This window comes from Camelus dromedarius, chromosome 1 (assembly GCF_036321535.1).
Source record: "Camelus dromedarius isolate mCamDro1 chromosome 1, mCamDro1.pat, whole genome shotgun sequence".
In the NCBI taxonomy this organism is placed as follows: domain Eukaryota; kingdom Metazoa; phylum Chordata; class Mammalia; order Artiodactyla; family Camelidae; genus Camelus; species Camelus dromedarius.
This window is the reverse complement of record NC_087436.1, coordinates 75,024,597-75,164,967: the sequence shown is the minus strand read 5'-3', so window position 1 is coordinate 75,164,967 and position 140,371 is coordinate 75,024,597. Positions and strand designations below refer to the sequence as shown.

Here is a 140,371-nt window from a genome sequence, read left to right as displayed (position 1 = left end):
CTCGCTTCTGGCCTCTGCCTGCCTCCCCAGCCTCAACCTCCTGCCAACATCCCACCCCCTCTCGCCCCCACACACATACATGGCTTCTCACCTCCATGACTTTGTTCATTCTGTCCCCAGTGTTTGGAACGTCTTGTATCACATCTCCTAGGTAACTTTTTAAAAAAGATTTCAGGTCAGGCTTTATTCACTGATGAAGCCTCCCTCCTCCCTTCCCAGGCTGAGTTTTGGCCACCTCATTCTGGTTTTGTATAGTACCCAAAGCTTATAACTGTTTTTGTGTGTTTGTTTTGAACAGTTGTTGTTTTTTTTTTTTTTGAGGTATAATTCACATACCATACAACTCACTAATCTAATGGGTACAATTCAGTGGTTTTTAATATATTCACAGAGTTGTGTGACCATCACCACAGTGTGTTTTCCCCACTAATCATCTGAGCTCTTGTGGGCAGAAATCCTGTCTTAACTTATTTTTGTAACCTCAGCATATACTACCCACCTGGCACATAGGAGGTTCTCAATAAATGTTGAATAAATAAATATCATATGCAAGCATGAATTATTGACTCAATTAGAATAGCAAGCCTGCAAACTTGCTTCCATCAAGCTGCCCATGGGACTGGATCACAGTAGGACTTTAACAAACGCTTTATTTTGTATTTGTATATTATACTTATTTCCATGAAGAATAATTTTTCTAATTCATTGTCATGCCTTGTCGACACCTAAGCAGTTACTTCAGAAGTTCCACACCCATATATGGCTGTTATAACAAAAAAATTCAAAGCGATTGAATCTACCTTTCCCCTTCTCTCTCCCTTTCACAAATATATCAGTGCCTGCCCCTTGCCAAGCGGTGTGCATGGCTATGCATAGATATGGGAATAAAACCAACACAACCTTTGCTCTCATCATGCTTAAAAATGAATTTCATATAAGGCTAAACGCTAAAATTAGAGTAAGTTTGCCTAATTCCTCAGACAAAAACAGCCAGAGTAGAGCTGCTGGTCCTTAGACTCTATGTCCCTACCTTTCCATAGCTGGGATCAGTTGGCCCCCATCTGTGTGCTTCTTTGCATCTCCTATTATAACAAGAATTTAAACACCCTATATTGGGACTCAGAGTGACATGTAGTAAGCTTGTAGTCATAGCCTTATTAAAGGAATGCCTGTCTTATAGCTGTGCAGCTTACCTGATTGCCCACTTTGGGCACCAGAACTTGATAGCATTAGTCAAGTGAGGTCCAGAGTCTAGTTATCTATATATAATAATATACAAGGAGGTTATTTAGCCTAAGACTTGTAAAAACTAGAAAAATCCACACTCTTAACTGGGAACTCCAAGCCTCTAACTATTTAATACATAATGAGGTTCTCATTGAAGAGAGGCAATAGGGCATTTTGGTTAAGCAGTGGTGCTCTGGAGCAAAACTTCCTGGGTTTGAATCCCAGTATCATCACTTGCTAGCTGTGTGTCCTGGGGCAAGATGCTGTACCTCTCTGGGCTCAGTTTCTTCATTTGTGATATGGGGCTAATACTGAGATAATTTACTGAAGTACTACCATACCTAGCACAGAGTAAACACTCATCAAATGTTCAGTGTTGTTATTACTAAGGAACCAGGGAGAGCTCTTAACCAGAGAGGCAAAATGAATAAGCTATTTGAATGCCCTTTCTTCCAATATCATATTCTTAATATGAAACATGCTGTTCTTGCTCCTACATGTCACTATGGTGTCACTTTCTTTGTATGAGAACTTTTAGTAGTATTTGCAGAAAATCTTTAGGCTGTGTTTATGTACTTACTCAAAGTTCACTTTAAAGAAACTTTTCCCAGTTGATTTCTAGGAAGGTTTATAGTCTCCAGGAGTCTTGGCAACATGCCAGCTGTCTGGCTGCTTGGCTAACTTCCCTGGGAAAAGTTTTTCAGTCTTTGTCTAGCCCTGCAGTTTTCTTCATCTGTGTTCTCTGCCTTCCTCAACTATCTTCCACTTGAGCTAGAAACTCCTTTGCAAGAAGAGTCACTTCCCATTTAGGGTTCTAGTTGAAAACAGATTCTCTGATTGGACAAAAATCAGGAACTCGATGACATTTCCTACTTCAGTGGTGTGCATCAGAATCACCCAGATGGCTTGTTGAAACTAGATTGCTGTGCTCTCCCCCTCCCCCGAGTTTCTGATCCAGTAGGCCTGCATATGGGCCATTAATTTGCATTTATAATAGGTTCTTGGTGATGTTGATGTCCTAGTCCAGAGACCACACTTTAAAAACCACTCCTTATGTATACATACCATGAAACATTCCCATCCGTACCTACCATTAATTTGGGGAGGAGTTGTTTTATTTACTAATTTTATACTTGATATAATACAGACAACAGAAGCATGAATTTCCCCATGTAGTATGTCTCCAGGACCAGAATCTACCCACTCTTATCTTCTCCTCTACACAGAAGCTGCTATTCCACATCTGGCTTGCAGCTCCCAAAGTGTCCAGCTTGGAGAATTCCCAATGTCTGCAGGTCTGCCTATCTGGATTTTCAGTCTTACTAACTTCTAGATTCCCTTCCCTCCTTGTACTTCATACTCAGATTATTTTTAATAAATAAATAACTATCTAGAACAATGATTTCTAAGAAGGTTGAAAGTTTGGTGAGGAACTGGAACTCATTTTGTCTTGTGCCTCCATATTTGGGCACTTCTCTGTCCAACAACCCTGAGAGGACTGTTTTAATTCTAGATTGAATTAGGAGATTTAGAACTGTCCAGTGGACTGCTGGTAAATGTTTAACAACGTCTCTCCAGTACAAAAGACATAAATATACAGTATTTGCCAATATCTGTGATGTAAATATTCCCAGAATAGCTGATTTCAAGCTACCAAACATAAAATCAGCCAGCTCACAAAATTCTGACAACGTAACACATGGCTATAGCACAGTACTGGAAGTTTCTTAGTAAAAGGCCTTGGTAGCTTTTAGAAGGTCTACACAAAACCAATTCATCCTAGAACCACACTTCTCAAACTTTAATGTGAATATAAATCATGTGGAAATATTATTAAAATGTAGTTTCTAATTTAATAGGTGTGGATGGAGCCCGAGGTTCTGATTTCTAACAGGCTTCTAAGTGATGTTGAGGCTGCTGGTCCAGGGACCACGCTTCATGTAGCAAGGTCCTAGAATATATCCTGGAGCAAAATTCTTATTTCCATTATTAGCCCCAAACAAGAAACTTCTGAGTAGCCTGTCTCTTCTAATACAGAGAATAAATTCAAGTGGATTCTTAAATTTCTGAGTATAAACTCCATGACCTCCATCTTTCAGTGGAGATACTAGAAATATCACTAACTTCCTACTCCACCCACATCTGCTGCTGGTGGAAACTTCCCTCTCTCACATGAATAAAAGTCCCCCAAACCCCAGCTCTTTGGATCACTGGAAGCCATCTGACCCAAGTCCATTCATACTATAGCCAGTGATCTGGCTTGAAAAGAAAAGTTGGGTCAATCGTCCTTCTCACAAAACTGGAACTGGGAAAATCAAAGACTGAAACGTTTAGGTGGGAGAACTCAAGCTATAAGGTCATGGTGTAGATTCAAGGCTGGAGAAGCCTTGAAAGGCAAGCTGGGATTATTAGCAATCAGAAATGATGCTTGAGTAGAGTCATATGAAGCCGGCCGGTTTCAAGAATAGAATGGAATGAGGATGCCGAGAAAAGCAGAAACATGAAGAACAAAGAGATCTACCCACCTCCGAGAGGAAGACAGCAAATGCTGCCTCAGTTCCTGTTACAGTTTCCGTCAAGGCTGCCGACAAGGTCCCTCTCCCTGTGCTCCTGTGAGAGCCTTATCTACCATCCATGTCCCTACAATAACCCCTGTTTTCTTGAGCTAGCACCAGTGAATGTAATTTTCTCTTCCTTTTTCTTTCTTTCCTTTTTTTTTTGTTACAAACAATCAAAAACCCAGTTAAAATCGTGGGACTCCAGACATTCTAGCCAAGATGTGTGAATCGGCAGCTCTCTGCCAATGTTAGCAGCAAAGCCTTAATCATGGAATCTCAGAGTTTGAAAAGTTAGATAGTATACACCCTCTCTATAATTCTCTGCTTAAATTTCTGGTTACAGATGAAGGATCAGAGGCACTGAGAATTTGAGTAACTCGACCAATTAGTACGTAGTTGAGTTGGGATTTGAATCCAGGATACCTGCCTCCAGAGTCTATGTTCGTAACCCTGGCATTCATGAATCACACATATATTTCATGCTAGACATTGTGTAAAGCACTTTACGTATAGTATTTTGCTTAATTCCCATTTTGTAGCTGAAGAAACTGAGGCTCCAAAAAGTTAGTGACTTGCCTAAGGTGACTCGAGTAGTGTTAGAATCTCACATCAGAGGCAGTGCATGGGACCATCACACCCCTTCCTGCTTCTCTGCTCCCCTGAGACTCTGGGCTTCATACATACACACACCTATGACTCAATATTTTTCATGCCAATGTTTTACATTAGGAAACGGCCAGATAATATCAGAGTGTGGGGGAGAAAGTAAACAACATGTAAGCACATATACATTATTTTTTGATCTTCAAAGCCAAGGGTGGAAATCACAAGCACCAACAAAATACTTATTAGAGCTAACTTTTTTTTTTTTTATCTCTGATGCATGCAGAGGTAAAACTTGTTTGAAATATTTATCTAAAATGTGGCCATGCATTTTTTTAAATGTTACTCATCTGAGAAAAGTAACAACATCACCAAAGCAATTCTCAGGAAGACGTTTTATTTTTACAGAAGAGTGTGCACAACTCACGAGAGGTGGCTGCAAGTACTAAAAGGATGTGACTTTCTTCCTCCCTTCTGTGCTGTGTGACTGTATTGTTTTGGAGTCTTAGAGGTGAACTTGACATTTTGTTGTTGTACTCCTTTCAGGGCCTGTCGTTCTTTTAAATTAGGTCAGACTGAGGCTGACTCCCTCCCCAAGCTCTGACCTTAAGGACTAATAAGGGGTTAATAACCTTATTATTAAGATTAAGTAATTATTTCTTAGTCATTTTTATCTGAAAAATATTGAAGCCAAATACGCCAATATTCACCCATGTACAGTAGCATCTCATCTTGGTCTAAATTATTTTATTCCATCTAACAATTTTTCTATTGTTACTACTGGGCTAGCCTTTTTCTGCTTCCCATGGTTGTCAAGTGTTAGAGGTAGAATAGTAGTGATGATGGAGGAATGAGGAGGAGGAGTGGGAAGAAAAGAGACTCTGAGGGGAGTGGCCTTTGAAAATCAAGAAACCAGCAGTTCATTTCAGGTCTTAATGACATGGCCACCTCCAACAAGCTGTGTCTCCATTCAGTGCCTCCATTTTAACATCTGAAAATAGGAATGACAACGTTTTTGTGCCAAATGATTCTCCATTGCAGTTCCTCAGCTTCAGGGACATCTTGTTAATTTATGTTAAAAAAAAAAACGATGGGTAATTGTCTAGGGCTAATTTTTAATGGATAAGTAATAGATAATTTTCTGACTCCTCTGAGACAGATGGCAGAGCTCTAACCCAAGAAAAAAACAAAAACAAACAAACAATAAAACCCCACAACACAACAGGTCAAAGGGATATGCAGGGACCCAAGGGGAGGGAGTAATTAGCATTCTGATCCACCAGGAAAAAATAGGTTGTATTTAGAAAAATAAATAGGAAAAAATCCAAAAATCAGAGGAAAATATAATGGCTGGGCATGGAAATAAGAATGGAAAAGTTCTTATTTATTAAATAAAATGCCTTTTCAACTGTAATAATCTAGGTTCTAAAATATGTACTGGTACTTGTTTATCTTTCCATCATAAATTGTATACAACATGTAATTATTCAAGAAAATACAAGAAGGCATTGCTCCCCTGAACACTTTCCAGAAGGAAAGCTACAGAAGATTAGGAAGAGAAAGACACCCTGGTTCTCAAGGCTCCACTGTAGGAAGAGGCCCACCCCTTCCGCGGCTGACAGTGGGGGTGGGGACCTTTGCAGAGTTACCGCAGCTCACCGTTTACACAGCACACAGAACGGATTCAGGAAGTAGCCGCAGCATTATGGGAGGGCTCTACTTAACCTAAGTGTCGTGCACCCTGAGGTTTGACCCGTGTTGGACAGACAGAGGACCTGCAGTGTGTCTTCGCATGGCTATGAGGAGTGGTTCATCCTAAGGGAGGTGAGAGCATTTGAGGGCACAGGAGCAGTGTGAAGGGAAGGCAATTCTGGGGGCGTTCATCAGGGCCCTGCTTCTACCTGTTGCCTTCCAAGGATGAATGTCAGAACCTGCGCAGGGAGGCAAAAAAAAAAAAAAAAAAATATGTAAAAGACATTGCACTGAGACCTTTGGGAGACCTGTGAGCACAGGACTTTTTGTTTATGGGAGCCAGGTAACAGAGAGGACATCAGAGAAATTCTCCAATGCAGCATGCTGCAACCTGTGACACACTGGGGACAGAGAGAGCTTCGATGACTTTGGCACCTTTCTTACAGACCCACAGCAACCAGAAGCAGCAGGAGAGGCCAAAAAGAGCTGTTGCCAGACAGTAGCAAATGTATTTAGGAACACTCAATGAGAAGCTCCTTTGGTACAATCCATACATCCATCCAAGAGCTTGGGAGCATTTTAGGGTGAAGTGTAGAACCAGTAAGTATTGCTGGGGTCCTAAGGGCAGAGAAATACGCAAACCTAATTCACCCTCAATCTGGAAAACACCAGCTGCTTGTGGAAATCCCTCTGAGAGTAGAACAAGCGAGTATGGTTATATTTTTAAAATAATGCTGCCTGATTATGAAGCTTACTAGATCTCACTTAATGTTTAATTTTCCTAAATTTTCTTTGGCCAAGATTAGCAGGGTTCTTTTCTCATACTTTTTTATAACACAAAAGATTCCAGGTTAAGAAATAAAATATGACACACTGTATCCTATATTTTAACTTACTATTAATTGAATTCATATGAAATCCTGGTCTAATTTGCTAAATCTTGTCAAGTTACCTACACTGTTTATCATATCCCTTATTCCATGAGAATTAAGTGTCCTTCATAAGGATATAGGAAGCGAGCATTATCACAATTCATGGCAAAACCTGAATAAACTATATTCACTGGCTAATCCTCTTTTGCTATTTATGTTGCCTCTTTCAAATAATGTAGTAGATTACAAGGAAGCTTTATTTTTACAAAACTATTCCACACTTCTCATGTTGCCATAAATCCACCTGCTTCATTATCTTTACTCATTTTTTCCTAATAGATTTTTGTTCTCCTTGCTATAATTTGGTAATTATCAATAATTTGTTTTGAAAGAATACTATGCTGACTATACTCCATTCACTATCAACGATAGCTTTCTTTATCCTGTCCATGCTGCTAGGTGTGCCCTTGGAGGCTCTTTTAGACTGTACCATCCCTGACTGATACAGATGCCTAGTCAATACACAGTTGTCCCTCGGTATGTGTGGGGAATTGGTTCCAGGACCTGCTTCAGACCCCAAATCTGATGAAGCTCAAGTTTCATATAAAATGGCTTACTGCAGTATTTGCATATAACCTATGCACATCCTCTGGTATACTTTAGATCATCTCTAGATTATTTACAATACTTAATACAATGTAAATGCTGTTTAAATAGTTATATGTACAATGTAAATGATCTGTGTCTCATTGCCAGCACTGCAATTTCAAGTGTTGCTTTTTGGAACTTTCTGGAGTTTCCATTTTTGTTTTTTCAAATATTTTTGATCTGAAGTTGGTTGAACCACGATGCAGAACTGTGGATGCAGAATCCTCGGATATGGGGGGCCAACTGTATTGCTAGACCAGACTTTAATTAGGCGGAATACACAAAGATAATTTTATGTGTTGGTGAGAATTTTTAACACTATGCTATTAACCACAATTTCCATAGTTCAAAGGCAACGCAGGCAAGAAGTCAAACCATTCACTGTGGGTCCTCTTATAGTTGACTTTTGTTCTTAACTCTGTCCTGAGGTCTATGTTTTACTGTAAGAACACAACTTTCATACTTACTTCCAAGGCGCAATGCTACACCAGTCTTTATTGCAGCTCATTCAGTACTTAAAAGAGATGGCCTTACCCCATGACTTACAGCCCTTCCAATACAATACATAGCAAATATTTGGAGTTATTCAGCCAAGAATAATGCCCTGGAGACTCCATCAAGATAGTTTTTAATGTCCATTAGCCCTCTCCAAGGACTATAGAACAGTCCCCTACAGCATTGGCAGTACAGTCCAATTCTCTTTAACTTTTCCTTCTAGTGTCAATCACAATAATGCCTCTTTGTTGTTTCAGTTGTCTAGCAGATAACTATTAGGTCACACACACAAACACACACACACACACATACGCAAGTGCACACTCACACATAGACACACACACGCATCTCCTAAGGAGAAATATGAATTCTCAGAGATAATATGCATTGTTAATACAGTATTGGCCCACAATTTTTTTAATTGAACTGACAACTAAGCTAAAAAACCTAGACTTTTTTCATCTTTTGAAAAAAATCAACAGGCCAAGCCATACCAGGCCCATCTTTCCACATGGTCGTGACCCAACATGAAGGAGGAGAATGCATTGCACCTTTTAGCTGGGGCATCAGACACCACCATCGTCATCCCTCTGTATCGCCTCTTGAGGCATTTCACTCATTCACAGTGTCTGCCTCGACTCTGCAGACACTTGAATTTGCAACCTCTAATCCACTTCTTTTCAAACTGTGTCCTCTAGAGTCTGTCAGAATGAGAAATAGGGCAATTGCTAAAGAACGGACCACTTAATGATTGTTCCATTAGCAGAAATACCAGGCCAAAAAATTGAAATTATCACTTGTAAGCATCCAAGTAAATTCTTAGATAAGGTCCATTTGCCTTTTATATTTTAAGCAGTTCACCTAAGGGCCTTTCTATCTGAACCGTGTATATTTAATGATTGTACAATTTGCTACTTTTTAGAAGTGGCTGGATGTTGTGCATCCTGATGGTGTCTTTCTCTATTTTATACACTTTTGAACACATTAGAAACTCTTAGTCAAACTGGTTTAGGTACACTGGCTTTCAGTAAATTAGTCTGAGCTCATTCAATTATGTTTTATACATTTTTTAACTTTTTTTTTAATGGAGGTAGTGGGGATTGAACCCAGGACCTTGTGTATGCTAAGCATGCACACTACCATTGAGTTATACCCTCCCCCTTCAACTAAGTTTTCTAAATGAATGAATTCTTAAAAGTTCTTTTCATTTGACCCTTGTAGTGGGTTTTGTCCAGTTTGAGTTAGTTGTATATGCTGCAGAATAGAACACAGTGCAGACTAAGACTTTTTTTTTTTAATCCCAAGCTCAGAATTCTTGTTTGAAGCCTGTCCACTCCATTCCAACCCATTTTCTAAAACTTGACCTCTAACATTATAATATAATGAGCACTTTACTTACTTTATTAAGTCAGTATTGCACTGAGGATGTAATGCTCTGAAGAAAACCTCCATTGCTGAGAAAAACTTGACACTTATTTTGAAAGTGCAGAACTTTTAGGACTAGTTTCTCACTGGAGCATCTCACAGTGCCCATTTAACCTTTGCTGTGGTCTAGTCACTGCTGGCTTAAAAATAATAATAAAGAAAAGATGGTCTTGTTAGGTTTGTAGTACACATCTTTTTAACCAACTTCCTGTAATCAATTAACCAAATAAAAAAACCTTTCCAGTGCCTCAGTAAACATGTAGACTAGTTCCCACAGTACCTTGAAACTTGGCAAGTAATCTCTCCGTCAGTCTGCCCACCAATTCTCCCACTAAAGTTTTACAAAACTTGAGTTTTATACTTACTTAATAGTTCCTTGTTTTTCCAAACCTGTTTATATTTGTGGATGAACTACATGTATAAGAAAGAAAAAAATCTTTTTGAAAATTAAAAGTGAGTGCTTTGGAAAGACTTGATAAAGCAAAGCTGGCTAAAAACCATTGCTGCCAAATTTGTTACAAGGTAACTATAAAAATATGGAAAAAAGAATAAAAATCTAGAAGGATTCTTCCTTTGGATTGTGTCATACGTTCTTGTTCTACTTTAATGCAAATACCTGTACTATCTGCCGGACAAATATTCTAGTGATTAATATATATGAACTCATTTCATTCTTCTGTGAGGCAGGTACTATTATTACTCTTATTTCACAGGTGACGAAATTAAAGCTCAGAGAGGTTAAGTAAGATGCTCTGGGGAGGAGGGGAGGGGTAAATTAGAAGTTTAGGATTAGCAGATACAAACTACTATATATAAAATAGATAAACAACTAGGACCCACTGTATAGCACAGAGAACTGTATTCAATATCTTACAATAACCCAAAATGAAAAAGAATCTGAAAAGTATGTATATATGTATAACTGAAACACTTTGCTGTACACCAGAAATGAACACAACATTGTAAATCAACTATACCTCAATTAAAAAAGAATCACAGACAAAAAAAAAAAAATGCCCTAGATAATTATATGGTGGAGCCCAGTTTTAAACCTATGAACTCTGAGTTCTAGCTGAAAACATTGGATATCATAGGCAATGAATTACATATGTGTTTTATGGGAAAAAATTTAGAACAATAATCAGCAGATCCATACTCAAAGAAGAGGTTAGCAAATGAATGAGTTCTATATATTTTAAATGAAAAAAAGTTTAAGGTATGTAGTTATCATTTTATGATTAACTGACCACGGATTTAGCTAAGTTAGATAAGATTTCTTCTGTCAAAAGAGGTAAAATATTGAACCACACTATAAAAAAAGAATGTTTTCTCATGAGAAAAAGGATAGAATTTGATATTAAAAGCAACAAAATGGTAGAGTATAACTTTTAAAAATGTATAATCACTATATTTTATACCTGTAACATATAATATTGTATATCAACTATGCTTCAATTTTAAAAAAGAGAAAAAAGCTGAACTCATAGAAAAAATAGTCTCTTCAATAAATAGTTCTGGGATAATTGAACATCTGTATGTAGAAAAAATAAACCTCAACACATACCTTACACCTTACACAAATTAACTCAAAATGGAACATAGCCCTACATGTGCAACACAAAACTATAAAACTTCTAGAAGAAAGCATAGGAGAAAATCTAGGTGACCTTGGTTTTGGTGAGGAAATGTTAGATAAAACAATGGAGGCCCAATCCATGAAAGAAAAGATTGATAAGTTGGACTTTATTAAAATTTAAAAATTTGCTTTGTGAATGATATATTAACAGAATGAAAACATAAGCCACAGACTGGGAGAAAATATTTGCAAGCCACACATCTGGTAAAAGATGTACCAAAATATGTAAACTCAACTATTGTTAATGCTAAAATAAATATTTTTGTTCATAGATTTTGCTAAGTTCTTTTATTATTAAAAAAAGATAGAGTTCTAGAAAAACAGCTACTTGATCAGAGAATAGGAACTGTTTAAAGCATACATCTTTTTTTTTACACTTTTCATTTATTTAAACACATTTCTTATAACATGTTCTCAAAAAAATTTTTTTTGAGTGAAATAGGGCCTTCTTTGGTAAGCAAAAGACCTGAAAATAATATTTAAAAAATAAGCAGGCAGAGTTTTCAGTTCATCCACAACACAAGTGTAGTGTTGCCTTCTCCTTTCCCAAACTCTGAAGCACCTAGTTTTTCCATAAAAGTTAAAAGCTAGAAGAAAAAGAGCTACATTTGTGGTGGAATTTATTGTCACTTGCTGATAACTAGTTGAAATACCATTATCCCCTTGTAACAGCTTTAAGAAATAGGCTTTTTAAGGCATATATTGTGTAACTCTTATCTTATTTCCTGTTATGATATAATACAGATTATTACATAAAGGCCAACAAATCCACAACTATATAAGCATTAAGCATTTGCTGTATTGAAAGTTCTTTAGTTCCAATACTAGCAGTATAGAGATACAGAATATAATTTTAAACACTTAACTGCAAGTATATTAAGTATGGAATGTTCCATAGACTGGAGGAAAATGGGCATTTTTGTCTTGAATTTGTTACTGACAACTTAATCTGAACAGTTCTTAAAGCATATATCTTAATGTTTAAAAAGTGGTGATATTTTAATTTTTGTGACAAAATTAGTTACCCTATTGAATCCAAATGAGGCAGAGGGAGTAAAATAAGAAGGAATATTGAAAAGAAAATGAAGACACATAAACAGATAGTTGAGTAAAAGCAGAACTAGGATTTAGAAACTAAAGAGGTAATAACTAACCCTTGTATAACACATCATGCCCGGCCCTGTTCTAGCCACTTTATATATACATTTTTAAAAATTTTAATCTATGACATTATTCTATGACATATATGTCATTTTATCCTATGATACCCTATGGGGTGAGTAATATTATATTATGCCCATTTTATAGATAAGGATACTGAGGCATAGAGTAGTATTTAAAAACATACCCAAAGTCACAAAGCTAGTAAGTAAAGGGGATGGCAATTGAACACAAGATTTGCCTCCAGTCTACACTCTCAACTATTGCATTGTACTGTCATTGAAATCAATAGTCATTTGTCAAATGTCTATTATGCACAAGGCATATGACGAAAATGTAAGACAGTTTTTCTCACAAGAAATACATAATGTTATATAAGGCAGAAACCTGCTGCTAACTCACTATAGGAACGAAGAAGAGAAAAAGACTAAGCCAAAGTCTGGAGAATCTCATGTTTGGAATGAAAGCAGAGCTTTCATTAGTGGCTTAAAGAATGTGTAGGCGTGGAAACTTGATAAGGCAGTGAAAAATACTCAAAAGAGGCTAAATTTTGGGTAAATTGGTCACTAACAGCTATGATCTTTAAGTAAATTAGCTCTGGGAAAATTAGCTTAAGATTAGTTTATTTTAGTTAACCAATTCTAGGCAACTGTTTTTGTTTTACTTGTTTGTTTAGGACTGGTTTCATATTGAGCACTTGCTGTGAAAACAAGTGAGAGTCTGAAGGTATTCAGACGGCGATTAGTGGATTTCTGCCTAAAGACTGTGGGTCAGAATCACCAGAAATTCACAATAGGCCCCCAACCCCAGACTTTGAAATTCAGTAGGTCCAGCAGGTGAGCTTGTAGGGGACCACACTTAGAAAACCACTGCCCAAGAGGAACTTCAACTAACTGGAAAGAAGGTTAGCATTCGGGAGGCTTTCACAACTGAGCTCCTAATGGAATGTCAAGGTGTACAGGGATTCTGCGTGGAGTTTGGCATTTCTAAAAGCAGGAACTGTCAGAGAGGATTCTGGGAAAGGAAATGGTCTAGAATGTTGGAAACTAGGGAAGACCTGAGGGAAACCCACCAGAAAGAGCAGCTCTGACCAGCTAGGCTAAAGAGTTGGTTTACCGCTGTAATCCTTGAGGAGCAAAGGATTTTAATAAAGACTAAGGGAGAAACAGTAATAACTTCATCACAAAGCTCCTTTGACACTCATGAAAGTTAGTGATATCTGCCACATTCTTTTTAAAATCAGAACAAATAAAACTTAATAATGCAACAGTACTAAAAAGTAATTACTTCTAAATGCTCTTTTCCCAAACAAAAGTCTGGAAGTAGGTTAAGCCTTTGTTACATAGGGATTTCTGTATTTGAAACTCAAGATAAATTTATTTAATGCTGTAACAATATTTAAATAAAAGCATTTCAATTTTTTCTTCATTTCTGATTGTAACGAATTACCTGGGAGTAGAATATAGTTGATTTTTCTTAGCAGATCTTTGACATTTAAAATTATGCACAAGCCCGAGGGGTAGGAATTTTCATTACTTCGGTTTACTTTTAGTAAATCAAACCATTGTTTTGTATAATGTTATCCAGCAGGATTTGTTCCATATTAATAATCAAAAGAACACTGTAAATGGATATTAATAATATCTCAAGTATATTTAAATATTTTAGTAGGGAATTAAAGCCAGCACAATAATAATGCACACTTATGAATGGTTAAACTGAGACATAACACTGTCAAATATTTCAGAGAGGCAGATAAGTGAAGAAAACGTTTGGAATAGAAAAAAAAAAAAAAAACCCAAACCAAATTATTTAAAGAACATTTGTGTTTCCAAATAGGACTGTGAAACAATAGAGATTTTGTGTCTATTAGTCAAGAGCTGTAATTCAACATTGTGTCAGCCAAGCACCTGTGCTGGTGCTTAGACTGGGATAGGTACCAGGCATAACTGGCACTCATCAAGAGTGGATTGTGCTCTGAGAGCTTCATGACACAAAGGAAAACTTAATTTCCCCCACAGTTTGTAAATGAAACTGGGAATGCCTAATTCACATGAATAATAGATGGAAGGGAAAATGCTGTTCAGAACACAAAAGATCAAGAGAGGTAAATATCCAAAGCCAAAGAAATTTAATAAAAATTCATATGAACATCAAAAGAAGTGGAGAAAACACTCATTTGTGCATACAAACAAGTTTCCCTCTGCAGCAACTAGTTTAGTTCCAAAAAACTACAGGAAGAGACTCAATAAAAATGTAATAAGGAAAAAAAAAAGAAAGGAAAGTAGGTTTAGTAAAAGCTGACCTACTGCCAAAATCTTACTTTTCCCTTTCTTTCTTCAAAGTGTATTTATCAATACTGATACATATATATATTTTAGTAAGAACCATTCTTCCAATTTTTAAATGTGAAATTCAACAAAACATAGCAAAGAAAGGTCAGTATTTCAGATCCATTTTAACTTTTTTCATTCTCTCTCTTCCCAGGCACAGAACAGCAGGAAATTATCTTTTGGCACTGGGGAAGAGAGGTGAGTTTGTATATTTAAAGCCTGCAAAGACTTACTAATGGCAATCATAACATTTCTTACAGATAAGTTATAAACCAAGATGCTAAACTGTACCTGCAGTAAGCAGACATTTCTTCTTTGGCCTCGTCTTTCATCTTTTCCTGTCAAGCATTTACTACAACCAATGACCCATTTGTTTACTGCCATGGAACAAAAGCATTGCAATACTACCTCTTTGTTCTGGGGAGACATCGGGGCCCAGGGGACCAAACAGTATTCTGGGGAGACGGGGTCAATGAACACTAACCTGCCTTTGCCATTTCTTGCCTTTGGGATGTTAAGCAAAGCACTTATTCATCCGTCTACTCATTTATTTAATCACTTTTTTTCAACTCAGATAATAGCACCAGAGAAGTAAACGTGAGGAAAAGCTAATTAAATAATATGAAAGAGACCTGTCACTGTGAAATGCTTATTTAATAATTCCTTTAGAAATTGAAAGATCATATACAATTTATTTGTTAAATCAGATTTTTTATTATATAAACTATTCCCTGAAAATAAGAAGGGAATTTTTAAAGATAATTTTTAAAGATTATTATAAAATCTTTTAAGTTACTAGGGGGAAAAAACCGTTTCAGAGCCTGAACTACCATCCTTCTATTTTTAAAGTAATTCTGATTTCAAAATAGAAAAAGGTTAAAATTGATTTAATGTATTCATTCAACAAACATTTATTGGACACCTACTATGCACCAAGAATATAGTCTATCCCTTGAAAAATTTAGGCACACAAAAATCTCTGGGTATAATCAAATAATGAAATGCTTGTGAAGAGAGAGAACTGAATGAAAATAAGTTTCTTCCAAATGCCCACAAGTGTAAGCTATATTGGTAAAATCTACTTTAAGAGGTAGAGAATAACTTTTTTTCACTCTGAGAATCATACCCATTGTCTGAAACTTACTTGCATTCAGCTGATGTCTGAGAGACCTCATATTTCTGGCCAAGCACTGATGTGAAAAATAGGCTAATATTTATTCATTCAATGAGTATTTTTGAACATCTGTTCTAGGTTAATGAATATTTAAGAAGAATATTAAGAATATTAGGAAATGAATATTTGGCCTGAGAAACATCAAGGCCAAATTTCTCGTTTTATACATAAGAAAAATTGAGGTCCTAGGGGTAAAAAGATTTTTCCAAAATTACATAGCTGGCCAGTTAAGCAGAGTCAATTCAGGACCTGGGTCTGTATCCAGGTTAGGGTACTACAACATGGAAAGATGCTTCCAGGAGATGTAAGCTCCTTGAGAAAATGAAGCAAAATTTGAAGGAAGACAACACTTTAAGATAAATATACAAAATGTAGCATGATTAGGTGCTTAACAATCCTTTATGACTTTCAAGAAATTACTGCTGAGAGCAGAAAAATAAAGCAATGTACAAGAGATATCAAAGGCAAGTTTAACAACTAAGTCTTGTTTCTGAGTTAAAACACTTCTATATGCCCCATATAAACTGCTCGTATGTTTTAGATGAAAAAACTTTCCAACAGCTGGAACAAAATCCATTGCTAAATTCTAGGAATACATGAAGAGCCTGTTGTATTTTTTTAGTATCAAGGATCAGGCTCTGTTCTAGTTATATGATAGATTAAATTGATGTCGATATATTTCTGTTCTAATGTTTTCTTTGCCTTATGCCACATCTTAGTCTGCAAATGTATAATTGTAGGGATAAAAACATAACAGAAATAATAGCTGGCAGAGATTTTAAGCCACATCGTAAATGACCTTACTGAATTTCCTTACCTGATTTTGTCATTGTTGTACTCCCTGAGTGAAAAACATTCAATTCATAAACACCCAGGATATAAAAATAGGCTGTTAGACACTATATTAAAAATAGATTTTGGAAAGAAATTTTTTTGTTAGCTGTGGTCTGGTATTATGTGAAAAACATGGGAAAGAAAGCGTTTTTAAAAATTTGTTTAACATTGGCTGATTTGCAGTTTGCCTTTCAGTATAACAGGCAGCTAATGGCACACGATTTATGCACTCAAGAGACTTAGGAGACTTTGTCTTATGTAACAGACACCATATGAGACTAGTGAAGACTTCTGAAGATTATGCATTATAAGGTATTTCGTAGTTACTTCATTTTGGTTTATTATTTCCATCTAATCCTTCTATTAGAAAATTCTCTCTAAGATGTTAATATCCAAAATATTCAAAGAACTCATACAACTCAATAGAAAAAAAAAAAAGAAACCCAACAACTCAGTTAAAAATGGGCAGGGGATTCGAAGAGACGTTTTTCCAAAGAAGATATACAGATGACCAACAAGTACATGGAAAGGCACCCTATATCATTAATCATTTGGGAAATGCAAATCAAAACCACCTTCATACCTATTAGGATGGCTAGTATCAAAAAGACAAGTAATAACAGGGATTGACGAATATGTGGAGAAAAAGAAACCCTTGTGCGCTCTTGATGGGAATGTAAATTGGTGCAGCTACTATGGAAAACAGTATGGAGGTTCCTCAAAAAATTAAAAATAGACCTACCACATAATTCAGCAATTCCACTTCTATGCGTTCATCTGAAGGAAATGAAAACACTAACTCAAAAAGATATCCACAGTCATATTCACTGCAGCATTATTGACAATAGCCAAGACATGGAAACAACCTAAGTGTCCATTGATGGATGAATGGTTAAGGAAATGTGGTATATACATAAACACACTGGAATACTACTAGCCATAGAAAAGAAGGAAATCCAGCCATTTAGGACAACATAGGTGAATGGATTTTGAGGGCATGATACTAAGTGAAATAAGTTAGAGACAGTGGAAATGCATGATCTCACTTATATGTGGAATCCAACAAGAGAAAAAAAACCCCAGACTTATAGACACAGAGAACAGATTGGTGGTTGCCAGAGGTAGGGAGTAGGGGTGAGGCAAAATGGGTGAAGGTGGTCAAATTGTACAAACTCCCAGTTATAAAATAAGTAAGTACTGGGATCATAGTGTATATAGTATGGTGACTACAGTTAATAATACTGTATCATATATTTGAGAGTTATTGAAATAGGAGATCTTAAGAATTCTCATCACAATAAAAAGGAAAATTTGTAACTATGTGTGGTGATGGATGTTAACTAGACTTGTGATTATCTTGCAATATGTACCTATATTGAATCATTATGTCTCACACTTGAAACTAATATGTTAATTATATCTCAATTAAAATAGACCTCTCTGATGATTTCTATTCATTTACCTTGACTTAAAGAAATTGGAGCTGCTCCAATGTTGTGTCACTGAGATAGATCTTCTTCCACAGAATTTCATTTGAATGAAGAGTCTGAGCATTGTTATATTCATTTAATAATACAGTAGCCCTTAACTCCCCAATATTTCAATAATTAGTAATAATTCATTGACATAAACAATCAGGTAAGTGTTCTCATTCTAATGCAGTCTTCAAAATATAGCTCATTAGAGTGCTTTTCTTTGGATCCAATGCAATCATTTGGATCTAAAGAGACTATTGCCAGGGTTTCTCCAGCTCCTATGTTGCAAGAAGCACCATCTGCATTAGCAGTTGTTAAGATCTGGATTCTAAAATGATGAAATGTTTAGTCCTACTAGATGACCACATAATCTATACTAATTTTCACAATAGAGGTTGTGGTTCAGAAGTTTCAACATAATTAAACTCACATTTAAATGTAAATAGAAATAGCCTGGAGAAATCATGTATAGCATGAAGAGGCAGAAGAATCATGCCCTAAGGTAAGAATGACCAAATTTGTGACATAGATCTGCCACGTATAAGCAGATTTTGTGAATTTAAAGATGTCATTTGGCATCTCTGAGTTTTCTTATCTGCTAAAAATGACAGTTGTGATATAACTTTGATTTCTTCGAAACAATGTTGTTGTAAAGCTCAAATGAGCTGATTATACATCAAAAAGTTTTGTGAATTGTAAAGTGCTATACAAAATCAGAAATACAGTAACAAAATATTTGTTTCAAAAATGCTAAGTAGTATTTTGTTTTCTTTCTTTCACTAAAATTGGAAAAAAAACTGGAGAGGTTTAGAATAGAATTATATATTTTTTGCTTTAATTCATTTTGTTGGACCTTTGCTACACAAGTCAGAGAACTATATTTATTGTCTCATCTGATTTTAATGAGGCAATATTGTTAATAACAGACAGCATGCATATGTCCACCATTAAGAATTTTAACCAGTTTCTGGAATATATTATGTGTTAAAGGGGATAAAAAGAGAAACACACAAGGTACAAATTTTCCATTTTACTAATACAACATTTACTAAATATCTTCTGGGGAAAATACAGAGAAGGCTATTCTACTGAAAGTTAGGAATGGCCAACTTGAAGTACAGAAAAACTTTTTTAAGAAATGAAAAGAAGCCAAACTTGAAAGATAATCAAAGAAAAGCCTCCAGGGAAGTCTTTTCTCCAGTCAAGAAGGATGTACTCAAAGCTTGCTTAAATAGAGAGGGGAAAGAGCTATTAGAACAGTAAGAATTGTTGATATGAAAGAATATAAGAACGGTGTCAAGGGAAGATGAAACAGGCAAGGAAGATGAAGCACAAAAGCACAAATGTTCTTAAGGGAGGGAGAAGTGGGAAATGCTCACCAAAAGAGAGCAAGGTAATGCGCTGGGGAGCTTTAGACATCCCTGAGGTCACACGCTGAAGAAAGAGTTATTTATGTCTGTGTCTGTCTCTGCCACTAGATTTTTAGCTCCTTAAAACAAGATGCCATATCTTATTCATACTTGTGTCTCCCAGAGCAACTAGCTCAGTTCCTTGTTCACAGAAGGTACTCAGTGGGTACTAGGTTGAACCTGAATAAAAGTTGCCTGTACTGCCGTTTAGGTGCTGGCTATGAAACACTGTGATAGGAACATAGCAAGACAAAGCTCAATAAGTATATACTGGCTCATTCATTGATTATACACTTTCTTAGTGAGCACCATGTGCTAGGAAGGCTGTGAGGCCAGACCAGTGAATCATATGTGTTAGGATTCTGTTTTTCTTTACAAAAATATAACCCAGATCTTCCAAGTTTAGCATTAGAAGAATTGCCAGATGATCAGGAGGCAGTTGGACCACATGGCCCTGCCTGTTTTCCTCTGGCTTTCCCTGGCCACTGGGGTCTTGAAACTGACTGCCATTGAGACAACTGTGCTGGGGGCTGTGGGGGTTGGTAAAGGTCCTCCTTTTGGCATCCGGTCCAAGCATGGACAAATGACCCACTCTTCATTTCCTATAATACAGCTAAAATAGTGTACTAAAGATTGAAGGACAAAAGATAAATCAAACTGAAAAAGTAGCATGAATTTGGAAAATCTGGGTTGAAGTTATACCTTGTCTCCAAAGCTTATGTGCTACCCTGGAGGAGAAAAAAAGACAATTAAAACACAAACAAATCTTATCTGTGTCCTTCCTTCTTGGTTCCCATATGGTGGATCAGGGAGTCATTTTCAACAGTATTTACCAGAAGTACATTTCCAAAATTTCTGACTCCTTGACCTTTAGAGATCAAATTTCATTTCGTATCAATTTTGGGTCCACTCACTCACTCAAACTTCCATGCCTGAGTTCTAGCTTCTTTCCCTGGGCATTATCATCAAGAAAAACCTAGTTCCTCAGACTGTATCACAACCTAATAAGCTAGACATTCTCTCAAGAGATGCACATAGTACAGTATCAGTGAGAAAGTTAGTCCATACAGAAAGGATACCATATGCTGTAGTGTCTTCTTTCATTCTTAATCAAGGAAACAAGCTCTGTAGCTATTAAAATGGTAATAATATAGAACTAAAAGTTTGTTGATTGTGTCCAAATATCCCACCACTTTTCATACACACCGCTCAGAAAGAAAAAAAACCCTGTCCAAAACGTGAATCCTGAACATTTTGGCTCAAAGCATTCTGTGAAGGGGAGGGGACTGTGGGAAAATGACAGAGGGGGAAGAGAAGCTACTCTTCTCAAATTTCCCCTAGTGCTTGCATTGTTTCAGCAACACTCACGAATATCTCATCTTGTCTTTGCAAAAACCCCATGAATTCAGCTCATTTTATAGGTGTGGAAACAAAATACAAAGGATCTAAGCAAGGAAGTCTGTTCATGTTTAGCTTGTAATTGTGCTAACTTTGAATTCAGCTTCTTGTAGTCACTCAATAGATATTTACTGTGAATTTACAATGTACGAGCATTACAATATAACGTAGTAGAAACATAGGGGCATACATGCATTATCTTCAAATTACTTACACTCTAGTAATGGAGGAAAAAAACACTCCACTAATGAGGAGGTCATTCATAATCACTGAAATGATATTTTCAGATGACAATAGTCAGGGAATGAAAGCAACCATCCAGTCATTTAAAAGATGCATGGCTGGTAAGGAAAAGAGGTGATGAACATGTAATAATATACTCCCTGGACATGTTAGTTCAGGTTAAAAATTCTCAAGTTCCTTTAAAATTTGAATTTGCTTAGTTATGTTGAGTCATTCATTCAGAAACGGCCCGAGGGTAGGGACATTAATTAGAACCAATTGTAACAGATCCAAATCTAACACAGTTCTTCACTTTAAAAGGCAGGGAGAGAAGGGACTGGGGAACGGTGTCGTGTTTCTAGAAAGATCAAAAAGGAAAGGCAATGATAAAGGGAAACTGCATCAGAAGGTAAGAAAAGAATTGAAAAGAAAGAGAATGGTTGCTCTAAGAAGTAATACAGACCATCTCTGGCAATATATTGCTGTGACTAATTACATGAACTTAAACATCAAAAAAAAAAACCTGGATTGGGATCCTGGCTCCCTTGAAGAAAGTTATTGGGTATCCATGATCCTCAGGTTTCTCATCTGTAAAATGGGGAAAATAATACTCCGTACCTTTATGTGGCAATTGTAAAGGTTAAATAACCAAATGTACGTAAAATGTCTGGGACATTGTATGTTCTCAGCTGGTGGTTCCCGTTATGATTATTCAGTGATTTAAGGAGACTGTGTCCTTGAACTTAGTGAACAGTTGGTAATCCACTAGTGCATATTAATTCAGCGGAATGCTAAGCAACATTTGAAATATATTCGTACAGTATGTTCCCACTCATGGATGGGGGCATTTTGAGAGTATGCGGGGAAGTTTTTTGTTTCTTTGTTTTAATTGAAATATAGTTGATTTACAATGTTGTGTTAGTTTCTGATATACAGCATGGTGATTCAGTTATACATATATATTCTTTTTCATTGTAAGCTGTTACAAGTTAGTGAATATAGTTCCCTGTGCTGTACAGTAGGATCTTGTTGTTTATCTACTCTGTGTGTAATGTTTGTATCTGTTAATTAGGGGAGGTTTTTGGGTATCATAATCACACTAGTAGGAGTGGGAAGTGATACTTGGGATTAGTGGGCAGGGGCTGGGGATGCTAGATGATCTAGAATTCTCAGGAAAGTTCTGCACATAAAAGGATGAATGCTTATGCATTCTCCTTGGTTTTCAGATGTCTCTCTAGACATTTACATGTGTAAAAAACTCATATATATGATCTGAACCTAGACATCAACTCCATTTCACTCAAAGCATAAATGTTTTTTGTTCCATGGTTTTAATATAAATTTTCTAGGAAAGCAGCTGTTATGTAAATATAGGAAAGAATGTACTTTGTTTTGTTTGGAATTTTACCAAAAGTAGTTCACCATCTTGGTAGAACCATGTGATTCATGCTGGTGTCATTCCTATGACAAATCAACACATTTGTGTATCAGTCTGTTTTTGTAGCCGTGACATTCAAGTTAAAGCTACAGGAGAAAGACAAGTATTGTAATTATTTCACTTCTATGTGAAATATAAAAAACAAACAAAACCAAAATAAGTGAACAAACCCAACCAAACACAAACACATCAATACAGAAGATAGAGTAGTGGTTACCAGAGGGGAAGTTGGGGGAGGGAGGGGTAGGCAAAATGAGTTTTAAAAAGAATCAACTGTGTGATGACAGATGGAAACTAAATTTTTGGTGGTGAGTATGCTGTGGTGTATACAGAAGTAGAAACATAATGTTGTGCACATGAAACTTATATAGTGTTATAAACCAATGTTCCCTAAGTAAAAAATAAAAAGAGAAGACTACTCAAAGGTCCAAACATCTAACTTCTTCACTCTGCCTTCTAATGAAGTCATGCCTGAGCATTTCATATATTATTTCATTATAAATTGCTTTGCTTTTAATTTTCCTACATATTATAGCTAAAGTATTGTATTATTTTTTTTAATAAATTGCTTATGTATATACAATATATTATCTGTGCATCTCAACTCAGGATAATAAAGCAAGTATTACAAAATGTTTGCTATGAAAAGGGAGTGTTGGGTCTGATGCAGCTGAGAGCCATGCTCTAGAATTGTATTTAATGTCATGAAAATACATTAACAATGTAAGGTCAAGTGAAAAAAAAGTAAATTCAAAGCTCTTCGTATGGATTGGTTCCATTTTTATAAAGAATCAAACAAAAAACTAAAATTTATAAGAATTTGCACTCCTCTCCCCATAATGCCTTATGGGATCACAGTAACCCAATTGCAGAGGCCTCCTCTTATGCGCTATATAGTTTTGTAGCATTTTGGTCAAATAATTTGCTGTATTTCAATTAGAGAATTATAGAAGTGTATTGATTTCCCAGGAATCAGATAGAAAATGAAATATGGATTCTAAATTTAAGCCAAGTCATTTAACTTTCATAAGTCTATTTTTTTAGGTGAAAACCCTTAAGATATATGATCAATAACATAAGATTTCCAGCTTTCTGGTTCTATGATTCTAAAGCAAAACTTTGCTGATTATATAGGTGAAGGTAGTGTTTCCCCAACTATTCTCTACTTGGGGGCATTTATGGGTGTTAAGCAAATAGAATTCTGTGGTTAATATGTCTGAGAAAACACTGGCTAAATGGAGTAAAACATGTTTCTTTAGGTAAGACTTTTCAATTTTCTTGTTAAGCTTAAGAATATTGTGAATTTTCAAGAGAAGTGCAGGATGCAGCATTTCCTGTACATATTTGACCACAGAATCTCCCCTCTCCCTATACCCTGAGAATCTCATGGAAGTGGTGTTCAGCACAGAGGGTGCTGGGACACACTAAGATGGTGTATATTTTAGTATATTTTAGAAAAGTTTTTATTTTCCAGAGACTGAATCTCTGTGGCTAGTTTTCAGGCATTACAACAAGCATTAGAGAAAATAGTTTTTGTGTAATGATTCTCTTAAATCATGTTATATATTGGAATCAGAACTTTTAAGTTCAGGTTGCTAGAAGGAAGGAACTGAAAAGGTTAACAAAAGAACACAAATTGTAATGTGTGATGAGCATGAGTCATTTTAGAGCTAAAGGGTGAAATAGAGGCTCTCTTCACATCGAAAGATTGATCTGTTTCAAAAAAAAAAATCTGTCCAAAAACACCAGGTTTGGTTAGCCTACTCAATTAAAATAAGTCTAAAAGTTATTTAGAAAAAAAGTTATGTAGAAGAAACGTAATATTATACGTGGAAAATAAATAGGAAGAAATTAGATGATTTGAAATATTAGAAATAGTGTGCTTTCTTGGTTATTTTTGAGGATTAGGCCACCAATATAAACAAGCTAAATTAAAAAGTGGAGTATAATTCTAGAAAGAACACAAATAACAAGATTATCCCTGTTGCAGAAAAGAGCATAATTTCTTTAACTAGTGATTATCTTAAAGGTCAGCTGGTGGAAGTTCACTGAATTTGATTTGTGTAGGTGTATCAGCAGTTGGTATTAGTTAAAAAAAACCCCTAAGGGTTGACATTTAAAGAGTTATTTTAGATTATATAAATTTCAAATTTCAAAATGTAAATTATTTAATGAGTGGATTATCTGTTGAAAATTTTTAACAGCTAGTTTATTTGCCCTGCCATACATGTGTTTCTGGGCCACAGTTTCCTGCACATGATGGTTTATGAAAACTAATCTTTTTTTTCCTTTTATTATGACTGTATTATTCTTTTTGATCAGTTTGTTTTGGTTTCATTTGCAAGGATTGTCAGCTATCTCTAAATTGCCTCTTTGTCTTCTCTCCTGTGTATCTATTATGTCTTTGATTAATCTGCCTTTTTAACTTACTTTTTAAATGCAAACTAATCTTAATAACATCATGAAAGTAAGTCTACCATCAAAATAAAAAAACAAAACAGTCAGATAATGGATTCTAAAACCAATTTAAGGCTTAACTAACATATAAGGTCCTTAAGGGCAAAATCAATAGGGAAATCTGTATTTTACCAAATAGTTATTAAGTATCTACAGGCAACAAGTCATTGATCTAGATTTCTGGGGGAGAAAGCTGTTATCACTCTAATCCAGGGTCCAAATTTATCATCAATTTTTGTGAGTCAACCAGATAGTATGTGTCTTCCTATGGGAGGCAACATGACACACACAATGTACCTGTGATGTAGTCTAGCCAAAAATACTTAATTTCATTCCATTGAAGTTTTGGATGTAACATCCAGGTTACAGAAAGCACAGGGGATAGTGGAACAAAACAAATGATAACACAAGGAAGCATGAGGCAAACCGGGAAGTGTGACATTCTCCAGAACAACTGTCCTGGTTCCTTCAGCAAGTCAGGGGCAGAAGAACAGGACAGAGCTAGATGAAGACAGACTTAACCATATTAACTGGATGCAAAGGGCCGCTGGGTCTAAAGTGCAACTCCCCACTTTCTTTTTCACATCAGATGGAGTAAACTGTGTCTCTAGCTCCAAAGTGTTAGTTGGACATCTGGGCAGAGCCTCCTCAGTGCCTCCCTCTGGGAGAACATGGCCTGCCATCTCTCTCTGTTCCACCTGTCGCTGCCTGTCCACCATTCTCCTTCTTGCTGATCCAGCTTCTCACGTACCGTAGGCTAAGTCAGCCAACCAGCCATTTTCATTTCTGTGGGAAAGAATCCCTGAAGTTGGCCTCAGCCCAATAGTGTAGCTAGTTCAACAGTCTCTTTAGCACAGTATGGGACATATTTTTAGAGACTATGTGATAAATGTCCTTTATTGACAGGGAAAAATTCCAGCAAAATGTACTTGGTTTTTGAAAGAAATATAAAAAAGCTTCAAATAGCATATTTAGAGAACATGAAGTATCAATTCCCCCGAGTACTTTCAGAAAATTATGGTACTATGCATGTTTTCAGAGTAACGTGCCAGATAGTGAAATCTTGATGAAATGTACACTGTCTTTCTACCTGTTTGTTTTTTGAGGCATTTCTACTTCTCTATTGAATGTGCCGATATTTTAACTTAAAAGTATGCAATAAGAATAAAAGCAAAAAGAAATCCAAAGGTTGAACATCTTTATTCTTTTGGAAATTTGGAATTTCATGGAAATTTCTCATCTGAAAAATCATCCCTGTAGCAACTGACTATAACTTTATTAACAGATTCACATTTCAGTGTGAGGCCTGGGTTGATGTCATATAGTCTTTCTTTGATTTCAATCCCTAGCTCTTGCTTGCTGCACAGAACTGCAGGTTGCCCTGAAAAACAAGAACAAGGAAAACAGAAAAGCATTTCCTTTCTCAATCCTTTTAGCAAGAGAACACGGTGACATCGGTATTTTGGTAAAGCAGTTATGTGAGTCAACCCAAGCATGAGCATGTAATCTTCTTCCATCCACCAAGAGTTGGTCAGGTAAAAATATTAATTTAATTTATCAGACAACTGTAAGTCCAGTGCTATTAAAGGAAGGAAAGAAGAAAAAAGTAAGGTAGGGGGGTAGGTTGGTTCTAGGGAACTGCTTAGGTTGTGCTGTCAGAAAACAAGGCATTTTGGCTGATAATAAAGAAGTTCATTTCAGGAAAAGAGCCAGAAGAAATATTTCTTTTAACCATTTACTTGTCTTATTATAATAGCATAATTAGAAGACATAATATATAGATTTTTTGTTATTCTTATTTCTCATAATATTTTCACTTCGTTATCTTCAAGTTGTTTAGGGTATATAATGTCTTGTTTTTATTCCCGTTTTTGACAGACATGGAAGCTGCAAAATGAAAAGCTGGGCAAATTACCAAAGGTAGCAAAACTATTAATGACAGAATAGGAAATAGTGGGTGGGTATAGCTCAGTGGTAGAATGCATGCTTAGCATGCACGAGGTCCTGGATTCAATCCCCAGTACCTCCATTAAAAAAAGAAAAAGAAAAAGAATTGAAAGTAGAACACATCACTCCTGCCTTCCAATCCAGTGCAAAAAAGATATGTGTATTTCCACAATTTTTCAGGCTATGGTTACCTGGAGATTATTTGTGAAGAGACCTCTTGAATTGAACACATGCTTTAAGCATTTTCTACTTGTGGTTGTATCTTTTAATTATGCCAGTGTGTTTTGTTATTGTGATTTTTTTTTTCACTTAGGTAGAATCTGATGGAAGAGAGCACAGTAGCAGCTCCTTGAAAATATCTTTGAAAAATTCATAATACTAATATGTCAGCACAAGCTTGTATACTATATTTATTAACTTAGTTAAGAAACATTGTCTACTACTTTCAAGCTTAACATTTACTATTTTGTTTTCTATTTTTTTTTATTTCTACTAACATTTACTATTCATGCCAACCCTGCAAACATGTATTATATTTATATTTCAGATGAAATTGAGCAACTTGCCTGGGATCATATATAGTAAGTGGCAGAGCCAGAATTTGTACCCAGATTGGTCTTACTCCAAAAGCCATAGGATCTCTATGATATCAAGTTTACATGTCAGAGTCCCTTCTTGCAAAGTGCTGTGGGTGTTCAGATAGGGAGTAAGATATATCTGGTTGGGGGAGAGGGATGGATGCAGAAGATTTAATGAAAGAAGCATTAGAGCTCAGTGCTTGAAAAATGTGATTGTTTGATCATGTAAAATGAAAGGTTGAGAAGTGTAAGCCAAGAACAATGTAAACAAAGGTATAGAGAGGGAAAGTCAGAGCATATTAAGGGAGCAAGTCTGTATGGATGAAACCTAGAGTGAGTGAAGGAGAAATGTGCTAAGTTTGGAAAGGTGTTTGAGGTTATAAAGGACCTTTAACAAAAGGCAATGAGGAGTCTTTACTGACTACCAGTGGCTTACAAATGTAGGTATGAATGTAAAACATACAGTCCTAAAATGTCAATGGTATCTGGGTTAGGAGAATGGCCCTCTTAAGAGGTTTTTTTAAAAAAAAATTTATAAGCAATAATGGAATCCTTCTACTTGACAACATTGAATTTAAATATAGTGTTTGGGATACCAGAAAACAAAAACAAGAAACAATTGCTACTGAGAGAGAGAGAAAGAGATGGGGTGGTCGGGGGTGGGGGGGGAGACAAAGATATTATTCGTTTGTAAAAACATACCATGAAAATTTTATTGAAAGTATCTTGCTTTAATTTAAACATAAATCTGCTTTGCAACTTAAAACTTTTAGTTATGAAACTCAATACAATGCTTTAACTCTATTTCTTTGGACTCATCAGGTATTCAGTGTTGAGGTGATGGATTGTATATATGCTGCACTTATACTGAAGATCCCCAGGAGTTTATTTCTGCTGTGGTTAACTGAAACAGTTTTCCAGTTTCCCTTTCAGCTAGTTGTGTCCTGTCATTAAGTTTTGGCCAATGAATTCTAAACAAATTTTTTTTTGGTGGGTCTTCTGGAATAGTGCTTAGGAGTGGGAATAATTTTTGCTCTAGCAGGAAAATGGATAGGATAGTTGAGATCCCAATGACTGTAATATCTGTGATAACCTCTTTGATGCCTTTGAACAGACTAGAAAGAAGCACTCATCCTTGCAGGTGAATTAGAAACAGTTCCTCTTCTGGGTAGATGCCGTACCTCACAGTATTGAGACATCACTGGCTTCTTGGTTGGGCACCTTTGCAGTAAACAAACTGCACAACCATGTGAGATGGCCCTGGCAGCCATATTGGTTTATGAGGCAGGAAAGAAATGCATGTTCTAAAGATAGCAAAGCCAAAGACAGAAGGAGACAGGTCCTGCTGACCATGGATGTGCCATATCAGTCCTGAACTGACAATTTCCAGAGCTGTTTTTTGTAAGATAAAAATACAATTTATTTCATCTGTGACTGTTATTTCTGATTTCTTTTATCAGCAGCTAATTGCTAGTAAATTAAGACACATGGCGTGATTTGAGAAGTGCTACCATTAATTAATGAATTAAATAAATGTTCCTTGAGCATCATGTGTCAGACACTCTGTTATGTGCTAAGGATAAAGGCAGAGTTCACAGTCTAGGATGTGAACAACAGATGTGCACTTACATAGATAATTGCAGTATACTGTGATATGGTTGTTCAGTTTGCATATTGCATAAAAACATCTGGCCAAGAGGTGAGTGGGGGCTGTGCTTTGACAGACTGCATTCATCCAGAGGGGGAAGTTCTCTAGTTCATCTCCACAAATGAGACGCCTTTTAAAAAAAAGATTATAATTCCACTGACAATAATGCCTTATTGTCATTTAGTTTAGTGATTTTCAAATTTATTTTAGCAGCAGTTAGCCTTCTTTGAAACAACTTTCATGCAGAAATACAATGTATTAATTCAGATGTTTTGGTTATAGAGGTCTAACTCAAATTAGTTTAGATGTCAAATCTACTAGTTAATTTAACCACACTTATTATAATATCAGTGGGCCCAGTGTGCTAAGTAAAGACATACTAGGGCTTTTAGAGAAGGCTTTATAAAGGAAGTGATGCCTGAGCTAAATCATGAAAGATAATTCCAAGAGACGGACAAAATAGGAAAAGAGCATACTATGCTGGGGAAACAGCATGTGTAAAGATATGTAGGGGAGCATGTCCTGTCTCAGAAATGGCAATAGTTCATTAAATGCCAGAGGTGAACGAAAGAGAGGCTAATGTTTAAGTGGCTGCAGGTCGTCATGGTAAGTGAGAGGCATATGATTAAGGGACAGATATGCTTGGGAAACTAGGTTTTAGTTTATAAATTATGGTAAGTCATTGAAAGATTTTAAAAAGCGGAGTAATATGAATAGAGTATGTTTCAGGAGGATGTTGGGATTGTACTTAGTAGGGGTACATTAATAGACAAAATGCAAAAAAGCTCAGGCAAGAGGTGACAGGGTAACTTAAGACATTAGTAGTTCATTGGGATGGAGTCAATAGAGTGATGAAAACATTAAGTAGGCCAAACTGATCATAGGGAGGATGGGAGAGAAAAGTTAAGGATGATTCCTAGGATTCTGAGTTGGGTGAACCTTCATACGATTACATGACCATCAGCATGGTGGTACCATTTTTAATGGGAGAGAGTCACACAAGGCCAGGAATAGATTTTGGAGGAAAGACAAATGAACTTGATTTTAGACATACTGATCTTGAAATATGTGCAGACTGTCCAAGTGGAGATACCCAGGAAGAAATTGACAATATCTTCCCATTAAGCAGTGTCTGAAACTGCCATTGTTATAATTTATTCTTGTAAGTTAAGGTTATATCTCTAAGTAATTGCCTCTTAAAAATACCACTGGGATGGCCAACAAGTGCATGAAAAGAAGCTCAGCATCACTAATTGTTAGAGAAATGCAAATCAAAACTACAATGAGATATCACCTCACACCAGTCAGAGTGGCCATCATTCAAAAGTCCACAAACAATAAACGCTGGAGAGGGTGTGGAGGAAAAGGAACCCTCCTACACTGTTGGTGGGAATGTGAATTGGTGCAGCCACTATGGAGGACAGTATGGAGGTTCCTGAAAAAACTAAAAATAGACTTACCATATGATCCATCAATCCCACTCCTGGACATATATCAAGAGGAAGATATAATCTCAAAAGACACATGCATCCCATTGTTCACAGCAGCACTATTTACAATAGCTAAAACATAAAAACAACCTAAATGTCCAGTGACAGATGACTGGATAAAGAAGATGTGGTATATATATACAATGGAATACTACTTAGCCATAAAACAGAATAAAATAATGCCATTTGCAGCAACATGGATGGACCTGGAGATTGTCATTCTAAGTGAAGTAAGTCAGTAGGAGAAAGAAAAATACCATACAATATCACTTACATGTGGAATCTAAAAAAAGACAAATGAACTTATTTACAAAACAGAAACAGACTCACAGACATAGAAAGCAAACTTATGGTTACCAGGGAGAGAAAAGGATAGGAAGGGATAAATTGGGAGTTCAAGATTTGCACCTCTTAGAGAGTGATGGAAATGTTAGTTATGTTGACTGTGGTGGTGGTTTCATGGGTATATACAATTATCAAAATTCATCAAATTGTACATCTGAAATATGTGTAGTTTACTGTACAGGAATCATACCACAATAAAGGTGTTAAAAAATACCACTGGGAAGAATTAAACAGATGACAGGGTACTGTAATGAGAGAACAACTGAACTAGGCATCTATAAATCAGTCCGACACTGACTTTGCCATCGACTGCCTGGGTGATATTCAGCAAGTCACTTTGCTTCAGGTTCCTCATGTGGAAAATGAGGAAGTAAGACCAGGTGATCTTCAACATCTGGGAGTTGACCACAATTCAAATAGTAATATTAACTTACTGTAGTTCAGTTCAGTGGTTTTCAAACTTATTTAGCAGCAGTTAGGCTTCTTTGAAAGACCCTTCATGCAGAAACACAACGTATTAGGATGTTTTGGTTGCAGAGTTCTAACTCAAGTTACCTTAGACATAGAAGAGAATTTACTAGTTAATTTAAGCATATTTTGTGAAAAGGTGCAGCTGGACTTCATGGATGACTGGAACCTGAGACTAGTGCACCACCAGGACTTACTCTCTACACTTCCTGTGTGATGGATTCATTCCACACAAGGCAGTATGCAGCCACTGGCCACTCTCAAGACTTCCATCTTTCTTTCTCATCTCAGACTACTGCTATGGTGGACAAGCCCTTCTTCCCTTCATTCCACGTGAAAACATTCTGGGGGATAATTCTGCTTGCTTTGGCTTGAGTTCTATGCCCACCCTGTAGTCAAGAAGTTGGGGGATTCTCTTGAGCTGCAACTGTCCCTAGAATCACCTGTTTATAGTATAGGCAGGAATAGTTCCCTCCAAGGAAAGGAGCATTGTTTACAGAAAAAGGGAAGTTACCAGGCAGTCAATTAGACGGTCATTATGTAAAACAGATAAAAACAAAGGTTTCTAGTTGAGATCCCACCTACCCGGTCCCCTCTGTGTACACTGGGTGGCTTGGGATGCGTACCTCTGAAGACCTCATGAAGATCATTGGAGTACCACATGAAAATAACTGATTTTATTGATTGGATAGCATGCCAGGTGTCTCCAGATCCTTGAAAAATTGAAACACTAGATATTTATTGATGGTGGTGGTACTTACCCAGTAGAACATTTCTGGAATACGGGAAAGTACTAGGAAGAGTGGTGCTGATGTTGATGGGGTTGAGGTGGAGATTCTGAATGTTCAGGCATCCAGGAACCTGAGACTGGGGGTGTAGGAAGAAGAAGCAGGAGGACACCAAGATGAACTTTGCCTACCTTGTCATTTTATCCAGGACTAGCTTATCAAAGGCACACTGTTAAAAATGGTGGAAAATGTTTATCTTTGGCCAAGAGAGTGGGATGGTCCTTGGTGTCATCCACAGTCATCCTAGAGAAAGGAACAAATGGGAAGTTGATGGAAAGAGAGAATTGATGGATTGGAAGAGGGGTAGAGACAATGAGCAAAGCCACATTTCTTGGATGAATATATCCATGGTATATGATACTTTAAAACTATTAGAAATAAAGTAATGGTGATAGAGGCAGAGAGAGAAAGAGGAATAAGATGAGTAAAGGTGGGAAGGTGGAGAGGAATGTAGTTCAGTAAAAGGAAGACTATGTCACTGGAATGTAGTTTGGAAGCCCTATCAGGAGGTCCGAGAAGTAAACATTCAAGATCATCTTGATTAGTACCTATTTAAAAGTTGTACTAATAAATATCAGGTAAATTACATTTAATTATTTTATTAATTATAACTTACTACATAATTTAAATGTAACACCTTCCTTGAAGTTTTGTAGCTATTAGTGTAAAAGTGTGTACTAAAATCAGTAAAGTCAAGTTTAATTGATTCTTTATCAAATAGTAATAATGTCCTTAAATTACAAAATTTAAATCTGCCTTTTGAGCAAGCTGCTCAACAAAATTTCTGAAAACAAAGGAACATAGGTATAAGGGAACTCATAGGCCCAGCTACCTGTGCTACTAATAGAAAAAATATGGAGAGATCAGATTTACTCAGATAAAATATTAATTGCTAATTTGGAAAAGACACAGGTATTCACTAGAACATCAAGTACTTTTTTTTATCTGCGAAGTAACGAACCAATTCTGTAATAATACAAATAAACATAACTGTTTTCAGAACAAGTTGTACCTACACAGTGCTACTACTAAACCATTTTGGTCAAAAAGGACTTAGTTAAGCCAAAAGTTTTCACTTGGATAAATCACTTCTTTAAAGATATATTTTCTTACTGGGTTCTTATTTTCCGTCTTAATTTAAAAATGGCAACATCTGTCAAACATGAAAAATTTCCACCAGATAAGCTATCAAAATCAGGCTACTTTTCTGTTGCAAACTCCGATCTGCTATAAAACTGCTTATGGCTTCAGGGTTGTTGGAATGTCTTTTGAATTGGAGTCTCATGAGGGAGTTTTTTTTTTTTTTTTTTGGTAATATTTGTGAAGATTTAACTTGTCAGCATTTGTACAGTGCCAACTATTTGAAAATGATTATTTCTCCAATCTCAAACTCCTCACTGCAAGTGAGAAAAACAACAATCTATTTTTTGGATGATATAGTGTCACTTGCTGTGAAAATGTTGTTTTCCTGTTTTTAGTGAGAGAATTGATCTATTTGCTATCGTATAAAGGGAACAGTCCTGAGAATAGAGATTATTGAAACAACCTGCATTTAACTGACCTTTTTATAATAAAATCCACTACTCTCAACTATGAATGTCACAATTATGAATATTCAATGGATTGTGAGTATTCAGTATTTAAAATTTAGAGGCCAACAATGAACATGGTCTATACAAACCTGAACTTCAGGACCAGCAAACCCCAGCATTTATTAGTGCTTTTTTAACATCCACAAAGGTGATCCCCTTTGCTCACCCTACTCACTACTGCTGGTCAGCTTGTGAGACAGGCAGGTATCACCCTGCTCAAGTGAGACTGCCAGTGCCATCAGCTTTATCCTCCTGGGCATTGTTGTGACTATTAATTTTGCATCATCTTTCATACTTTCATTTCTGCTTTCTTATATGAGAATTTCCTGTTTACAGGTCTGCTTCCCCTATGACTATGAGCTACTTAAGAATAGGGACTGTAGGGGGACGGTATAGCTCAGTGGTAGAGCACATGCTTAGCATGCGTAAGTTCCTGGGTTCAATCCCCAGTATCTGCATTACATAAATAAACAAATCTAATTACCTACCTGCCCCCAGCGGAAAAAAAAAAAAAGGACTATATCTGCTTATCTTTGTATCTCTGATGCAAAATGCAATGTTTGGAACATAATACATTCTCCATATTTGTTTGTTTATTATGAAATAGCTAGTAATTATGTATTTACAGGTATTTAAAGAAGCTTAAATCTGTGAGGATGTTCCATCATCCAATTTATATTTTTCAGGCGTTTATTTTCCTCTTTTCTTCAACTTTTGGTAGTATTTCTCTTTGGGGCAAGTGTTTCTGTGCCAAGGAGAAATGCTGTGGCAAGTGGCCATTGAGGCAGGTTTACTATTCTGGGCTCCCGAAGCGAATTGTCTGGCTTGCTGCTTACAAAGCCCAAGGTAATTAGTCATTATATGTTAGTCTAGAATCAAGATAGTTGGGATTGAGTGGGATTTCTTCTAGGACTAAGGCCATTTTCAGACCTATTACAGAAGCTGGTATGGGGGTGATGTTGCTAGGGAGGGAAATGGAAACTTAATGTAGGTCTCCAGGGGCTTCTCCAGTCACTCACCATACTTCCTGGTGACAAAGATTAAAGTGATGCAATTATTCTTCAGCAGTGGTGGACTCTTTAACAGCTGATCAGTTCTGGCTAAATAATGATTTGCATTTTTACTGCAACTTTTTCTCCCAGGAGAGGAAGGCCTTTTACATTTAATAATAGGGCCTAAGATTAATTGCAATCAACACCAAGTGCTTTATGAGCTAAACAACACCCCTGTGGGGGAAAAAAGTACTAAAAACTGTTAATACACCCTTGACCAACACTGGTAAGTACACAAGCCAGGAACATTCATTGGGAAAGAGATTGTGCAAAGCAGTATTCTGCCTCTTGAGCTGGTAGAGTTTGTTTTTGGATTGCTGGTGGTAAAAGCTGAAGCTGACCCACAAGAACAAAATCAAACTCCATACACTTAAAATGTCAAGGCCACGTTCACCAAGTAAACACGGATATTTCTAGTTTACATTTTGACATTTTCATTCTGTAGCCGGCACTGCCAAACACACGTAGTAGTATCCTGCGTGGGGAGAATTAGAAAATAAACAGGACAGGGTTATCGCAGAGGGTCACAGGTTCTGTTATTTACCTCTCACGATACAACTTACAGATGCTACCCGTTAAAAAAAATCAAACCACTGAAGATGCCAGGAAACATTTCCTTCGGTGACTTCCTTCACCTCACCTGGCGTCCGATTAGCCACCCAGACCAGGGTTCGGCTTTGGGGCCAGGCTGCCTCCGGCGAGCGTGCAGTAAACAGCGCCGCGTCCACGCACGAGCACCGGTTGAGGCGGGCTCGCCAGTCTTTTCTCCATCCTCCCCCACCCCGTGCCTCTGTGGCTTTGCGATAACCCACCAGCCTCCCCAGCTCTGCTCGTCACTCAAGCCAATAAAAGCGAGTAAGAACCCGGCAAGGGGACAGGAGAAAAAGGGCAAGAACCCTGGCAGCCGCGCGCGCACGCGCACTATGACCCTGCGCGGCGCCCCGGGGGCGGGGCCAAGGAGCGGCGCTGGAGCTCCGCCTCCTTCTCCTCACCCCACCCCTCCGCGCCGGGGAGTGACTGACTCTCGCCAGCCCCTCCACGTCAATCAACCCTCCTCCTTCTCGCACTCTCCGCACCTTGTTATTAATCTCAATGCCGATATCGCGCGGACGCCTCTCCCCCGGCGCTCGGGGGTGTGAACGTGTGTGAACCAGAGCGGAGGCACCGAAAGCTGGCGTCTCTGTGCAGCAGTCTCGGCCCCGGCAGCAGTAGGCGCAGCAGCAACCCCCGCAGCGGCGGCAGCCCCAGCGCTTGGAGGCCAAGGCCAAGGCCAGGCACAGCGCGGCTCTCGGCGTAACAGCCGCGGCTCCGGCGGGTGCGGGGGCGCAGCTTCCTCCGTCAGGGGCCTTTGCGTCGGTGGCCGCGGCCGCGGGGCCTCTCCTGCGCGCCCAGGGTCACCGTCCCCGAAACCCGGCTGCGCGGCCCTCGGCCCCCTCCCCGCCCCCCATCCGTCTCCTCCTCGTTCCCTTCAGCCGTCCTCCTCGCCGCTGCCTCTGCCGTTCCTCAGGCGGCCCGGCCCGCCCGCCCCGCGTCCCCTCCGGCCGGTGCCTCTCCCCCCGGCGGGCTGCCTGCATGTCTTTGCTGCCCTCAGCCCCGCCACCACCGCCGCCGCCGCCTCCCCCGCCGCCGCAGCACCAGCACCAGCAGCAGCCGCCCCGCCGCCGCCGCCGCCGCCGCCGCCCGGACCCCGGCGCGCTGAATGCAGGTGAGGAAGGGGCGCAGGCCCTCCGCGACCGCGGGCCCGGGCGTCCTGTGCGGCCGCCCGCCGCGAGCCGGGATTCGGGCCCTGCCTGCCGCCGCCGCTTCCCTTCGGGGCGGGTGGGAGCGAGGCCCGCCCGTGGGTGTTTGTGTTTGCGTCTGCGGCCGAGGCTCTGGAGGGGAAGCATCTGTGGGGGCCTGGTGCGCGCGCGCGCGCGTGTTTGTGTGTGTGTTTCCCCTGCCGCGGGGAAATGGCTGCTGTTGCTCTTTCTGGGCCGGAGGAAGAGAATGAGGTAGAGTGTTTTTGTGTCTCTGAGTAGGATCGAGAGTGTTGGGAAGAGGAGCGCGTCCCCAGGGCAGTGAGGTGGGAGAGGGGGAAATGTGTGTGTGGGTGTGCGAGTTGGGACTTTGGCGGCCGTGGAGGCGGCCTGAGGACCCATAGCGAGTGGGTGTGTGTCGGGTACGGGGCTGACCCGCGGCTCTGTCGGAGGCGGCGAAGGTTCCGGGTTGTGCGTGTGTGTGTGTGTGTGTGTGTGTGTGTTTGTGTGTGTGTGTGTGTGTTGGGGGGTGGTCCGTGCCCAGGGCCCGGGACTCTGTGGGCGGGTTCCGTGTGTCCAGGACCCCCGAGCGGCGTGTCCCTCCCCCTTTGTGGCCGAGGCTCCGGAGCCTCGCAGGTGAGCGGCTCCGCGGGGGCCGGGGAGGGTGAATGTGTGTGCGGCACACGCACAGCAGCCGGGCCGGGAGAGCTCCGGGTCGGGGCCGCGCCGCCGTTCCCGGGGCCGCGGCAGGAAGCGTGCCGGCCTGCAGCGCGGCCTAACCGCCTCGGCGGCCTCCCGCCCGCCGGCCTGCCTCCCGCCCGCCTGCCTCCCGCCGGCCTCCCTGGACGCTCGCCGGGACGCCGGGCCCGCGCGGGCCCACGGCGCTGCCTCGGGCCTGGGCAGGTGAGGGTCGGAGGCGGGACGCGCCTATCGCCGTCGCCTTGGCCGCCTCGGCCGCCTCCGCGTCTCCTGAGGAGGGGCGAAGGCAGGTTTTGGCGTTCCAGCGGCAAGCGCTCCCCTGGCCGGCGGTGGGACCCAAGGGAAAGTGAATCAAAGCAGTAAATCTCGAGTATACGCGATGTCGAGGCCCCTTCTTTTCATCCTTTCCTTAAGGCTGTGTGGAGTACGTATTTTCAGTTTTTTCGTTGCAGATACTTTCTCGTTGGGAATATTAACGCATTTTTTTTAAGATAAAATTTTTCTCCGAGAGGCGGGGGAGGAAATGGAAGCTGGCTTCCCTGTCCTGTGGTGTTGGTGGGATTGGATCGGTTTTGTGCATTTGAAATTGTTTTATCCTGCCTCCTAGGGGGAAAGGCGTGTACACGCCGAGCTGAGGAGGTCTGTGAGGAAGAGGAAGTTACTGGAGCTGTCATCCTCCTTAGCCTGGACGGATACATGGCTTAGGTTGTTTGGATGGATTGTGTTCGGGGAGTTTAGCTGAGCCGTTTGTACACATTGAAGCCCAGTACTGTGTATGAGGAGATACTACCTTCTTGCCTCTAGTTATCTTAATTGTCAGTCAAGATAGTCGTGTACAAATAAGTTTTCTCTCAGTCTCCAAGACCTAGATCAAGCAGCCTCTATCGTGTATTGGTGTGTGCTTTTGGAAAGCTATTTTGAGAGTAGTCTAAGCAAAACCAACTGTAAAGGTAAATCTGCTGCCAGTAGGCGTACAGTGCATTTCAGAAGCAAATATAAATGGCATTTGGATAATTATTTGCTGTTTACTTTATCTACTCCACCCTCTATTTGCGTCTAGTTAGTTCATCTACATAAAACCTTGTAGCTAAAGTCATGACCAAGATTCGATCCTCGCAGGCCACGCTCTGTGTAATGGCCAGAGATTGCTCCTTTTTGAACCTGGTCTCACAAAGAAATGTTCCTTGCTGTTCACTGGGAAGTGAGGACAAGAGCAGGAGGGGTGGAGGGCTGTTTTCTATGATCACTACTGAAAAAAAAAACCACATGTAGTTTAGTGGAAAAAGAACTTATTTTACAGACCTCAGACTCTGGCTGTGCCATTTTTCTTAGCTCTTTGATCTTAGGCAAGGTACCTAATGTCTATAAGCTCCTGTTTCTCATCAATAAGAAGATAATACCCTTATAGTAAGGTTGTACTGAGGATAGATTGAAAAAACATGTTTGCCACATAGTAGATGCTTACTTAAATATTAGTTTTTCCTCCTGCAGCCCCTGACTGTGGGCCTTGAAAAACATAAACAAACAAGTACAAATACTCATTGGATTGCTGAGAGCAGTATTATGTTACTGTAAGTTAAAAATCAAGACAATAGAACATTTCAGAGTCCTTTGGTATAAGTTAGGTATATGAACACAATGTTAAATGTATTCTACAAGTCATTTTCTTAGAACTAAAACTGTCATTAAAATTATCTAGTGTACTAGTGTATAGTCATACTTAATTTTTTCTCAGATTTTTGAATAGGCCATCTTTCAGTTTCATTACTCTTTTTATGAGTTCTTGCTGTGTAGCCCTGGAAAAAATTGTTTAAGCTATATATATAGCACATATATATTCCAATACAATCAAGCATTAAACAGAATCAAGGAACTAGAGTTTATGTAGATCCACAAAGTATACGTGCCACAAAATTGCTCTGTAATTGTTTTAGTTCCCGTTGACTGATTCTGGTTAAAAGAAAAAAAAAAGAATAAAAACGTTTTGGAATATTTTGGTGAATGGAAGCAAAAATCTATCAGCTTTCAATAATTTTCCATTTTTATTTTTCTGTGTGGAGTGATAAATGTGCTGTTCATTTAGTTTTAATTGTATTGTGGTGGAAAAAATAATGATACAGTTTAAGGCAAAGGCAACAGAGTGGTTAAAGTTTTTTTTTTTCTTTTTTCTCTTTCTGTTATTTTTGGTGAAGGCAGGGTGAAGAGAGTGTGGGAGAAGTTTCATTGATTTAAGCTTGCAGTGTCTCTTCACTAATGCCAGGTTTCCCAGTTTAGACCTTATTATTATTATTTATATCAGCAATGTTAAGCTATAAAAAAAACCCTGGTAAATCATTAAAATTTGAACACATTTGTGGAGGATTTTTGTGAAGGATAGGAGGGAGAACTTTATTAGAATGCAAAATGTTTTGTTAAAGTGTGTGTGTTATGGGTGTGTGTGCATTTATAGTGAGCAGAATTATCTGCCATATGGCTATATTTAAAGGAAGAATTCTTACCTTAAAAATTATGTGGTAAGTATTAATACTTTAAAAACAATAAAATAGAAAACAGAATTTTGCCTTTAACTAGGTGTTTGGTAATTTTTATTAGACATTATAAATTATGGTATTTTAAAACACTTTATACTTTTTTCTTAATTTGGAGAATTGAAGAAGACATTTTTCTGTAATAATCATGAATGTAGATGATAATGAGCAATATATTAAGATATGTGAATAGTGATATAAACAGTGGAACTCCTCTTTCTATCATTTCAAGTAATGACAATAAAATCAAGGTGGAAAATTGTGTAGGTTTTAAAATTTAACGTTACTTAAATGGGCTTTTAAACAATTTTTCCAAAATATCCGTTAGGAATGTCTTTAATTAGGGGGAATTGAAATACTTACGATTCGTGCATGGATTACTTTGGGTAATGCTAATTAGGGTAATAAATACACTCCAAAATGTCAGTGGCTTAACACTTGTAAGTTTTTATTTTGCTCACATAACAGTCCAGTGCAGGTGCTCCTTGTTAGTAGGCTTGTGGCTTTCCTCCATGTGGTAATTGAGGGACCCAGACATCTTACATCTTATGGCTGCACCATTCCCCAGAGACTTGGAGCGCTGCCTGTTACCCACAGGATATTTCTTAAGAACCCCCAAAGACAAACATCTGCCCACATTTCACTGGTGAGAATTTGTCATAGAATCTTATTTGAATGCAAGGGGGATGGGAATGTAGTCCCTGGGTGGTAGACAGCTGGGGGCATTTCATGATGTTATATTAGATGGTAGCATATATTTGTGAAATTATGGCTAAAAGGTGAATAATAATGCTTAAAAGTTGTTTTCTTTCTTCAGAGAGTAAAATTGTGTGGAAAGTTGTGGGGTGATGGGAAGAGAAGGGACCGAGTAAGGACAGGAGGAGGAGGAGGGAAGAAGGGACTCTCTTCTAAGATAGGTTTGAATGACAAGTTTCAGCAGCTGTTTAAAGATACAGATTTTACAGAGAATATTACAATTGGATTTATACCTTTAGTGGGTTTCTCTTTTATTATCTGGTTATTGATTGCCATTGTGGTCTGCTGGGTTCTGGCTATTTGATTTATTTCTCTTTGTACTTTGAAATCAGTTGATTTAGAATTTCCGTTTCTGAGATACAGTTTCATGGGAAATACATTTTTTTGAATTTTCTTTTTCTGTTGGGAGAGAGCATCATTATTGTTATTATTATTACCTTATACTTTAAAGAAATGCCATTTAGGTGGACCTTACTGTGTTCTAGTGTTTTCTGTTGCTGTTTTTTAATTCTAAAGTCATTGTAATTAATATTTGTAAGCCTTAACCCAGAAAGAATAATAAAATCATCAAGTAAACAATGAAGACTTAATTATTAACCTGTGCTCGTGTTTCATGATGAAAATACTACAACTTTGTTTGACCACCTGCACTTACACTGAACCCTACATACATTAAGTGAATTTGATTTCTGGATAACTTTAATTTTAATTGAATCACAACTTTTTTTTATTGCCTAGAATTATTGTAATGTGAAATCTCAGCTCTGCATCCACTTTTATTTATTTTTATTCTGGAGAGTTTGGTTAGGGATCTGGAGAGCTTTATATGTACCTGTATTTCCTAAAAAGAGAAATTTTTGAGTAGTCTGGCTAACTTCTCCATGTTAACTGTTTATAATATTTTGCATTTTGAAAATTAAAAACCTTTTTTGAGGGCACATTCTGTACCCATCATTATACTTTGTTTTAAAGAGAAGTATGAAAGAGGTAGAAGAAACCCTTGTGAAGCTTATAGCTCATGAGTAAGGATGATAAAACATGTAATTTAGTTACTTCAAAACAATAAATGAACAAGTTCAAGTCACCACAGTATAAACAATATATACAATATAAACTGTTTACAGACATTCTGAAAAAGAGTAACATAAAATGGAATGGTAGGTGGGGTGGGGACTAAAAGAGTTGAGAGGTTTTTGGGTAATGGCTTTTTTGAGATATAATTCACTTACCATAGGAGTAGCCCATTTTAAGTATATAACTTGGTAGTGTTTAGTATATTCATAGTTGTGCAGCGATCACAAAAATTTATAGAACATTTTAATCACCTGAAATATAAATCCTGTATTTAAGAGTTACCCTTCATTCTCTCATACTCTTAATTGTAGGCAATCACTGATCTGCTTTCTGGCTATATATTTGCCTGGTCTGGACATTTCATACAAATAGAACCTATTTTAATAGAATATGTGGTCTTTTATATAATATGTTGTCTTTTATCATGGGCTTCTTCCCCTTACCTTGTTTTCAAGGTTCATCCATGTTATATTATGTAATAGTAATTTATTCTTTTATGGCTGCATAATCTGCCACTGTATGGATATACCACATTTTGTTTATCAGCTGATGCACATTTGGGTTGTTTGTACTTTTAGGCTATTATAAATAGTTCTACTATGACATTCATGTACAAGTTTTTGTGTTCATGATTTTCACTTCTCTTGGTTATATACCTAGGAGTGGAATTGCTGAATCATATCATTCTTCTATGTTTAAACTTTTCAGGAATTTCCAGGCTGTTTTCTAAAGCAGCGTCACCATTTCCCATTTCCACCAGCAGTGTATGAGGGCTGCAGTTTCTCCAAATCTTGCCAGCATTTGTTGTTATCTGTCTTTTTGATCATAGCTCTTTTCATGGGTGTTAGGTAGTATCTTGTGGTTTTAATTTGCATTTCCCTAACGATACTGTGTGTCTTTTCATTTGCTTATTGGCCATTTGTATGTTTTTTTGAGAGATGTGTATTCAGATCTTTTGCCCACTTTGAAGTTGTTATGTATCTTTTTGTTATTGACCTTATAAGAGTTTTTTTTTTTTTGTACATTATAGATACAAGTCCCTTACACATTTGATTTGCAAATATTTTTCTCCATTTGGTAAGTTGTTTTTGCTTTCCTAATGGTGTCCCTTGAAGAACAAGTTTTTAATTTTGATGAAATCTAACTTTTTCTTTTGTTGCTTGTGCTTTTAGTGTTGTATCTAAGAAACCACTTATTAATCTCAGATCATGAAGATTTACCTGTCTGTTTTGTTCTAAGAGTTTAATAGTTTTGGCTCTTATATTTAGATCTTTGCTACATTTTAAGTTAATTTATATTTATGGCCTGATGTAAGGAGTCTAAAATTATTCCTTTGCATGTGGATAACCAGTTATCTCAGTACCATTTGTTGAAAAGACTGCTCTTTCTCCATTGAATTGTCTTGTCACTCTTATCGAAAATCAATTAACTGCAAATGTAAGGATTTATTTTTGGACTTTTAATTTTATTCCATTCATTTTTATGACATTTCTCATTCCAGTACTGTCTTGACTACTGTAACTTTAATTGAGAAGTGTGAGTTCCCCAAGTTTATTCTTTTTTTAAAGATCATTTGGGCTATTTGGGATCTCTTGTATTTCCATATGAATTTTAGGATTAGCTTGTCAATTTCTGCCAGCTGGGATTTTGAGAGGAATTGTGTTAAGTCTGTAGATCAGTTTAGGGAGAATTACCAACTTAACAATATTAAATTAGTTCGTGTTCATGAACATGGGATTTTCCCATTTATTTAGGTCTTCTTTAATTTCTCTCAATAGTGTTTTGTAGTTTTCAGAGCATAAGTTTTAGACTTCTTTTGTTGCATTTATTCCTAAATATTTTATTCTTTCAGATGCTGTTGTAAATGGAATTGTTTTCTTAATTTCATTTTTGTGTTGTTTATTGCAAGTGTATAAAAATACAGTAAATTTCTTTTGTATATTGATCTTGTATCCTGCAACCATGCTGAACATGTTTATTAGTTCTAATAGTTTTACTGGATTCCATAGCATTTTCTTTATAACAAGGATCACATCACCTGTAAATAAGTATATTTTTACTTCTTTTCCAATATGGATGCATTTTTATTTGATTTTCTTGCCTAATTGCCCTGGATAAACCCTCCAGTATATTGTGGAAAAGGAGTGTCAAGAGCAAATATCCTTTTCTTACTCCTGATCTTGGGGGAAGGTATTCAGTCTTCCACTGTTAAGTCTGACGTTAGCTGTGGCATTTTCATAGATGCCCTCTATCAGATTCAGGAAGTTTCTGTTCCTAGTTTGTTGAATTGAAGAGGGTATTGAGATTGAGTTTTGAGGGAAGTATGAAATGTGAATTAGAAAAATGAAGATGCTATGTCCAGTAATAAGTAGCAGATAATAATGCTTAACTTGTTTGGGAAGGAGGGGCTCCTTTTTTCCCTCTCCCTCCTTCATTTTCCTCCCTACTCCTTTCGTGCTAATTGTCTTCATTAGTCCATATACACATTTGGAAGACCCTTAATCCTTTACTGAAGATTTTCTGAATAATTTGGATTTCTAGGTCAGTGGAGAATGTTGCTTCTTTTGAAAAGCATTCAATAAAAACACCGTGGAGAAGTTTTTCTTTTTAAGTTTGATAGCTAGGTTGGATGGGGACACAGGAAGCAGAAAGAAACTAAATCATAAAAGAAATTCTAACCATAGAATTAAAAAGAAGAGAACAAACCTTTGTGATATCAAGGGTATGGTTTATGAAGAATTCCATGTTTACTTTGACCCTGGCTGTCACCTGACTTTTTTCCCTAAAACATTCAGTATCAATGGTTTTATTTTTGTAAGTTTTCAAGAAAGTAATAGATTTCTTAGGAAATTTTGCTCTACAAGGTAAGGTTATGTTTCACTTGAAGTGATAATCACACTTTGTTTACCTTTGAAGCTGTAATTGTGTTTGCATGCAGCTGCATTCTGATTAGGTAATTTTTTTTTTAATTATATTTCTTCCTTTATGTTATAAGTCTCAGATCAAATAACTTTGGGATTTAGCTAAGAATCTTTCTGATAACAAGGCAAAAATTGGAAAGTAATAATAGAATTTTTGTTTTGTATTCTCTTTCATAGCAGGATTATTTTCATTAATTTTTTTCAGTTCACTTTAAAACCTCATTACAGATAAAAATTTATTTCTAATTTTTTTGAAGAAGTAAGTAGTTTGCTTTGCTGTGTGAGAGACTCATCATTCATACTGAATAGATTCCTGGTAATTTGGGGTTTTCATTTATTAACAATAGAAATTGGTGTCACAAATTGGTGACACAAAATAGACGTTATAGCAGTTTATCTCTCTTATATCATCTTTTGCTGAGAGAACCTCTCTGAAATCTTATCGTTTAGGATCTTTTTATTTTTCTCCTCCCAAATTACTTAAATAGATTCTCTGAATGAGTAACATAGATCATAGTGATATTTGCCAGTAACAGATATCACTAAGAGAATAGAACTAAATTTAGAATATACCAACCTTAATGTCTTTCTGTACAAAGACTTTGCTGAGATCTTTACACATATACCCATTGCTAACTGATCACAATATTTATATTTAAAGAAAACCAAAAAATTGACAAGGTGTATTCTGCTATAGGTACATATTTAGTGTAATCTTCTGCAAAATATACACAAATTTCTGAAATAATATATTGTGAATTAAGTACAGAATGATAACCTTGAAACAGTATAAGAATTTGAATCACCAAAAGTATACCTAACCTATTTAATAAACGTTTATTAAATTTCTACTGGCTATAAACTGTTATATTCAGGGTTCTGAGGGAAAAAGTTCAGAACATAGTTTTTTCTACCAGGAAGTGGGACTAATATTTATTGGACTACTGAGTACTAAGGACTGTGAAAAGCCATCCCCTTCCCTTTAAGTATGTAACATAAATTAGTCTTCATGAAACTCCTGTGAATTAGACAGTGTGGTTTTCAATCTATAGCTGTTTAGGAATGTGAGCCTTAGGTCCTTCTCTTTCTAGCTCGTGGGGGACTCGTTTAACTTCTCCATGCTTCAATTTCCACATCTGTAATAGGGAGACAGTAATTAATAGTCCTAATCTTATAATGTTGCTGTGAGGGTTAAATTAAGTAATACCTATAAAGTGCTTAGAACAGTATGTGGCACATCTGAAGTAAAAAAACAAAACTAAACTAAAAACTCTATATTAGCTATTACTGTTTCTTATTGTTAGGAGACACACAAGTAAAATAACAAATTTGACTATTGTTAATACCAATGTTTAAAACAGGATCTATTTGACTCTAAAGTATTTACTTTACCCTTACAATACTTAACACTTATAGGGGATTTAAGCCTGGATAAAGAGCAAGCAAGTTAAGGTAGAATTTGCTAAGTGACAAAGAACAGTAAGTGCTATAATATAGGGAACACAAGTGGGTTTGTAACTTGCAGGGACAAAGAAAGGAGGTAGAAGTAGATCTCGCCTTTATAGTTGGAAGGAGGGAAAGGAAAAGTTAATGGATTACTGCAGCATTCTCCTTGTTTGTTTCCCAACATCCATTATTTCTCCTTTAACTTCTGCTCCTTGTATACATTGTCACCAGAGAAATTCTTGTAAAATTCATTCGACATTGCTTAAATTCCCTACATAGTAATTATTATTAAAGGACTCCATTTTTTGGTTGCCTATTATGTGCTACTGGAAGGAGTTGGCAAATTTTTTATGTCAAGAGCCATGTAGTAAATATTTTGGCTTTGTGGGTCACATAAGATCTCTGTTCTGTATTCTTCTCTTTTTTTTTTGGTTGTAGTTTTTCTTTTTTAAAGTAAACAATTCTTAAAAAATGTAAAACCATTCATTGCTGGCAAACCAAGCTGCAGCTTACTCACCCCTGTGCTAGGAGATTGACATGAATTAACTTACTGTTAGAATCTTGGCAAAATTGGTATTATTAATTCTGTCTTATGGTTGACCAAACTGAAGCTTAGAGAGGCAAGTTTGAAGAAAGTCACATAGCAAGTGACACAGGAGGTTGAATTCAGGTTTAGGTCATGGGAATTCCTAAACTTGTATACTTACCAGCATATCTTGCTGCTGCTTATTGCTCTCAGAATAAAAAGGAACTTTCATAGCATTTTATGCAAGGCCCATAATGATTTTATCCTTGTGTACCTTTCCAGTTTTATTGTTTATTACTCCTCTCTCTTCAAGCATATTCTCTAGCCTAGCCATGCCAAGTGACTTATATACAGCTTGGTTTATGCTTTCTGTATGCCTGCAATACCTTAATACTTTATGACCTCGGTGACTTCTTTAATAATTCACTTAAGGTGCTTCCTACTCCAAGAAACCTTGCCTGACACTTCTAGTCTTTGCTTTATGCTCTTTCTCTCTGCTCCCTCAGCATCCTGTGCATTCCTCTTTCATGACATTTACCACGCTGTCTTGTATTTACCTGGTTTATGTCTCTGCTTTTGCACTAGACTGTGAGATTTTTAAGAGCAGAGAGACCTCACCTTTGTAGCTCCAGCATTTGATACATAGTATGGGCTTAACCCCTACTATGTACTAAGTGTTTAACATATTTTAGGGTCTTAGTAACTGTTTATTAAATAAATGGATGATCAAATGGCATTAAGATGATAGAAAATTGTTTCACCAAATATGTAGTAGCAGAAAGGCATGAGTCCAGATTCAAGGAGGAGAGGGACATTGAGTTAATATCTGGTTAACCTCCAGCATTTCAGTGGGAATAAGGAGGGTAATAAAGCAAATTAGAGCATGAGTATTATAGAGGGGTTTGAACAAAGAATTTTAATTTTACCCTAGGTTTAACTCTAGAGCAGCAAGTGGTTTTCTATATCCATAAATTGAGGTTCTCTTATTAATACCCGAGTTTTATGTTGTAATATTGTTTTAGTTGATTTTTTTAGGACACAGCTATATAATTGTTTTGATTGATAGTTATTGTAAATATGGCTCTAGAATCTCGTAATTAATACTATTAAAGACATTTGGGAGCATTGAGTGATTTTGAGAGGTTGGTGGCAGTTTTAAAATAATTAAGAAGATTAATATAGTTGAGGTATGCAGAATCAGCTGAGGGGATCAGAATGGGAGGAGAGAGTCTCTTTTACAGAGTTAAAATTAAAATACGAAGTGATAAGTCAAGAGAGAGATCTGTGTCAATTGGGATAGAAAAGAAAAGTTTAAAAAATTTTTTTTATTGATTTATAATCATTTTACAATATTGTGTCAAATTCAAGTGTAGAGCATAATTTTTCAGTCATACATGAACATACACATATTCATTGAGAAAAGAAACCTTTTAAGTGACATCAGTGATTATGAAGGAAAAGTCAGAGATAATTGAAAAATCAGAAGAAGAATGCAGTTTGGGAAAGAAAATTATGAGTTTTGTAGTAGACAAACTGATTAAAATTGGAATGCTTTCTATTTTGCCTAAATTTAGGCCCTTCTTACTTTATGCCGGTATAATTAGAATACCCTCATGATTGGTTTCCCTTCCTGCCTCTAACACATTGGTGTTAGGTTTGGATATGGGTAGTTGGTTGTAGGGACTCTGGCAGTCTGGAGAAGGCTGTGGAGCCTTTTCAGAATAATGCTTTTAAGTGAATGAAAGAAGTAAGATTAAAAAGGAACCCGGTACATTGAAATACTAAAGTACATGAAAACAGATGTGACATATTAATATATGTGCCCCTTTATCAGTGCATTTAAATAACAAGATCTAGCAGTGAGTCTAATAACTACTGTAATTTTGAAGTAGTGATATATATATATAGTGATATTTTGATGTATCTGTAACAACTATAATGTGATATAAAAATGTACCTTGTGTTAGTGACAAGAATCGCAGGTACTGCTAATATTATGGGAGGTTGCTTAGGTCTAATTGAAAAAGGTGCTAAATTTTAAGTAGAGGTTAGTGAAACTAGGGATATAATTTTTTTTCTTTTACAAATTTACAGATTCTCTGAGGTTTATGGACCCCAGGTTAATAATCTTTGCTGTACTGTCTCCCGGTTTCAGTCTACTCTGTATTTTTGTCATATTATTCTCAAATTCTTTGCAGATGGTAATATTTTTTCATGTCTGCTTTTGGAAATAATTATGTGGTCTTTGTAAAAAAAAATAAAATGACACTGAAGAGCATAATTTTCTGGTTATCCTATCTCATGGAGATCAAGAGAGTTACTAGTATAATATATATGGTAGCATTATCTGTTTCTGGGTAGTATGAACTTATGTAACCACATAAGCATACGTAAATAGAATCATACTGTATTTACTGTTTTTTTAAACTTGCTTTTTGATTTAACAACATATCATTGGCTTTTTTTCTATGAATAGATATGCTTCATGCTTTAAAAAAATTATGGCATTAAAAATTGAAATGTATATTAAAGAACACAAAATTCATCATTTTAATGTGTACACTTCAGTGGTTTCAGTATTTTCACTGTGTTGTGAACCACCACTACTATCTAATTCCAGAACATTTCTATCACCCTCAAAGAAACCTCATGCCAGTTAGCAGTTCCAGTTTGCTGATTCCTTCATCAGTTGGCAGCCACCAGTCTACCTTGTATCAGTTTGCCTATTCTAGGCATTTAATATAAATGGAATCATCCAATATGTGACCTTTTGTGTCTGGTTTCTTTCACTTAGCATAATATTTTCAAGATTATTCTGTTTTGTAGCAAGAAACAGTACTTCATTCCTTTTTATGGCTGAATAAAATGCCATTGTATGGCTATATACCATATTTTGTTCATTTGTTCATAGCTGATGACCATTTGGGTTGATTCCACTTTTTGGCTAGTATAAATAATTCTGCTATGAACATTCATGTACAGATTTTTGTGTGGACTTACGTTTTTGCTTCTCTTGAGTATATACCTAAGAATGGAATTATTGGATCATATGGTAATTCTGTGTTTAAGTTTTTGAGCAGTTGACACACTTTTCCACAGCAGCTGCATCATTATACATTTCTACACATCATGCTTTTTAATGGCTGGGTTGTAATTCATTTTATTGATGTACTGTTATTTAATTCTCTTTTGATTGGCAGTTAATTGATTTCCTTTCTGCAGTTATCAATTCTAATGCAGTGAAAGGACCCATATATGCACCTTTACACACTGTTTTAAATTTTTGTACAAGTGGTAGAAGGTAAATTTGTAGAAGTGGACTTGCTGGATTAAAATGATTGCACTTTCAAAATTTTGATACATATTGTTAGATTGCCCTTTAGGAATGTATAAAATTATGCTCCCACCACTTGTGTAGTGGGTGCCTATTTCTCCAAACTCTCTTTCATATTATTAATCTTTGCCATTCTGATAATAAATTCATATTCTTTTTAAAATTTTCATTTATTTGATAAGTTGGGTTATTTTTAAAAAATTTTTGTGTGTAATTTGCCTGATCATGACCTTTCCCCACAATTTTTCTCTTGGATGTTTGCATTTTTTTCTTCACTGATTTGTAAAAGCTGTTTGTATTTTAGAAACATTGTTCATTATATATATTATAGAGACTTTTTGCTCCAGTTTCCTCTTTATCCATGGAGTTTATGACTTTGCTCTTTGTCTTAAGGACATTAAAATTTTTTAATACTGTTAGTCAGTCTGTTTTCTTTATGGTCTGTAAAGTTTTTTAACTTGCTTTGAAAAGTTTTTTGCACCCCCAAATTATGAGATGATTCCTCTTTTTTTTTTAAAGAAATGTATAAAATTAAACTTGTCGTGGTTTAGCAGAAGCAGTGTGAATTTTGTAGTTGGAGTTTCCCATGTTTAAATTCCAGTCTAGTCACTAATTAGCTGTGGGGTGTTCGGTGTTTCACAACTTCTCTGCACTTCAGCTTCCTCTTCAGTAAAATGGCAATTAATAGTAGTTTATAATTTTAGTAAAATTAAATGTATAATGCATGCAAATTGTCTAGCACAATATCTTAACACAGACAGACGGGGCATTCAGTGCGTGTTTTCTTTTCTCTTCCATTTATAAACCGTCTTCCTTCCACCTACTTAAAATCTGTTCAGAAGATAAGGGAGGAGAAAGGTTCAAGAAAAGGTAGCCTTCAGTTTTCAAAATCAGAGAAGCCATACAGGATGAGTACTGACTGAAAAGGGGATTGAAAATCAGTTTAGTAATTTGAAGCCATGTATGTTTAATAAGAACAGTTTTTATTAGAGTGGTAAGAGAGATGGCTATATTTTGATAGGGTAAGACTAAACAAAGCCATATAACATACATGAAGGCTGATATTTGCATATGCAAATGTATTCATCGTTATTTATAATCTTTGAGAAATAGTTGTAACTCTTCCTTTTTCTTTCATTGGTAGAATGCTGGTAGGAGGATAGGCACAGCAATACTAATACATATATAGTATGTGTATTGTATATAAATTGTATACAAATTTAGGTCATTTTTATTACTGTTAGTTACAAATTACAGTACGTGTAGCATATTTCTCAATTAAATCATCAACTAGTCGAGAACTATTGCTTCAGTCGAATTTTATTCTTGCTAGCTCTTTTATTGAATTCATACACGTTTCTTAATTATAGTTGTTTGTAAACAGTGTTACATATCTTTTGTGGCAACCAACTTTAAATACATTAGAAAGAGATGTGAAATACATAAATGTTTACAATGTAGTGATCATTGTTTTCCCTTTCCACAAGCTTTCCTAGACTATAAGGTTTTTAGGGCAAGGAACACAGTTCTAGTAATTAAAAATAAAGTTTTTTTTTTTGGCATTACATTTTCTTTTCCTCTTTTTTTTGGCTTTTTGTAAAATAACCTCAAAATAAAGTTTCAAGAAATTGTTAATCAAGATGTTTATTAAGCTCTTCCTCATAGAGAAATAATAAATATAGATTACGTCCAACTGGGTTTTAGAAAATGATACCAAATTCTGTTCCTTGATTCTGGGCAACTCCCTGTATGTTGTAGCTATACCACCCTCATTTTGTCAGCCTCAAAACAAGAAGGAAATTCTCTGTACTGGTTAGCTCAGGAGGAAGGTAATGAGTTTAAGTAACAAAACAGGAAATTTATTCCTCTGTGACCTTTGATGAGTTTGTGAAGTTAGCATTTTGACTGCAGGGTTGATATTCAGAAGAGTTTTATATTTAGTTTGCTTTATTGCTTTTGCAGACTTATCTACCTGCCAGGAAAAAATAGGAGTCCAAGTTAAAGGCTCTGCTACCTTTGTGGGAAATGATTAACAATACTCTTCCTTCTGCTGACAGAATCTGGGTATCTGTATTTTACAATGGCTCATTTTTGCTTCCACACAGGGCGAAAGTATCCTTTTCCTGAAACCAAGCTTGACTCAAAGCCTTTGTAAATTCTCTTATTCTTTATCCTTTTAAGCAACTATTTTAGGAACTGTTTTAAAGCTGATTGCCCTTCCCTTCAAACCTTTTCCGCTCAGTACAAAGCACCACCTTCTTGGCAGTCATTTGTATGAGTAGAGTGGGTACTCTTGTTATTCATGCCAAAAAGTTAAGGATTAGCTCTATTGTTTAACGCTATCTGTTTTGGATCGATGTGAGTCTGCATTGGCCTTGCCTTTTAAATTCTTTCATAACTGAGATTCTGGCACCTTGGAACCCTTTCCTGGATGGAGCTTTTCTTTGTTCCTTATTGAGTTTTATCCCAGACAGAGTTTAGTTACTAAGGTTTTTCTGTTTTACACTGTTTTTAATGTGGACTTGTAGATTCCAAGTTATAAACCTTGGTTTATAGATAAGTAACACCTCTTCATGTGTATTTTGCTGTGTATATCTAACGCTGGAGCATTGTGCAGTTTGGTTCATGTCAAAAGTATGGGACAGCTATTATGATTACTCTCAATATCAGTCAGTGAGACTTTGTATTTAAGATTTAATTATTTTTCTAAAGAAATAGAAAAGCTAAAATAATTAGAAAAGCTATTAATTATGAAAAGGGTTCATTAGTTTAATCCTTAGTTTTTTATCCTAGTATCATGTTCAGTTTTTTAGCAATGGAAACCAATTTCTTGAATTAGTGTTTAAATTTTCTTGATGCAATGCAGCATTCATGGTTTATACAGAGGTGGGTTTTTTTGCTTATATGAACAAACTTAAGAGATTATATTTATGAAATACTATTGAATTATTTGATTTTACATACCACTAGAGAGGCAGAGCCTGAAATTGAAAGGTAAGAGAAGGAAAAAAAAGATGAAATATTTTGTTTTGTATCAAGTGTTAGAATGTTACTTCAGTTTTTTCAGACTTAACATGTTGGACTGAGTCCAGTTTTTCTAGTGGATTTGTTACTTTGAGTTTTAAGAACTCTCATATTCTTGATATGCTTACTTTTTTCTTCTTTTTTGATATGCTTACTTTTAATCAATGTGGCTTATCTAGATGATCTGTGATCCATTTACAACTGCCCTTGTAGCTTGTCTCAGTTAGGGTCTGAACATATTTACTCTTTACTTTGTTTATAGTAGCAATGTTTTCATTACTTGCAGGTTTGAAGAAACAAGACTGTGCTGTGTGTTCCTGTTTACTCTTCTTTCAGACTGCACAGCCAGTTGATCTCGGAGAATACTTTGGGTAGTACTTGTTATTGATAAGGAGTTTTAGGAGAATGCTTTCAGTAAACTTTCTGATCTTAAATTGTAGACATCTTTGTGAATAGAGTATTCTTGCTTCTGTCCCCCCGCCCCAACTTAACTTTCGTAGGTTAGCTGTAGTGGAGACAAAGAATTCAAGGGAGAATTTCCAAAAGATAGATACAGTGACCTTTGATGATTTTAGTGTTTTAAGGAGAATGCTGGGAAATAGACAGAAGGACTTTACATGTTTATCTTTAAACATATGCCAAATACATTGGATAGTTCCCTTTTGACTACATAATAGCATCTTGGGTACACAACAGGGTAGAAACTTTGTTCTCATCCTGTGGCTTTTTCCTTGCATACCTGGATATCCTACAACTGCCCTTCAAAGAGGGTTATTTGAACTTTATTGGAGTTAGGCTGACAAAGAATTTGGAGGACAAAAGTACAAATTAAAAAAATCCCAAATCACTTGTCTTATTTATTTTGTCAGTGTCTGTACTTGTGACTGAAGTAGGAAATTAAAGAGAGGAACATCTAGTGTGAGAATTCATTAGAGAAATAGGAACATGGTTTCCTTTATGCTATCTCAAAGTTTGTTGAATAGTAAGCTCACTGTGATGGATGTTACATTTGTTGTTCCTGTATCAAAAAAATTGAACTGTTTCTGGGTCACTATGTATTCTATTCAGGTTGCTTGGATTCAGGCTGTGAGGGAATCCTGAGTCTCTAGCTATGCTCTCATTTACCCATCTGTTCTGCTAGTTAGGGTTGTACTTGTTTCCTCCAGGTTTCTGAGGGGTTTATATATATATATATATATGAAGAAAAATGAGAATTGATATAGCAGTTTATTAATTTATAGGTCTTGTACTGGGCTGTTTTAAAATCAAGACCTGTATGGACCTCCTACTCTTCAAATTCCATGCTTCTAGATCAATGTTTTGAATATCATTTTTTGCCTAAGAATCAATTTGCTGCAATTATCAATGTTGTTTCCTTTCATTCAGCAAAATTATTTTGAAATTTACCCATGTTGTCATGTGTATCAATAGGTCATTCCTCTTTATTACTGAGTAATACTTTATTGTTCCACATTTTATTTATCTATTAGCCTGTTGATAGGCATTTGGGTTGTTTACAGTTTTTAGCTATTACAGATAAAATTGCTAAGAACATTTGAGTTTAATTGAGTCTTTGAGTGTACATATGTTTTTATGTTTTTGGGTAAATATTTTGGAGTGGAATGTCTGCATCATGTGATAGGTATATATTTAATATTTAACTCTTTAATAAACTATGAAACTGTTTTCCAGTGTTGTACTATTTTTCATCCTTACCTGCAGCATATGAGCATTCCAGTTGCCCCACATTATCACCTCATCAGTCTTTAAATTTAGCCATTCTGGTAGATAGTATCTCATTGTGGTTTAATTTTCATTTCCCTAATGACTAATGACATTGAGCATCTTATCATGTACTTATTTGCCATACATATGTCTTAATGGGTAAAGTATATGTTAAGATGTTTTGTCTAATAAGAAAATTTTCTTATTACTGACTTTTGAGAGCCCTTTATTTATTTATGCTGGATATAATTTTATATTATACATATGATTTGCAAATATTTTTTTCCCAGTCTGTGATTTGCTTTTGCATATTACAGTGTTTTTCAAAGAACAAAAAAGTTCTTATTTTGGTGAAGTTCAGCTTATCAATTTTTTTTTTTATGGATCATACTGTTTTTCTGTTGTTTAAGAAATCTTTGCTAAACACATGATCGCTAAGATTTTCTCTTGTTTTCTAAGAGATATTTTACAATTTTAGCTTTTATATTTACAGTTCCCTGTACCTCTTTAAAATAGCGATAATGAAAACATCTACAATTTAGGGTAGTTGTGATTACTAAGTGAAGTGTAAAGATTGAGGTTGCGTTGTTTGAGTATGACAATCTAATTGCTCCAGCACTACTTATTAAAGATTATCCTTTCCCTATTGAATTGCCTTGGTACCTCTGTTTAAAATTGCCTATATATATGTGAGTTTACTTCTAGACTCTATTCTCTTCATCTGTTTGTTTATCTTTATGCTGATACCTCATTACCAGGATTACTATACCTTTATAGTAATTCTTGATATCAGGTAGTATAAGTCTTCTAATTTTATTTTTCCTTTTCAAAGTTACTTTGGCTGTTCTAGGTCCTTAATATTTCCATGTAAATTTTAGAGTAAGCTTGTCAATTTCTATGAAAACTACCTGCTGGAATTTGATTGGAATTGCGTTCACTCTATAGGTGAATTTGGGGAGAATTAACATCTTTGACAGTGTTGAGTCTTCTGTCATATGAACATGCTATATGTCTTCATTTACTTAGCTCTTTAATTTTTCTCAGCAGTGTGTTACAGTTTTCAGTGTACAGGTCTTGCACATTTTTTCGTATTAATCTCTAAGTGTATAATTTTTGATACTGTTATAAATAGTATTCTAAAAATTTTAGTTTCTGTTTGCTTGTTGCTTTTGTACAGAAATGCAGTAGTTTTTTTGGGGGGCTGTATATTTGTATTGTGTCCCACCGTCTTGCTAAACTTACTAGTTCCGTACCTTTTTTTTAGATTCTGTAGAATTTTCTGATTATACACAATTGTGTCATCCGAGAATAAAGATGAGTTTAGTTCCTCCTTCCAGTTTCAATGCTTTTTATATCTTTTTCTTGCCTGATAACATGGGCTGGAACCTGCAATACAAAGTTGAATAGAATTGAGCAAGAAAGCATTCAAAATTTCACTAGTAAGTATGATGTTAGCTATAGATTTTTCATAGATGCCATTTATCAAACAGTACATTTCCTTTTATTTTTTAAATGAGAGTTCTTTTTCTTTTCAAATAAGAATAGTGGTTTAGATTATTTAAAAGTGCTTTTTATGCCTCTGTTGATGATATTATATAATATATATTAGTCTGGATAAAGGTGGATTATATTGATTTTTTTGGAGTGTTAAACAGCCTTGCATTCCTGGGATAGTCACAACTTGTTATATCACCCTTTTTATACATTACTGGTTTTGGTTTGCTAAAAATTTTAAAAACATTTCATGTACTGTCCTTGTTTGGTTTTCATATTAGGGTAATGTTCACCACAACTTTATGGAAGAGTTTGCATAGAATTCGTATTTCTTCCTGAAAGGCTAACCATGGTTGAGAACTACTGGACTACATATGATTTCTGTTTCCTTCTATTTTTTTCCTAAAATTTTAATTCTGTTCTTATATAATAAGATACATACATTCTTATAAATAAAGAGCAATTCATATGTATTATTTAATGCATGAACCTCCTTGGAGGTGCAGTGGGAGAAGTAAATAAATTTTGCTAGGTACAGCTCAGAGCAAGCTGATGTTTGATTTGAATTTTTCAGTGAAGCAGAATTGACTCCAACAAACTTGAGGAGCTATAGGAGAGGGGAAGTCAGTGGTGTGCTACAGTGGTGTGCTTGAGTTGGCTTGTGCTGACTTGAAAGTGCCTGACACTCAGCAGTTGATGGCTGCTGTTTAGTACTCAGGAGAAGGCCCAGAGTTCTTGTGAAGTTTCTCTCTGTTCTGCTGCTCTGTCCTCAGACTTCCAGGTTGAGCATATGAAGTGGTAATGGTATATTGGATAAGACTGGGGCTGTAGAACCAGGCTGCTTGGGTAAAAATCCCAGCTCTGCTGCTCTTTAGCCATGTAACCAGAGGCAAGTTCTCTTTGCTTCTCCAAAACAGAGATAATTAAAACACCTACAACTTGAGAGTAGTTGTGATTATCAAGTAAATTAATACATGTAGAACACTATGAATGACGTTTTAATATGGTTGGTACTCATTGAATGGTAGTTATAACCTGTTATTTGTGTCATGGAAATTGCTAAGATGCTCAGCCTTTAATGGAATGCCTGTCTGCTCCTCTTACTACCTGTAGACAATTTTAATTGGCCAGGATGTCTTTAGTCAAGAACTTTCGGGTAAGTAGGACTCATAACCTTTGACTTTTCCCTTTCTATTGTAAGTGACATTTTTGCAGTAGTACTTGATTTTCTAAACACTTGTTTAACATACGTCATACTCTGGACTCACTTCTGTGCAGGATTCTCAACCTTGGCAGTATTGACATTTTGAGCCAGATATTCCTTGTTGTGAGGGCCTGTCCTGAGCGTTGTAAGATGTTTAGCAGCATCCATGACCTCTACTTACTAGAAGCCATTAGCAGCATACCCCCAAGTTGTGACAACCCAAAATATTTCAAGATGTTGTTAAATGTCCCCCGAATGGCAAAATCATACCTGATTGAGGACCATTTTTTAGAGGGGACTTCAGTGTGTGCTGTAATTTGAGACTGTGATTTGTTGTTTCAGTATTTCTTGGAAGTCATGCTCTTTGGTATTTACCCAAATGGATTGAAAAATTATGTCTACACAAAAACTTGTACTTGGGTGTTTATAGAACCTTCATCATGATTGCTAAAGCTTGGAAGCAACTAAGTTGTCCTTTAGTAGGTGAGTGGATAAACTGTGGCAAATCCAGACAATGGAAATATTACTCAGTGTTAAAAAGAAACAGGCTATCAAGCTATGAAAAGACATGGAGGAAACTGAAGTACATATTTCTGAGTGAAAGAAGCCACTCTGAAAAGGCTCCATACTATATGACTCCAACTATTGGACATTCTATTCTGGAAGAGGCAAAACCTTGGAGATAGTAAAATTATCAGTGGTTGCCAGGGGTTAGAGGAGAGGGAGGGATCAAGAGGCAGTGCACAGAAGATTTTTTAGGGCAGTGAAACTATTCTGTACAGTGCTACTTTAGTAGATACTTATCATCATACATAGGTCAAAATACATAGAATGTAAAACAGCAAGAGTGAACCCTATTGTAAGCTATAAACTTTGGGGGATGATGTGTCAATGTAGGTTCATTGATTGTAGCAAATGTTGGAAGTATTGTGCTGTGTGGGGACACGGAGTATGGGAACTCAGTACTTTCTGCTAAGTTTTACTGTATATCTAAAATTGCTTAAAAGTAAAGTTTATTAATTAAATTGTTCTTTACTTCATATTACAAGAACAATTTATTGTCAGTATAGAAAAATTAGAGGATATAGCTAACTAGGACAAAAATTATCCATAATTCTATCATTCTTTCAGACTTTTTCCATACCCATTGGTACAGATTTCATATATATACACTGTTTTGTTACAAAGATGGGATTATGCTATATGCAGTCAGTTTTTGTTTTCAGTTAGCAGTACATCGTGAATACTTTCCCACAGATTTAAATGTTCAACAATTAAAAAAAATTGAATTAGTGCCCTTCCACAATTGGAGAGTGGACTGTTCTGATTTTTTGAGATGCTTTTTGCTACATATAGATTGCCAACTGTTAGGTTAGGCTACCAAAAAATAAGCATCCAGTCTATGCCTATTATAACTTAGTGTTTTTCTTTGGAATTATTTACTGCAGAACTGTAGATTGGCACAAATATTGAGTATCAGAGAGGACCAAGTGATAGAATTTTGGGTAAACCAATTCTGTGGAATGTAAGTTTTGTGCTGCTTTGAAAAACTGTCATTATTTGAATCCCATGTGTCTGTCTAAGAAAATCATGGAATTTTAGGGTGCTTATTAAAGGAAACTTGTTAATAGGCTATTATCACTGTAAAAAAGTTACAAGTTTTTTTGGAGGCTAGTCCTTAAAAGTAAGGATAACAAGTGCAATAATAAGAGTTTGTGAAAGTTAAGTTTACAAGTTAAGTATAGAATATATGATCTTTTAGTTACTACTGTATGTATTTTTGGTCACATTTTGGAATAACTGGCATCACTTCCTAACCATCACTGGGGAGTCCTTTTTCATTTATTCACTTTGGAATTGCCTCCTGAGAACATGGGATTTTATTATTTGGTGCATTTCTTGCATTCTAACTTTCCCTCTTCAAAATCATGTGGAAACTGAATTGTAGAAATTTTTTTTCCTGAGGCAGTTCATTTGTCTGCCTCAGTTGTATGGAGTTGGATTGCTGTAGCTTTTTCTTGCTGTATTTGATATGTTTATGTATAAAAACAAAATTACAGTATCATTCATTAACTTAGTATTAATTTAGAAATTTTATGATATTTTTAATGCAGCCATTTTTGTATACATTAAATTATAGTGATTTTCATTAAATATGTGTTAATCTGAAATTTCTGAATAGAAATTTTCTGGGATACTTTAATTAATGAGACATTTCTAAAATTACAGCCAACTATCACTGAGAGGGAATTTTAAATTAACCCTTGGGGGCATAAACTTGGGATTTTGTTGCATTTCTTCTGTGGCATAAAATCGTTCTTTAAGACGGAATAATCTAAATCTAGATTTCTACCTCATGTTTATTTTCAAAATCTGAAAGAATTTATTTTAGAACTAGAAGATAGTCTAGTTGCTGACCCTGAAGAATCCTGAATTGAGAGATAGTCTGCTTTAAGTTTCAATTTCAAAGAAGAGTATGAGTACACATTTTAAAATTCAGTTAGTCATCTTATAACTGAATCTGTTCACTACACAAGTGATTATAATTGTGCATGCTGAAAAATGGGTTAAATGTGATGACAGTCAAATTCTGTAGTCTCCTATGCTGTAGTCTGCTTTTATGATGGGAAGTGACAAGGATATTTTATAATTCATATAACTACAGGGTTTTTAAGGCATGTATACATGTAGAGAGAATTTGTGTGTTTTTGTTATTTATTATTAATAAATTTATACCCTCAATTATAATTTCTTTAAGAATGTGACAGCTGAATCAGTAGAGGATAAAGGTCCTCTTGGAAATGTGACTAAAAGAAATGCTGTTGAGCAGAAGAAAGTTAAAGGGATGAAGGAAGGAGGCAGCCACGATTGATAGTGTCATGTTGTTACTAGACTCTCTTATGGCTGGCAGTTTTTCATGTTAGGAGTGTGGTCTATAGGAAAGAGTCAGGAGAGCATAAATAGATTTTTGAACTTTCCATGATCTTTCCTCTGCCAACCTATACAGCACTCTCTCTCCATGCCTTCAGCGATATTTTTAGCAGCTTTGAACTGCTTATAATCCCTCTCTCTCATGTGTGTGTGTTAGAGGATTGTGGGGGTGGAGGAACTTTTCTAATATCCTGGGTCACCATAAGCCCTGTTAGAATTTATTAGTCATTAATAAAGTTGACTTATTATAACTCTTTGGCATTGTTACTAAAAGTCTGCAAAATCTGTGGTTTTAATTTTTGTGATTTTACTGGATAAACTCAATTTATGCTATATTTAGGCTGACATATTTATAAATGCCTTGAGGTGAAGCTAGAGATAGGGGAATCATACATTCTGTTTGTTTATTTTCTGTTTTTACTCTCTTAAATGGTGTTTTGAATGGTAAAGTAATTTTCCCCGGTTGTTTTGCTTTACCAAGAGACAAGAAGACTTAAATTATTTTATTTCTTGAGTGTATTTCTGATGATGATATTATGAGTAATTATAGATTAACCAGTATATGTAGTTCACATCATCACGAAAATTGCTTTATCCTCATTATAGTCTAGCCCTCCCTCCACCCCTTGCCCCTAGCAGTCACTTATCAGTATTCTGTCCCCATAGTTTAGATTATTCTGGAATATCATAAATGGATTTATATAGTACATAGCCTTTTTAAAAATTTGAGATTATAATTGACATGTAACATTGTATTAGTTTCAGGTGTACAGCATAATGACTTGATACATGCATATACTGTGAAATGATTACCACGAGGTGAGTTTCGTTAACATTCTTCACTGCATAGTTATACAATTTTTTTGTGTGTGTATGATGAAAACTTTCAAGATTTCTCTTAGCAACTTTCAGATGTACTGTACGGTATTACTAACTTTAGTCACCAAGTTGTGTATTACATCCCCGGGACTTGTTTTGTAACTGGAAGTTTCTACCTCTTGACTCCCTTCACCCATTTTGCCCCCCTCCCCAACCCCTGCCTCTGGCAGCCACCAATCAGTCTATGAGTATATTTATTTGTTTATTTGTTTGTTTGTTTTTTTGGATTCCACATTAAAGTGAGTTACAGTATTTGTCTTTCTATGTCTGACTTACATCACTTAGGATAGTACCTTCAGAATCGATCTATGTTGTTTCAAATGACAGGATTTCCTTTTTTTTTTTTTAATGACTGATATTTCATTGTGTGTTTTGTGAGTGAGTGTATATGTATGTGTATCACATTTTCTTTATCCCTTCATCTGTTGATGGACACATAGATGGGTTGTATGTTTGGCTATTGTAAATAATGCTGCAGTGAACATGAGGGTGCAGGTATCTTTTCTGGTAGTGATTTTGTTTTCTTGGAATAAATACCCAAAGTGGAATTACTGGATCATACTGTAGTTCTGTTTTCAATTTTTTGAGGAACCTCCTTACTGTTTTCCATAGTGGCTGTACCAGTTTACATTCCCACTAACAGTGTGCAAGGGTTCCCTTTTCTCCACATCCTCACCAACACTTGTCTCTTGTCTTTTTGATAATAGCTATTTTAACAGATGTGAGGTGATACCTCATTGTGGCTTTGATTTGCATTTCCCTGATAAATAGTGATGTTGAGCCCCTCTTCATGTACCTATTTTGAAAAGTGTCTGTTTAGATACTTTGCCCATTTTTAAATGGGATTTTTTTCCTATTGAGTTGTATGAGTTCTTTATATATTTTGGATATTAACTTCTTGTCAGATATATGATTTACAAATATTTTCTCGCGTTCTGTAGGTTGCCATTTCATTTTGTTGATGGTTTCTTTTACCGAGCAGGAGCTTTTTAGTTTGATTTAGTCCAACATGTTTATTTTTGTTTTTGTTTCCTTTGCTTTTGTGTCAAACCCCCAAAAGCATTGCTAAGTCAAGGAATTTACACCCTATGTTTTCTTCTAGGAGTTTTATGGTTTTGAGTCTATATTCAGTTCTTTAATTAATTTTGAGTTGATTTTTGTGTATGGTGTATGATAGGCTGTTCAGTTTTCCCATCATCACTTACTGAAGCAACTGTTCTTTTCCCATTGTATGTTCTTGGCTCCTTTGTTATAAATTAACTGATTGTATATTTGTGGGTTTATTTCTGGTCTCTCTGTTTTGTTCCATTGAGTGATGTATCTGTTTTTATTCAAAATCATACTGTTTATTGCTTTGTAATACAGTAAGAAATCAGGAAGCATGTCTACAGCTTTGTTCTTTCTCCAGATTTCTTTGGCTCTTCAGCGTCTTTTGTGGTTCCATATAAATTTTAGGATTGTTTGTTCTATTTCTGTGAAAAATGCCATGAGAATTTTATCAGGATTGCGTTGAATCTGCAGATTGCTTTGGGCATTTATGGATATTTTGACAGTATTAATTCTTCCAATCCATGAGCATGGAGTATCTTTCCATCAGTTTGTGTCTTTAGTTTCTTTCATCAGTGTGTTACAGTTTTCAGTGTAAGGTCTTTCACCTTGGTTAAATTTATTCCTAAGTATTTTATTCTTTTTGAAACAAATGTTAATCTGTTTTTTTTTCTGAATTTCTCTGATAGTTTGTTATTAGTGTATAGAAACAACAGATTTTTTGTATATTGATTTTGTATCCTGTAACTTTACCGAATTCATTTACTCTAACAGTTTTTTTGTAGAGTCTTTAGCTATATGTGATAACATGTTACCTGCAAACAAATAGTTGTACTTCCTTTTAGATTTGGATCTTTTTTTTTCTTTCTTTCTTTTTCCTATCTAATTGCTCTGGCTAAGACTTTCAGTACCGTGTTGAATGAAAGTGGCAAGAGTAGGCATCCTTGTCTTGTTCCTGATCTTAGAGGAAAAGCATTCAGGTTTTCACCATTGAGTACGATGTATGTTGTGGGCTTGTCATACATGGCCTTTATTATATTGAGGTATATTGTGTATAGCCTTTTGAGTATGGCATCTTTAATTTAGCATTAATGCATTTGCCATTCATCCATGTTGTGTGTATCATTAGTTCAATCCTTTTTTATTGCTGAGTAATATTTCACTGTATGGCTGTACCACAGTTTACCTTTTTGTCAGTTGAAGGTCATTTGGGTTTTTTCCAGTTTTGGGTGGTTATAAATAAACTTGCTACAAATATTTATGCATGAATTTTTGTATGAGCATAAGTTTTAATTTTACTCGGGTAAATACCTGGGGATAGGATTGCTGGGTTGTATAAATGTGTTTATAACTTTATGAGAAGCTACCAAACTGTCTTCTGAAGTGGCAGTACTATTGTGCTTTCCCACCAACAAAATATGAGGGTTTGTGTATGTATGGATGTATGTACAAATATGTGTATATGTATAAACATATACACAAGGATGTGGGTGTATGTGTGGGAGGCTTCCTTGTCAGTCTTAGCTATTGTTAAGTTTCCGTGTAATCATTTTAATAGGTATGTAGTGATATCTAATTGTGATTTTAAGTTGCATTTCCCTAATGCCTTATGTTGAGCATTTTTTCATGTGCTTATTTTCTGTCTGTGTATCTTCTTGGTGAAATCTCTGTTAAATGTTTTTGCCACTTTTTAAAAAATTGGAATATCATGTTCACTTCTGCAGCACATATTTTCTTATAATTTTGTTCTGAGAGTACTTTATATATTCTGGAGTACTTTTTCACATAAGTGTTTTGCAGATATTTATTCTCAATCCCTGGACATGTCTTTTCAATCATGTTCCAAAGATCAGATGTTTTAAATTTTTAAGAAATCTAGTTTGTCAGTATTTTTTTTATGGATTGTGCTTTTGTTTTATCTAAGAAATGTTTACCTAATCCAGGGTCACAAAGATTTTTCTCTTATATTTTCTTTTATAAGTTTTATAGTTTTTGGTTTTACGCTTAAGCTTAGATCCTTCTAACTTATTTTGTTTATGGTGCAAAGTGTGGATTGATGCTTATTTTTTTATTTTGGCATACAGATCTCCAGTTTTCCCAGCACCATTTGTTGAAAAATCTGTCCTTTCTCGATATATTGAGTACCTTCACACCTTTATGAAAATCTATTGACTGTATGTGTATGGGTCTATATCTGGTTTCTTGGTCCTGTTTTCTTGAACTATACACGTCTATGTTTCCATCAGTACCAAACTGCTTGGATTATTGTTGCTTTCTAGTAAGGCTTGATATCAGATAGTGGGGACATCCAAGTTTACAGTTCTTTTTCAAAAGTGTTTTGTTTCTTCTAGATCCTTCCACATACATTTTAGAATCAGCTTGTTGATTTTTACATGGGGAAATATTCTAAAGAACAGGTGAAAGATGATTTCCACTATGAGGGATAGATGGGACTTTGACATCATTGAAAGAGATGAGAATGTATGTACCAGAAGAAATAAAAAATTCAGGCTACATCAAAAAAGTGGAAAAATAAGGGTTTGGGTAGGAACTCATAGTCCCAGAAAAATTGATGTTGAAAATTTTAATATAGTCTAATTCCCTCCCATTTTCTGTGGGATAGTTAGATTGTATTCAGTATCTTTAGATAAATGGGAGACATTAAATACAAAAAGCATTAAAGCATAGTGTTTGTTAGGTAGAGACCTAATTTGAAATGATAGGATGAGAATCATAAGCTTTGGTTGTCTAAATTGATTGCTGATGAAATAAAATGAAACTTGTCTAATAGTAGCCTTATATTGGAATTTTGAAGTGCTTGGTAGATTTGTAATTCCAGGTCTTCATTTTTCCTTTTAGTATTTATGTTTTGTGTTGCTGCTGCTGTTGTCTTCTAGTATGCCAAAGATGGGAGAAAATTTCTAGATATGCAGAAAAGGAGTTTTATTCTTTCTGCTTTTTCTCTCCCTCCTGAGAGCACTTTTACGAATAGACTATACTTTTACCTTTTTATAGAGTAAGAAGTTATCTTTCTGCATTACCCTAAAGTTATTTTTGGATTACCTTTAGAAAGAAGTATAACAATCATTATGTTTATGTCATTCATACCCAGGGCTTTATTGTTACATATGCCTGTGCATTTTTCTTGGGTAGATAACTGGTTTGACTTGGCATATGAAGTAGATCCCTAATAGTAAACTGACTAGAAATAAAACATATTGAGTCCATATATTTCTAAAGGCCAAAAGAATCCTTGGTACAACTTTTATCTGATTATTTGGTTTACCAGTAAGAATCATAGAGAAAATACGATCCCTGGGTTAAGAAACCATTTCTCATCACCTTAAGTTAAATGTACTGATATGTATTTAACCTTGTTATCTTTGTCTCATTCCCGAATATTAGGCCATTTAAAACTTACCATTCTTGTCCTGGGAACCCTACTCTCTACTTGTCCTTGACCGTTCTGCAAGTTATCTGCTATTCATGACCCTCATCCTTCGTGATAAGGATATTTTATTCTCCCTTTAGCTGTACTAGTTTCCGCATAGTGGCAATAGGGAGCAATGCAACTACCTGATCAGGAGAAAAAAAGTAGTATCAAGAAGAAATGCCAAATTCTTAATAGAATTATTTGAAAGAATATTTAATAACTTTTTTTTTTATCAAGTCATGTTGTAAGAATGGTGTAAGGTACATGAGGGCAAGGATACTGTTCATCTTTTCCACTGTTGAAGTCCTAGTGCTTGGTATAATACATGATAGTAGGCCTGCAGTAAATATTTGTTGAATAAGTGTAAAACTGGTCAAAAACATGAAATTCTGAAAGTTTGAAGATTATTTTTTCCATAATGATATGTGGCTTTACCATTTGTAAAACATGGATTTTCTCTTGTTTTTGTTTAGAGTGGTGAAAGATTGGGAGACATCATGAAAACTTTGAATGGGTTCTTTTTTTAATTTATTTATTGAAATATAGTCAATTGCAATATGTCAATTTCTGGTGTAGAGCATAATGTTTCAGTCATACGAATACATACATATAATTATTTTCATATTATTTTTCATTATAGGTTACTACAAGATACTGAATATAGTTCCTTGTGTCATACAGAAGAAATTTGTTTTTTTATCTATTTTATATATAGTAGTTAGTATCCCACCCCCATCTCCCTGGCAACCATAAGTTTGTTAATATGTCTGTGAATCTGTTTCTGTTTTGTAGATAAGTTAATTAATGTCTTCTTTTTTGTTTCCTTTTTTTTTTAATATATTCCACATATGAGTGATATCATATGGTATTTTTCTTTCTCTTTCTGTCTTACTTCATTTAGAATGATGATATCCAGATCCATCTATGTTGCTGCAAGTGGCATTATTTTATTCTTTTTTATGGCTGAGTAGTATTCCATTGTATAAATATACCACGGCTTCTTTATCCAGTCATCTGTCAATGGACATTTAGGTTGTTTCCATGTCTTGGCTATTGTAAATAGTGCTGCTGTGAACATTTGGGTGCATGTATCTTTTCAAATTAAAGTTCCCTCCAGAAATATGCTCAGGAGTGGATTTGCTGGATTATACAATCCCTATCAAATTACCCAGGACATTTTTCACAGAACTGGAACAAATAATCCTAAAATTTATGTGGAATCACAAAAGGCCCAGAATTGCCAAAGCAGTAGTGAAGAAAAAGAACAAAGCTGGAGGAATAACCCTCCCAGACTTCAGACAATACTACAGAGCTACAGTAATCAAAACAGCATGGTATTGGCACAAAAACAGATATATGGATCAATGGAACAGAATAGAGAGCCCAGAAATAAACCCACAGACTTATGGTCGATTAATCTTCAACAAAGGAGGCAAGAATATACAGTGGAGAAAAGACAGTCTCTTCAGCAAGTGGTGTTGGGAAAACTTGACAGCTGCATGGATATCAGTGACATTAGAACAGTCCCTCACACCATACACAAAATAAACTCAAAATGGCTTAAAGATTTAAATATAGACAAAACACTATAAATCTCCTAGAAGAAAACATAGGCAAAACATTTTCTGACATAAGTCTTAGAGGTGTTCTCCGAGGGCAGTCTACCCAGGCAATGGAAATAAAAGCAAAAATAAACAAATGGGACCTAATTAAACTGAATGGGTTCTTCCTGAATGTTTGCATTATTGTTATCTATGGACTTTAGTTGAATATGTCATTGAAGACAAATGCCATCCAGAGGCCTTTGGTATAGAAGAGGAGTGGGAATGTCGATGAAATTGTTATTTATCTCAGGGTGTCTTCTAAGCTCTTGTGATTGCCATCAGTCTTTATTTTCATCAATATAATTCTGCTCTATGCAGTGAGATTTGCTGGGTGCTGTTTTTCAGTATCAGCTGGTGAGCACACTTAAGGAAGTTATAAATTTTGTATGACAGTTGTAGTGATTAATAGTTGTGTATAGATAGATATTGATGAAGAAATAGAAACTTCAGAAATGCTTCAGTGCAAGTTATTTTGCTTTATTAAAGAAGGTAGACTTAGACATATTTTCTCAAAAAAGAAAGTGGTCTTAATTAAGAACAGATGGGAAGGACAGATGTTAGTCAAGGTGGGTATTCAATAAATAACAAATAATGTGTTGCATAACCTTTGGGAATAAATGGCAATAGAAGACAGATTTATCTGAGAATATGTAAAATGTAGTAAGTCATTGACGTCTTGCTCTAAAATGTAAGCAGAAATATCTAATGTAGGCTTAATTTTGTCTTCTTTCAACTTTGGGAACTCTGCCAGCATCTGCAGCTCTGCCCCAGATTGCTTTGCAAACTACTATTGAGACAATCACTTAATATTTCTTTGGAAATAACTGTGTGTCTAATGGTTTGTACTTTATGGTTGGATTCATTGAGTTAGAAATCTGTGATTCATTATGAAGCATTCTTTGGTGTTTGTAGCACTTTCTCTTTCTTATTCTAAATTCTGCATGATTATTGTGCTGAACTATAGACTGAGATAAATGACTTTAAATTTATAGAAGGTGGTGGGAGAGAAGCTGTAGTTTAACACTATAGGATTAATATCTTTATATACACTGTAGAGCCTGGTGGGGTTTTTGTGTTTTTTTTTTTAAATAACCTGCTCCAAATGACCAAAATTAACAGAAGTTTAGTTCTGGCCTTTAATAATTTGCTTTGATTTGACTCAGATAACTATTATTATTGTTTTTTGGGGTGTTGGGGTAGGAAGGAGTTATGTTGTGTTATTTTCCTAGCCCCTAGCCCCAGGTATAAAACCTGAAATTTGGGATTCCTTAGCAATATTATATTTGGGGGGTATTTCATATATATCTTGTAACATGGTATTCATTGAACAGCATGTTATATAGGCATGTTGTATTTTATTTACAGTTTTGGAAACTCCAATTTAAATTTTTCTAGGGCAAAGTGGCCCTACTGTTACATATAATGTCGCTTGTAATGTAAAAAAATTGGAATACATTTTCCATGAAGTCAGTATTTTACAAATTTACCTGAAGTTTTTGCTTAGTGAAACAGAAAGCCGAGAAATAAACTAACGAAAATCTTCACCGTGTGTGGTAATTAATCTGTCTTTGGTGATGGAGATTAACTTGTTTACTTTCGGTATAGTCCATGTAGGAACTAACAAGTAGGAGATTATCAGTTTCTTTGTCCAGGACTGACAGTATCAGAAACTTTGCACTAGCACCTGAGATGGCTCTATAGGTGATTTGCCAAGATCCAAGGAATGGGGGAAATTGGATGGCAGGTTCAGAGAAGCTTACGTAGTTATTAGGGGAGCTATGTGGAGTATTTTTCATACTATGGAAATGAGGTTGAGGACTGAAAGTTAAAAAATGCTGTGTTGCCAAGGGTCTTTTAGTTTACTTTGTTACATGATCAGGATCCTTGGTTATAAATTAGGTTGATGTAATGGGAGAATCCTTTGGGAACTGATGTAAGACATTGCAGAAATTGAAAACTCTTGGAAAAACTAATTCAAAAATCTGCCTCTTATCAATTCAAAAAAGAAGATGGAAAAAAAATAAGCTGCTAGGCTTTACAAAATAAAACATTCCTATTTTCTGGATGAAAAGTGTCCGTCACTCTGTATTTAAGCCTTGGACTGACCTGTATGTGAGACTGTGAGAAAGCACATGTGTGTCACATTTAGAGACTTAAATTGCATTTGAATTATTATTTTATATACATACATATTTTTTTCTACTCACAGGCATACTGTTCCTATGTATTTATTTTCTAGTTGGAGTACTGTTGCTGTCCAGTATAAGTTACAGGTATACAGTATAGTGATTCATACTTTTAAAGGTTATACTCAATTTATAGTTATAAAATATTGGCTGTATTCCCTGTGTTGTACAATATATCCTTGAAGCTTATCTTGTACATAATAGTTTGTATCTCTTGATCCACTGCCCCTATATTGCCCCTCTCCCCACTGGTAAACACTGGTTTGTTCTCTGTATCTGTGAGTCTACTTCTTTTTTGTTATATTCACTAGTTTGTTGTATTTTTAGATTCTACATATAAGTGATATCATACAGGATTTGTCTTCTCTGACTTGTTTCACTTAACATAATGCCCTTCAAGTCCATCCGTGTTGCTGCAAATGGCAAAATATTATTTGAAATAATTTATTATATATCATTTAAATAATATTTTGTGTTATGTGTACATATTATATATTATTATATAATATTATTTTATATTTTAAGTTATTTTGAAATGGGTCTTTGTGATACATCTCCAGGGTGGAAAGTTGATGCTGAGGTGAGGAACTGAGAAAGAAAATAAAGCTGAATAGGAGGATTCAGTAATACCTATTTCCTAAATTTGAGCTAAGTTTTTAGTAGAATGTTTGAAAACCTGATGTTTGGGATAGTAGTGATCACAGAACTATAGACTCTTCTAAATTACTTAAATGAAAAATATTTTAACTTCAGTCAGACTATCCAAATCTAGATTCACTTTGAAGAATTAAGTGAATTGTATTTTTATTCGCTTCCTAATCAAATCTGAAAGAGGCCTCTGACTCCTAATATAAGAGTATTAGTATTACTTTGGTTTTTACATATTATAGACATGGGTAAACATTTCAGGATCTGTTTTGCAGGAAGAGGTTTTGTAAATTTTAACAGATTTGCAAAGATGGAAACTTGTGAAAAATTTAAAGATACATATTTCTTATATGGTAGCTGTTTTAGAGATGAGAGTTAGAGGGTCAGAAGAGATGACAGTTATTAAGCTCCTATCTAGATATTAAGAATATTTAGGGAAATTGAACATATGGACTAATGACCATTTCATGATGCTAATTTTTAGAAGAGCATTGACTGTTAATTGGGAAAAGTCGGAGGAAGGTGGTCATTTTCAGGATTATAAAGCATATGATCATTCCACAAATATATACTAAGTGCTTACTATGTGGTAGGAACTGTATAAAGATATAAAAAAGATAGTCCTTCACATAGAAGTAACTCATCGTCCCCTTAAGTAACACACCATCTAGTGGGAGCCATAACTAAAACAACCAAATAAAGTTGACCTATCCTCTATGTTTTATAGAAATGATTTAAAATTAATGAAACATGTTTTTGCAGACTTCTTAGTCTTTTTTTTTTAACCGATCCTCATTGTAGGTAATGGATTTGTAGCATGTCTTTGGATCTGGATCTGTTTGATTTGGTTTTGCTTAATCTTGTGTTTTTGTAGAATCTTATATTAGTATGCAGACATACCCACAGAGACACATGTGCCTTATGGTGTATGGTAGAAATTCTGAAAACCTTGTTATCTAAAAATTTTATATTCAGAAATATTTTACACAGGCCAAATGTGGTAGAAATCAAAATTTTCCCCTGTGAAAAATAATCATATTCTTTCTGCTTTATAAAGACCTGGGGCATTTATGGAAAATAAAATGTTTCAGCATCACCCAAATTGTATGATAAAATTAGAGCAGAAGAGCTTAACCTGGTAATTTGTAAGCTAATAGCAGATAAACAAATCTGGAAAAACTTTCTCATTGCTCCATTTAGTAAATGGGAAGGGATGACTATTTTTCCTTCAGAAATATTAGGACAAATTGCAGTTTGAGAAATTTTGATTGTACTCTTACAAACTAGCTTTAATTTCTTGATAAATGACAAAATACTTCCTATTTTTTGTATATTCTCTACTTGTAACAAATTTGAGACCATCTGAAGGTAACTTTCATTGAGGTATAAGTTCTAATAAAGTCTACTTAGAAACACTCCAGTTGTAGACATTTGATTTTGGTGTGTGTACGTATGTCTCTCTGTGTTAAAATATGAGCAGAGAAAGCTATAAATACTGTGAGGCAATTTACTGATAGCATGCAGGAGTTTAATTAGATTCAGGAATTTGTGATTTGCTTTTCTTGTTAGATCTGAATTGGGTTTCATTTTCTGCCAACTACCAAGCGGTGACTATTATATTAGACCACTTGAATGGTTACTTTTAGGGCCATTTGTTATGTGATTTATACATTGCACACATGAGGAGTTTTATGTCTAGTTGGTCATTGCTGATGATTGTTCAGTGATTATTTTGGTAATTATATGAAGAAGACTGTGCAATATTAGTTTCAATTAGGGTGGCCATGTAACTCATCAGCCAAATTGGACACTTTTGGTAATGAAAAATGATATTAATAATTACCTAAGAACAGCAAATATGAAAAAAATGCATGATCATCTTAATTAGGATGATTTTGATTGCAAGTAACAGAAAACACAACTCAAACTAGTAGTTTAAACAAGAAGCATAATAGATTGGCTTGTGTATCCCGAAAGCCCAGTGTTTGTTGAGGACTCCAGCTTTCTCTGTTTTCTAGTTTCTGACTGCAATGGCTGGCTTCCCTTACAGTTGTTGGATGGCTGCCTATGGCAACTGAGGCTATATTTGTCTCCATTTATGACCAGCAGGAGGGGGAAGCCTGCTCCTCCCATGAACATAGGATGATTCTTAAGCCTCCTGGTTATTAGATACTTCTGAACTAATCTCTGTGACAAGGGGAATGTCATGTGCTGATTGTCTTAGATATGGGATATCTGAATATCACTTAGGCAAGAAGGATAGGATTACCTTGATTCTCTTAGAGGAGTCAGACTCCATTCAGGAAACTGGTGTAGGGTTAGTCTGTCTTGGAAAGCAAGGCAGCTAAATTAAGGGAAAGAGATGCAATGGATGTTTGGGAAGCAGCCACCATGTTCACTGTGAAGTCCATTGTCACTGCTTTTTTGCATTTTCCCTGAGACATCCTGTTATTGAGTTCCTGTAGTAGCCTAGCATACTAGAGATGTGTTTTCCTTTAATGAGAATTTGTAGTATAAAAGGACTTAGTAGCCTGACAAGAGGGGAAAAAAAGAGAACTTACCATCCCATTTTTCTCTTTTTTCCTATAAACCTATAGTAATTGTTGATCATCTTTTTTTTTTTTCCTTACAGACTAATAGGGATGCCAAAGGAAAAATATGATCCTCCAGATCCTCGCAGAATTTATACCATCATGTCAGCAGAGGAGGTAGCCAATGGGAAAAAATCTCACTGGGCAGAGTTAGAAATCTCGGGTGAGTAGAATCTGAAACACTTGATCTGGAATACAGTAACAATAATGAACAAGAGTTGAGTTTCGTTATATTTATTTCCTTATTGTACATTTTTAATTAGGTGAATTAATCAAGAAAATACAAGATAATGAGGTACTAGTGTTATCTGTGACTAAATATCTTTACTCCTGTTCTTTCTTTTGAGATTAATACTGTGAGCCCGAGTTGGCATCTAGAACTGAGGACACCAAGAGTTCAGTTTCAAAGTAAAACCAGGTGTTTTGGTACAGTAGATTTTGTTTTGGCTATTGCTGAGTAATTATTTTTGCAAACTGATCTTTGCCATCCTCCTGTCATCCCATTGTTGGCAGAGTAGGGAACCTAGGAGCTATTTATTCTACTAAGTAATAACTGTGTTACATGACCTTACTTGTTAAAATAGAGTATGATTCCTAAAAACCCATAACCCCAGTCTTATAGTGAGAAAAACATCAGACAAACTCAAACCGAAGGACATTTCACAAAATTCCTACCTAGTAATCCTCAAAATTGTCAAGGTCATGAAAAACAAGGGAAGACTGAGAAATCGTCACACATTAGAGAAGACCTAAGGAGACTGTGATGACTAAATGCAAAGTGGTGTCTTGAATAGAATCTTGGACTAAAAAGATGTAAAAACTGGTGAAATCCAAATAAATCTGTAAATTAGTTAATAAATACTAATCTTGGCTTCCCAGTTTTGACAAATGTACCATGGTAATATAATGTTAGGATGAGGGCTATATAGGAACTATATTATCTTAGTAACTTTTCTGTAAATCTAAAATTATTACCATGTTGAAAGTTTATTAAAAATAAAATATAAGTATAGTTTTCTTTTATCAATTGTTGCAATACAGATTGTGTATTGAATGTAGTTTTTGCCCAGTAGGCTTTCATTTGGAAAAGTTAAACACACATTATGATGTCAATAGCAAGAATTATCTGTACCTTTAGCTAAAAAGTAACTGGGTGGATAGGTGATTGGTAATTAAAAAATATGAATATGAGCAAATCCTGTTAGGTTACCCCGGGGTTTACCAGCTTGGCACTCTTGACACTTCAGGCTGGACAGTTGTTTGTGGTTGGGGGTGGTTGTGTGCATGTAGGATATTTAGCAGCATTTGTGACCTCTGACTTGCTGCATGTCAGTAGCACCCCTCTAGTTTTGGCAACCAAAAATGCCTCCACAAATTGCCAAAGCCCCTTGGGGAACAATATCGCCCTCTAGTTGAGATCCATTGAGTTTAACTCTGGTAAAACAAATAAGTTTTTTTATTTTAGCCTCTTTTCACTTGAAAACTTTGTTTCCTATTAAAATGCAAAATCCTAGTTGGCACTTTAAGCCTGATTATAGACATCATGAAGGAGTCTGTGATATAACTCTGGACAGAAGATCTAAGTTTTGAGTCTACTGCTCAATAGCCATACAAAAAGTAACATTTTCCCCTTTCAGATTTTTTTTAACCCCTTCTACCTTCCACTGCTCTCTTAGTCAAAATCTGTTCTTTAGAAAGTGATGTATTATTAAAATACCATTTTACTTTGGTAAAGTTCTGAAAGTTTCCTCATAAATTTATTAGGATATCATATTTTACAGAAGCTGAAGCTGTGTGATTTTCTTAGGCTTATATGGCTAATAAATGGTAAAAATCAGGACTCTGAACTAAATCTTCTGACTTTTTCCAGCATATGTTCTACTGTAGCTGTCAGATGCTGACTGATTGATAAAGCTTAGTGTGTGACTATTTCCTTGAGTATGTTTCATTTACTGGAAAATCTTAAACCAGAGTTTTTAAACCTATAATTGTAACATCAGAAAACTGGGGAAGATGTCTCCTTGGGGGTAAATGGTTTTCCCAGTGGCTAATCTAAAGTTCTAAATCATAGCAATTACTCTTGTCTATTTAAAGTTTGTAGACTTAATCCAGGCTCTAGATATGGATGAGCCTTGCATTATTAATTTTCATGAAGTAGAGAAGTCCTTTTGTTAGGGCTTGACTTAGAAGAATTCAGGAGTGTTCTACTGCAGAAGTTCAATTCAGTCCCATGCTTTGTCCTTGAGACCATAGGATCACCCTGACTCCAAGGGTCTCTTCATTAAGGCACGTCTCATTAATACAGGGAAGGTTCGTGAAAAAGTATGGTTGTCAGATGACAGTGGTATGAAATAAAGATGGGCCAGGTTGTTTGAAAGCAATCAAATACAGAATTAAAATGTCAAGGTCCCAATATCTGTATGTATTTTCAGGCTCTTCTCCCACTTGTTAGTTTTTGTGGTTCAGTCTTTGTCTTAGGCCTAGAGTTTAATGCATCAATATTTTGCCTTTTAGGTAGAGTGCGGAGCTTAAGTACATCACTTTGGTCATTGACACACTTGACAGCGCTGCACCTAAATGACAATTACCTTAGTCGCATTCCACCTGATATTGCCAAGCTTCATAATCTGGTTTACCTGGATCTGTCATCCAATAAACTCAGAAGTTTACCAGCAGAACTAGGAAACATGGTGTCTCTCAGGTGAGGAAATATAAATGTAATTCACTATATAAAATTCTAAGTTTACCAAATAAGAAACTTGTGGGAGGTTACTCACCTTACAGTAGGACTTCCATGTGTATGTGAAGATCAAATGATACAAATTGTCTAAGCATAGTGCTTAAGTTGGCCTCCATTGAACATTTCTTTTCCTTCCTTCCTTTAAATTTGGAGGTTTCTGGCTAGAAATGCACTTATATTCTAATATCTTTTGACAAACTTAGGGTATGGCTAAAATAAAACACTAAGTCTCATGTTAGACTCAAGTGACAAGTCTAATCAGAATTAATTATGACTAAACTAGTTCAGATTAATCAGAAATAATTGAGAAAATACAGTTTGCCTGTAAGTAAAACTTCTAGGAACATATCTATTTTATAAGACAAGGTATACTTGTCTATTACAACTCCTTAAGGAACCTTAAAATCTGACAATAAGTAGATTTATTTCTAGCCTATCAGGATTCTTTAAGAATTTCTTCATAGGAGAAAATTTTATAGGAATCTTGAGACCTTGAATAAATGTTCCCAGTAAAATCAAGGATTGCTTTTCTACTTTATTTACTGAGTAGTAATTTAAAAATTGCAATCACATGTTTAAAATTAAACATTAAATATTGTTTTAAAATTTATTCTTCACCATCCACTTACTGTATGTTTCTGTTGCTTTTTATACTGTTTAGTCATTTACTTTACACTTTTTAGGCATCAGTAAATAACGAGGGCTGTTTGTTTTTTTAAAATCTACCCAAAATTGCACAGTTATAAACTCAGATCTTACCTTGCCATCCTATTATCTGTATTTATCCTATGCTTTATTTTTAATGTTTATATCCTATGTCAGTGATTGTTATAGGATCTTGATGTGATTATAACTGTAATGTTACAAAAATTGATACAGGTAATTGGCTATTAATTACAGGTAAATTCTGAAGTTTGTTAAAAAAAATACTTTTTTCTATGAATTAAACCAGGTTCAAGGACATCTGTCTTTGGATATGTGGAATATCAGTCATTCTGATTTGCATCTGACAGATACTTTGGGTGAGAGAGAAAAGGGAGTGGGTTTAACCTGAGAATGATATAGTTCTTATACCTTTAACTTTAATCTGTGCCAGAGAATGAGTAAATCATAGAAACAGTGTTAATAATTATTGCAGTTACACATTTTGTAGGACTTTAATATTGCACAGCAGTTTTAGATGAATGTATAGAAATATGCCTTGAGTGTAGACATCACTCATAGTATGTTAGAATGTATTAATAAAGTTTAATTTATGAAACTAAAACAATTTTTTTTAAACAGGGAATTGCTTTTAAATAACAATCTGTTACGGGTTTTGCCTTATGAACTTGGTCGGCTCTTCCAGCTACAAACTCTAGGTTTGAAAGGTGAGTGATTTCTTAAAAATGATAGTGCTAACACTCAGTATTGAGATTTTTCTTAGCCTTTGAAAGACCATTTTGGTTATAATTAGTCAAGTTGTAGTGTAATTTAGAGAATGTAGCTATACATTCCTCTGGAAAGAAAAGTGGTTCTTCTGTATCAAATTGTGCTTCAGGATTTCAACAAGCTGTCATCGTTTTAACAAACTTGCATGGGGAAAATTTTGTGGGTGTTTTGTTTTGTTTTTATATTTGACTTTTAACTTTCTATAAAACTCTGAAATTTCTAAGAGGAAATAATTTAAATTAACACTGAACATTGTAGTTTTTTCCATTTAAAAAAAATTTAAAAAACAAAGATGTAGCAGAATGAATCTTTACCTTAGCCAGAATGTCCCATGTCAGGTTTTGATAGAATAGATAGGATAGCATCAACATATTATATGATTATGAGAGGGAAAACATTGTCATAGTAAACAAGTACCAATAAGTATGATTATTATAAATAAAATGTATTAATCTAAAATGCCTGTTCTTGGGAAGTGAGTATAGCTCAGCGATAGTCTGAGCTTAGCCTGCACGAGGTCCTGGGTTCAATCCTCAGTACCTCCATTAAAAAAAAAAAAAGAAAGTTCCTGTAATGATACCATCTCAGTTGGGAATGAAAGTCATACTCAAATCACATAAATGATGAAATTTATGTGCTTTTTTCTTATAGCGTAGCATAGCAAAAAAGGTTTATTTTGAAGGCAGAGGACTAGATAAATTTACAGTATTGGTTAAACATTTTATTCTGTGCTCATGAGGACTGAACATTAATTAAAGCCTTATGAAGTATATAGTTTCATGTATTTTATTTTCCTTCTTCAAAGACTTGATCTCCAGTGAACATGTTCTATTTGTGTTTGCTTTTGCTTAAGTTGTATAGTGGGGCATTAAGAAAGAAGCTTGAGTAAGGATGGGAAGATTGCTGACATTATTGGTTGAAATGACAGAAGTGGTGTTAGGCTTCCTGATACAGTTAACCCTTCATAAATTGGATAATTATATGAATGTTCTAAGTCTTGTGTTTTTAGTTTTTCTGTAGGATTTTATTGATACTTTTTATCATGTATGAAGTGGACAGGCAGGGGGATACTTATATCTAGAATATTGAAGATTAACCCAAGGCATTTGAAATTTAACTGTAGGGCATTTCACCTTATTCTCTATATGCTAAGTCTTATTCTTATAAATATAGTTGACAAAGCCATCCAACTAGAGTTGGAATGGGGGCAGGTCTGTTCCTTTCTATTAAAAATTATAGAATATTTGTTATTTTTTATAATCTTAGATTCATGAAGTATGGAATTCACACTTTCATACTGATTATAATAAATTATATATATTTTTGTCTCCAAGGATAACTATTGTTTTTTACTTTTCACATCAATTAGAAGAGCTGTTTTCCTCCTCCTAATATTTTGGAGAGCAAATAATTTGCTGTTGAACCCAATTGGACTTACCCTTTATACCACGTCACAGTTCTGAAAAAGCAAATATTATACATCTTACTGTTTCATAACTCTATCCATGTTATCTCATATAGAGACATGTTCTTATAAAATTAATACTAAGTAGCAACAGAATGAATCATTCTGAATATCTGTTATCCCTTAGTCTTTCATTCTGTTTTACCAGTTAAAAATGTTAGTCTTCCAAACTACTGTCTGTGGCTGGCCTTTGATTCTAGTGTGCTCTTACGTACTGAGTCACGTTTTTTAAAATCTCTGCTTAGACTTTCACATCAGGCACCAGCTCTGCTTTACCAGCTGTTCTTGGTTTTGTCCCTGCCTATGCATAAATTCCTTTTCATTAAACTTCAGTTTGCTCTATGGTAAATACCTATATGCAGCCCTTTCCTCTTTTATGAGAATCTGTTTTCTTGGCAAGGCTACTTTCTGTTCAGGTGATGAGTACAGAGGAGCAAAGACCTTTTAGAAATGAAAGAAAGCCAGAGCTGTTCTTGCCTTCTTTCAAAAGTTTAAGATGGTAAAAACAGGATTGGTTTTTTGAAGGAATTGAAGGAATAAAATGTCCTTAATGAATGGTAGATTTATAGTCTTAGTAAGGTTAAAACTTGAAATAAATTCACAATCAATTTTAATAACCACATTGTGGTACTTTCTGTCCAAAAACAGGGGGCAGGGAGTAGAAGAGAGCATTTAAAATAGCACTGTGGTATGTTTAAAAGAAACAATGAGAATGGGCTGCCTCTGAGACCCCATTTTGTCTTGAAATTAGAAAAAGGAGTGCCTTTCTTCTATTTCCTGTCTTCCTCTAAAGCACTGAAAATACTGATACTGAAAATTTGATAATGATTTTGCTCATCCTGGTACAACAAGCTAATTTTTAGAAGTTCTGTTTTGAAATTGGAGTATGTGTGGAGGGTAGGGAGAGGGTAGGGAGAGGGTAGGGTATTTGAGAAGTTAGGATAAGAAGGTCAATTTAAAAACTACAGACATGGTCAGTTCAGTAAGTTGGAAATGTTCTTTTAAGTCACTTAAGAGAAAAATTCAAACTATTAATTTTATAAAAGAGAAGGTGTAAGTGAAAGCAGTTCTTACAGTTATTTTAAAATAATTTAGAATTTATGTCCTAAGGTGTATGGCAATACTTTCTCTGACATAATGGGCCAAAGAGTTGTCCTCAGGCACTAAACATTGATGTCTCAAATAATAAAAACTTTAGGACTTCAATAATTGTCAAAATTTTTAGTTTTCATCCAGGAATTACTTATCTCCCTTAAAATAAAATGGCCTGTGGGAGATGAAGATTCTTTTACTATGTAAATTTTTTCATTCATGAAATATAGTATAAAAAAGAATAACAACATTTTAAAGGAAATAATAAAATGAGTAACTATATATCCATTTTCTCACATTCTCATTACCTTTTAAAAAATCATTAAAAGAATCTAATTGTCATTCATACTGGAGGCAAAGTTCTTATTGTATTATATAATGAGCTTCTGGAAATTAGTAAGTAAAAGAACAGTCTAGTAGGGAGCATATTAATAGTTTGTATAGGAGGATTTACAGTGCTTTAAAATATAGAAACTTCATCAGCCTTATACATAATAATAACAATGTGAATTGAAACTACTCAAATTTTTACCTATCCAATTGGAAGAATTTCAAAAATAACTGTTGGTGAGGTTATTGGGAAATAGTCCCAATGCTGCCCTTGTTGGTGTGGATCCCTTGTATCTTGTTAAGTTTCCTTTGTGCTTTTTATTGATTACATCTTTATCCCTTTTCCCAGAGGTTATTGCTGTCCTGAATTTTGTTAGTTATCGCTTTCGTTTTCTTTCAGTCATCCAACAGGCATTGATGAGCACATACTAAGGTTACATATGTATCTATTAAGGGCATTTTAACCTTTATATAAATGGATCCTACTAAATATAATTTTTGGTGACTTGGTTTTATTTGACTTTGTTTTTAAAATTCAGCCATGTTCATATATATATGTAATTTTAGTTCTTTTTTCACTACTGTGTTGTATTCTGTTATATGAATATGCTGTAATTTATTCATTGTATTGTAGATATTTAGATTGTTTCCTCCCTTTTCTGGCTACTATAAGTAACGTAGCCATGAACATTCTTGTACATGTCTCCTGATAGAGTTCCTAGGAGTGGAATTGGTGGGTTGTAGAGGCTTATACATTCTTAGCTTTGTTAGGTAATACCATAAAGTTTTACAAAGTAGCTGTACTAAAATACACCCCCAAAAGTAACATGGTTTCTGTTTTTCTGTATTCTTCTGAACAGTTACTTAATATTGTCAGATTTTTAAAGTTTTGCCAGTTACTGAGTAGGAAGCAATTCCTTATTGTACTCTTAATTTGCATTTTCCTAATCGCTAGTAAGATTGAGCATCTTTTCATGTATTTGCCACGTTTCTTTTCTAAAATTGCTGTTGATGTCTTTTCCTCATTTTCACTCAGAGTATTTGTTTCTTATTGATTGGTAGTTTTTAACTTTTGTCTCTTTTGTATTGTAAATGTCTTCCATTCTATGGCTTTTCCTTTTGTTTTTGGTATCTTTTAATGAATAGATTTGATACTTTTATTGTAGTTGAATTTAAAAGTCTTTTCTTTTATGGTTAGTGTATCATCTTATGTCTTATTAAAAATCCTACTCTACCCCAGCTCAGAAATATGTTTTCCTATATTATCTCCTAAAAGTTGTAAAGTTTTTCTCTAATTCTAATTAATTCTTGCATTCATTTGGAATTGTTTTTTTAGTATGGTACAAGGAGTCTAATTTTGAGAGGAATCTAATCTTGTTTTTTCCCTGTGAATAACCAATAGTCTCAGCATCATTTAATAAATAGTTTTCCTTTTCCCACTGATAAGAAAAGTCACCTCTCTCATATAGTAGCTACATATAGGCCTGTTTTGGGACCTCCATTCTCTATGCCTGGTAGTCAGTTTATCTAACCTTGCATTAATTACTACATTGTCATAATGATGGCTTTATATTAAGATTTGATATCTTGTTTAGGAAGCCCTCTTACATTTTTCTTTTGCAGTGTCTTGGCACCTTGGGTGCCTTGAATCTTCCTCATGCATAAGAAATAGCTTCTTAAGTTTCACAAAAAATGCTGTTAGGAGTTGCTTTGAATGTTTGGATCAATTTAAGAAGAGTCAACATCTTGGTTACATTGAATCTTCCTACTCATGAATTTGGGCATTCTGTTATTTAGATCTTATTTAATGTCTTTGAATAAAACTTAATAACTTTTATAACTTTCTGCACACCGGTTGGGCACATATTTTGTTAGATTTGTTTCTAGATACCTTATAAGTTTTTTGTTTCATTTATAAGTCATGTCTCTTTTATTTTTAAAGTTGTTTTTTCCTGCCTATTTGCTGCTGGGGTATACAAATTACCATTAAGAAAAAAATGAAGATCTTATACTAAGCCTTTTTGGCTAAATTCTCATTTTTCCTAAAAATTTGTCTACAGATTCTTTAGGTTTTATGTGCAGATAATCATTTCATCTACTGATAAGACTTTGTTTCTCCTTTGAAATTCTAATGTATTTAATTTCTTTTCCTTATTTTAATGTATTGACTAAGATGTTTAGTACAGTATTGAATTGAAGCATTAATACTGGACATGCTTCTATTCCCAATTTTAAAGGAAATGCTTCTAATATTTTTCCATTAGGAATATTTGCTCTATATTTTTGGTAATTTTGGGGGGGTTTCCTAGAAATTTCCTTCAATTTCTACTTTGCTAATTCTCATTCAACTGCTGAAAATAATTAAATGCTTTTCTTCATCTTTTGAGGTGATTTCATTGTTTTCTCATTTCATAGGCTGAAGTGATAAATTATATGTAAGCATTTTTTTCCCAATTTGAACCACACTTGGCATTCCTGAGATAAACCCAACTAGGTGCTTTTATACACTGCTGGATTTATTTTGATATTTGTCAAGAATTGTGAAGCCTCTTAGATTTTATGCTTACAAGCAAATAAGTTAGGCAATTATTGTTTGTTGGGTAGTAGTAGAAGACATGAGACTCCAGGGTCAGACATAGAACATTACCACTCAAGCAGCAAGGGGGGCCCAGAAACATTCTGTGTACACAAGTGAGTTTGCATTATGATTGAGTAATCCAAGTCCAAGGGTCCAGCACTTTTCAAGCAAGCAACAAATATAGTAGCAAGCTTCAAAAAGCCAGTCTTGATTCCCCAGGGGGACAAAGAGTTTCATGGTAGTATCGCTCTGGTTGCCTTGACCTATTTAGTTGTCTGTATATCTAACTACAGAAATTGCCCAGTACCAAAAGACAGAATTTGTTACACTCACAAAGAATGAGGAAGACAAGCGAAGTGTAGGGACCCTGACAGACTGTCTTTCCCAACAACTTTTTAAAGGAATTTTTCATAGATGTTCATGAATAAGATGGGCCTGTGTTTTTACAGTTCTTACTCAGTTCTCTCAAAGGGTTTGTGTAAGATGGAAATAATCTTTCTTGAAATTTTGATAGAATAAGACTATAAAACCATCATTGACTGCTATTTTCTTTGTGGAAAATATGTAACTACTACCTCAATATATTTGAGTTGTAGGAACTATTGAGTCTTTCTAATTGTTAATGAGTCAGTTTTGTAGGACCATATCTGTAGTATTGGAATTTTTCAGCCTTTTAAACTTTGCAAATTTGTGTGCATAAAGTTGTTCATAATATTCTCCTGATATATTTTTAGATTCTGTTTAGTTTATAGCTCTCTTACCCCTTTCTTCATTTGTGAGATTATTTGTGCCTTCTATCTTTTTTTTTTCTGATTTAGTCTCCCCAGAGATTTGTCAGTTATGTTGTTTTCAGTGAATCAGTGATGGCTTTTATTTTTTAAAAACTGGTTTGTTTCTGTTTATTCTGTTTTGTCTTGATTTGTTATATATTTTTTCTTTTTTTAAGTTGAATATATGGCTTATTTATATTTGGATTTCCTTATTTTCAAATATAAGCATTTAAGAATATAAATTTGTCTATTTGGCAATTTTTTTGGTATCCCACAATTTTGATATGAAATATTTTCATTATTGTTTTGGCTTAAGTATTTAATATAGGTTATCATATCTTTGACTCATCAGTTTTTTAAAATTTCCATGCATGTGTGATTTTAAATTTAGCTTTTTTTTATTGTTAGCTTTAAACTTAATTGCAATACAGCCAGTTAAGGTAGTCTATATGATCCAGTTCTTTTACGCTTGTTGATTCTTGCTTTTTGGCCTAGCATGTGATCAATTTTTGTAAGTTTTTTTATTGCATCTGAAAGGAATATTGTTTCTCTGATTGTTGAGTACATATTTATATATTTCTCCCTTATATCAAATTCATCATTTGTGTTCTTCAGATTTTCTGTATCTTTAGGAATTTTCGACTGTTCTTTTAATAATTAAGGTATTTATGCTAAAATTTCCATTAAAAAGGTGGTTTTGTTCATTTCCCCATGTAGTTCAGTCAGCTTTTGCTTTATATACGTTGAGATTATTTTATTAGGTATATCAGCTATGCCCATATATTGCTGTACCTTCTGGGTAAATTGAACTTGAAGTTTAGCTTGTGAGCCTCTTGTTAATAAGTTTTTGTCTTATGGTCTATGTTGTCTAACAGCTATGCAAGTTTTCTTTTGGTTAATGTTTGTCTAATATATCTTTCTCATTTGTTTACTTTCAACCTTTCAGTATACTTATACTTAGGTGTATAGCTTATAAATAGTATATAACTGGACTTTATTTTTAATCCAGTCTGACTTTATTTTGTTTTCAGTGTGTGGGTTCAGACCAGTTGCCTTATCTCTATTGCAATTATTGATATTTTTATGTTGTTACCATCCTACTTTTTGATTCCATTCTTTGTGACTTTTCTCTCTTTTTGCCTTTCTAAAAGTAGATTTTTCTTTCCCCTTGCTTGTTCCTCAATGTGTATGCTTTCTATCAACTGGTCACTCTTGAAATTGTACCTTGAATATATTTTTATTAAATTTTTAGCAACTTTTTTTTAACTAAACTATATGTATGTAGTGAAATTGACCTCTTTGTTGATAGACATTCACATTTGGTGAATATTGTCAGATGTATGCAGTTGCATAACCACTACCACAATTGGAAAATAGAACTATTCTATCATCCTCCAGAATTCATTCATCAACACCTTTCCCCCAGTCTCAGCACTTGGGAGCTACTTTTCCAGAATGTCATACATGGAAACACATAGTATAGAGCTATTTGAATCTGGATTCTTTCATTTAGCATAATTATTTGAGGTTCATCCATATTGTTGCATATGTCAGCAGATCATTTCTCTTGGTGAGTAGTATTCCATTGTGTGGATAGACCATTGATTTTTATCTGTTCACAAGTTGAAGGGTATTTGGGTTGTTTCCAGTTATTACTGATTAGGAATAAAGACACTGTAAATACTTGAATAGATTTTTGTGTGAATTAAGTTTTTACTTTCCTTGAGTAAATACCTAGGAGTGGAACTGCCAGGTGGTGTGGTAAATGTATGTTAAGCAGTCTGGCAGTTTCTTATTAAGTTTATCTGGCTGATAAGCCACCATAGTGCATTTATCATTTTGTATTCTTAACCAAAAATATGAGAGAGTTTTAGTTGCTGTGCATCCTCATCAGCACTTGGTATTATCAATTTTTTTTATTTTTGTCATTCTAATAGGATATAGTAATATCTCGTGGTGTAAATTGTCATTTCTCTGATGAATAATTATACTTTTCATGTGTTTATTTGCTATCTGTGTATCTTCCTTGGTGAAGTGTTTATTCACATCTTTTGCCTAGTTTTATTATTGAATTGCTTTTTTCTAAGTAGTGAAATTTGAGAGTTCATTATATATTCTGGATTCAAGTCCTTTTTAAAGTAAGTGTTTTGCAAATATTTTCTCCCAACCTGTGGCTTGTATGTTTATTTTCTTTACAAGGCCTTTTGAAGAACAATTTTCCATTTTGATGAAGTCCCATTTAACACTTATTTTTGTGTATGGATTATGTCTTTGGTGTCACATCTAAGGAATATTTGCCTCACCCAAGTACATGAAGATTTTCTTCTAGAAATTTTATGGTTAAATTTTACATATAGATCTGTGGTCTGTTTTGAGTTGATTTTTGTGTATATCCTGCAAAGTTTGTTCTTTTGCATATGCACATCCAGTCAGCTGGACTGCCTTGTCCTTTGCTTCCTACTTGTACGTAGCCTTAAGGTCAGACAGTAGGGAGAGCTTAGGCTGTTTCTAGGTCTTTCCTAAACCTGTGCATAGGCATCTATGTATGTAAGACCTTCTAGAGTCCCAGGAATATGTCGGGGCTTTTCAAAGCCTCTGTTGACATCTCATTCCCAGGCTTCCCCTTTTAAGCTTTTTGGTTAGTCTCTTGTTTGCCTCAGTTGTTTCAATGATGTCAGGCACCCACAAATTTAAAATATTTGGCAGTAATAGTTTCCTCAAACATCCCCCAAACCTCTACCTCTCTCCTTGAGGAAAAAGTCTCTTAGCACTAGGCAAGAGTGAAGGAACCACCACACAGGTTAGATAATGACCAGTGTTTGGGAACAAGGCTTTGGGATCACTCCAGCTCAGTTTTGGTTGCTCCTGTGGCTGCCAAGCTGCCCTGGCAATGAGGGACGAGGAGAAATCAAAACTCCACAAATCATTGTCCTTTTTTCTTGAATAAACACTCCCTGAGTTGCTGCGATTATTTAGTTAATTTCTAGAGTTCTGAAATAGCTGAGTTTGCAATTTTTACTGGCTTTTGTTTTTATTTTTGTTACTGCTTTTATGGAGGGGCAGAGTTTTGGATGTCTTTTACTTCACTATTTTTGCTGAGTTTTTCTATCCATTTCCTTTTGAGTGAGTTCTGGTCATTTCTGTCTTTCAAGGAATGTATTTCTTCTCAGTTGTTGAGTTTATGGACATAAATTTTTCTTAGTATTATCTGTCCTTTTAATGTCTCCAGGGCTGGTCTCCCTTTCATTCTTGATATTTATAATTTGTGGTTTTTTGTCCTGGTTAAAGAGAGGTTTGTCAATTTTTTTTACCTTTTTCAAAGTACCATCTTTTGAGTTCAGTAGTAATCTATTATTTTTCTGTTTTAAATTTTATAGATTTCAACTCTTTATTAGTTCCTTCCTTTTTGGTTTCTTTGTGGGCATAGTTGCCCTTCTTTTTTAAGATTCTTAATATGGAAGTTAGATCACTGCTTTTGATTTTTCTTTTCTAATATAAGCACTTAATGCTATAAATTTTCCTCTAACCACTGATTTAGCTGTATCCTACAAATTTTGATAATACATTTTCATTTTAATTGAATTAAAACATTACAAAATACCTTGTGACTCCTTCTTTAATCTATGGATTATTTAGAAGTATGGTATTTAATTTCAAAATATTTGGCTATTTTCCAGATACCTGTCTGTTGTTGATCATTAGGTTTATTTTGTTATGGTTAAATAGTAAGCTCTGTATGATTTTAATTCTTTTAAATGTTATAATATAGTTTGTTTTCTGGCCCAGAATATGTATGGCTTTTCTTGGTGAATATTCATCTGTACTGGGAAAGAATGTATATTTTCCTGTATTTGAATAGAGTATTGTATAGATACAAGTTAGCTGACAGCGTTGTTTGAGTCTTCTTCATCTTCATCAATTTTCTATCTACTTTTATGTTGGTAACTGATAGAGCAGTGTTAAAAAGTCTCACATACTATCTTGCAACTCTTTAGAGATACCATTCCATTGTATTGTAGCTTCTGTTGTTGCTCATGAATTTTGTTGGCATTCTCATGTTTTTTCTTTTGAAGTAATTTGTCCTTTTTCCCTATCTGGTTTTAAAGTCTTCTGTTTGCCATTGGCATTCTCTAATTTGCAGTACAGTATAAACTGAAAGTTTTTATAAACTTTGTGTATGTTGTGCTACTTGTATCAGTTTATTTAATTTTTTAAAATTAGGTTTTGAAAGTTTGCAACCTTTTTCTTTTCAAATATTGCCTCTTCTCATTTCTTCCCTCTCTCTAATCTCTCCTTCTGGCAAGGAGTTAATCTGGGTTTACTATTTATGGTAGGTGTGTCAGAATCCAGAATTTCTTCTAGTGTCCTTGTTTTTATCTTCTCTGTTATCCTTGGGTTTTCCTAGAAACTCTTTAAATAAGATCTGAAGCTTGAAGTTCTTGTAGCTCTAATGCTCTGTTATACACGAGCTCTGCTGATGTGGTGGTGAGGTATGGAAGAAGAGGAAGAGTCCTCTAGTCCTGTGGTTAGGTCTCAATCTTTCAGCGAGCCTGAGCTGGGTGACCCCACTGCCCACACACATCAGCCTAGCGGGGGCTGGAGTGGGATACTTCTCTTATCCCAGGTTGATTAGGGTTTGGTAAAATCCCACTCAGTTATACTCTGGTTAAACAGTTTCCCTCGTGGGCAGAATTTGTTTTGGGAAGGCATTACTTTCTCTTCTACCTGCCAGAAGCATAAGGGAATTTTTCTCCTGTCTTTATAGTGAGAACCTGGTAGGATTCTTGGGGGTAAAACTCAGGAAAGTGTGAGGATCTCTAAGAATGGGTCCACTCTAGTTTTTAACTCTCAAGCTAATCTTCTCTGAGCCTCCAGCAATTTGTCAAATACGACTTAAAAGTGCTCCGACTCATACTGGTTCCAGTTCTGGGCTTCTGCTCCCGCTAGGCTGTGTCTCTCTGATCCGCCTGCTTGTGTTCAGGACAGCAGTTTGCCCTGTGATTTCAGTTGTGAGGATGGGAATGTCTCTATATATTGGTCCAGAAACCAAAGTACTGTTCTCTCTTTCTAGAGCTCCAATTTAACGTATATTAAGATTTCTTGTTTCTAACTCGAGTTAGAACAAGAACATCACTGTCTGATATATTTCTTCTGTTTACTTGTCTTATTTTCAGCTGTGTAATCTACTGCTTAAGTCAATCATCATGGTTTTCCCCCTAGTACTTTGAGTTATAATCGCATACAGTAAAATGCATAAATATTTAAGTATGTAGCTTGACTAATTTTGACAAAAGTATACATCTGTGGAATCACTGCCTTGCTCAAGACAAAGAACTTCTCCGTCACCCCAGGAAGTTTCCTTTTCCCACTTTCAAGTCAGTTGGAAGCTGCCAAGCAGATTTTCACCAAAGTTGTACTGTTTTACACACCTCCACCAGCAATTTCTGAGAGTACCATTCTTTTTAACCACTTTGTTGGTCAGTGTTTTTTAACTTTAGTTGTTCTAGGTGGTGTGTGTTGCATTGAAGATTTTCTCTGTTTTAACTGTTAGAATCTTCATTTCTGGAAGTTCCACAGTTTTTGTTTTTTCAACTCGTGTTTACTAGACTATTTTTACATGATTGTTTTAACAAACACTGCTTTTATTTCTTAAGGGAATATGTAGTCGAGGGAATACATAGATTTAACTGTCACTTATTTTTTTTGATATTTGATAAATCTATACTCTTAGTATTCAGATACTGCTGATCACTATCATAAAAAATTCTAATTTTCTTCTCAGATTTAAGTAACTCATCTTGGTTATGATAGGTTTTCTTTTCACTTGAAATATCTTCCTTTTCTCCATATGTAATATAAAAATTCCAACTAGGAAGATCCTCCTTTTTTGTATTACTCATTCTTTCTCATACAAGGCTATTTTTCTTCTAGTTAGAATATTTTCTTCAAAGATAAATATAGAACCTATAGGATTACTTCAAGATGCCAACTTGTGATACTACTCCAGACTTGACCAAGATTAGTGTATATATATATGTGTGTGTAAGTGTACAATGTACGTACACAACAAACCCAGATTATAGATATACAGTATAGACAGTGAAATCTGCAAAGAATTCCTTTGACGTTTTTCTTTATGACTACCTTAACAAAAAGAGTATTTAATTCATATGATTTCTTTAAATTTATGTAACATTAAATACAGTAAAATTAACTTTAGAAAATTAGTATTTTGTTTTATAGAGTACTTTTGTCTTGTCTTCCCACTGTAAGTCTTACAGATTTTATTTTTGTCATCTTCTTTAGGCAATCCTTTATCACAGGATATTCTCAATTTATACCAGGACCCAGATGGAACCCGAAAGCTACTGAACTTCATGCTTGACAATCTTGCAGGTAATTATTAATGACAAAACAGTAAACTCTATAGATATAACTGTTAACTAGTATATATCCTGTTGCTTAAGAGCATCTGGCCATTTTTTATAACTGCCTATAGGTTTGAAGTTCCTGCCATTAGTATATCCCATGGTGGTGGGACATTCTTATTGTCACATACTGAGTGCTTTCTATTTACCAAGCAATATGTTAGGGACTTTAGTTACATTATCTTGTTGAATCTTTCTAATAACCCAAGAGGTAGGAATTTTTACTGGCATTGTATGGATGCATATTCTGAAATGCAGAGAATAAAGTAATTTACCCAGGTACAGCTAACTAATGCAGAGGCTATGAACCCAACATTGTCTTGGTCTTAATTACAAAGATACATAGTTATCAATTGTTTGAATTCATTACTGATGTGGAACCCACACACTGTGTACATTTTTCATGAATGAAATGACTTGTTTGATTCACCACACATTTGTAGAAATTTTGCAAGCAGGATTTTAATTAAGAACACAAGATTTATCTGACTAAAGTAGTTGTATTCCAGATGGAAATTTTTTTTATATAAGAAGGGTATTAAATTATTCAACTTAAAAACTTTATTTTTTTATTTTTTTGCTTAAGCACTCAAAATACAGGTAGAAGTATGGAGATGCTACTGAATTCTGAGTGTTTTTTTTGTTTTTTGGGTTTTTTTTTTTAATAATGCCTTACTAAAATACAATATCCTGAAACAGCTAGAGAAATCTAGATTCCAGCATAGAGGCCATTATCACAGTATTTTGGCTGGACTCTTTTCAGTTCTATCATAGAAGACACCTACCTATGTAGAAAAAAATTTAAAAGGTAGTGTTAATTTTGTTTTACCTTATTGTAAGTCTTACTATTTTTTAAATTTTGGCTAAAAAGACTAAAAGTTGATTGATGAGAGAGAGACAACAAACTTATTAGGAAGTCCTTTTAGTAAGAAATTAAGACTGTTTGGCCCTTTAAGCTTAACAAAGCATGTATATGTTATTTCCTTCTTGTTTTAAAATTTAGTATCTCTCTTGTCTGTGTGGGTATAGCCAGTTGACCTAGCCATATGGCATGTGTGGTGTGTGTGTGTGATTTTTAAGTTCTTCATGTGCTTTAGATATAAGCTGTTTGCTGGTGCACATGTTGCAAATACCTTTTCCCGTGCTCTTGTTGCTTTTTCACTCTCTTAATTTGTCTCTTGATGAACAGAAAAATATTTAACATACTATGATGCTTATTGATCTTTTCTGTTATGGTACTGCTTTTGTCTTCTTTTTAAGAATTTTTCCTTACCTCAAGCTTATGAATGCATTCTCCTATATTATTACTTAAAACCCCCATTTTACTTGCAACATTTAGAGCTGTAAGCTTCCTGAAATTGTTATTTGTGTAACATAGGATTCAATTTTCATAGCTCTTCTAAATGTATATTAAATTGATCCTGAGCCATTTATTGAAGACTGTCCTTTCATTATTGTTTTTTTGTGCCAACTTTGTCGTGAATCATCAGTGTTTGTATAGATTATTTCTAGATTCTCTGTTCTCTCACTAGTCTTTGTGGCCATGTAACACTGTCGTTAATTATGGTAACTTTATAAAATGTTTTGAAATCCAGTAGAGTAAGTCTTTCCCCCTTGAGTCTTGGCTAGTTTTGGCCCCATGCTTCTTTTGCCTTGTATTTTCATTACAGTTGTTAGAATCAGCTTTTCAAATTTCTCCCTTCTCCTAAGTGTAAGGATTTTCATTGAGATACAATTGACCCTTGAACAACATTGGTTTGCACTGCACAAATCCACTTGTACATGGATTTTTTTCCCCAATGACTATGTACTACACTATTATAGGATCCATGTTTGGTTGAATCTGCAGATGTGGAGCCATGGATATGGAGTGCTGGCTGTAAAGTTATATGGGAATCTTCAACTGTAGCGGGGGTTAGGTCTCCACTGTGTTGTTCAGGGGTCAACTGTATACTGAATCTTTAGATCACTTTGGAAAGAGTTGACATGTTAACAACACTGGGTGTTTTCTAATCTAACAATGTAGAATATTCTTTCATTTATTGTGCCTTGTCCAGTTTCTCTGAATATTGAGTTTTAGGTTTCTGGGTAGTGGTCTTATGCATTTTTTATTACATTTATTCTAGGTATTGCTTTTTGATGCTTTTGTATTCTTTTTGAAAATACACATTATCTTAATGGTTACTGCTGGTTTGTGGAGTACAGTAGAATTTTGTATACTTGCTGGTATTCCGTCATCTTGCTGAATACTTGCTAATAAATACATGTTCAGCCACTTTGCTCAACTCTTCTTAATCCTAATGCATTTTAATGTCAATTTATACAATGATCTCATCTGCAAATAATGGTAGCTTTATTATTCTTTTTCTGATTTTTTTATCTTTTGTTTCTCTTTCTTGCTTTATTGCACCTGGTGACCCCACCAGTAAAATGATAACCAAAAGTGGTGATAATGAGCATCTTTGTCTGATTTCAAAAGCTTTTAATGTTTATGATTAAGTATGATATTCACTGTAGTTTTTATATAGATAACTTTAATCAGATTAAGGAAGTTTTATTCTATTCCTGGTTTGCTAGGAGAGTTCTTATTTTTTAATATGGATAAGTGTTGAATTTTATCAAATGCTTTTTCTCTAATGAGATGAATATATAGTTTTTGTCCTTTATTCTGTTAATTTAGTAATTGCATTGATTGCTTTTCATGTTATACTGTCTTTGCATTCCTGGAATAAGCCCAAATTGGTTGTAATATATTATCCTTTTTATATATATCCCTGTGTTTAGCTTGCTAATATTTTACTTAGGATTTTTTGCATGTGTGTTTGAGTGAGATTGCTAGTAGTTTTCCTTTCTTCAATACCTTTGTCAAGTTTTTTTTTTTTTAACATTTTTTATTGATTTATAATCATTTTACAATGTGTCAAATTCCAGTGTTCAGCACAATTTTTCAGTTATTCATGGACATATACACACTCATTGTCACATATTTTTTTCTGTGAGTTATCATAACATTTTTGTCAAGTTTTAACATAAAGGTTATACTGGCCTCATGAGCCTCATGAAAGTTACTGGAAATTATTTTCTAATTTTCTATTATTTGGAAGAGTTTCTCTAAGATTGGTGTTCTTTCTTAATTGTTTGGTAGAGTATATCTGACCCTGGGGTTTCTTTGTAGGAAGTTTCAGTTACTGATTTAATTTCTTTAATAACTGTAGTACTTTTCTGATTTTCCATTTCTCTATCAGTTTCTGAAAGTTTTGCTGATTTGGTAATTTGCATATTTTATCTAAATCTTCAAATTTATTGATATACAGTTCAAAATATCTTTTTATGATGTTTTAATGTCCATTTAATGTATAATGATGTACTCTTTTCCATTCCAGATATTAGTTATTTGTGTTGCCTCTGTTTCATGACTAGATTTGCTCAGGGATTTATCAGTATTTTCTTTAAAGAAAAGAACCAATTTTTAGCTTTGTTGGTCATCTCTATTATATGTTTTTCCCCCCAATATCAGTAATTTCATATCTTTATTTGTTCCTTCTGGTTTCTTTGGGTTTCATTTGCTGCTTTTCCCCCCTAATTCAAGATAAACACCTCAGTCGTTCACTTTTAGATTTCCTTTTTTTTTTTGTCTGATGTAATCATCAATAAATCTCCCTTTAAACATGGCTTGTAGCTGCATCCCACAAGTTTTAATTTGTATAATTTTCTTTATCATTCAGTTCAGCATATTTTCTAGTAGCTCTCATTTCTTCTTTGATAAGTCATTTAGAAGTTTCTTTGTTTTTAGGGGAATTTTTCTAGTTTTCTTTGTTGTTGATTCCTAGCTTAATTCCAGTGTGGTCAGAGAGTATGCTTTAATTGACTTAAATTTTTAAAATGTGTTATTACCTAACACATGCTTACGTTTTGTGAATGGTTAAATATGTAGTTAAAAAGAATGTTGGGTGGGAAGGGACAGAATGGAATTTCAAACTTCATAGATACTGACAGGCATATGTAGAGTGGATAAACAGGATTATACTGTATAGCACAGAGAAATATATACAGGATCTTGTGTTAGCTCACAACGAAAAAAAAAAGTGACAATGAATGTATGTATGTTCATGTATAGCTGAATAATTGTGCTCTATGTGGGAATTTGACACAACATTGTAAAATGACTATAACTCAATAAAAAAATGTTTAAAAAAAAAGAATGTTCATTCTGTGGTTGTTTGATGCAGCATTCTATGTGTATTAAAGTTTATTAATTGTTTTAATGTGTTATATATACTCAGTGATTACTTTTTTATTCACTACTGATAGGGCTATGTTAAAGTGTCCCACTTTGTAGATTTGTTTATTCTTGTAGCTCTTACAGCTTTTAATTGTATATATTGAGGGTGTATTTTCATGTGTTTTTTCTTTCTAATTATTTGAAACTTTTTTCATTATGCTGTTCTTATTACTTTGATATTAATATAACTTCATGAAAAAAGATAGTTGTATGAGTTCTGTTTTGTTTGAATTTGCACTGTATATCTTTCTCTGGTTTTTTTATGTTAAACCTTTCTTTATTCCTTTTTTTTTTTTTTTAAGTATTTCCTTCTGTCTGCTCTGGGTTAATTTTGTTCTTTTTGTTTGAAGTAAAAATATATATTGTTGATGTGAAAGCTTTCCTCTTGTTTAATGTGAGTATGTAGCACTATATACTATGTATTTTCCCTCTCAGAACTCCTTTAGCAGCATTCCATACATTTTGATATGTTGTATTTTAATCTGTTCAATATATATTTTAAAATTTCCTTTGAATCTTCCTCTTTTTTCATGGATTATTTAGAAACGTCTTACTTCATTTCCTGTTGTCTGTTAGTAACTTTTTATTTGATTCCAGTTTGGGACGTGTTGGGAAACATTCTGTATTATTTCCATTTTTTAAAATTTACTGAGGTTTGTTTTATTGTTTATCTTGCTAAATATCATATGAGTGCTTGAAAAAAGTACATATTCTGCAGTTGTTGGGTAGAGTATTCTGTAACTTTAAATTAGATCATATTGGTTGTTGGTGGTATTTAATTCTTTTTTTTTTGTAACTTTCTATCTAGTAGTCTTATTAAATGCTGATATTACAGTGCTGAAATTGCCAGCCGTGATTGTGGATTTGTGTATTTCTTCTTTCAGCTTTGTCAGGTTTTGCTTCATGCATTTTAAAGTTGTGTTGTTTGGTGTATACATATTTAGGATTGCTGCATCTTCTTGGTGGATTGATCTTTTCATCCTTATGTAATGATCTTTGTTCCTAGTATCATCTTTGCTCTTAAGTTTACTTTGTCTTATATTAATATAACCACTCTACTTATTTTTTGTTTAATGTTAGCATGGTGTATTTTTTTTAAATCCTCTTAGTTTCAACTTTATGTTGTTGTATCTGAAGTGAATTTCTTGTATCAGCATACAGTTGAGTTATGTGTCATGTTTTTTATCTACTCTGTGAAGTTTCCACTCTTTTAACTTGTATATTAGCCCATTTACATTTTAAAGTAATTATTGATATGTAGAACTTAAGTCAGCCATTTTATTACTTGTATTCTGTTTATTTCCTTTGTTTCTCCTTCATTTATCTTTTTTTGGTTTCTTGTGGATTAGTTAAACTTTTTTTTTAGGATTCCATCTTATTTTATATATCTGTTTTTGAGTATATTGTCTTGTATAGTTTTTTAGTGGTTAACTGAGATACGAAAATATACATACTTAGCACAGTCTATTGATAATGGTGTGTTATCACTTTAAGTGAGCTATTGATGTCCCACTTCTGTTTAAGCCCCTTCACCCTCCCTGCTTTTAAAATGTAATTGTCCCTACGATTTCCTCTGACTGCACTGAATACCACCACACAGATGTTACAGTTTCTGCTTCAGCCAGCAGATGTGATTTAAAAAGCTCATGTGAGCAAGGTTCATCTATTATGTTTACCCCTAATTTTACTCATTCCTTGTTCCTTCTGTTTCTTCTGCTGTTATTTTCTTTTTGTCTAGAGACCTTCCTTTAGCCACTTGTTTATGGGCAGGTCTGCTAGCAACAAAGTCTCTTAGTTTTCCTTTGATAACGTCTTTTTTTTCCCCTTGATTTTTGAAGGAAAGTTTTGCTGGACATAGAATTTAAGGTTGAAGTTTTCTTTTAGCACTTGAAAAATGTCGTATCACATCTTCTGGCCATCATGGTTTTAGGAAAGAAACCCATTGTTCCCCTTAAGACAATGTGTCATTTCTCTGGTATTTTTGAGATTCGTTGTCTTTAGTTTTCAGCAGTTTCATTACGATGTGACTTTGTATGGATTTCTTTGGGTGTATTCTGTTTGAAGTTTGCTCATCTTCTTACACTTGTATGTTTATGTTGTTTACTAAATTTGGGGATTTTTAGTCTCTTAGAATTATCTTTAGAATACTCTTTAAGTCTACATTCTTTCTCCTCTCCTCCTGGAGTCTGATGATAAGAATCTTAGATCATTTGTTAATAGTCCCACAGGTCCCTCAAGCTCTGTCCTTTTTTTTTTTTTTTTTTTTTTTTTTTAGTTTTCTTTTTATTGTTCATATTGAGTAAATTAATTCTCCTGATTTGTTCCCAAATGCATTTGTTTTATCTTTTGTTATCTCTATTATTGTGCCCTTCCAGCGAGTTTTATCATTTTGGTTACTGAATTTATCAGTTTAATAATTTCTATTTGGTCTTTTAAAAAGTGTGTAACTTTTATTTCTTTGCTGGGGTTTTCTATATCTTCGTTTGTTTTTTAGAGAATTTGTAATTAGTTTTGAAGCAGCTCTGTGATGACTGCATTGAAATTTCTGTCAGATAATTTCAGTGTATGAATCATCTCTGTGTTGTCTGTTGGTAATTTTTTCTCACTTAAGTTGTGATTTTCCTGGTCTTTGGTATAATCTGTGATTTTCACTTGTGCCCTGGATATTTTGAATATTAGGAGACTCGACCATTTTAAAATCTCAGTAGCAGGCAACTACCCATTTTAGGATTAGCATGTGAGTTCTGCTTGCCCTTCCAGGATCTCAGGTAGAACCCCCACTGTGGGGAGACCAGGCCCAGTGCTGCTGGCTGCTGTGAGGTGTGGGGTGGGTTGGCTTTCTTGGGCTCTGTTGATGTTGCCCCTGCCACTGGGTGTGGTTTCCCACCTAGTCCCTGCTGGCCTTCTCCCTTTTCACTCCTTTGGCAAAAGAAATCAGGCTTTTCTTGCTACTCCCTACCACCCCTCTGGCCCCCACCCCAATTCCTGGTGGCTTCAAGGCTGGTTGTAGGGCTATCTAGAAGTTAGTGTGGCATGTATGGGATATAAAATGTGATAAACAACTGTTCTCCCGTTTCCAGGTATGATGCTAGAGACTTATGAAGATGCTAACTGCTGTCTCTTGTGTTCATTGTAATGAGAATAGACTTTATCTTCAATTATGACCCAAATTCTGGTGCTTTGTCTAGGACCATACAGATTTTTCTATTAAGCAGTCTTTATTTTATTTGCTAGTTGCCCATATAACTCCATATTCCTGTCCTTTGTCATATCATTGGCCATGCAATTTCATCTTTGAAAAAAGTCAATTTTAAGTATATGTCACACATATTATTGTCCTTATAAAGATGGGTGTGTATCCTTGTAGACATTTCTGTAGACATTTACACACAAAAATTATACCAGCAAGTTTTATGATATTTGTGTGTGTGTTTAAAATTTTTTTCTAATAAAATGTATCATTTTTATTAATATATCATTTTTTCTAATAAAATGTATCATTTTTATTATTTATCATTTATTTTTCTTTTTTTCACTCAGCAGTATTTCTTGTATACCTTTCCGCTTTAGCGTACATGTATCTTTTTTTTCTTTTAAACTGTAGCATAGACTTCTGTAAAGTGGATATTTGCCATTTACCATTGTTTTTGCTATTACAAACGATGGTGTAATGAATATCTATTTGAATGCTGCTTTAAGCAGATAGGGCTGACCCCAAGAAATAGAACTGCTGGCTCACAGGCACAAGAATGTTTTAAATTTTAAAAGGTGATGCCAATTTGTCCTCTCAGATAGCTCTACCAATTTGTATTCCCATCAGTTATACTACATTCAGGTATCTATTTCTTATTACCTTTACCAACCTTCGATATTATTAAACTTAAATTTTACTTTTTTGGTCAACCTGGATAAAGACCTGCTAACTCATCTTATAATTTTTCCTGGTTACTGGTGAGAGTGTATTTTCCTATGTTTTTGTTCTTTGATTATTTTGGAGAATACTGTACATTTTACTTACACTGATATATTGTGCTGTGTTAGTTAAAATGTATCAGTTAAGATTTGGAAATGACATCACCTTACTTGTTTTATTTTGATAATTTTCTTGCTTTCTTAATTTTTAACCATTTGCTAATAAGGATCCCAGCAGCTAGAAAGTTCTTTGTTTACTCTTCATTATGTTTATATAATTGGCTTTCCATTTTTGAGATAGTTGCCATGATTCTGGCTTGGTACCCCTAGCAGGCATGATTATTTTCCAGAATTCAGTGTGTTGAACCAGCTGGATGGTTTGTTTGTCATGTTATGATAACCTTCATTCCTTTCCCGGCAAGATATGGGACTATGCAAAATAATGTTTATTTCACTTTGGGCAAAGTATGGCTCCTAAAACAGGCATCTTTTAGGTAGACTTTTTTCTGTACAATGTAGTTCTTATCTCTTGCTCTGCATTGACATTATAAAAGAGAGAAAGATTAAAATTAGGAAATGAAAGCTTCATTAGAAAATTTAATAATGTTTATTTTATTTGACTTTGGTCAAAATTTCTGTGACTGGATGAACATAGTGTTTTTGCTTTGGAAATACATTTCTTAGCCACTAATTCCCTGGGTAAATCTGTAGACTTGAATCAGATTGTCCTATAATTGCCAATGTTTTGAGAAGGGAGAAGAAAAAAGGGTAGTTAAATCTTAACTTAGTAAATTTTCTTTCATCTGATCGTTAGGTAGCATTTTGTCCCATGGTATTGATAATCATATCTGAGCAATTAATGTTTAACCAGTGCCACCTTTTTTCTGTACAATGTAGTTCTTACCTTTTGCTTTGTATTGATATTATAAAAGAAAGAAAGATTGAAATTAGGAAATGAAAGCCCCATTAGAAAGTTTAATTTTCATTATACATTCACTTTTTTTTTCTATTTCAAAAATGTTTGACTATTTTAGTTCATCAGTGTGTTGAAACTTCACATAGCTTTGATTTTCCAGTAGGGAACAAGGCTGGGTCAACACAGTTTACATGTATAATTAAGACATAAGGTTCTACTTAAGGTTTTAAATAAGTACTTTTCATAACTACTATGTAAGTAGAATTACTATTAATGAATTTCCTCATGTTCTTTTTGGTTATTAATTATGTGTTTTCTGCATAGCTCTTCGTCAACTTCTTTCACCTTCTAAATCGTCATTATATTTCAGTATTAGATTTTTAAATCAGTTTGTGGGTCATTATAGCTGAAGAGAAAACAAGTTGATTTGACGTTATAAAGTAAATGATACTGACTTTAGGAATACAAGAAGTCATGTTAAAAAATTGTCTTTTCCAGTTCATCCAGAGCAGCTTCCTCCGAGGCCATGGATTACATTAAAAGAACGAGACCAAATTCTGCCATCAGGTAAATAGTTTTTCTTATTCTTTCTTGACTTTTTTCAGAAGTACTTGAAATGCCATTTGGGCTTTGTGATATAATTAGCAAGGCTTCGTGTTACCTCCCCTGAGTAGAAGAGTTTAAAAATACTGACGGATAAACTTAAAATCCATACTAAGGCTTATGTACAAGAATCTCTTATCTTTCACAATAATGCAGCTCTTGGTTTTAAAATTATTTCTTGTAATAGAGCTTTCTAAATGGCATCTTCGCATAAGGTTGGGGGATTTAAGAAAAATGATAATGATGAATTTTCTTCTGAAAAATTTTAAACTACTTAGGCACTTAATCTTTCTTGCACATATAAACTGATAACACTTGTAGAAGGATAATTTAGACCAAGTCACATTTACTGTATTGAAAACAAAATATGATTCCAGGCCAAAAGTATAGAAATGATCTAGGGTGTAGTTTTGAGGAATTTAATGATATAATTTAACATTTCTAGGATTGTAGTAAGGTAGAAAATACAAACTTTTATCTCTTTGTGTGGACCAATGATGATTTGACATTTATAGGGCTTGTTACTGCTTATTAGATATTTTTTGATTGAGAATTCTACTTGAAATAGGAATTAATATTTCTCCAGATGCCTTCTTTTTAATCATGTCATATTTTTCATGACATGTAACTTTATTTTAAAATTAAAAATGAAAATTTATTATTTAATTATGAAGGTAAACTAATCACTGAATACTGATACTTAATATTTTTATTGAAGTATAATTGCTTACAATATTATATAAGTTACAGATGTATAATATAATGATTCACAAATTACTTAATTTCTAAAGGGCAAATCACAAGAATTTTTGTGTACTTTTTAAACAGTATAAAACCCTTCTGTTTGTGAGGCTTTTTTTTTTTTAAGGTAAGAAAAAAGACTCAAAAAAGTCATTTGCTTTGGCATCAGGAAATGTGGGAAGTGTAACATCTTCATGGTTCTATTTAAGTTTTAAAAGCACTGAGAAATGTTAACATATATAGTACATTTCTCTATCTTCCAGAGGTAATAATTTTAAAACCACCACACCCTAGAGCCATAGTATCAGCCCAAGTGGCAGGACGTTATTGTGAATAACACTTCTATTTTCAGGGTGCATATTGACTGTCTTAAAAGGAATGCCTAAGATTTTCTACAAAGCCTTAAGTTAGGCAGATTTTTGTTTAGCCTTCCTTCATGTGTAATTAATTAATTGTTCTCTTTCTGGCATTAAAATGGTATCAGAAGCACCATTTTCTAGTTCTTCACAGTAATCTGTTTTTGAGCATGAGTGAACATAATCTTGAAGAAGAGCTTTCCTAGTATCGCATACCTACATTGCCATTAAGAAAAGGAACAATAGAAACACGTTTTCATTTGTTGTTGAATTCTCAGATAATGAATTCTTGGGTATTCCTTATTGAAAACCAGTATGGATTTTTCTTGGGATGTATGGTTTCCCCAATGTGTGTCTGTCCATTATAATCATCTGGGATGCTTTTTAAAAATATTAACACACAGACGCTAATATACTGACTTAATTAGTCCAGAGTAGGGTTTTTTAAGCTCTACAAAGTGATTCTAGTGGGCAGACAGGATAGAGAATTAGTGATTAAAATCAGGGCTTTTCAAACTGATATTTGTATACATATGAATCACCTGGGGATTTGTTAAATTGCAGGTTCTGATTCAGTAAGTCTTTGTGAGGCCGGAAATTCTGCATTTCTGTGTTCCAGGGTGATAACTGATACTGCTGGTACTTAGAGCACACTTCTGAGTAGCAGGCATACAAGCTGCGTTCTCATAATCGTTTACTCATAGTCCTTTTATAGTTCAAAGCATTTTAAAATAAGAACCTAGTGAGCATTTGATTTGGTAAAAAGGATTCTCTTGTAACTAAATTTTGTCAGTCCCTATTCTGACTCAGAGCAGTAAGAGGCCCAAAAAAGTATTATGTATGGGTATTTTGTTTAATATGCATTAATACAATTAGAGCCTTTTAATGAGAAAGAAGCGAAAAAAAAGTTTACTTTTGTTCCATTTTTATGTCAAATTACACGCAAAAAATAGCATTCTGATTTAAAATTTAAATTTTTATTTATTAAAATGTCCTAAAAACTCAAATATAAACAATTAGTCTAATTGTGGTAAAAGAACTTTGGTGTGATGGACTCCAGTGAAATTTTTGTAGTTACTGTTTAAGAGAATCTTGCCCAAGGCATTTCACAGTGATGATATTTGGGGTATGTTTGTGTGCCATGTGTGCTTGTGTAGGTGTATACATGATATTGCTTTAGAAAAGATTGCCTAATTTTCTCCCTTTTGTCTGTTGTTTGTTCTCCCACTTCTTCAGCATCATTCACAGTTATGTGTTACAATGTGTTATGTGATAAATACGCCACCCGGCAGCTATATGGCTATTGCCCATCCTGGGCATTAAACTGGGAATACAGGAAAAAGGGAATTATGGAAGAAATTGTTAACTGTGACGCAGATATCATTAGTCTTCAGGTAATACTACAGAAATTAAATTGTCTTTAACTTAAAGGTGAACCTAAAAAGAATAGATCTTAACTTCTGGAAGATTCTGGGTTTGAAGCAAAACTCAAAGGAATTATTTTCTCACCTCTTTAGAAAGAGGGCAGTTTTAATAGGCACTCAAGATACAGCTACACTGAAACTATTTTGCTAAGTGCAGCCATCCCATCCACTTACTTACTTTATTCTTAAGTGAAAACAATCTGACTTCCTGGGAAATAATAAGAAGTAGAATCTTCCAAAATTAAATTTTCTTCGAAACACTGAGCACTGACAGAGAATTGGGGAGGAGGAGGCGAAGAGAAGTAGTCTTGTTGTAGTTACTTAATTGTCCTCCTTTTGATTCAGCGTCTGTAGTCCTAACAGCCCCACTCTCTTGAAAGTATAGTTTGATAAAAACATCATAGTTTAAAAAATATTTTCTTATTATAAAAGTAATACTGTATTATAAAGTGTTATAGAGAAGTTGAACATTTTGAAAAACCCTAACCCCATATCCCAAAGGTAGTTGCTGTGTTAAAACTTCTGAAGTATTTCTTGTATGCATGTTTTTTAAATTCATTTGCCTATTTATTTACAGATAAATTTTCAAAATAAGAGACCACATCATACTGTTGATGTGTTTGCTTCTTTTTTATTGTACTTAATGCACTTTCCATATTATTAAAATTCTCCAAAGCCAATTATATGAATATATAATAATTGATTTAGCATTTTCCCTGTTGGACATTCAGGCTTTTATAAGTTTTTACTGTTATAAAATCATGTAGTTAGATAATATTTGTTATGTGAACTATTTTAACTTAGTCACACCTTACTTATAATGCTGCACCTTTTTATATCTTAGTTTTCCTCTGTCATGTCGATGATAACATGTCTTTCATCTCAGGAAGTGGAAACAGAGCAATACTTCACTCTCTTTCTGCCAGCATTGAAGGAGCGTGGATATGACGGATTTTTTTCTCCAAAGTCACGTGCCAAAATCATGTCTGAGCAGGAGAGAAAGCATGTGGACGGTTGTGCAATATTCTTCAAAACAGAAAAGTGAGTTTAGGAAACAAAGTATAATAGTGTACTTATTTCTTAAATACCGTACATTCAGAATTGTCTTTGGTTTGACCCTAAAATAAACAAAAAGCTAGAAAGCAAGTTATATAAAAGTTAAAATTGTTGGTAATGTTTCATTTCTTGGTCCGTGTATTAGAAATAAGAAGGTGTTATGTATGAGATGGAGATATGTGTAGATAGATAAGGGAAGACAGAGAGGCACAGAACTTATGAAGGTGAGGAGTTTAAGGGACTGATTAAGACAGGACAGGGGAAAGCAGTCATGACCTGAAATGGAAAACAACGTGACCTGTGTTTTTTCATAGCTGTAACATAGTTGATTAAAGTACAGTCAAAGATAAGAATGTTATGATTCTGCTTATTAAAATATATGAACAATCTTGAGATGCCTCTATACTTTCATATATTTGAGTTTAAAATGGAAAACAGTATCTGTTCGGAGTAGTTAGAATGAAATGAGGTAATGAATGCATAGGTACTTTGTAAACCATTAAGTGTACTGGAAATATTTTTATTATTGTCATATTTCTCTGTTTCTATAACCCTTTGAAATTTTAGTATTTCTCTCTTACTGGGTTTATTATGTGGTGTGCATCGAATTTAGGAAGTGCATGTCCTACTTGAGAGTGCAGAGCTGTAACACACTCAGAAGTTTCTCTCTTGAATGCTGGCTGAGTGAATAGATGGTTAGAGACAGCTTCTTTTGGTTATCATCCTGAGGAAAAGGGAGAAGCGTATTTTTGCCTTATAAAGACTACCAATTTTACAGTGGAAAATTTGAAGGAGCCTCCAATAGAAGATTGAAATGTGTGGAGTCTGATAGAGGTTATATCTTATAGTTAATAATTTGGATTTGATACATGAAACCAGGGAATCATCTACTAATGGAATAAGCATATACACACTTGGAACTATTTTGCAATATTTCTCTGTTTAGTTCCTAATATAACAAAGCAGTTCAATGTTTTTATTGATATAAGCCTATTACCAGCATGACATGTTATTTTAAGTAAGTGAATTAAGTGAATTTGAACAGTATTTGAGCCACTTCTCATCTATTTCTACCTACTTTTGTATCTTTTCTGTAAATCTTTAATAGAGATGTTCTCATTTGTTTAATTATTAGTGCATAGCCTTCTATTTGAGGTCAGGGTATACTAAATTCTTCTAGTGGGTTGGTGACTTTCTGTTTTACAAATTTTAAAATAACAATAGCCATTAGGTTCATAGTATTTACATGTCAGGCTTTTTCTTTTGTTTATATGAATTATGTTATTTAATTTTTAAAGCAATCCTCAGAGGTAAGACTGGAGCTATTTCCTTATTTTTATAGACAAGGTAACCAAGACACAGAGTATCTGGCTTTATAGTCAATACTTTAAACACTGTACTAAACTGAACCTTTAGACTTCTTGTTTCAGCTTCCAGTATCACTTGTATCTCTTAGAAGATTGCCTCATTTGGAAAAATTGCCTTGAACTTTCTTCTTAACCTGTATTTATACGCAAATTTCCTTGAAACACCATAATTTTTAAAAGTATTAACATTGAGACAGGTGACATCAACCTGTTCTTCCATTTGCCATTGTTTCTTTCTAAAGATAATACATAAAATTTTTATCACTCCCTTCACAGTTTTTTCCCACCGTTTATTTCTTTTTAATTGAGTTATAATTACCATGCAGTATTATATTAATTTCAGGTTTAGGACATGATTTCATATTTTAATACATTATGATTTGATCACCGCAGTACAACCAGTAACCATCTGTCACCACATAAAGTTTTTACAGTACTATTGACTGTATTCCCAACGTGTACATTATATCCCTGTGACTTACTTATTTTATTTTACTTAAATTTTTATTCATTTATTTTTTAAAAACCTTCACAGCTTTGAGAGGAAAATGAAAAATGCTTTGATAATTTACTAGAGGTAGTTAAGATTTTCAACTAACATAACTGTTATCTAGGACACTTTATACAACTGAGTATTTGAAAATTGACATTTGAGTTATTAAAAGTGCTGTGAATTTGTTGAGATAAATAGACAGGAAAATACATAGATGCATCATTTGCATTTCTTTTCTTCTTCAACTTTTTGCCTAAATAGTATCATGAATCCAGCAACAGACAAAGACTTTGAGTGTGATATGTTATATCCTACCTCTTATGAACAGTGCCAGATAACTTACTGATGTCAAATGAGCTGACTAGCCAACCCCAGACTATCTGGAATTTAACACAAAGTGTACATCCCTCCATTTCTTGTAATTTCTTCCTCAGATTAGAGAGGTGATACAGTGCAAAGAAAAGACTGTTTTGAAGCCAGGTGGTTCTCCTACTTATGTAGCTGTATAATCTTGAATGAGTCACTCACCCTTTCTGGGCTTATTTTCTCATTTATAAATTTTTGTATATTACCTTGTAAAATAAATTTATATGGTTTAAAAAATTACAAAGTCAAAAGAAAGCTGTAAAAGAGTACTTCAACTCTCTATTCATTCTCAAGGTCTTATTCTTAAAACCAGAGTATTGGATAATTTCTAATCTTCATTGATGACAGTTTTTTCCCTTCATGGAAAACAGTGATACAGAATAGGTTACAATAAATGGAAACTATACAATGATTATTTTTTGCAAAATATTATAATAAAAATCTCCATCCATTGTGATTGGAAGGATAGTGTATTGCTTAGTAATGGCTGGGACACAGATGAATATTCAGAGACTTCGAATACAGTAAAATACTCCTTATATCTTATTCATTCTAGTTTAATCTCTGGAATTCAGAAGGTACTTCAAGATTTGGCAGCACCTTTTGGTCATCATTATAAGCATCAATTTTTGGGTAGTTAGATGCATAAGGATACCAGAAAATAGAAATTTTTGTTTAATGAAATGCCAGAAATCGGCTTTTTCTTTATCCTTTATCTTAATAAGTACTTTCTTCAGTCCAAGGTATTTTATAAAACACATACATACATACATGCATGCATTTTGTGTGTGTATAAGGAGAGACTGTTATTACAGGTGTTTTTTAGAGTCACAAAATTAAATTTCTCTTTACCATGTTTTGTCCTATAGACTTATCAGTTAGTAAAAGTGGGGTCTTGGAGCCAGATACACAATTTGAAGAAATCCAAATTGTTGAAAAATGGAGATGAAACCAGACCTAGATATTCAACTTACTTGCTGTTCCTGAGGTTAGCAGTTCTGATTTGATCATACTTTGTTTCACATCAGTGACAAAAGGAGAGATGAAAATAGCAGTTTTAGAACAAAGTGACCATTACACTGTGAAGAGGCAGTCTCTTCCATTTGGTTTGGGAAGTAGGTTGTCATGGTGCTCAGTCCCTGCAGTACTGCCTCTGTTGTCTGTGTCAGACATACCAGGTAAGGCCAAGTCCTTGTTTTTCCATCTGTATTACGACTGGTAGTTTTGTGGTTGAGAGGAGGGTATTCAGAGGTTATAGCATCATTCCAAATGACCTGTTGTGATAATCCTATCTTACTAGTTTCTCAGTTAATAATTTTCTCTGTCATAAGTGGTGGTTGCATTTATAATTTAAAATCTGAGGTTGTGATTTCTGGTTTCTAATGTCAACATCCCCATTAATTTAATCCAGAACATAAAATTACTGCTTTGTGCCAGTTTCCTTACCTTTCCAATATGGATAATAATTGTTCCGCCTAACTTAAGAGGCTTCTTAAGGGGCTAAAACGATCAAGAATGTGAAAGTGCTCCCAGTGGTTAAAAAATTATACAAATTTATAGGTAGGATGATGAATATCTACTTTTCTTCCTTATTTATCTGTCTCTAAGCTTACCTTTTCTAGCAGGTTATTTTCTGGCACTCTCATGATTACTTAAAGGGACAAAAGGACACATTTTATAGTATCTTATACTGAATATACAATAAAAACTTCCATTTGGTTCAGGTTTAAGAGTCAGTTTAATGTGATCAGAAAGGGTCATGGTTAACTTTTGTGTGGCTATACTCTCTTCTTGATTTATGTACTATGTTGTTCCTTGTGGCTCATAAATGAATTAGGGGAGGAAATATTAGTTAAGTCCTACAGGTTGCTTTGCTTGCTTGTAGTTGTCATTCACTGTCCTCTCTCTAGCATTAATTTAATCACATCACAGACCATAAAATTACTTCTAGATTGTAAATTAGTAAGAAATTGAGTTATTTCTTTTTTTCTATTCGAAGGGCTGTTTTGGACATGTTCAACCTAATAATCTTTCTCAAATCATGTAAGGGTGGGATCTTTTTGTTTATTTTTTGGTCATACCAATCTTCGTTATATATGATCCTTGACACCCATTTGACCTTCTGTGAAATAAGATTTTTTAAAAAGCAAATATCCTGAAGCATTCTTAGACTAAAATAAAAGAAGATCACATCAGGAATAATGCTTATAGCATCTGTGTAGAAGCTGTAGAGAAGGGATAATAAAGTGCATTGAAATAGAGAGGAGGCATATTTAAGATTTTACATTACCAAGGCTTGATGGCTTGGATTAGTGAGTAGAAAGTAACTATATATAAACCAGTATGTCTTATTAAAAAGAAACATCTACTGGAATGAAGGGAGAAAGACCCCTATATGTCAGAATATCACCTGAATGGAAATCTGTGAGACAGAAAGTAGAAGCAGAGTGGAGTATGTTTGCTTATATGTGGGAGGGGAGAAAGCAAGAAGTATTTTTGTTTTAAAGTAGTATGGATAGAATATAAATAGCTATTTCTCAATATAGTATAAATGTATTATAATTATAAAATAAACACAGAAACAAGGTAAGTTGTAGGAGATTACGGCTGTCTATACTAGTGCTGGAAATCTCATTTTCTCAAAACAGAGTCCCTGCAAAGTTCTTAAGGTGCAAGAAGCATAATTATGCTCTTATTTAATTCTCACTAGAAAGAAGGAATTTACTTGGTTTCTTAGCTCTCAACTATATCTCTTCCTTTCTTTAACTGTTGGTGAAGTTGAAATAATAAAAATTGAGAGTATGACTCTGACCCTTTTAGTATTTCTAAGCACCAAGGAGAGGAGTGTTGTAATGACATGTGCTCTGTTTAGGAAAACTGGTTTTATTTTCCTGAACTTTTTGAAACCAAAAATGTTAAAAAGTGGATGCCTCAAGAAAATTGGGAAGTTTTAAAAGTCAAAAGTAGGGCAATGCAATCATAAATTATACCAATGAGGTGGAAAGTTGGAGGCATCTAATGAACCAAGTAATTGTTCAGGATTCATTTCAAAAGTATTTCTTTTTCAATGAAGAGAAGTCAATAACCAAGCATATGTTTTTTTAAAAAGAGTTTAGGAGCCTGTGATTTTTGCCAAGAAAACGCAAACGATGAGTGAAAGTGCTAAGGCAGTGAGGAGGATATTTTAAATACATCTGTGCTGTGAAGGGGTACACCCCATGTGGATTGTACAGGCACTAATTGATGATCAAGAGAAAACCAGAGCTATATAACTTCTACTTTCCTTTCATTGTCTCTGTTGAAGAGAATTATTTTGAAAGTAGAAAGGCTAAGTAATACCAACTGAGGAGGAGATTGGCAAGAGAGTCACTAAGCTGCCTTCACTAGTTAGCTTTCCAAATCAAGATAATTATATCCATGGTATTAAAAGATCTTGCCAAAATATGATTAGAGAAATGACCTGGGTCATCTATTATGAATACTGGGGTATAGGAGAAGTTCTAGGATATTGGAGATGAAAAAACCGTCTTGTTTTTCAAAGGGAAAGACTTTTCAAGCATAGTTTCCCTCATCTTTGTAGTGGTAATAGTCATACTGTCTGTTATAGTTTGGGTTCTCCAGAAAGACGACTGAGTTAGTTTGGTGTCCAGGAGTTTATTAGGGAAAAGGAAGGGGATAAAGCAGGATTGGGCCTAGAGAATAGAGCTGTGTTGGTCCCTAACAACCTCAGCTGACCCCACCTGTAGCTTTGGAGCTGAAATGGCCTGTGAGAGTTAACCCAGGAGAAACCAAAATCGCCAGACCTTTATCTTTTGCTTCTGATCTATAATTGGATATGTGCCACTCCCAGGAGTTCTTGACCTTGACTGAGGCAGCTCTCTGCAGCTGGAGCAATTGCTCAAGGATTGATGAGGAATCTGGGCAGCATCTTTTTATGTCTACCCCTTTGCAAAGATACAAGTAGTAAATAACTGGCTTTGAACTCAGAAAAAGCAAGCTATGTTGTTTTGTTTATGTAAATTAGGAATTTTATTAATACCGTGTAACCAAAGCAAAATAGAGAAATAAATTGGATACTGAGACTGGTATAAAACTGTAATTATCATTTATACTCTCTGATTTCACATTTTTATAATCATCAAAACTATTCATTTTTAGTGATTGATTTATTCAAACATAATACTGCTTCTATCTGTTTTATAAATGATATACCAGAAATTGTTTGAAAAAGGTGTTCCATTGCTTAAAGATGTTTGAAAAAAGTCTGATGTGGAAGATGATCAATTCTATCTGTAGAATTTATTTTGAATCTGCCTACTATTCATTATTTCTCTTGCTTTAGCCTAAGCCACTGTCATCTGTCATCCAAACAACCTCAAAAACTTTGATTGGTCTCATCATTTCCAAACTTTGGCTTCTGCAGTTCTCTACAGTACAGCTGCGGTGATCTTCAAAAACATAAATCAAATAATATCACGTTCTTGCTTAGAACCTGCTTCAGTCATTCCTCTTCCTCTTAATCTCCAACATCATTTCATACCTTTCCGTTCTCTTCTAGCCCATAAACATACAAAGCTATTTGCTGGCCCAGGACCTTTCACTTCTTCCTCTATCTGAGATGCTCTTAATCCCATTCTTCACCTTCGTAACTCCTCATCCTTCATGTTTCAGTTTAAATGTCACCACTTTAAAGTAGAGGGTGGAAACTGCCCTCCCTTTAATCACTCTGGGTTACAGTAGGCAGTAGGCACATGACTTGACCTTTTATTCTCGTCAGCACATCCGAGACATTCAAAATTGGAGCAGGGAGAGGAGTATTGTTTCATCTAGCACAGTGTCCTGCAATGCAGTAAGATTTCAGTCAATATTTTTGAAGGCATGTGTGCAGGCTTGTGTTTCAAAGCTAGGAGGAAGATGGGGTGGAGACTTTTTATAAGAACAAAGATCATCTTCTCTCCACTTAAAACCTTGTGAAAAGTAGACAGTATATTTATTTAGCAGGTTTTGGTCATTTATAAATACTTCACAAACTTACGAAGCTGAAAGGGGTTAGTTAAATGGCTTGACTAAAGTCATACTGCTATTAAATGTCAGTGCTATACTCAGTTCTGTTAAGTACTACATCTCTACCATACCTAATTTGGCACTAAGGAAAGAAAATATTATTAGTGCAGATGCAGAAGTATAATTGCAGGGTGTACCATTCCTCATCTTATAGATTCTGTTCTTTTCATTTACATACTCCCAAATTCAGCTTTCCAGTAAAAGCCAGGTGGAAAAATTGGCTTCTCCTTAGCCAAGATAAGTGTGTGTCCCTGCATTTTCCTGAGAAATTTTTTTTTAATGTGGTGAAAATAAAACTGAAAACAGGGTAGGAAGATTTTATTCTGTTCTTTTTCATTAACTTGCAGACTTGGTTAAGGTTGTATTCACCTTTGAATACCAGAAAATCCCAACAGTAGCTTGAAAAAATAGTAGAAGAGTAAAAGAGTAATTTTCTCACACAAGAAGTCCAAAAATGGCAGTCCAAATCTGGTTGAGCTCCTTCCCCATCCATAGTGGGATAACTTTTGCCAAAATGGTTCTGACTACACGGGCATAGATGTAAAAGGGCAAAGGAATACACAAGTACACATACACACACCCATGTTTGCTTGGTGGCACTTTCAAGACAGTTTTTACAGTAATCAGACTTTTTTCCCTCCCATTGGCCAGAATTGTATCACCTGGCCCTGAAAAGCTAAAAAATATCTAGGGAGACAGTGAATAGTGTCTGTATTTTGTGCTCCCTTCATTTAATGTCTTTTAGCAGGACAGTCCAAGTACCTGGTACCATAATACTAATACATTGTACCTTTCAGATTTACATTGGTGCAGAAGCATACAGTGGAGTTTAACCAAGTGGCAATGGCTAATTCAGATGGATCCGAAGCTATGCTGAACAGAGTGATGACAAAAGACAACATTGGTGTCGCTGTGGTATTAGAGGTCCACAAAGAACTATTTGGAGCAAGTGAGTGCAATTTAAAATATTTTTACTAAAACTAAACACCATCCCAAGTTTTCTCTTCTCAAGTGCAGAGAGTCTTGCTGGTATTTATTGCATAGTTATTTCCTTGTCTTTTGAGGAAAGCTAAGGGAGAGGGCAGGAAAAGAGCACTAATTGTGTGATCATCAAGCATCATATACATCCTGGGGTATTACTTACCAGGTAATGTGTAAAAAGAAAAGTCTTTAATATGCCATTAATTCCAGAAGGTTATTTGAAATAAGAAATGTTTTAGGCTGAATTTGGAAATTATGATGGCTTGGTTCTCTTTTTAGCTTCTTGAATGTAAAATCTTTTGTCTTTAAGGATAAGTACTTGGCACGTTTTCTCTAATTTCTTTGTTATATTTCAGTCATTGTCAGGGTATGAGCAGGATCTTTTATCTACCTGGTACTTTTCTTTTCCATTGTAGATTATTTATAGCTTCCTTCAAAGTCAGAAACTCATTATGTACTTTGCATATCCAGACCTTTTTTTCCCCTTTCTACTGTTTGCCTTTGAGCATTTCATTGTTTACTTAACTGTATTTTAGGTAAGAGCGAGGAGAAGTATAAGACCACATCCGGGCTTTTATTTAAAAATATTTTTTTCTTTACTCACTGCCTGTAGAGGAAAAGATTTTTCCCTTAAGTATTGATTTGAATCTTTCAGACCATATGTATTTGTCAAACGTTTTCTCACTGGTCTTCAGTTTATCCATCATCAGAGACAGTCAGTCTTTGATATGAGATTTTAAATTCTTCCTCTTTTTCACCCTCTCCATTTTTGCTTTTATGTCCTTTCCAATCTCATTCTTCTTAAAAGTCTGGTACCTTTTCTTCTGACAATGAGAATATTGAATTCCTTTTGGAGTTTTAATCTCCTTTTAATTTGCAGAAGAGTAATTGTAAATTATACAGTAGACATTCACTTGCTGAAATAATGTCTCTCTTATACTCCCAGAGGTGGAATATAATATTATAGAAGGTGCTTATGGTTTCTTTGAAGGGGCAAGCTTTAAATATTTAATACAGTGAACATTTAATCTCCAGCCAAAAGTGACAGTAGACAACTTCTAGGGAGAAAAAAGAGAGCTTAGAGAATTTTCGCTGCAAATTTTTATCTTATAATCTGATTGCTTTAAAAATGACTTTCTGTCACATGTAACAGACACTTCAGTTACTTGTTTACTCAACACTAAAGATAATTATAGCTTGGTAAGGTGGAAGGAAACTTTACCAAAATAGTAGGCTGAGAAAATCAGGTCTTTCTGTAGAATTTATATTTTCAACAGAAAAATTTAAGAGCTACTTCCATAGAAATTTCAGTAGAAAAATTAATCTTGTATACAGTTAAGTAATATTCCAACAGTACAAAAGTGTATAAAGTAAAAAGTGAGAGTTCCCTTATTTATATCCTCTAGTTCATGTTCATTTCTTTACACATTACTAATATATGTGTATAGTTTTATTTAAGTGGCATCATACCATGCATATTGAGCTTTGTGCCTTAAAAATTTGATGGGCATCTTTCTCTGTCAGTATGTGTTAATAACTAAGTTTATTTCATAACTTGTCCCTTCAAAGAAGCCATAAGCCTCTTTTTTTTTAATGTGTTATCCTCATCTACCATTTTGAAAGTACCATGTTAATATTTATTTTGGCAGAATTAAGAAACAGTATTCTGGGGGAAAAAAGAACCTTACAGATTTTCTAGTTGAATACCTTACTGTCCAAATGAACCTGAGCACCAAAAAGTTTAAATAATGAATAATAAAAGGTTAGTAATTAGTGATAGAACCAGGTCTAAACCCACGTTCAAACTTTGAAAGCACATACTCCCTAATTCTCACTTTTTAAAATACTTCTTCTAAGTGTATGGTATGAATCTGTTTTGGTAGCAAATTCACTTAATTTATTTCATATAGATTAATATAATGTTGTTGCCTTACTGACACTGTCACTGATGTGCTCCAGAAATGCAGAGTGAATGAGTACTGACCAGCAGGAGGAATTTAAATTATAGTTTAGGTGATTCCAATAACTGAAAACCTATCTCACTAGGTCACTGTGATATTTAAGTGACAGATACTTAAAGTGCTTGTTTACACTAAGAACTCAGCAAATCAAGGTACTATAATCAAATGTTGGTTATATCATGGTATAATTCCTAACTTGGGGAGAGAGTAGGAGCTGGCAAACTTTTTCTAAAAGGGCCAGATAGTTAATAGTTTAGGCTATGTGGGCCACATATGGTCTCTATCACAGTCTTTTAAAACCTGTTTCATAGAACCCTGTAAAAATGTAAAGCAAGCCTTAGAATATACAGGCTGTACAAAAACAGGTGGTGGGCCAGATTTAGCCCATGGGCTGCAGTTTGTCAGCCCCCATGTTGGGATTACCAGAATCTCAGCACTTAAGCTTCTAAGAACTGCTTCATGAGGTAAAGGGAAAGATATAAATTAATAGAAAAGAGTAAAGAAGTGGCTGTGGGTTTTGGGGAGAAAACCTTAAGATACTGCTTTTTTGATACATAAAGTATAACTTGATCCTTTTTTCCCTAATGATTAAATTTAGGTCTGAAGCCTATTCATGCTGCAGACAAACAGCTGCTTATAGTGGCAAATGCCCACATGCATTGGGACCCAGAGTATTCTGATGTGAAACTCATTCAGACCATGATGTTTGTCTCAGAGGTTAAAAACATTCTGGAGAAAGCCTCAAGTAGGCCTGGCAGCCCAACTGCAGATCCTAATTCCATCCCGCTGGTGCTATGTGCAGATCTTAACTCATTGCCAGATTCAGGTATTTATAACATCGTTTCCTCTTGGCTTTCAATTTTGCTTATACTTCTAGTTGAAAGGCCAGCTAGCTCTTAACTTTTGAGTAGAGAATTTCTCTTCTAAATTAGAGAGTGTATCAGTAAGATCCCAGATATAGGACATGTGGTAATTGAGGAGAGTTTATTTAAGCTATTTCCAAAGGTGTGTGCAGGGTTAAGGGACACAAAAAAATGAATGATGCAGTATCCTGCCACGAGGGGAGTTAGGGACCCTTCACCACCCCTGCACCAAAAGGGAAAAGTGGTAAGAGCTGTTATCAGAACCTGGAAAAAGTAGTTAGGAGGAGAGGTCCATGTAATAGGAGTGATGGATTTGTATTATGATAAGATTAACCCCCGGCAAACCAACAAAAAGGGAGCCAGGGGAATATTTATCCCTGCCTCACTCTGTTCCTGTCCTCCCATTTCTTGTTGCCACTGCTGCCCATTGACCAGATCCAACTAGAAGCTAGAGTGGGAGGGGTTCACAGTTGGTGCAAGTAAAGGTCAGCCTCAGGCAGCACAGGGTGCAGTAGAGGAGGGTGAGCTGAAGACGCAATCAGAAGTTATTCAGTACGGTAGCTATCTGGTTTACTAATGTTGACATCTTTTAAGTGAACTCATTAAGTGATATCTGAATACTGATAATAGGTGCAGAAGAGTAATCAGAATTATCTTAGGATTTCACATTTACTTCTTGAGCTCCACTAAACTACTTTATGTCCTAACTAAATTATTTTAGATCTCTGTATAAAAATCAGTTCTGCATTTAAATACTGTAATTCAAATATAAAACGTTAAACTGTTGCTGTTTTGGTATTACCAAAGCATATTCTAAATTTTGTATATTTTCAGTAAGCTAGTTTTTAAAAAATTTGGGGTGGGTAATTAGGTTTATTTATTTATTTTTAGAGGAGGTACTGGGGATTGAACTCAGGACCTTGTGCATGCTAAGCATGCACACTGTCACTTGACCTATACCCTCCCCCCTCAGTAAGCCATTTTAAATTGTCTAAAATAACCACTCAACAATAAATATAAAATTAACACCCCAAAAGTAAAAAATTAACCCCAATGCCTACCATCATAATATTAATAGAAGTCTCAAATCTGGAAAACATCTCTACTTTTTCTCCTTAGCAAATAAATCTAAAATCATCCTTTCACAAATGTTTGCCTTCAGCCCCTAGCCCCCATTGATACCTTAACCATGTCCTCTTTTAATCCTTTTTTTGAGTTGAATTGTTCTCAGGCACAAGTTTCCCTCTATGGTTGATTTGTTTAAGCCAATGAGCTGTTATTTGGCATCACAGATTAATTAGTTGACTTGAGCCAGATTGTCAGGGCTGAATCCTGGTTCTACCAATTAGGAGCTGTGCAATTTATGACTAAGTTCCTCATTTTTAAATAAAGGGATAACCATTTTATCTACTTCATGGAGTTGTTTGTGAGGTATGTGTAGGAGGCACTTACAGTAGTGCCAGGTGTATAGTAAACGCTAAATAAATGATAGCTCCTTTTCAGCTGTTCACAATACCAGCGTTGCAACTCATCACTTACTCGTTGTGTGTTGCTGTCATTCCTGATCACAGTTAGAGATGACTGACAGTGTTTACTAATCATCATCAGAGGAAGGGTTGTGGTACCTTTTTTTTAATGTTTACTTAATTCAGTGGAAGCGGTGTACTTTTTTGAATGCTTCTACTCTCTTCAGCTTTTTTTATATATACACACATAATATATATATATTTTTTATATATACACATATAATATTTTTATATTTTTATATATACCTCCAGCATATAATGTCCTGTTTAGTGTCAGACTGAAAAAAACTCACTGTAGCTCCAGACAAAGAATGGCATTGTGGAGCTGAAACTAGACATTGCAATGTTGAAAATGCAAAATCTATTTTTGTTGTTAATGGTTTTTAAATTTTTTATTATGTGTGCTGTATTTTATATATTCTGAAAGTTGTTGATTGCATAGAATGGTGAATACTGAAGAGATAGTGGTTTGAAATAATATTCTAAAAACATTTAGGGTCAAGACCTTCCTGGCAAATGCCACCCTAGATCTGGGAATCAGCTTGAAGACCCATTAAGAAAACTGAGGATAATTCTGAGTGATCCTGGTATTTTGCTCTGAAATAGGCAGATACCCTTCAGTTTGATTGAACCATATGAAATTGCTCATACTTGGTTTTTTAACAACAAAAAAAAGGCAGTTTCATGTGGCTCAATGTGATAAAACCACTCTGAACCTGGTGCATGCATCTGGCAACAGATTTTGGCCATGAAGTCTTGTGTAAGGTCTAGTTTCTTCCATCTTTATTCTGTTAGGTGTTGTGGAATATTTAAGCAATGGAGGAGTAGCTGACAACCACAAAGACTTCAAGGAACTAAGATACAATGAGTGTCTTATGAACTTCAGCTGCAATGGAAAGAATGGAAGCTCAGAAGGGAGAATCACACATGGCTTCCAACTGAAGAGCGCCTATGAAAATAACTTGATGCCTTACACCAATTACACCTTTGATTTCAAAGTAAGTGACAGCCTCTGGGCTGGCATAGAAATTATCAAATACACAAGAAAGGTGTATGTTATTTCTGCTTAATTGCATAATCTTCAGGAATTTTTAGATTTTCAAAATGTCTTTGCTAAGTGTGCACCTAAATCTAAGGAGGTTTGTTAGGTTTTGTGGTTATTGTTGACTTAAGAATTCTTTTTGTACCCTCATTTCTTCAAATTTCAAATAACCATGATAATAGCACAGACTTCCAGAATGCTCACTAAGTATGTGCCAGGCACTGTTCAATAGCATTTTTTATTTATTAATATAGTTGCATTTCGCCTGTCCATACCATTTCTAACTTACAGTAACATCCCTAACAGTAAGGATTCAAATAAGCAACCTGATACAGCTAAACTATCACCTTGAATGAATTTGTATAGTATTCCTCCCAAATTTTCATAGTACTTTTCATTGTTTTCTCATTTACCTTCAAATTTTCCAGGTTTCTTTGGGAGATGGGATTAGAGAGGGTTGTACTTAGGGTCTGTTTTACATTCGTGTTGTCATACTAGTATATTCCCAGGCAGTGGAACACTCCAGCTTAGTAAAAGGACCAAGAAAGATTTTTTTTGTACAATAAGAAGAAAAATTAGAGGGCCAGTTGTAGAAGACCAGTTGTAGTTGTTGAAACACTGGTGGTAGTGGTTTTCTGTGGTTAATTCCTTTCCCTTTGCCAGTTTTCTGTTCACTCTGCCTGTTGTACCTCTGTTTGATTTTCTGGCATTTCAGGCATATGTACTAAAATCTTATACCATCCTGAAAAAATGCAGATGTTACAAAGTGGTTGAGAGTAAGAGGCCCAGAGGGATTTAACGAAATACCAAAGGAAATTTATGAAATGCACTCTTAAACATCTCTAATAACCTTTTCCCATTTTCAGTGCTTGTTAGCTGCTTTCCAAGAAACGAGTAGTAGGAAGAAGACAGGAAAGTCATGTGCTGATGCTGTTGGCCAGTTTCTGTAATCAAGAAGTGGAGGAAAATTGCTTAGAAGTTGAATCCAATTTTAGTGTTTTTGCTTTTAGGCTAGATAATACTATTCAGAGATAATTGACTTTGTTCAGATCATTGATACGCAGTAATGTGCTGGCAATATTTAATAACCAGCTTTCTGGGAAAAAAGAAGCTCAAATTTGTAATGTTTGCTGATTTCTGTGGTATAAGTAATAGACTTCAAGCTCCCCACAGAAAAGCATTGAATGCAGAATGGGGATGAAGCGCTAAGAAAGTAGGTACTAGCTGACTCTGTTACACCACTGCTCCTGTGTGAGCTTAGAGGAAAACCTCCAGATTTAATGATACACAGTTAACTATAGGTTAATTCCTATCCTTTAGACTCCAGTGGTATATTATATATCTTTGCGAGCACAACCCAGAAAACCTAAAATAAAGTTCCGTAAGATAAATGTCAAGTGCTTCTGTGACTCTTATTGTTGTCTTTATACGTGTATAGGTAAAAAGACCAAATCATTTCTATCTTGTCTAGGCTTTTATAAAGGTTACTTTTTCCTTATCCATAAAGTAAAAATTAGAGAAACAAAGTGTGGGATATTAATCTAAACCCATCTTCCTCAATCATCTGAGCTGTTTAAAAATCTTTTGTTGATGTTTCTTCAAAAGATCTTATGTGCATTAATAATTGAATCAAAAATCTTACTGAACCATTTTTATCGTCTATAGAAGTACAGTTAAAGAACCAAAAGTGCATAGACCAAAGAGGGTTTAATGTTTGCATATGTAGGATAGGATGAAAAAGGACAGAGCTATAAATCCGTGCAAGAGAGGCATGTATGGGAAGATAAATATACTGGCTGGCTGGATAGATGGATGGGAGGGTGGAATAGGATGGGAAGGAAGGATGATCAGAGAACAAACTAAGGGCATACCTGACTAGAGAGAATTAAGCCTTTAGTCCAAGTAGCAGACAGTAAACTTTTCAATTTCGTACAAAACATTTTATGTAATTAGTGCTATACCAGTATTGAAGACAATCAGTAATATCAGGTATAAAAGTGTCTTGTAATTAGCATTAAATACAGATACAAATACAATATTCTGCCATTGTATCAGTGGAGTGCTGTTAAATTTTTGTTTACTTGGCTTAGCATTTGTTTACTTTCTTGGTTCTTGAATAAATTAGGAATGTAGAAAAGTGCTGTTTAGAACTCAGAGTCATTTAATCTACAACTGATTTGGAGTGACTCAAAGAATAAGCAGTTAGGAGAATTACTTATAAACCAGGTATCTTAGTGAGTTTAGGTTGCTAAAGCAGAATACCATGTACTGTGTGGCTTTTAAAATAACAAATTTATCTCACAGTTCTGGGGGCTGGAAGTGTAAGATCAGGATGCCAGCTTGGTCGGGTTCTAATGAGGGTCCTTTTCTGGGTTGCAAACAGCTGTTTTCTCACTGCATCCTCACATGGTGGAGAGGGCAAGAGAGTTCTCTAGGGTCCCTTTTATAGAACACTAATCCCATTTGTGAAGCTTCCACCTTTATGACCTAATCACCTGCCAGAAGTCCACCTCCTTACACAGTCACATTAGGGGGTTAGGATTTCAACATATGAATTTTGGGGGAACACAAACATTCAGTCCATAACACCAAGTAAGTTGAATAAACAGCCTAATTCAAACTTACTGCTGCTGCTTACACAGACAGACCTCATGCCCACCCCCCTGCAACCAGTCTAAGGGTGTGTCTGAACCAATTAATGAAAAAAGGAAGGACAGTTTTCCTGTTATGTCAAGGAGTAAATCTTTCTGTTACATTATGAAATTCTTGGTGGATAATTTTTTCATATTCTTTTACAAAACAAAGCATAATGCTAGCTTAAACTATTTTCCTGATTTTACTTTTTTTATCAAATACAGTTCTATAGACTTAACTAGAACTTTACTAATATAAAGACTATTTTCCCATGTTATATATGGTCTTTTAAAAAAGAAACAGTTTGATTCAGAAGAGGTTAATAGTTATGAGTGATGTCTCCAATTAAATGCATCCTACTTTCTGGAGTGTTTGACATCTTTCTTGGGGCCTGTGTTTGCAAAGGATTTCTGCATAGCTCTAGTAGCTGATGTGCATAATGATGCTCTATAACAAAGTGATAAGATGTAGGGGGTTTATTCAACATAAGTAATTTAAAATATTTAACTTGTGTTTTGTTTACTTATAGCTGAAGCAAGGGGCAGTCTCATAAAAGAAAGTAAAACCACTCTCTTTTAACCCTTTTCCTAAAACGTCACTGGGAAACTAAACAATTAGCCAAAATGAAGGGATAATATCATTTCTTGACTGTCTGAACTTGGAGCATGAATGGCAGAAAGTCTTCCCCTGGATTCAAGTGGGCTCCTTAATTTGTGGTAAAGTGAGATTAAGGTATCTAATGTTGAGTAACGCCCTCTCCCTCAAAAGAACTATTTCATTGTTTTAGTCTTGGTCGTGTCAAATCTACAAACTAAGGTCATTGTTTCCAAAATTTCATAGTATAATTTTTTCCATTAAGTTCTTTGTCTTTTCTTTCTTTCTTTTTTTTTTTTTAAGTAGCCCATTTTTGCTGTGATACCACTTAAAATACTAGCTAGAGCTCACTATGTATAGTATTTATAAATAGGTACTTTAAGGTGTGGAAGTATTTCTCCATTCTTGGGCTCAGGCTCTTATGCAGTGGATAGGAAGCTCTCTTGCATGCACAGCCTGGGGCAAAAAAAGGCACACTAGTTTTGAAACTTACTGCTCAGGTAAACCAAATCATCTAGCCCTGAGAGTTGCGACTGAATACATAGGTAGGTCTCTGCTGAATGTTTGTTTTTGCTGAGGTATCGTTGTGCAGCAGGGTATCCAGAATTTACAGTACACCAGGATTTGTGAAAACAGCATTCTAAAGAACAGGTTAGAATGATTAAATGTGTGCAGTATTTTATATGTATGTATAAAATCTGGGAAAACCAAACTGGGATTAGCAAATCTAAAAATGTGCTTTACCTTGGCTTCATTCAGATGTGTTTGGATATCTTGATTTACAAATAACTAAAAGTAATGCCAGTTATCATTAAAAGAATTAATTTGTTGTAACTGTGCATTAACTGTGGTTGTATTTATATAAATATCCTTATTTTCTGATTATTGTATCTGTTAGAGTTAATGCAGTTTCCATAATGTTTTTATTGATATATTAGATTTCACTGACCCAAGCACGCCAGTTTTAAAGATACCTAGACAAAATTTGGTGTGCTTATTGTTAGTGTCTCAGTTTGCTTACCACTTATACACAAGTGCAAGGCTTTGTGATTCCAGTAGGCTACTGTGTTTCCCTATTCAGCCACCTTTATTTCATGTAATTTACCCATTCAAGCTTTGAGCTTTATTTGACCCATTGTCAAGACAACAGGTACCAGAAATACAGGTTACTCAGATATTTGGCTTTTGCAGAGTATGAATTGTTCTTTTATATACCTTGAGTTTTTCTTTTATCTAAGCATTTTTTTTTCCTTTTTTTTCCTCTGCTCCCAATCTCTTTTCAGGGTGTGATTGACTACATTTTCTATTCCAAGACTCATATGAACGTGCTTGGTGTCCTGGGGCCTTTAGATCCTCAATGGCTGGTTGAGAACAACATCACTGGGTGTCCACACCCTCACATCCCTTCAGACCACTTCTCACTGTTAACACAACTTGAACTCCACCCTCCACTCCTGCCTCTTGTCAATGGTGTTCACTTGCCTAATCGGAGGTAGTGGAGTACTGCCCCGTAAAGACGGGGATCTGTTGCTATGGACCTGTACAGTTGTAAATCAAAGTATGTAGGAGTGAAGTATGGCCATCCTTAAGCTGCTTCTTCAGGTTCCTTTCATTATGTGTTTGCTATAAAATTTTGTACACTTTTGTGCATATTGGTATCATTTGGCACTAGGGCTGGAACCAAAGTATTACTCTCTTTCCAAATTTTTAATTTAGTGTGTTTTTAAGTTGGACCTTCATATTATATTAGGAGTCAGCATCCATAATTGATAAATCACCAGTTTGAGGCCCAACAACAGTGTATTTGTTTTTCCAGAACAAATACTTTGTTTTGAATGGCTTCAAATGAACCAACCATTTTTGTAAAAGGCAATTTTTTAAAACTATAAATATGAAATTTTAAACTGAATGATGGCATGCCTTGCAGGAAACTTTCTTGAATTTCTCTTCTCCATGATAACAAACTGATTTTTGGCTCCCCAGTTATTTGCACATTAACAAAGCACTTAAATTTGCTAGATCTGTACATAAACTAGCCATAATGAGAAAAACTGAGAATTTAAAGATGGTTTGCACAATATGCTTTCAAAACCAAGCATTTAACAGCACATGACAATTTGTTGGGCAAACGCTGGTTGTTTCTTGTTTTGTTTTTTTTTGAGGAATCATTCTGTACTTTGTTCCCCTATTAATTGTAACCTTATTAGAAGTATTAATTCTAAGCCTGTCTCTCCAGTTTATTTACAGGAAAACAGCGGGTAATTTCTACTGCCACACATCCTGGAAACAGAATTTGGTCTATTTAGGCTACCCACAAAATTAGTCTCTAGTAATTTTTATTGATTCCATCCACCCCTTTCTGCCTGGTTGTGCTGGAAAAACAGATATTATATAATCTGTATCATTTTTGCTGTTAATAGTCAAATATTAAAAACAAACAAACAAAAACAACTAATGAATGAAAAGACCCTGATCAACGTTTTAGAAGGGGAAAGATATACAAATATTTCATGTGTTTCCCAAAGTAGGTCAAGTGGCTGTTGGTTTTGGCTTTTTGACGTGACAATGGAAAGGATTTGGGGAGAGAACAGGGAGTAGTTGAAAACCTTGCATCATTTTTCCTGACTCTAGTTGCCAAATGGCCATTATATGCTTTTAATCTTTGTTTCCGTTGTCTGTCAGGGTTGAATTAAGAAGCTACTGGTTTATTCCCAATTGTTGATGCTCTTTAGATATGTTGGAATCTTTTTTTCGCCCAGGAGGGGCCAGCTGAAAATCTGTGACTCAAGAGGCAGTGAACGAAATACCGTTTTCTGGGGGAAGAATTGGTTGGCTACTTGATGTTAATTATGGCACAGTAACAGGAAAAGGTTGTGTCTGTGTTTTTAAGTTTTTCTTTATTCTGCTTTTTTGCTGCTATAAGAGTTTTCTGAAATTTATATTTTAAACTTTTCATGCACTTTACTGTTTCTAGTCTCAAAATGTGATATTTTTAATAAACAAGAAATTTTCCATTATGTGAATGAAATTTTAAAAGAAAATTACCTATATTTGTGTCTCACTAATATATAAAGTACAAGTCAAATTTAAATTATTTAATTAGTTTTAAATATATACAATTTGTCTCCTCTTTCAAACCTGACATCTTAGGCTGTTTTACTAGTCTTAAATGATGCATTTCCTTTGGTCATTTTATACTAATTTCTTCCATAGTAAATTAATCAGGCTACATAAGGTAATATTTCCCCTGAAGGGTAATTTTAGTGGGACGAGGGTGGTGGGATGATGTAATATCATATATGGGATTGCATCAGAAGGGTTCTGTAAAGCCTAAACTCCCTTTTAAAAGTGCCTAGTGACAGAGGCGTTGTTTGTCATCTATTATAATTGGAATGTCATTGTAGTTGAGTGAAGTTTGATGTAAATAAAATATTCTTTGAAAAATGTTAAGGTACCAGAACAAACAAACAAAATAAACAAAGAAGCAACCCTTGAGATGACAGATTTTCCTCAGTGTGCAGGTATCCCTTCTTATATACCTCAAGCATTCAACATCTAGCCATGCAAATTGATTACCTGAAGCATAGTACTGGAAAGTAGAATAGCATGAAAAACTTAATTTTGTGGACATTACCTTTTTTTGTAATCAGCTACTGTATGTTTTATTTTAAATCTTTTGTTTTGGGTGGGTTTTCTGCTCTGGAGGTATATGCACTAACAAAACATTTTCCTCCTTTCATATACGCATGTTAATTAGCAATGTGAGCAATATTTCCTACCATACTTCACTCCCAATATTTTTTGAGATGTTTGTATAAAATGGAATTTAAAGTTCACTTATGATTGTATATGAACCACAGAGGAGCCCATTTATTAATAAAAAACTTTTTTAATAGTTAAATGTAGAGGGAAAAATAAAAAAAATTGGGAAACATTGTAAACAGCTTAAGTTTATTTTGTGTATGATCGAGGCACTCTGTTGCAGGAAGGTGTGTAATTGGGTTCTCTCTGCTTCCAAATGCACTCTTTCAAACCATTCATTATCCTGTGTATTTTTAATGTGGTTTTAGTAAATGTTGGCAGTAGCTCTGTTGAAGTAGGTAATTGTGTTCTGTTTTGGGTGGCAAACATACCTGGGGCATGGTAACCCAAATTTCATGTGCACGGTTTCCCTTTAGCCCACTGCCCAAATTTCACACACCCTTTGTTCCCTCTGTGAAAGGAGTGGTATCTGTTTTGAGCTGCCAATTCAGATGATCAGAAATGCTGCTCTCCTCAGTATTGTCTGTTAAAAACGCATGCCACTTGGAACTTTGGCATGAAAAGCCAAAAGGAAGAGGTGAATGACATTTGGTGTATATTCAATGAAAGTGAAATATTTATGCTCACATACTTTCTAGATCTCAGAATAAGTTAATAAGCTTTATGCCATGGGGGCTGCTGCATATTTTATCTGAAGATAAAAGAAAATTTGGGCATTTTTAGATTGTGATTATGTGGTTTTTTTTTAACTGTTAAATATGATTTCTGATATTTGTCTAAGAACTGGAGTGTTCTTTAAATTTATTGAAACAGTGTTGTTTGAGGAAGGGAAAACTGCACTGTTTGCCATTACAGCAGTCATACAAGTGCATGTCAAGTCACCCACTCTCTCAGGCTTCAGTATCCGCCTCATAGCTTTACACATTTTGATGGGGAATATTGCAGCATCCTCAGGACTGACATCTGGGAAAGGCTCAAATCCACTTACTGCTCCTTGCTTGTTGACTTTGTTTTAAAATATTGTGCCTGGTGTCAACTTTTAAGCAACAGCACTGCCTAAAAGCAAGCAGAGAACAGAATCCCAGCACCATTCTATAGGCAACTTTTTAGAATTCAGATATAGTAAATCTGTTCAAGATTTATGATGTTTTATGTAAAAAAAAAATTTTGTACAACGTAGCTGAATATTTTTGTTTCCTTTCTTTGATGTAAGGCGTGTGAACGTTCGTTTGAATATCACATGTTAAAGTCAGGTATGGCACAATGGGTTCTGAGACCAGCTTTTCCTCCCTCCCATTTGCCTTGTTCCAAGCTCTTTCTTTTCAATTACTTTCTGATATTCATAGGCAACTGTTTAGTTTTACTAATAAGCATCCTGTGTGAATGTATTAAAGAAGCCACTGTGTTTTAGTGTTGTAGTTCGCAGAAATATAAAGCTTCATTTCTTATTTGTCCCTATTCTTTGGTGTTTTCAAGTTATAAAAATCACAGAGAAGCAAGGGAGAAAGTTGAAAGAGATGGAAGGCTCATATCACTTGATTCTATGGCAGGTTGTTACAGAATTGAATGTGAGCAAACATACTGTGTTCCACTTTAAAACTGTATCTCCTAAATACGCTGCTACTGGGTGAAAAATTAAGTTTGTATTTGCATTTCCAAGAGTTTCTAAAACTCATTAATGCCATCTATACTTTCAAGTCTAATGGCAAGGAATAGAGAAAGCACACACAAAAAAAAATAGGTTAAATATATGTTCTTCTGTGGAACCAAAGGCATATGGTTCGTCATTCCCAATCCAAGGCTAGATTTTCTAGCAGTAGAAATTGACTGTGTCCCAATATTTACTTCTTTGATTATAAGGCCTTATACTCCGAGCTTCTGAAGGATTTTAATAGCTTGGTAAAATGCAGACTGATGAGTAGCTTCAGTCACAGAAGACATCCTTTTCTGATACATTTAACAGGCCATAAGGATATGGTTTTAAAGCAAGCAAAGACTTTATGGTACATTTCCAAAATAGCACTCATATATACTTATGTTTTGATAGAGATGTGAATTCTCACATTTGTAAGTTATCCTTTTTCTTCCACCTGCCCTCCCCCTTTAAAAAAAAAAAATCTAATGTGTGGAAGATTTGTTTAACCTTTCCTTCTGTATTGTATCATGTTTGTAGAACTCTCTGAATTATAGGTATACAAATTAACTAGGGAAATAAGAATATTTTTCTAAGCCAGGAACTTCAGTGAAAGCTTTGAATTTATAGACAGATGAGAACTTTTATACTTATGGTTGCTTTGAGTGATTTTAATTTTCTAACAGCATCATGGTCACTAAATTTGAATTCAAGCATGAGTAAGTTTGTACATCTTTAACCTGGCTTATTTACCAAAGTTGTATGCTGTTTAAGAACAGGATACCAAAAGCATCTTTCCTTTACAGCACAATAATCTTTATTATGTGTCACCTTAAAGCTTAAGGGTAAATAGAAAAAGAAAATTCTTATACTTACACTGCAGGGTGTTCTGAACAAGATCCACAGAAAAAAAGGGGGGAAAAAAACCTTATTTTCAGGAAGGTGGTAAGGGAGAACATGCCTGTTTTCTTGTTTTAACCAAGTACTGTCTTTGTGTAAGATTCTCTGTTAAATCACAAGTTCTCCGGTAAGAAATAAGGAGGTACCAGGAAAAGCAAGCTTTATTAACGTAGTTAATAATTCCTTTCAGCATAAGTTTGTTCGGTTAGGCTTGGGTTATTCTTGGAACCAAAGGAAAACAAGCATGTTGAGGTTTCATTCAACAAACATTATGACATTGAAGTAATGGAATGTTTTTAAGTAAAATAATTTTCACTTTCAAAGCATATGAAATAAGAACATTTCTACCTATTAAATGCTAATTTTTTATGGCACATGGTATAAACTTGGTAGCATTGTACTGAAATGAGAAATTGTGTCATTAGAAAATCCCATTTTGAAGAAGGTACGCAAATGCCAAGTGATATGACTCTTTTGGCACAGTAGCATTGGGTATATTCACTTTCCAGAAACTTTCAGAAGACATAGTTTGGCGCCTATTAGTAGTTATTTTTGTTACAACAGTCTACCCGAATTTAGATAATTTCCTTATTTGTATGTCTGTCACTTTTAACCCTAAAATATAAGAATCATGGTAGCCCTCTGAGAAATGGTCATTTCTTGCTCATTTCAGTTTTGTATTAATTTCTAATTACTGATATACGGCTGTATTTTCTTTCCATGTATCAATGGTTATATGTACCCCTTTGTTTAATTAGTTAATTAACACAATTGGCTCAGTGTTGATGTGTCAGACAATGGCTTTGCTTCTTACTGAACAGGCTTAGTTTCCAGCTACTTGTTTCAATCTTGATGCAGTAGTCTGCGGGTGTATTTATTCAGAAACTGCTGTCTTTTCTCTGTGCTTAACTTGCTAAAAATATATTTCCTTACCTTTGAAATTTCTGAGCGGTGCTCTGCCAACTTTTCGGGTGGGGGAGGGATTTGGATGGCTGTGTTACTGCACACTGGATCTGGAATTGTTCAGTGTTGTGAGTGGCAAATTTCTTAAACACCAGCAGCACTGAGAAGTGCACTATGGGCATTCGTACAGTTGTCCAGAAGCAAGCAATTCTTTCATCTAGGAGAAGCTAAGGAATAGAGTTCAGTGGAGTACTTGGTATATTTCGAGGTTGGGATGAATGTTTCAACTTCGGGTTTTGTTGTCTCTGAGTGGAGTGGGGTGGTATGGAGGGAGGTGGGTTTTGGTTTTGTTTTGTTTTGGGTTTTTTTTTTTTTTTTTTTTTCAGAGTGTGTCTGTACCTTTTGTCTCTGAAAAGGCCAGGGTATTGGTCAAATTCACCGTGGATTTATATTTTCTTATTGTGATTTCTTTCAACCAGAAAACAAGTGCCAACTAATCGTCCATGAGATGACCTACTCTTCCACTCAGTTTACCATTTGAATAGGGAAGGGTTCATTTATTTTCATTCCTTGGCATTAAATTAATAATTCATTGTTTTGCATACATTTGAGTCATTCTGTGGCCTATAAAGTGTTTTTGTAACTAATTTAATGGTTGGAAAGCAAAGCACATGAGTTCAAAACTGAGCAAGAAGTTTTGGTAATTTTTTCCCGGAATACTTAGTAGTTTCTATTGATTCTATTCCAAAACAAATTCTACTGTTTAAGGTTGTGTATTTACTTTGCTTTTGTCCTAAGAAAAAGCCAAGTGCTAAATCAACTTGTTATTGTGTTCTAATAATCAGTTTAAAATCTGAGGTTTTCTTTCCTTTTTTTAAATTAGAAGATTTAATGAAGTGCCATGTAATTGTAGCTTACTAGTGTTTAATGTGTAATAGACTGGCTCTGTGGTGTTCTCATCATTTAACACCCTGTCATCGCTGGAGAAACTGGTTCCATTCTTGTGGAACACATTCTCTCTGACAAAATCACCAGCTGCTTTATTTTTCTATTTATTACAGTTAAACAGTTGATGAGGTCTGAATCTTGACCAAACTGCTCAGCTGAGATGTTTTTCACAGTAGACACTGTACAAAGTGTGCGTGCAAAAGGACACAGTTGGGTGGTAGTATTTTTTCATTAATGTGAACATTGACTAAACAAAGCAGTCCTGCCTTTTAAATCTTGTGGCAGCTCAGGAGGGAGGTGCTTAAGAACCTTAACTACTATGTCAGATGACAAAATACTTTTTTCCATTTTGGAGATTGGGTACTGCTCACACATGATGTATAGGGCTAAATATATGCTTGTTTCCTTGCACCTGTGTACTTCCCCGTCTCTCCTTCCCTTTCCCTCCCCTGTAGGCAATAAATGGCCATTTTGCAACTGCATACCTTTGTCTTGGTTTTTTACTTTTTAATGTGTGCAGTATAAGTGTCTGCTTTAAGGTCAGCACATCTCTTGTGAAGTAGGGAGACAGGGTAATTCAGGCAGAAAATTACAGATTCATGCTATATTTTTCTTCTAGTGAAAACTATGTTAATGTTTAAATAATACTTTGTTTAGAATAGATTCAGAAGATAGCCAAGTTATGAGACTTGCCTTGGCTGAAGAATCTGAGCTGAGGGACATGTGTCACTTCTGAGTGAGATTTTAAGAGCCAGTGTACAATGTGTTAAATATATATATATATATATATATATATATATATATATATATATATATATAGCCTTGGTGATCCTAGAAGCATATGTTGAGAGCAAATGTCTCATCCTAGATCCTCGAGTAACTGAAGAACAGAGCTCCCCTGCTTACCTACATAGGGCATGTAGTGCCAGTGAAAAACAACCACCAAATCTCAGTGTCTTAGTGCAATGAAGGTTTGTTATTATAGCATAATCTAGCCCATCCTGGCTGATAGACAGATAATCTGCTGAGTTACCAATATTCATCAGTTTCAACAGGTGGACCTGCCAAGACCTAGAGTAAATTTATTCAAGAAACATTCCAATATCTGCTGTGAACAAGATGCTTTGTGGGATATAAAGATTGACGTGCTCCCTATCCTTTAACAATTCACATTCCAAATCCTCTTCTGTTTATGACACAGGGGAAAATGTTGAAGTTTTTTACTTAGAGTAAAGGCATCAAATTAGAGAATTTTGGAAGGGAGAGGGTAGGTGCACACAGTGAAATAATTAGGAATTCTCAAAACTATGTTTAAGGATATTCAGTGGAAAAATGATACTGAGGTATGGTGTGATTGAGACCAGATTATTCTTGACAGAGTGAAACAAAACCAAACAAACAACTGTCCAGCTTAATAAGTGTTTAGGGAAGATAATAACAGATTATTTTGGAACAGGTTGCTAACATGAACAAGTCTCTAGGCTGCAAGCTCAGTGCCTCCTAATTTGTCTTTTCTACCAAGGTTCCAATGTGAATGTGTCACTGACCCTGAGGATCCTCTTTTTACAGTGGCCTTGATGTTGGCCAGCCTTTTAGAAGTCCTCAAAAGTAGAATCACCCCTGTGAAGTGGATCTTGAAGTGACTAGGTTTCAGGTTACTGCGTTATTAAGACACACAGGACAATCATAACATTGGCCAAGTGTCCTTGCATTCTACCATGTGATCTTGGACAGAATGCATCCTCACCGGTAAAATGGAAGCTAAATTTCATGAAATGATTCTCTCAAAACGCAGACACCAAGATGAGGGCTCATATGCTGGTAGTTTATTTGGAGAAGTGATTCCAAGAAAGCTGAGTAGGGGACTAGAAACAATGAAACAGGGAAGGAGGGCAAGCAAAGTCAAGGATACATGATTGATCCGGTCACCGCTGTGGGCAACTGGGACATAAATCTGCCACTGACCATCTGAGGAGCTGAATGGAATGCACCTCAAAATTGTCTTCATGAGGAATAGGAGAGGAGAGAATTTGCTTTACGGGTTCCTATCTCCCATGCGGGAAGTGTTACTCCACGGGTGCTAATTCCTTTTCCTATCCATGTTTGTTCACCTATCAAATCCACTATGCAGGTTCCTGCAAGTATCCTATACAATAATAGTGGAGAGATAGGGTGGGAGTGGTGCAGAAAGCAAGAGATTTGGTGGAGCTGAGACAAAGTGCTACTATTACATTTCTTTGCAACTAGCTGCCAGCGCAGTGGTGATAAGGAAATGAGAGGATGTGAGGCGGAGCACAAGAGGAGTGCTCTAGCACAGTGTACCCCTTATGCCAGTGAGATCTGTTTGGACACATTGTTAAATCCATTTCATCACTGCCTTCTAGGTCAAGACAGGCTGTGACCTCAGCAAAACAGGACTAGAGGAACAAGTTTCACTCCACTGCTAGAACTGGTTCTGGGGCTACAGTTAATATACACACACCATCTTTCATCATGCATTCCAGATTTTATTTAGCTTTGCACCACTACATAGGTGGGTCTAGGTTGCTTCCCTAATGTTGGGTGACCCATACCTTCATCCCAACAAGATGTTATATGGCTACTGGGCTGTAAGTGGCTGAATTTGCCAACTCATCCCGGGGCATGAAAGAATCAAGAGCCGCCCAGTGAATCTCTTGGGTTCGAGACATGCTTCTTCCTGCCTCCCACTGTGTAGCAGCACCCCTACTTTCTTATGGCAATACGATGAATCTCTGCTTGCACACTAGCATTGTGAGCCCCAAGTGACCCCTTCCTGGGAGCAGCCTACATCCAGTGCCCAGGCAACATGTGAGTATAAAAGCCCAGTCTTAGTCTACCTCAGCAATTCTGAAGGGTCTTCCCATCTTTGAAGTTTCTCAGGGTTCCTTGGTTAAGACTGCATTGTAACCCAGCTGCTCCCTTGGTCCATTTCTGATTCCTTTCACAGGGTTTGATCCTGAGAGCACTTGCTAAACTAATAAGCTTCCTGCACAGTAATCTCCATCTCAGAGTATGCTTCCCAAGGAACACGACCTGCCGTACCAATTTCAAGGAGTCATGCCAGAAGCATATGGAGAATGCCTCCAGGACTCCTTGCTAATACTTCAAATCTTGAACCACTAGAGAGTGCCACTGTGTCAATCAGTTGTTCCTATGCAGTCTTACTCAGGGCTCTCTGGTCCAATACTTTATGATCTGCTTTCACATGTTTTTCTGGTTCCTGGTCATAATGTTAGCCCAGGTCTTAGAATTCTTTGGGAGAGCTGTTTTCTTCTGGTGTATTTATTCCTCTACTCAGACTGCTGTGATGTCATCACAGTTATTGATCAAAGTTCAAAGAGAGGAGGCATGTGTAGATCTTATGAAGGACAAGCATCGTCCTTTAAGGCACCTGCTACAAGTGAGAACTTTGCAGGTTATCTAGGCAAAGGGAGATTTTATTTCCTCTAGTAAGGGAGAGGACCCCGAGGGTTCAAGGATAGCTGGGGATTCCAGCTTCTCTAGCTTTTCTACCGACTGTCCCCATCCCAGGCTTTAGAGTCTCACTTTGAATGCACAGCCTTGAAGACTATACCTGTACTCATTGTGGCTCTGCTACTATTATGCAAATCCTGGTCCTGATCTTTAGCATAGCTTGCTCCATGGCTGCTGAAATAATGGTCATTAAACACTGCCCTGAATGTATCTCACTTTCACAGCTTATCTTGAGTTATAGTTGGCTAATCTGAACCTGTCTTTTTCTTTTTTCAAGGTGTCTAAAGTCAGTTTTGAGAACCAGACAACCCCCCCAATCCTTACTTATACTTACCATTGCATCAAACTGCTACTGCTTCCCATGGAAGCCAATACTTCCCTTTCTCCCCTTTCTCCTGCACTTCAAATCCACCACCAGTGGAAGTGTCAACCAGCAATGGAGTGATTAGAGAGTGATTCGGGTTCAGAATCTCATCTTGAGCATTTGCTTTCTTGGGCTACTTCTGGTAATGGCTGTCTTAGCCTGAGTTTCACAAAGGGCAGAGCCTGAGAGATCTTCCTGGTATGTAGTTGATTTGGGGATGTGATCTAAATGAAAATGAGTGGGGACTGTGAAGAGTCAAACAGGGAAGGAGGAGGACAAGCTAATTCATTGGTGAGTTCTTGAGCTGATCACTTCTGTGATCCCACCAGGAACCCTCTGAGGAGCCTCTAAAATGCACCTGAGAAGGTCCACCTGAGGAGTGGAAGAGAAGATTTATCCAATGGCTCCTAGACCCCCTTGGTCAAAGTTATGTACCTGAATGTTAACTCTCTCGTGCACTCAGGCTTAGCTTTTATCTTCAAATATGACATGATAAGGGATCTTAAACTTCTGTTGAAGCAAATCAGGGGAATATACTTAAAATTACAACAGCAAATTATAAAGTTCTTATTAAAATAAATTTAAACACAGTACTGTGTTTTCTAAGCATGTTGTATATACTTGTATTCCTTTCTTATTTGTGGCTCGTGGCAAATATGTGAATTAATATAAAAACTAGAATTTACTGTTATATGGTTTATCATGTACCAAGTACTGTTTATGTGCTTTATGTACATTAATTTATTTATTTACAACAATTCCATAAAACATGTTCTGTAATTCTCTTAATTTTCCAGGTGAGGAAACTGAGACCCAGAGAGGTAAGTAATCCAATAGCTCTGTGATCTTGGTGCAGGAAACAGGAAAGCCCTCTGCGGCAGTTCCAGGCTAGAGTGCAAGTGGCCCTTCCCGTCGGGCCACAGGGCCCTGCGGACCTGTGGTGTCAGAGGTCCAGCTGCTATTTCACAACAGGAGTGGGAAGGAATGTATTTGGCCCCCAGGAGTATACTTGGGGAATTCCCAGTATTCTCTTGCCCCATTTTGCTGTTAAATTGGCCTGAAACCATGGCCTAGAACCAGGTTCTAGGTCAGCCATCAAGACCAGCAGAGGATGAGAGGTAGCTGAGGGCAAGTGGATCATGCAGGAGGCAGCTGACGAGTGTCACTTGTGGTCCCAGAACAGCTGCAACAGAAAAGGCTGTAGTTCATCTCACTAACCTTTCCCTTGTAAGATTCGGTGGGGGGCAGGATGGAGGTGGTTTCAGAATGTATTATACAAAGCAAGTGGCTCTGAGTGGCCCCCGGGAACGTTGTGGTGTACGGCTCTGATTCCCCTCTCCAGAACCGAGACACTCCTTTTCTCATCTGCTGGGAGTGGACTCTCCACTGAGATGCCCTCCCTGATAATTACCCTGGGCTGAGGAGGGAAAGCTGCTTTGCCCAACGTCATGCCAGTGCCAGGAGGGGACACCTGTCTGCAGCCAATGCCTGGCAAATGTGGGGTTATTAAGACTTAGCACACTCACATCAATGTATGCTAATTCCGAAGGGACATGCCAGCTCCAGAGCCCCCATGGGAGCGACTAAGGCCTTTGTTGTGACTGCATTGCTTCCTTCACTTCCCAAATTTGGTCCTGAGCATGCTCCAGAAAACTTCCTGAATGCCAGTTTCTATCTCAAAATTCATTTCCTGGGGTATCCACGTTTGTAGGTATTATAAGGGGTGCTCTTGGATTATAGAAATCTCATTACCAAAAACTGTAGTACATGGCATATAAGATAAATTCCTAATATGTATGTGTGTGTCTGTGTATTTCATAAATATATACCAATCACTTAAAGCTCTACAAAACATAGGAGTAAATATGTAGGCCTTAGTTAAAAGGTCAGTGTAGGTCAAATGTTGTCATTTACGGGGATTTTTGATGTCTCCATGTGGATTAGGTTTAGTTGCATCTTTAATAAAGGATTGTATGAGTCAGGAGTCAGTTGAAAAAAACCAGAAACTGTTCTATTTCAATCAAGATGAATATAGGGAGTGAGTTAAACAGGAGAGGGAAAAATCAAGTCAGAATGAGTGGTGAGGTAAACCAGAGATTAGCAACAACATCCAACAGCCACTGTAACCTTTAAGCCATGGAAATCAGCAGGAGTTGCAGTAAACAGATCCAAGAAAGTGGGTCTACCTACCAGGAGCTAGAACCATGGCAGGGGCTGCCTGCAGGAGGTGTCATCACAAAGGGAGGGATTGTCTTTTGCAGGCTGGGATCACAAAGAAGACTCAGAGTCCGCTGGAAATGCTATCTATAGCAGTAAAAGGAAAATACCATGACTTTACCTCCCCTCTTTCCTCCAGTTTTCCACCGTGTCTCTCATTGGCTGAACCTAACCAGAAGTGATTGGCAAAGAAGGTTGAGAAATAGTGCATCCTATGGTACATTTAGAATAGAGGAGTGGTGGGGAATGCGTGCGGGAGCACACACGAAAATCATTAGCACACACTGCTATTTTCACTACTCAGCATCCATTCTCATGCTTCTAACCGTTTTATTTTCTTTTTAAGAATCGCCATCTTTTTTGCACCATCTTTTATTGTATGGTAAAAAAAAAAACACATCATAAAACGTACTGTCTTAACCACTTTTAAGTGTTCAGTTCAGTAAGTATTAAGTATATTTACATTCTTGTGCATCAACAAATTTCTCAAGCTTTTTCATCCTGCAAAATTGAAACTCTATACCCATTGAATAGCAACTCACCAGTTTCCGCTCCCCAAACCCTGTGGCCACCACCATTCTACATTCTGTTCCTAAGAATTTGGATACTTTAGATACATCATATGAGTGGAATACAGTGTTTATCTTTTTGTGACTAGTTTATTTCACTTAGTATAATGTCAAGTTTCACCTATGTTGTAGCATGTTGAATTTCCTTCTTTTTAAAGGCTGAATAATATTCCATTGTGTGTATATACCACATTTTGCTCATCCATTCATCTGTTCATGGACACTTGGGTTGCTTCCACATTTTAGCAATTGCTATGAACATGGCTGTACAAGTATCTCCTTGAGAGCCTGCTTTCAATTCTTTTGGGTCTATATTCAGAAGTGGAATTGCTGAATTATATGATAATTCTATTTTTAATTTTTTGAGGAACTGCCATACTATTTTTCATATTCCCACCAATAGGCAGAAAGGTTCCGGTTTCTCCACATCCTCACCAATACTTGTTTTCTGCTTTTTTTTTTTTTTCATAGTAGTCATTTTAATGGTCATAATATCTCACTGTAGTTTTGATTTTCATTTCCCTAGTTATTAGTGATCTTGAGCTTCTTTTCATTAGCTTCCGTGGAAAAAAAGAAGATATACAAGCAGCTATTCAAGTCTTTTGCCTACTTTTAATTAGGTAGTTTGTTTTTTTGTTACTGTGTTTCAGGAGTTCTCTATATATCCTAGATATTAATCCCTTACTAGACATGTGATTTGCAAATACTTTCTCCCATTCTGTGGACTGCCTTTTTATTCTTTTGGTAGTGTCCTCTGATGCATAAAAGTTTTTCATTTGGATGACATTCAATTCACCTACTTTTGCTTTTGTTGCCTCTGCCTTTGGTGTCTTATCTAGGAAATCATTGCCCAATGTAATATTGTAAAGATTTTGCCCTATATTTCCTTCTAAAAGTTTTGTGGCTTTAGGTTTTACATTTAGGATTCTGATCCATTTTTAGTTATTTTTCACATATGATGTAAGTAAAATCCAACTTCATTCTTTTACATTGGATGTGCAGTTTTCCCAGCACTATTTGTTGAAAAGACTGCTTTTTTTTACCATTGAATGGTCTTGGCGCCCTTGTCAAAAATCATTTGACCATTTATGGGGGAGGTTATTCCTGGACTCTATTCTGTTCCATTGGTCTTATATGTCTGTCTTTATGCCAGTACCATAGTGTTTTGATTACTGCCGCTTTTTAATAAGTTTTGAAATCAGAAATTATAAATCTTCCTGCTTTGTTCTTTTTTCCCCCAAGATTGTTTTGGCTATTTGGTGTCCCTTGAAATTCCATATAAATTTTAGAATGGGTTTTTCTATTTCTGAAAAAAAAAGTTGAGATTTTGATAGGGATTGCATTGACTCTATAGATCACTTTTGATAATATAGACATTTTAACAATATGAAGTCTTCCAATCCATGAACATGGAATATCTTTCCATTGATTTATGTCTTCTTGAATTTCTTTTAGCAATAGTTTGCAGTTTTCATTGCATAAGTATTTACCTAATTTACTGTTAATATTTACCGTCTCATTGTTAAGTAAATTCTTAAGTATTTTATTTTTATGCTATTATTAAATGGAATAGTTTTCATGTTTTCAGATTGTTACTTGTGAATGTATAGAGTTGTAACTCATTTTTGTGTATTGATTTTATATTCTGTTACTTTGCTGAATTATTTATTAGTTCTAACAGTTTGTGTGTAATCTTCAGAGTTTTCTTCATGTAAGAGTATCATCTGCAAATAGATACCGTCTGTAAATATCATCTACATATAAAGGTATCATCTTATTTCCTCCTTTCCAAGTTAGATGCCTTTTATTTCTTTTTCTTGCTTAATCTCACTGACTGGAACTTCCATTACTATGCTGAATAGAAGTGGTGAATGTGGGCGTCCCTCCCTTGTTCCTGATTTTTAAAGGAAAAGCCATACTTTCCTATTTATTTGTATGGCTTTTGATTTTTTGTTGAAAACTGTGTATTTAAATGTGATAATGTGGCAATTCTGGAAATCAGATATTCCCCCTTCCTAGGGTTTACTATTTCTGTTATTGTTTTTGGTTTTTCGATTGTTGTAACCTGTCTGTGTGCCAAGGATGAGCCTGAAGTGTAAACTTAAAGCCTTCTTATGCCTTTTCTGAGCCCGCATCTTTCCCTAGGCATACATAATCACCTTCTAATTTTACCTGTAAATGCAGTTGATTTTGAATGTCCTAGTCTTTATTATTTGGATCCAAAAATGAGAAAAAGAGAAAAATGAAGTGAGAGGAAGGGCACTAGCCCTTTGAATTTTCTGGAAGTCACTTCAGTCAGAGGAGGAGGGGCTTGCAACAATGAGGGGTGGTGCAGCAGCATTGTCGGCCTATTTCTTTGTCTGCACCTTTGTGAATCAGAGGCAGCAGTTGGCAGTCAGAGTCCAGAACCCTAATATTTGAAAGACTGGGTCCTTTTTGCTCACCCTGCCTCTTACAAGCTGTGTGCTGGCTGCTCCAGGAACAGGCACACAATGCCTGCCATGTGGCTGGGGGTGGGGTAACTGCTACTATGCTAAGAGCTGACATTGACCAAAATTAATCAGACTTTCCCTTCCAGGCCTTTCCCTGGAAGTTTCAAGTCTCCAATAGTTCCAGGAGACAGATTCTGCCAGAGCAATTGTTGCTTAGGTGGGGAGACAGATTCATGGTACTTTCTACTGTGCCATCTTCCTAGAATCCTTCACTTCTAACCATTTTTAACTTCAATATAACTACAGCCTAATGCTGCTGTATAACAGGAGTCAACTATCCTTTATCTGAATAGGCTCCTGTAGTTGTATTTCTTAATACTGTGGCAAAAGAATATCTTCTGGGCCCTTCAAGGTGAGTGTATGGTTGGGAGTGGCTCAATAGTTAGCACATTATGAACCCATTCCAAATCCTTATCTCTAGGATTCTCCAAACTCCTTTACCTATGCCTATGGTCCCCAGTATGGTAGCCACTAGCCTCGCATGGTTATTGAGCACTTGAAGTGATAAGTTAAAAAAATTTATTGGATTAAAATATGGGTACTAGAAAACTAGATATTACATATGTGGCTCATATTTCTGACAGCACTGTTCTTCAATATGCAAAGCAAGTTCTGCCATCTCTACTTCACACCTCTTAGGCATTAGTTTACTAACCTAATAGGTGGCTAGTGCCACCCCCTGGTGCTTCAACCAACACATTTGATCCTAAATCCCAGCCAGGTGTACCCATGTCAATAAATTCAGTCTGATTCAATCTTCGGAATTTCATTCTCCTGAATAGTCTTAGAATACATTCTGCTGTGGTCTGAATGACTCTGTCACTATAGAATTCATATATTTAAATCCTAACCCCCAAAGTTCATGTTATTAGGGTGTGGTGCCTTTGGAAGGGGCTTAGGCCATGAGGGTGGATCCCTCACCAATGGCATTAGCGCATTACAAAAAAATCTGCAGAACCCCTGTTTCTTCACTATGGGGGGACACAGCAAGAAGGTGCCAGCTATGAACCAGGAAGGGGGCCCTCACCAGAAGGTGACCATACTGGTGCCTTGATCTTGAACTTCCAGCCTCCAGAGCTATGAGAAATCCCTGTAGTTTATAAGGGCCCTTATCTTAGCATAAAATACCTGATAGGACTATACATTTAGGCAATGTTGCAACTTTTCCATCTAGATTATCAAGTTTTGGGCCTGATTCTCAGCTATGTCTGCTCTATGGCTATGGGGCTTACGGAATGTGGCTACTTTGCTTAAGGTTTTGCATTAAAAGTTTAAGGCATTAGGCTTATCTTTTTCCTTGTGTACACTCTTCAGGGCAGTCAGAAGCATCCATACCATCTAGTAATTCTTGTTAATCATAATTATTATCATAATGGTCAGTGCATCAGTTACTTGACCAAAGCCTTGTTATCACCTTGTATCATGTCTCATTAAACCACAGCTTATTCAATAATTATGATGCCACCGCATGCCACAACTTACTAGTGTTCATTTATTGCCTATAAGCATATCTTCATTACATTCGTGGTCAAGCAGACATCAAACAGTCTTAAGAGTTCCATGTTGAATATCAGCTTCCTGCCACTGTTCCTGGTACCAAGAGCTGTATCAGTAAGGAGCCATTCAGAAAAATAGAAATTACTTTGGGCACTGCAAACAGAAGAAATTTAGTGCAGGGGATTGGTTACACAAGTAATGGAAGAGCTAGGAACCAAATAAAAAGGTACAAAGGCAATATTGAAATAGGAAAAGCAGGAAACTGCTACCACCATTTGGGTGGATGGAATGTAAAGAGGACAGAGTGCCACCAGGGCTCAGAAGCTGAGCCTTCTAGTGGGAGCTGGCGCCTCTTGGTGGCTGTCTTGTGAGATCTGAAATCTATTGGAATGATTAGCCCGTGGGAACTGGTGTTATGGAGGAAGCATAGCCAATGCCAGAGATGCCTCCAAAGCAGAGAAAGAGAGGGCAGAACACTTCGACTTCTCTCTCCCACTCCCAAGTAATCCAGCAAGACTTCCCATTTGGCACACCTTCTCAGAGCCATTTATCAAGGGACCTTGGGAAATGTAAACCCTGAGATACAGGCAGAACTAGGGAAGGATGAGAATGAATCTAAGAGTAAGCAGGCAAATGACCAGCACAAGAAGTATATCCCTTTCTTGTAATTATGTACACATTTGCTGCTGTAGGTGGATTCATAAAGATGATACAGCACAGACCTTACTTCAGTAAAGCTTGCAATTATATGGCTGTATTTATATGTCTCTAGTAGTAACAGCATGAATGCCAGATGAATCTTATGTATCCTAGCATTTATCTCCTGGTAGGGCTACATATATAGATATAGATACAGATACAGACATCCTCATGCATATCATCTTATGAGAGGCATGAAATTACTTAAAGTAGCAAGCTTTTGAATAAGACTCTACCTAAGTATTTTCCCCATATTGACTGCTTTATTCAGCATTTTTACCTGTTAATTGTGAAAATAGGAAACCCAAACAACATACACCTTCCCTCCCGTAAGCTTGGCTTTCTTTAGTAATTTACAATTACACAGCCAAGACGATTTATCTAAATTTAGTGGACCACACATGATGTGTGAAAATGAGATACTAAACATACGGAGAGGAAATAGAATGGAGAATCCTGCTTTGAGATATTCATTTCTGTGGAAACTTTAATCCTTATTTTTAGTATTTCCACATCTACAAAATAGTCTATGGGGGGTGGAAAGGGAACTTCTTTCTTTTGTTTTAAGAGTGTTATTCTAGATAGCAAATACTCTTGCCAAACTTTTTGCTTGCACCCTTAATATAAGTTTGTGAAATGTATTTGTCAAAAATCATAGAGGGGGTGAGTATAGCTCAGTGGTAGAGTGCATGCTTAGCACAGCATGCACAAGGTCCTGGGTTCAATCCCCAGTACCTCCATTAAAAAAGAAATCAGATAAGTTTGGAAAATTTACATTCTATACCGAGGTAAAAAAAAAAAGACATTTTTTAAAAATTAATTGTTTTTTATTGAGTTATAGTCAGTTTACAATGTTGTGTCAATATGTTTTGAATATGTGAATTCTCTACCCTGTGGTTCAGGCATGGGCCCAGTGATCCACATAACATCTTCCTCTTTTTGCCCAGCAGTTGAGGAAAGATTTGCTAGAGAGGCTGACGGCGTGAGAATGTACTACTTCTCTTACCCCTCCAGATTGGGTTTCTCCCCAACTGGCCAAGCAGTTATTTCTGAAGAGTCTTGGATGCTATCCACATGACCACGTTCTCACTTTTACATAGTAATGCCTCCCAGGAGAACCAAGGGG

The 140,371-nt window shown here is 35.5% G+C and overlaps 1 protein-coding gene across 7 annotated transcripts; it reads left to right on the top strand.

The window, feature by feature from the left end:
• The first annotated feature begins 36,317 nt into the window (after positions 1-36,317).
• Positions 36,318-128,394, top strand: CNOT6L (CCR4-NOT transcription complex subunit 6 like). Of its 7 annotated transcripts, XR_010380849.1 has the most exons (13): positions 61,158-61,182; positions 72,793-72,914; positions 75,266-75,452; positions 76,776-76,861; positions 89,464-89,553; positions 99,194-99,262; positions 101,632-101,789; positions 102,706-102,860; positions 110,963-111,114; positions 113,706-113,933; positions 116,292-116,494; positions 119,702-119,904; positions 121,050-121,182. XR_010380849.1 is itself a non-coding variant. In XM_031471301.2 (12 exons), exons 2-12 carry the CDS (start codon positions 72,803-72,805, stop codon positions 121,260-121,262), a joined length of 1,653 nt encoding a protein of 550 aa, XP_031327161.1. In that variant the 5' UTR covers positions 36,318-36,670; positions 72,793-72,802; the 3' UTR covers positions 121,263-128,394. The 7 variants fall into 7 exon arrangements, 6 of the variants coding, with proteins under 6 accessions (XP_031327161.1, XP_031327153.1, XP_064341669.1 ...); XM_031471301.2 differs by lacking the exons at positions 61,158-61,182; positions 119,702-119,904 and adding an exon at positions 36,318-36,670 and having other exon boundaries at positions 121,050-128,394; XM_031471293.2 differs by lacking the exons at positions 61,158-61,182; positions 119,702-119,904 and adding an exon at positions 36,768-36,956 and having other exon boundaries at positions 121,050-128,394.
• Positions 128,395-140,371: the final 11,977 nt, after the last annotated feature.

What these genes read in the sequence shown, in the direction of transcription:
- CNOT6L (XM_064485594.1), top strand. An exon ending in GGCAGAGTTAGAAATCTCGG is followed by an intron (nt 72,915 to 75,265) that starts GTGAGTAGAATC and finishes TTTGCCTTTTAG; the next exon opens with GTAGAGTGCGGAGCTTAAGT. An exon ending in CAAAGAACTATTTGGAGCAA is followed by an intron (nt 111,115 to 113,705) that starts GTGAGTGCAATT and finishes GATTAAATTTAG; the next exon opens with GTCTGAAGCCTATTCATGCT.